The sequence below is a fragment of the Mercenaria mercenaria genome, chromosome 14, assembly GCF_021730395.1.
Source record: "Mercenaria mercenaria strain notata chromosome 14, MADL_Memer_1, whole genome shotgun sequence".
NCBI classification, from domain to species: domain Eukaryota; kingdom Metazoa; phylum Mollusca; class Bivalvia; order Venerida; family Veneridae; genus Mercenaria; species Mercenaria mercenaria.
Window position 1 is genome coordinate 62,298,548 of NC_069374.1, and position 144,179 is coordinate 62,442,726.

Below are 144,179 nucleotides of genomic sequence, written 5' to 3' on the forward strand. Positions count from 1 at the left end.
TCAAGGTCTGCAGAAGCCCTAAAGTTATGTTTGTGACCTTATTATCCCTATATTGTTAGACTAAGCCGACCCAAATAGCCGTGCTGATGTTAACCAGCTTCCAGTTTCAGTAAGGTTGCCATCTTGGATCCATTAAGTGACATATCCAATCTCGAACTCAGGCGTTGGTTCAAGATAGTAGGTATGAATCTAACATCAGCCAGTAAAGACTTCTAAAAGAATAAAACCTTGGGGTATCATTAGCGAAGAAAAAAATGACAGTAAGTATTATCAGTAAAGTTATCTTTTAGTGTCGGACTTCCAAATCGTATCAAGATTATCCATTTTGAAGGTTAAGTGCTGAAGTAAATGCGTGAAGCTATTTAGGTGTCACGTGCTAAAAACGTGTAATGAAATTAAAACACTATTAGCGTTCCAGTCGTATCCCTGAAGAAAGACTTATTTCATCGAAGAATAGTACTGATGATAACTGTAATTATTTTTTTCGAAAATGATCATTTAGAAATAACAGATATAAAGGGTTAGTATAGTCTACTATGAATTAACCTTGAGTGTATCACACATATATAAATGTCAAGTTATATAAATATTTTTAAGTAGTTAAAACTGGTTTTGAAATGGCTAAATTTCAGGCTATTAACGAAGTCTGTTATGTGATTTCTACGAATAGAAATCAATTTTGTAATTAATTTTGTACTTTTAAAATCATTTCTTTCTTTGATAAACCACCTGTTATTATACAATTACTTAATGATTTCTATATTGTTTTTCATTTTAATGATGTGTAACATTTGCAATTTCACATAGAAGTGAAATGATGTGCGCAACACTTGATGATTGTTTTCCACGTAATCAAGCCACTGGTTAGTCACTTGAATATTTTGTGTAGAATGAAAGAGTTATAGTCATGGTTGCTGTCTTTTCTAATCAGAGCGTTAAACTTTGTTTTGGTCGAATTTTTGAACACTTGATTAGATTATAGGTGGAATGCAGTATTTGAACAATCGTTGTTAAATGTTTATCAAAACCGATCGGATTAAAAATAAAATTTTCTTCTTTTAAGTCATATTGAAAGTATCTAGTTATTAGTCACATTCATCGAACAATTACAGTCACACTGTGCTTAATTTGTGAAATGTTTTAATGATGTTTGGGATGTATTAATCTGTAGAACTAAGTTAAGATTTTTGTTTCAATCATGTTACAAGATTCAAAATACGTAACTATTACTTTTTGCACTGAATATTGCAAATCTGCCCTTTGTTGAGCCACTTCTGATTTTATGTAATAAATAAATAGCGTGTCAGATCATGTTTGTAATTAATTGCAACTGTCTACATTGTTTTAGCAGTTTACATAATTTTAAAGTTACGTAAGTACAAGAAAACAAATTGCTTCAGCTTTCTGTATCAATCATTGTCGATAAATATTTCAAGTAGATAGAGGGGTTATTTTTATACATAATAAATGTGTTACCACTTCTGCCAGGTTTTCGTGTTGTCAAGATTTTGATCTAATTGCAGCATAATCATGATAAAATATACAATATCACGATGTGTTTTTGTTGATAACTGGATACTGATAAATATAGGTAAGATGATTCTTTAACACGTGGACAAATCCTTCATTCTTCAATATGAAAAATGCGTAAAAGTAGGAGAATCTTTTCCGTAGTTTTATAAACATGCCATCAATACCAGACCTCGCAAACAAATCGCATCATAGTTTCAAATGAAGTAAAATGATAGGTTCAGTACTTTCATGTATAACCGAAGAAATCCATACACTGATAACAGCGGAACAAACATATTAAACTTCAAACAAAAATCATTGTCTTTTTCAATTTCTTGAAACATTTCATGTCGTTGACGTCAACAATAAAAATAATTACAAAGAAAACAAAACGTAGTCTTTTTCACTTGATTAATCAAGTTCTAATAGTCTCAAGGCAGATATTACAGTGTGAAATTTCGATAAGGGGTACAAATTACCTTTTTCTTAATTAAATAAAATTAATCAAATTGAAATAAGTTCGTAGCGCTTTTCCCCTATTCAGTATCAGCAAAATATTAATAACATTAAACAATTTAACATCATTCAGGCGGTGTTAAAGGTTTATTCAATTTTATATGTGTACGTCCATGTTTGCATTGCTGTAAATTACAGCCCGGTGCAGGATGCGTTCCTAGAATATGACTCGTTTCCTTTTGGATATCTAGCTTTATTATGCTCCCCAAAGGGCGAGCATATAATTATTTGCCGCTTTGTCCGTTTCATAATAAAACTGAAATCTAATAAACTATTTTCTTTTTTGGGATAACTAAGATAGAAAGTAAGAGTCGATCTAATATCCATAGAAAACAATAGAGTGTTAAGGTTTGTTTATTTAATTAATATGACATTTATATGTTGTTTTTTAACTATTTCAATAACATTTCATTATGTCAGGTTAGGATAATTTAAAGGCACTGACCTCAAGATTTGGCTAAAAAATAATCTTTCTTTCAAATTGAAGTTTGGTTATATTATGAACATTAGAATATGAGTTTTTATTTCTAAATTATTTTGAAAATTCTAAATCGAGAAAAAAGAGGATGACCGCGTCGGGAATCGAACCCCGGACCACCGTCGTCGTAAACAAAAGCGCTATAGCGGAATTAGTGAATTGTAACATTTATAATCGAGACAGTTTACCTGGAGTAAAGCGTTACAAAGGCTTTTCGATTTTCATCGTAAAAAGTAGTAAAAACAGCAAATTCTCGTGTGTTTCGTAACATATAGTTTGTCTGACTCAGTAATTAAGTTTTAAAGCCTTCTTAAGAACTATAGCATTTATCTCCAGATATATAAAAAAAGAGATGATTTTTGTTTTTGTTGTCGAACGATCTGTAGGCCAGTCCCTTTAACCAGTGTTATGAATATAAATGTAATCGTACATACGCGAAACATCCTCCAAAGTAAAGACGCAAGTGAGATTTAGCATACATTTTATATAATAATAATATACACACACACACACACAAACAAATAGGGATTCCAAGACACATCCTAAACAACTAAACCAACCAAGCATTACCGTACCTTTAGAACGAATTAACCCTTATCCTGCTGACGGCAAGTGATTCTGCCTTTGCGAGCAGTGAGGACCAAGATCAGCACGTTAAACATTGTGCGCAGATGCCCAATCTTGCATATCCGCCATAGGTCAAAGATGCATTGTAATTAAAAGGATGTGCCCAATAGATAAATCCCCTATACACGTTATGGCAACAAAGACACAATATATAAAACAAAAATAAAATACTCGTGTAAAATTGATATAACAGTACCCTTCTTACAAGAGGAGACAGAAAAAAGTGACGAAGATGCGGGATTTAAAACTATGTGTTTGAATGACTGAGATATAAATAATACATATCATATCAAATGTATTCATTTATTGATAATTGTTCGATATATATTTTTTGTATATAATCGACATATTCTAAAACAGTTCGTTTCTTCCATTCTGAACTTTATTTACAAGAATAATTTTAGAAAGTAATGCATTATTTTCCTAGGAAAAGTAAAGTTCATTACCCTATTCTTCATAATTTTAGTGTGTTGCTCTTCTAGTTGTATTTAGTTTTAATGATACAGTTATATTATTTCCGTCCAAATTATCATTAACATTTTAATAATACCAGATCCCACAATACATGTTTATTACAATACATAATCTGCTTATTTTCATAAAGAAATATATATATATGATAAAATAAGATATATTTAATAGTTTTTATTTCTCTCTATCCCTTTAGAAACTATTGTGTTTTAAATAACTGAGTAATACTTAAGAATTATTTACAGTTGATATATTTAAACATTTGTTTTTGCAAATTCTGCTTTGCTAAATCGTTCATTAATTCGTTCGGTCAGCATTAAGGAAATAACTAAACTTAGCTTCTTGAAATTTTCTTGATAATTACACAAATTAAAATAAATATGTTATCAAATTTCATTTTATCTTTAGCACTGGTTTGACGGTTTTTGGTATATATCAGTGGTAGTGATATTTGGAGCTACACTTATGCCACCTCAGTTTCTATTTGTGGATGGCCTACATTTCGAGATGTGGTGTGTATGTAGTGGTAGCATTAGATATATCTTCGAAGTTTTTTGTTAAATAAAGAATGGTGAGGATATTGCGTAAGAAAGATGTAGTGTTATTATAAACGATATAAAGTATGGAATAAATGAAAGTGTATTATCATTTTTGTATGAAATATGAACAATTAAATGTAAAATTCATAACATTTTCATTGCTCTCGTAAATCTTATTATTACATTCACGTGGTGGGAGTGAAATGGACACTTTTTTCAGTTGTATAAACTTTTGACGTTGGTATTGTTTTAAATATATGTCTGTAATAGACTATAGTAGTCAAGGAAAGAAGACATTTAGATTTTTCAGCTGAAAATGTTAACATGTGTTAAAGGATAATTGCATTTTTCTTTCACATTAATTTGGTGTTACCAAACTCGTTGAAAAAAAGTGATCAATACTCGACAGAGTCTCGTACTTTGTTACATTTTTCAACATCAGGAATAAAACATTAATTAAAAATGAATGCTCGCTATATATTTGTTAGGATTCCTACACATTTTTAAAGCAGAAAATTATGTAGACGACATTTTCTGATATTTTTTTCTTTGAAAAAATAGATAACGGGCTGAAAATGTCACTGACCATATTATGATCAACTGTTTTTCTCCGCGAGTTATTATTATAGAATTTAGCCCGAACATCCGAGAATATATTCACATAAATTTTGTGTTAGTAACCTTACATACGCGAAAGAATATTTGGTTAATGTATCAAGTTTCATCATATTTCAAGCGGAAATAAAAAATATTCTCACGACTAAACGGACATGTCTCAATATCTGCTACATTTCAAAATAGAAGTATTGTTAAAGTGTTTGTTTTTCCACATCTGTTTGTGAGTTGTATTTGCCTAAACAATTATTTAGTGACAGAAAACAAACGCTTAAGCATATTAAATGTCAAAACATCCCGTGTAATACCCTGAAAGAAACCTACTCAAGAAAGGCAATAACAGGAAAAGGGAATTAATATAAAGCTCATCGGACAGCCAATGTCATGACGATGATCAATTTTGTATTTTTGGCCGCTGTTCTTCAGAGGATTCGCATAAAACATGATAAAGCACGGGAGCGGAAATATCTCATTACATTTTTCTCGTTCTATTCCTATGTCAAACATTTTACTTATCACACAAGACATTAATGTAACATCAACTATCGCGCGATAAAATCTCATCCTCAAAAATAAAGTGGGGAATTATCTACTGGTAGGTTAATATGTATTTCTATAGGAGAAGATATCTGAAAACTTTGAAATACAAATAGTTTTACGTCAATTGGTAGAGATGTTTTGGAAACTTACCATTAAGAACCGTAATCAAAGGAGGCTGATTTCTAATTTACGCCACCAAAATGCGGGCTTACAAATTAAAATAACAAAAAATTCTCATCGAAACTATAGCAAAACAGTTGATAGTGAGTTTGATGAAACCATATACATTGCGAGGATGTTTCGTGAATGATTGGGGAATTGAACGCATTTCTTTTTCATCACAAATCACAAATGTAGATATCAAAACCGTTGATTTCTTTTACAACAAGACCATAGAAACGTTTCTGAAACTGTGTTGTTGAGTCATTTTTCCTCAAGGAAGACTTTGCTGAATTAATTGTATAATTAATATTATACATGCGTCAATGAATTATTCCATGAACATCTCATATTCAATGATAGTCCGATATTTGTTCCGAACATTTAAGGTGTTTCTAAAGTAAACATCTATATCGCAGGTGAAATTCAAATTACGTCAGATACTTCGTTATGAAGAGTCAGTCATTCTTTAATTTATCGCTAGATTTACGTGTTGAAACCCTACACGACATTATAAATCCGTCGACAGTCAGCTTAAAAGTCTAATAATACAAGATAATGTATAGAGGATATTTGTTTGTTTTGAGTGAATATGGAATATATCTCACTGAGAAGTGAGAAAATTTGAAAATGTGAAATTTTTCTCACTTCGAGGTGAGATATATTCCATATTCACTCAAAACAAACAAATTTTCTTTTTATTTTATGCTCAATTACGTTGAGATGTGCATTTTGCAATTATTTTTAATCTCAGCGCGGGAAACAGACGCGCGTAAACAGACATGACGTCAGACGTACTGTGGCGTTATAAAGACGCATACAACATAAAATTCCATATTATTTTATTTTTTGCTTCATAACGTTATGAAATTCTCTTTAAATTAAATAATTTGAATCGAGAAATATACTATAAGGAACAAAATGCGACTACAATTTTCATCCTGTTTTAAGCAAATAATTTAAAATTCATACACAATGTAATGAGGGGACGGAGCTATATCTCTCACAGTGTGAAAATATAGATTTCATATTTTCACAGTGTGAGTGATGAGATATGATAGAATACAGTATTTAATAAGTTAAATTTATAAAATAAATAAGTACAAATATCATATGTATGTAGCGGTAGCATTAGATATATCTTCGAAAATCATTTAAAAAAGAATGAGGAGGACATTGCGTAACAGAGATGAAGCGTTATCATAAACGATACAAATTATGGAATGACTACAGAAAAACAAACGCACATAATATATTGTTCATTTGGAATGGGACTGCAATATTATTTTTAAATAAAAAATGAACAAATGGATGTAAACATTTTCATTGCTCTCGTAAAACTTATTATCTCATTTTTACGTCGTAGGAGTGAAAGGAAAACATTTTTCATTTGTAAAATAAACCTTTGACGTTGGTATCGTTTTTAGTATTTTAGTATAGGTCTATAATAGTCAACGAAAGAAGACATTTTGAGCCTCGTAATTTATAACATTTTTCGACTTACAGAAGACATTTTGAGCCTCGTAATTTATAACGTTTTTCGACTTGAGCGATAAAATAATTAAAATCGAATACCCTCTATATAATGTTAGATTTCCTGCATTTTTAAAGCAGAAAATTATGTAGACGGCATTTTCTGATGATTTTGTTTCGAGAAATTAGAAAACAAGCTGAAAATGTCTATGACCATATTGCTATAAACTGTTTTTTCGACGTGAATTATCTTTTCTGATTAGATATTAAGCCCTAACATCTGAGAATATACTGACATAAATTTCGTGTTTGTAACCTTGTATCCTCAAAAGGATATAGGGGTAATATATCAAGTTTCATATTTCGAACGGCAATAAAATTATGCTCACGATCACAAGGACGTCTGTCAATGACAGTATTAAACTGTAAAACAATATTTGCTACTTTTCAAAATAGAAGAATTGTTCAAGTGTTTGTTGTTCCACATCTGTTTGTGAGTTGTATTTGCTTAAACAATTATTTAGTGACAGAAAACAAACACTTAAGCAAATTAATTGCCACAACATCCCGTGCAATACCCCGAAAGAAGCCTCTCAAGCAAAAAAAAAAAGAAAAAACAATAACAGGAAAAGGAAATTCGAATGACCAATGTCTTGTCATGACAATGATCAATTTTGTACTATTGGTCACTGCTCTTTAGAGGAGTCGCATGAAATATGATAAAACACGAGAGGGGAAATATCTCATGACATTTTTCTCGTTCTTGATCTATGTCTAACATTATAACTTATTACTTCAAATCATTTGTCCCTCGCCGATGTGGGTTCGAGCCTCACTCGTGGCGTTGAAGTCTTCATGTGAGGACGCCATTCAGCTGGCTGACGGAAGGTCGGTGGTTCTACCCAGATGCCCGCTCGTGATGAAATAATGCACGGAGGGGCACCAAGGGTCTTCCTCCAACATCAAAGATGGAAAGTCGTCCTATGACTATAATTGTGTCGGCGTTATACCCAACAAAAGCAAAACAAACTTTTATGTAACATCAAATACCACGCGAAAAAGAATCATCCTCAACAAAAATGTGGGGAATTATCTACTGAAAGGTCAAAACGTATATATAATAGATATCTGAAAACTTTGAAATACAGTTTTTACGCCAATTACTGGAGATGTTTTGGATACTTACCATTAAGAACCGTAATCGAAGTAGGCTTATTTCTAATTTACGCCGGCAAAATGCGGGTTTAAAGATTAAAATAACAAAGTTTCTCTTCAAAACTATAGCAACACAATTATTTGATAGTGAGTTTGATGAAACCATATACGTTGCCAGTTGCATGTTTTGTGAAGGATTGAGGAATTGAATGACTTTCGGTAGTTTTAATTTAAATTACATAAATATCAAAACCGTTGTTTTCTTTTACAAAACGACCGTTTATGAAAACGTTTATGAAACTCGGTTGTTCAGTCATATTTTATTAAGGAAGACTTTGCTTAATAATTTGTACATACTTGCGTCTATGAATTATTCCATGTACATCACATCTTCAATGATAGTTCGCTATTTTTTCCGGACATTTAAAGTGTTTCTAAAGTAAACATCTAAATCGCAGAGGAAATTCAAATTCCGTTAAATATTTTGCTATGTAGAATCTTTCTTAATATTTTGACAGGTTAAGGTGTTGGACACCTAATATATTTATTAGACAACATTATAATTTCCGTCGACGGTCGGCAAAAAGGTCTGATTATACAAGATAATATATAAATATAAATATCATACTTTTGTTTTCGCAGGATATATAGAAAGAGATGGATCGCACTTCATTGTGATAGCCAAAGAGCTATAAAATAAATAGATTGGCAACTTGAAAGGCATATAGAGCAAATCTCGCCAACCTCCCGTGACAAAAAAACGAGATCTCGTTACCAGAAGTGGCGCTTTCTCCACGCGCCATTTTGTATGCGAAAGCAGTTATTCATCGGTAAAATAATTATCACCGTATGACCACGCTTCTTTCGATGGCAAAAAAACCCCTGTACTTCGTGTCTTAAGACCATTTCTCATTAAACTAATTTTGTTTTAGAAGCTAACATGTATTTTAAATGTAGTTTTAAAGGTACAAATTGTAACTGCATGCTCGCCGATGTTTGTTTTTAGTAAGATAACGCCGAATCACGCTCTGACACGAGCTCACGCGAGATTACAGCCAGTTGCCATTCTGTGTATTTTATACTTCATTGTGATAGCCTATGAAATATAACCTCACTCTTGAAGGTGTGCGCCGTGATTTACGTCTTTCCATGTTTGTCTAGGCAACCCTAATTCAGTTCCCGCTTTCATAACTTTCCCTTGGTGATATATTAATTTCTGTTTTCGACATATCCTAATTGATTTTAGAAACGTAATCTGATTTCGTAGACTGACATAAGACATCTTGTGATTATGAATTTAAATTGTAACTTGCACCCGCACTCTTTATTACCTTCATCATTACTCGAAACTGTTAATAAGTACAGTAGTCTTGTCTGGCATAGCTTTAATGAAATTTTGAAAGACAATCAGCTTGGCTTAATGAGTCTTTATACCACATGGCTATCAAATTAACTTGCAGCATACAGGTGCGAAGCATGCGAAATATCAGACAATGAAATGTCCTTGGAAGTCATTTAATCTGACCGCAATTGCGACAGAATCATAACCTAAGTGTATATGCATCACATCTAATACTGCGAAAACATATTATAGTTGATTTTTGATATCTATCTGGTATTTGTGGAACAATTATAAATAGTACCTTTCACATCATGCTGTGTAGGTAGAGAAAACCTGTGTCGTTGTACCAAGATAAGTTAGTAGCGTAATATATGATTTTTACACTGGATTTTGTGGGGGTTTTTTTTGTTAGTATTTATTACTTAAGTTATATGTTTAGCGACTCCCAAATGATAATAGGTAAGGGTAAATTTATCGGAAGCATAGAGCACCACAAACAAAGCCTCAAGTTCAGGTAAATGCATTACATATTGACTGTACCTTTCATCATAACGTCAGTTTATAGAACATTCATCATTTTTCGTTCTTGTTTTTTTTTTGTTTTTTTTTTTTGCTACTCAGTCAGATCAGTTATTTGATACAGTGAAAGTGTGTTTATTTGAACATTAATCGCTTCAGCACAAGTTCACAGAGATGGCAAATATACAGGAATAATGATTCTGTAACATTACAAATATACATCTAACGAAAAGTAAATTATTTGGAACTTCAACGGAAGGATGTATGAAGCATAGCGAGTAAGTGTTGAAAAGGCTTACGATGTAGTCACACTACACGAACAGCTAGTCGATAGTAATCGGCATCCGTATTATGCAATATAAACTAAACAAATGAGAATTTATTGACTTTAATTCAGCTTTCAAATAAAATCGACGCTACAAAAAACATCAAGCTAGTATTTTAATTCATTTTAATGAGACTAGTTGATCCAATCTAGACTATGTGATAAATAGAATCAGTTTGTCAGAACATTAAGCCAGTCAGAAATAGAATTCCAGAACTGTCACTAATTTTCTGCCTTTTCCGGACACTTATCAAAGAATATAAGTATTTCATAGTTGTCCATTTTTGCGTAGCTATCTGCCTTTGGCAGAGGTTCTAAAATCGGTAACGTTACCTGGACATGGTTTGAAATTTCCCGGTCTGATGTTTTACTCCAGTTACATCCATTTCCTGAAAAATGAACGGTTCAAAGCGGTAATCGAATTTCCAAGCAAGTACTGACTGGACTTATTTGTGTTGTATGTCTGGTCCTTACAACAATTCTTATTTATATTGTATATTTGTTTTATATTTGTACTTTACCGGTGTACTTTTTTAACTTATAATTTTTTATTTAATATCAAAAAAGAAAGCAGACAAACATAGAGAATTTGTTCAGTGTTGTTATATTTTCTGGTCTTTTGGAATCATGGAGTCCATTCAATAAATGTGTAATGAAGTTCTGCTTAAGCCGGTGATAGAGGCCATGACAGTGGTTGCACATTTCATTACCTCTGTGAACAGACTTAATCAAACAGAGTCTATTATTCTGCTTGGTTGCATTCTATGCTTCCAAAGGATCTTTTTACAATTTTATTTACAGTCTTATGTTTTGATCAATGTATAAATGTATTCACTGTCCCAGGTGTTAATATTTAAGACAATAAATCGCGACCTTTTCAGAAGTCATTACACAGTTTCCTGTCAATTTAAAGACAAAGGAAATAAAAGTATTCCATAAATCAAATAAGGAGTAACAGGAATCGAAAAAAAATCTTGTCAATGGGTAGATTTAAGCCGAATATATTTTATTTAAAGTAGTACTGCATATTGGATCAAAAGACTTCTACTATATACAACTTGATGAAACACGTTATAATATACTCAAGACGGTAAATAAAATATACTATGTCGTCTATTTGACCTTTTCTTAGACTGATTAGAAAACATGTGGACATAACACTAATTTTCATAATGGCAGTCTATGGGAAAGTCATAGTTTTGATGACATTTTTGTAAACAGATAATATTTTACTACAATGAGGGTTTTAATGAAAACTCTCTCAGTCATAAATAAATATATATTTTCTATTACACAATATTTATTATTACTATAAAAGTTACATGGGAATTCAGCCTGTAATATCTTTAAGGAGGTAGGTTACCTTTATATTTGTATGTGCGCATGTCCAACCGGAAGCTAACGTGACGATTTACGACGACGTTTACGACAAACTAAATGTGTTTGTATATTCATTCTTCTGAAAACAAATCATAGACCTGTCTTCGATCTGACGCTTTATGGTTTAATGATGCAGAAATAATGAATAAATTGCCGCAGAAACGCTTCAAAACAATGTTGCCTTAAAATGACGTCATTGACGTCATGACATTACGTGTCAGTTACCGCGCAAAATTAATAGCTTTTATCTTGAAAGTACGTAATTCTGTGCATTTTCTTTATTCAAACTATTTTCAGATAACCATTATTTGCTGAAATATTTTTTATGAGTCTTTTGCTCTGAATAATAATCAATATTTTGCTTCTTTTATGTAGTTATATTGAAATGTTATGCGGAATGTAAGAAAATGGATGATGGTAACCAGTGTTATTTGGAATATAGTTTGGTGAGAACCTACTTGTTACGGCCATTTTCAAATAAAAAATCTAGCAGTTTGATTTGTAATACCTATTTTACAGGTTCCGTTGATAATTTGTTACTTATATACTAAAACTAAGATCTAAAATTGTTCAAATTTCAGTAGAAAATTGTGGTTTCTTGAATTGAATTGATGTTACCATGGAAACGAAGCCCGTGACCTATGTATCTAAATGTAAAATTCAAAAGCGTTGACACTAGTCTATTTAAGAAACACAGCTTCGGCTTTTTATTTTCATTTCAACAATATCCATGAGAATAATAGTAGCATGCTGAACGATTTTTCCATGAAAAATGCCAGACGAGGGGTACTGCTGTAAGTATTCTAAGCTTAGAAATTTGTTTGAATAAATGCAGATAACACGAAAATATAACTTACGTTAGAAATAATATGTTTTAAAGCTACATCAACTAGAAAGATAATCTTATTCAATATTATTTTATAAGAAATTACGACAAAAAGCAAGATATAAGCCATTTTAAACATCCCTGTTGCCATGGTTACTTTAAACTTTAAGAAAAATAGGGTACCATGTATAGTGCTTGGTATTTTGCTAATAATATTCACCCAAATATTCCATGTTCGTCATTAACAGAATAGTACTGAAGCCGTCGAAAACCCCAATTTTTATACATAGTTGTTTAAAAATGAGAGAAAATGCGTTACCATGGAAACACGAGCCCCGCGACATATACATTTTAAGATTATATTAGAAAGCTAACGTTCATACTAGTAAAATTATAGATTATGCTGACTTCTACAGATATCAATGAAACTAAAATACACTGAAGTGTTAAATATCCGCATTTTCCTTCTTCTTTCAATATGAAATACCTTTGGAGGGTCATGTTCTTCAAACCTGTATACAAATTGAACTTGAAGGGACAGAGACAAACGAAACTGAGATTTTAGCAGTTAAAACTTCATATTACACGAAATACAAAAAGATGCTGCGGTTCAACTAATTTGAATTTACCCTTGTAACAAGGTAACCTACCTCCTTAATGTCATATTTTTTTACTTGATAAGGTAAAAACGTTGGCATTTTACAAATTTACACACAGGTTTCCATATTCATAAAACGACTTTCCATATGCCGAGTGAAGGTTTCATTTTTTCCTTCTTTACGTCAATACTTCCCGCTGATCAAACGTGCAGAGCTATTATAATGCTGAAATGTATTTCGTTTTTGAGAAGAAAATCAAAGATGTGATAAAAAGAGCAACGATGACATCAGTTTATAATTGTACAATCAGATAATGGGACAGCAGCGCATCCAGTGATTGACTCGAATAACGACAGACTTGCGTGGCAATGTTCATTAATGTTAACAAAAATTTCATGTTTTGCCTTCTCGTGTTTTGAATTTGTCTTGTGAACTATTGAACTCTACGAAGAGACATGCATTTACTTGCAGTTTTACCTAGTAACAGGGAAACACTTGTTTAGTGGTCACACGTTCAACCCGGAGAACATGGATTTCAGTCCCGCTGACCATGACTTCACATGTAACATCAGAACTGGCTTTTTTTTCAGAAAACATACTCGATTCGGTTGTAGAAAAACTTACTGCGTTCATCACAATCACTTACATATTTGATAAAAATATCAGTTATGAAACTAGCTTTATTAACATAAGAATATCTGTCAACACGAGCTTCCGTTTAATTTTAAATTACCCCAATTTATGTCATACTGCTATAATACATATCTTTAGACAATTTCATGCACGAGCTGGCACCTGGATAGTACCATCGACCTTCTACAATGTTCTCTTACAAAACATGTCTTTAAACGAAATTAAAGATGTTATGACGTGTATACATTTCCAATTAAAAAACTGTTTTTATTTTCTTAACATCAATGTAAAAGATTATTATAACTAATCAACATTCATAAAGCGTATTACGCCTCTGCAATATTCTCTGCGTTCATACGTGAAAAATGTGCTAGACAAGCAAATAATTAAGTTTCAATTAATATCTGATATAGTAAAATCATATGTACATAAACTTTAATTTTGTCTAGTAAATACTGAACTATAACTCCAATTGAAACATGCTTCATGTATGATATTACGAGAAATAAGTAATTTACCTGCAACATTAACTTGCCTTTCAATATGATATAGCAGAATATTACCCTGCAATAAGTGCATGTTTTCGTGAATGATGTTAGTTACCATGTATGACTGGCCGTATTGTGTTGAGGGAAACATAGTAGAACAGGAAGAACATGTCTGAAAGAACATGATATTCTCTTTGTTTGAATATTGTATTTGCTAACGGAATTTTAAAAGTTTAAGAAAGCAAACATTTATCTGTACAAAACTGTACTTTAATTTAAACTCTATGCATGCTGTTGACCATCTCCTCGCGTATCCTTTCTAACGTAAAACTGTCATTTGTCAATGTGTGCTCGTTTGTATTGACAGTACACTGAAAAAGACGTTACTTTACTATACCTTCTGTAGCAAGCATGGAGCATCAAATGATTGTTTGTTTGTTTGGGGTTTATCGCCGTTTTCTTCAACAGTATTTCAGTCATGTAACGGCGGGCAGTTAACCTAACCAGTGTTCCTGGATTCTGTACCAGTACAAACCTGTTCTCCGCAAGTAACTGTCAAATTCCCCACGTGAATCAGAGGTGGGGGATTAATGATTTCAGACACAATGTCGTTTATCAAATAGTCACGGAGATGCTGAGTCATGCGATTCCAGACAAGTATTTTGGTACTTCTTTATCTTCTTTCTTTAATTCAACCCCATTGTGAAAACAGAAAAGAATGTTTTATCCTCATAAATCCAAAAACCTCTTGCTTGTAGTTTGCAAGAGCAGAATAAAAAAAGCCATAAATAATTCAAAAAATCTCCTGAAGCGGTAACACAAAACATGAAGTTTAGCCAATTTTAAGCAAAAAAAAAAGCTATTTTTAAGTGGAAATCGTTACCAACGCATTTTTTCTCCAAAATGACTAATTATATTCTGGAAGAGACTTTAATGAGATAGTAATATGGGATATATTAAATGGAACCTTTGATAATCAAACTTTGAACCATAAAAGATGAGAAAACAAGTAATATATACAAGGTAAAACAATTACCTTGAACCGAAGGTTGTAGAAATATCTAACAATGATAATTTGCATGAACATTTACTGGATTGTTAGTATAAGCAATTGTATTGTTTCATAGTCATTTTAATGCCCAATAATTATATTTTAAAAAATCTAATATCAAAACATATTCAGTATGTAATTACTGAAACTTTTACAACTTCTTTGGCATCTTACAATATTTAATACAATTTTAATGTTCTTATCGGGCAGTGGAAGAACTCTTACAACACGTTTAATACATATTGCACTACGATAAGAGATGTTATTATTGTTACTCGCAGGTATAAATTCACATTTTTGTTTGTAAATAAAAATATATTATGTTTCCTCAAGCTCAACCACTTGCTAGGTTGATGGTACTTGAAATCCCCAAGGTTTTTTGAAGTAATGAGCGATATTTGAGGACATCCTGCGGTGACATGTCTTTAATGGCAATAAAATCTATAATAGCCTTCGGCGGCACAGAACGCAACCAACAAAAAATAACAGATTTGGTCTGACATTGGTCAGGTAATGACATGTTTAATCGGAATTCTGTTATAATAAAATTGAATGTACTCCATGATCTCAAAGGATCTGAAATATAAACACGCTGAGTTCAAGAAGGGACAGAGAGATTGCAGCCGTCTGGCGGCACTGACAGACTGATGTAATGATATTTAACAAGATTAGAAGAATAGAACACAACCTATCACATTACAGCAGATTCGATTATGTTTTACTTGCGCCTGAAATGTCGGAAATTCAAGTGCTGCATTTTTATAGTAATAACACTAGGTCAAATATTTTACATTTATTCCACATGAACATTTGATTAGAATGACATTTTTGCAATGTGATGTTGCAAGTGCGGAGACAAAATATCGGAGACGAGAATGAATTGGATACATGTGAGTCTATTTATAAGTGATCAATTAAAATATATCACTAAAATCAGAACAATGTTTCAGCAACAGTTTTAACACTTTGTTACGCGACCTAAATATAATCACATTTCTGCAGATGCATAGTTGCAAGTGTAAGAAATTTCTCATTCGTTCTTTTGCAATAAAATGAATGTCGCCAAGTCATTTAGTTTTTACTACTAAAATCATTTTAAGACATCACACACTGTTTCTGTATTCACGTTTCATTTCAGGTTACTTGAATGAAAGAATGAAGTATAGTATTTCATGTTGAACGCTGTCTGGAAGAGGTGAATTAACCCAAATATGATATCAACGGACAGACGTACATGTACAATAAATAGGCCTGATGACAAAAGTATAAACACGCATTTTTATAAATCCACGGTGGTTAGGCTGTACTGAATGTAGTTTTATTCAAAGACGTTGTCAGTTGTGTCCTCTCCAGGTCTTTAAATGATGTCCTTTTATTAAAATACATTTGTAAAAATTTTGTTCTGAACTGTGTGCTCATAATACAATATAATACAAAATTTATGGAATTATTTACAAGCGCAATGATATCCATAAGGTCTCCCAGAGGCAAATAAACCTCGTGAAAGAAGTCAGGCACAGTCGCACTGAGGACAATAAGCAGTCCTTGTGGAAATTCTGTAAACAGAAACAATATAATCACAACCAGAAGCATTCGTGTAGTTTTCGCCTGCCTATTTTCTCGCCGAAAATTGGTCGACGTCGCAGATAATCTCCGCCTACGTTTTCTTCCCTTTACATTCATACTTATCAATAAGCTTCCACTAAATATTGTCATTAGAATACATGGAATGAGTTTTGCCACCACTGCATATGTAATAACGTTAGCTAACACAATAGGCTTCGTTTCATTTGTAGCCAGCTTAAGGTCCTTTATCATATATATTGTACTATTATCGGGTAATACAATTTTATCGAGCTCATTAGTCAAGTAATTTGGAATGAGTATAAGCGTTGATGCGACGTAAACTAATGCTATGACTTTCTGAATAGTTTTGTAAAGTCTTCGTTTCGCAACAGTTCCTTTGGTCGTTGATCGAATCTGCACAAATCGGAATACTGCCAGAGAAACTCCAAGCCATATTGATATTGTATGTGTTGTTGCGGCAAAATTAATCAAAAATAAAAAGTACACAGCCCAGGGGTATGAATATTTTTCTGGGGACATGTCGTGTGGTGGGAAGGCACAGTAGAAGTGTATCACAAACGGAACGTATGGTATCATGGTCAGTATATCTGAAACAGCAAGCCAAGAAAGAAGCGCGTTCGTTGGGTTCCGCATATCTTTTCTCGCCAAAACTGTAATATTTATAATGTTAGTTGTGATCCCAAATATGCAAACTATAAGACTCGTATAGCCGTGTATGGATGTGAACCAACCACCAATTTGCATTAGAGGTGTCATTTCGGATTCTTCGGGTGGCGTGTCGGTTTGGTTGACCTCCATTCCTATCTCGGAATCAAACATTTGTACTAGGTAGAAGGTATCCAAAAAGCATCACTCACACTGAAAATATAAAAAGGGACATATTTTTGTATTATAAACGATGACAAAAAGAGAATAAATGCATTTTTCTCACACTTACTTTTAACAACGACTTCCTAAATATATCAAGTATATACACATCAGATAAAACATAAACAGTTCAGTAAATCTATGGGTAGTCTAGCTGATAAGATAACAAGCGCCCAATCAATATGGTACTGTTGAAAACACTGAGGTTCTTTACAGTCTAATTGAGTAAATCGTGAACTTTATAACCAGTCTGAATCAGTTTCATTCAGACAACACTTATGATATTTTAGAATATATTTTATCTGTATGAATATCCAACCCGTGGTGATTTGTTAAAGCAACAATAAGACAGACATTGTTTAACCACATCATTAATAATCAATTAATATTTATCAGAAAACAGAATTCATTATTAATCAATCGGCGCGTTTTTGTCAGATGACTTTAATCAAAGTTTTATCTATTAAAATAAAGAAATAGGCTGTAATCATGACTAATTTGTGATTATGGTAGTACCATTGCAAGTATATATTCATAAATTTAGTACATCATTGACACTTGTATTGTTTAATTACCAAGGCATGCTTATTTCACACCTTTTCATGGTAAGAGATGCCGGTAAGGTTAAACTATGTCTTTCAGAGTAATTGTTTTGTTTATGCATATGATACAAATGTTAAGCTTATGCAATCATTTGAACTCCCTAATGTTCATGGCCATTTAAACAAACGAAGTAATATTAGGCTGTAGTACTGGTGCTAGTCCTTATATTGCATAGCAGAAACATTACCTCTTAATGAATATGTTAGTAACATTTACGGATGTCTCTGTGAATCCTACTTTATAATGTAGCAATTACTACAGCTGTAACGGATTTCTTTTTTATATCAAAGATGATGCAACCTCATCAGGGAATGCAAACATGCCAAAGCAGTCGCAGGTCAACTTCAAATTTAATAATAAATCATATTACAATATTCATTGCGCTATTGAAATATGATTAAAGATTTCATAGACCTATGTACAACATGTCATTTATAAAACAAGTTATCACTAATCATGATTACGTTCATTGAAAATACTCATAACGAATTACAAACAAACTGTGCAGTAATCAAGACGTTATTAATTACCGTATTCATAATATTCTATTCAATTAAATTTTCAATTAATTGACACAATGTAAGATCGAGGCGCAAAACAGCTTCCCGAAAGTTCGATTATCATTTGCCTAGATTTATTTAACAGGATAGAATATAAAATAAAATAGAAACGGTACTCTATTAAGCACTTTTGTCTATCAAAAACAACCTATTGAGTTGACGCATTCGTTTACAAAAAATGTTAGAGTAAAGCCTACGAGAGTCACAACAATCCGCATTGTAAGACAAACTCTACAACATCGCTGAAAACGCATAAAAACTATTGTTAGGTATGAAAACATAATAAAACATACTTGCTCGAAAACTTCCTCACATATAATGAAATATCTGACGAAAAACGTCATATGTCATATATTCTTCATGAAGATATAAAACAGCCAAAGTCAAAGAGTGACTTGCATAATTGCGTTCGTTGCTGACATTATTTGGCTTCTAAGTTTACAAATCATGAACTGTGGATGACCGATGCTCGTTGTAAATTGTTTGCAAGTTCTGGAATAAAAGTTAATTTGATGTTTGCAAGCGGCTTTGTTTTGTAAGATAAACTCTTATTCAGTTAGATGTAGTATAATCAAAACGTTAACTTTATGTTCTACATACAAACCTAATTTGTTAAAAGCTTAAATACATAAAAGATGGAATATAATGTTTCAGATGGACGAAATATTTTAAATTACTAAAGTGGGTTTAAATTGATCTAATCTAATGCTGATAACTACGTCTAGCAAATAATTTCTAGAACTGCACAAACAAGTAGTTAATTTTGTACTGTTAATATACATGAGATTTTTTTTGTTTTCTGAGTTTTATGCGTAAAAGTACTTAATGATTCATTTGCACGTAAACGGAACTTTGGAGCGTGATGGTAGAAGCGCACAAAAAAACGGTTTAAACTCCACAGTGATGTTTTTGAACCTGTCAAGACCTAAGCGGATCCCCACTATTCCCTTTATTTGTTTCGTCCTTCCCTTTATTTGTTTCGTCTTCTTTGTATATATGTTTTTGACTATGTATACGAACTTTTGTGGATATCTTAATAATAAAAAGCATCAAAAACTACGCTGCAATAAATTGCTGGTCTATAAAGTTCTGGTCCTGCATCTGGATATTCATCATTGATTTTATCACCGTTAATACTGTGGTCTGGATAAGAAAATGTGTGTTCACATGAATCTCTTTTTATGACCAGTTCAGTTATAACAATTACTCGTAACTATTTGTTAGTAGCCTCATCCGTAAAATTTATCGCAATATATATTCTGATCAAAAAATCTCTTTCGATTAATAAAATTTCTTATACAAAAATCGAATTATTCAGTTATAAATTACATACTTAAAACGTAAATCCGACGAACCAACTTAAATGTTTTCAAAACAAATACAGACTGACTTGTATAACATTATCCTCAGAATCTAGTTAGTTTCCTAATATGAGCCGTTCCATGAGAAAACCAACATAGTGGCTTTGCGACCAGCATGGATCCAGACCAGCCTGCGCATCCGCGCAGTCTGGTCAGGATCCATGCTGTTCGCTAACAGTTTCTCCAATTCCAATAGGCTTTAAAAGCGAACAGCATGGAGCCTGACCAGACTGCGCGAATGCGCAGGCTGGTCTGGATCCATGCTGGCCGCACACCCACTATGTTGGTTTTCTCATGGCACGGCTCAATTATTCATTTTCAAATCAAGTAATTTCTTAATGTAATCAAATCTTCCTTTCAGTACTGCTGTTAGAATTTCTCGTACGGAACTAACTGATGTTATATGTAAACAAATAGATTGTCTGTTGTTTATTCATGAATAATGTGCAACTGTCTAGATGATACAACCGTTTTCGCGGCTAAAATAATAGTTATGTTACGTGTATGAAAACAAAATAATATTATGTTTATAGTATAATTGTTTTGGCTGATTCATCAAGCATATTTCAAAGTATATTTCGAGAAGGCACGCTATTTTATACATAACAGAAATACGTAATCCTTTTTTTTGCCAAGTTTTTTGCGTTGTCAAGATTTTGGTATAATTCCAGCTTTATCGTGATGAGATATATATTATTAAATAAGTGTTTATAAAAGTGCTTCCGTTTCAGTTTTGAATGTTCAACAAAATTTGTTAGAGAAAGCTGTGCTGTCTTACTGGTAAAAAGCTTAACCGAAGGCCTATGACAAAAGATAAGACACAAGGATTTTAACCCAGTCGGACCAAGTTCAAAGCATTGCTAACATTATTGATTTGTTGTTGTTTTTATTGCAAGTTAAGAAAGTCAGTAAAATGTTATCTTTATCTTTTATCAAAGTTATGTATACATCACATTAATTTTAACATGTCTGGTCATTTTAACAAATTTTATCACAGTTTAGATATGGAAAGAACAGGTAAAAGGCGTTTTTGGATAACTGGCCTGGCGAAAAGTGACAATTCGCGTAAAAACTGTGGAATATTAGACAGCGTAAGATTTTGTATAACAGTTAAAACGACACAGACGCTGCTTTTTCTCTTGATCAGGAGTTCAACTGGATACAATTCTATTCATGGACTTTCCAAAGTATTCAATCTTCTAGGAAACTGATATTACGTTTGTATTACAAGTATCTATAACTACGTGAGATGATTTTAATGTCATTTTTTTCGGAATCAAAGAAATATAGTTATACAAAATAAACGAGAACGAAATCGGTTCGTTGTGATGTTTTCCCTTCCTTTACATCAATCAAGACTGATTGTTTTAGTGCTGGTATATAGACTTAAGAGTTTTTATACTACTAGCATAAGACGTTGTAGTCTTTGTATCGGGCTTGTAGTCTTTGAAGTGATGGCAGACAGACTTGATAGTGCTGGCTTGTAAACTTAGTATGGTACTAGCATGCAGAATTGTACACCTTAATTTATGATTCTGGCTTATAGACTTTGTAGACTCAGGCTTTATTGTGCCGACATACAAACGTTGTGGACTTAAAGGTAACTGGCATGTATACACATTTGCAGTCATAGGCACTATGATCGGCATTATGACCAGTTTAGATAGATGTTATATTCCATGAATTTGCAAGCAAACTGATTCAACAAAGACGACCGCAAGTCGTAGTTCCGAGATGTCTGTAAAATAATGTTACCGTAACTTGTGTGTTTCGGCTTACGATGTGTTAATTACTGTCAACATAATCGTTAATCCTTTCCATTATCTATGTTTGGATGTATAAATGATAAACATTAGCATAAAAATGTAAAGACAATGTAGAACACAATGACAATAAAAACGTATTAAGAAACACAAAGAGACACCGACCTCGAACGGTTAGGGTTACAGGCAAAAACGTGTTCTTAATCCTAAGCATGTTTTAAAGATACAAGAAATAAAAATGCAGTGTATATTAAAGTTACCCCAGTCGGCTTAATCTGGCAAACAAAAGGCGGAGAGGTATATGATACAAAGAATATACGTGTAAAATGTAAGGTTTATAAATCTAAAGAACCGTACGGCCAGTAGATGTTTCTAAATATATAAAATGTTTTCCGTCTTGTACACAAGATACATAAATATAAATAAAACTGAATCATTTAAATATGTTGCATTTAATTGTTCGTCTTTTTGACAAACACAGTTGACAAAGCTCGTTATATTTACGTTACGTAAATTATACACTGTATTTACAAGAATAGCCTCGGAAATACTGTAGTAACCTACTATAATAAAATTGATTACCTCATTCATCAAAACGTAAGAAAACTGTTCTGCTAAACGGTATTCCATCTTTTTAAATATATAAAACTATCCAAATTTTGTTAACAATAACTCGTCACATAACAGTACATGTTTTTACAATAACACAATCTGTGGTTTTCAGAATGAAACGTTGACCATTACACGTGTTAGTTAACCCCATTCTTTTGATATATCCGCTTATTAACGACCGCTTGAATATGTATTTTAAAAATAGAAAGACGTATCATCTCATACCATAATCCGCTGTTATATTGAATTGTGGATAATTCACAAACGATTAAAGAGGCTTAAAATTTAAACTAAGCACTACAGATAATGTTTTACCGCATCTGTAATATATGATACTATATGTGTATTTTCACATGAAGGTAAAAACCTAAAATACCAAGAAAATGCATTTATTAAATGGAATTTAAAGCCAACTTTAGACATTTCTTCAACCCCTGGCATTGAAAGTATATGGAAGCAAGACATTCATTTTCCAATTAAATTTACTAGATTTCAAAGGATTAATATTTAATTTAGTTTGATTGTATACTTGAAGCCCTCCCGAAAATGACAGTCGCTGCTTAGTTTTTATAATAAAAGTTTAATGCCTGATAGTTATGGTTGCCGTGTTTATAAACCTTTTTTTTTGCAACATCTGTTCGACCATAACCCTATTGTGTTATTTAACAATTTTAATGACATTCCGAAATTGAACCATTCGTTCAGTATTACAATGACAACTGTCTTAAGCTGTCAATAAAAACATGAAAATTACGATACTAACAGTAATGTTGTAGTCAGTACTGGCCACAATATCCCATAAATATATATGTAACAAGCTAAAATTGTTTCCAAATCAAGTATACACCGATTTAACCTTTACCCTGCTAAATTTCTAAAATGAACTGGTCCATCATTCAATTTTGGCAATACCATTTATTATTCAAAGGGGTGTTCACTGAAAATTTACTGACTGAATAGCGAGCAGTGTAGACCATGATTAGCCTGCACGGATGTGCAGGCTAATCTTGGTCTGCACTGGTCGCAAAGGCAGAATAACTCGCCGCCAGCAGGCTAAAGGTTAACAGGTAAATATCACTAAAATTCCAGTGAATGTTAAACAAAGACATCGCCAATACGATCTTTGGGGAAACCACAGATTGTATTAATCGAAGAATTGTAAGAAATAGTCACCTCTTGATGAACCGTCACAAGGATAACATGAATGGAATTCAATTTATAAACACTACGGAACAGAAAGTACATGTATTTCAAGTCATAAAAATATATTCACACCGTAAACAACAAAACAGTCTATAAATGAGTACTGATGAACCACTGAAAAACAACTAATATTTTGCCAACTGTTATTTTGCATTTTTATAGGCAATAATTGACATCTCACCCCGCCTATGAAAGGTCTGAAAACAATAAATTCAGTCAAATGCATTTCTTTGATAGAAGACAATCATTTGAGCGTATTTATCGTTACAACTCCCCCTGTTATACATTGAAAGAAACCCACTCAAAGAAAAACAATAACCGAAATAAACCGTGCTAAGTGGAAGATCAATGCCTTGTAATGACAGTGATCAATCAGTACTATCTGCCTCCTTCTCCGGGGAATTCGTATGAAATATGATCACGAAAAACCAGAGAGAAAATGTCTCGTAACATTTGTCTCGCTGTAGACCTGTGTCGAACATTATTACTTATTACCAAAGCCATTAATGTAACATCAACTACCACGCGGTAAAGTCTCATCCTGTACAATAAAGTGGGAGATTAGGTACGTGGATATGTTTTATAAGAGTTGGGAATAGACATAAAATGAGATATCTGAAAATGATGAAGCATAGCTTCACGGATGGAGAAAATGCGTTAACATTGTCTACATGTTTTAAAACCATTGGGAATATTTAAAATAGAAGCTAATTTCTATATTTTTCTAGCGAAAGAGCGTTCAAATGTGAATTCATCTTAAAGTAATCTAGTAAAAAAAGCTTCGTTTTGTTTATCTGTAGCTGAACTAAAGCACTGATACGGATAAAAATGCAAGAAATGTCAATGCTGCAAAAGTGCTTTGGATTTGTTACGTAATGTGGAATTAAATGCACTTTAATATATTTATACATGATTATCATTGTTACCCACCACCAGCATAAGCATTGCCAGCAGCGCCATTGCATATAAATATAAACAATAACTGGTATAAATATTAATATATAAAAAAAGATAGAGATGCTCAAGAGGAAAACCGTTCGTTTAATTATTGTCATCGTTTATTTCTCTCAGAAAGGAATCTTTAATTTATGCATGTGCCATACTATAAACGAAATAAAAAATAATATATGTGTTTCTATAGCAAATGAAATGCAAATCATGCCAGAAATATTGTTCTGTAAAATAATTTAGCAACTACTAACATGGATATTAAACGCGGCAAAATGTCTAACTTATATAGACAATATTATGCTTTTGCATCATTCCGTTAATTGGTCTGATAATAATATGAATAGTTGAAGTTTTGCATTTTGCAGAGATTCCCCTTGCTATTAATTATGAGACACTGACAAAAGCTTATGTTAGAGATATAAGGTCATAATTTACGTATTCCCGAATGTATCTAGAGCAAAGAATTTTTCACAGTTGAGGATTTCGTTTTGGTATAACTGATAAATACCAAGTTGCTTAACCCCCACGATTTTTCCCATTAGTTTATAGAAAGAGCTATATTAAACTAAACGCAGACCTTTGAAAACGATCCCTTTTCAAAACTTCCGTTTTAAACTTGTACGAAAATGTCTTATCACCGTCAGCGGTTGTTCCTGTCGTAGATATAATGTTTGTTTATTTGTTGGGGATTTTTTATTACATAAAGCATGTAAATACAATGCCTAGCGTAAGTACAAACATAATATTGAGCACAATAAATTCAATACATGTTTTTATGACCCAATAAATTATATTTCAAGGCATTACTTTGTGTTGAATATAGACCAGTTGTATAGTTAAAACTATGGACCGGCGATTGATATGCATATTCGTGTAATGATAGAAACTGTGTAAAATTATGAACAGTCCGTTCAATATTTCTTTGTATAGCTAGCGAACAGAAATGTCAGCTAACTAAGAGCATCCCGATTAAAGTCTGAAACGTAAGACTTTGAAATTTCAAGGCTATTTTTGCCGTATACGAGCATGTGCAAATATTATACGGATTTTACCTAGGACGAAAATGGCATGTCCTACAAAAAAATGGCTGTGCAAAGTTTCAACAGTATTGATGCATAACAAGGAGTTACCGCAACTTGAGTTTTTAAAGTTTAAAATACGGGCCCAGCATAATACGTGTATACACTTTTACAGACTTTGAAATATTGAATTGACGTGACATATGTTTATAAAGGCTTAAGTAAGATGTAAACTTACATTTTACTGTTAACTGATAGCTGACTAGAGTTTTATTTTGAACCATCGCCAAGCCTGTCTAAGATAATTTTAAAATCGATTTAATTAAGTTGCAACCATATCCAGATCAATAGTTCTTTTCTGATCATTGATGTCCATATAAACGTTTATGAATGCAACCTCAAATTAAAAGAAAGTAACGGAAAATAATGAGCAGTAATACAGCACAATTTCCAGTTCCTCACATGGTTGCTATGGTGACATACAAATTCGTTTATGATATTACACAGAAAAAAAAATTATTATCAGTTACACCATATCTTATATCTTTCTTTTTCACGAGCAATTGAAACTATAGATTCTTTATCTTTATGCTCATTTATCTGACTAAAGTGACAAGATTTTATAAAAATACGTAAAGGTTATTGACGAAGGGGCCCAACGTTTCTCATCATGTTTTAAGGTGTATTAATTTTGTGCTCTTTCAAAAATGACTAATTTAATATTCTGGACGATTTGCAGAAAACAACCTTTATCCGCCTTCTCATCGTGGAAATACATAAATGACGTCATAAATAACATCTGCGATAATTTACGTTCTCTGCGAAATTCCAAATTATCTTCTTTCATATAAATTACCAGGAAACATCTGATTCAGCTATTTTCTAAGATTTTTTTTTTACATTTTATGTATCATCGTTGAAACTTATTACGTTAATTGTGGTTGATGATTTATTGAATTAAACATGACTGCATTCTTCTTTTTCTTCTAGCGGTACCACGGGTGGTAAACGCGCAATCCAATTCCCACTGGGAATACGCTAAAAATGGGTTGCGCGAATTCTGGTGCTGGTGTTGCGCATCAATATATACAAAATCGAGGTAGGTGGGATTTTGTTTTTTTAAATAACGACATATTTACGAACGTTTTCGAAAAAAGCAAAATGCTACAAAAATGAATAAAGATCATATGTGTGAAATAACAACTTCATAATTTAAGAATCAGCTCTGTTATCACGAACACTCTGCTGACTCGAACTGTCAAAAAAGCATAAAATCATGAAAAATGCCAATTTTCTAACTCTTGTGCCTTCTTTATGGAATTGTGACGCTTCTAATGATCAAACACGTGTAAAACAGTCATGAATATTACATACACTTGAATGAAATGTCGCTTTTGGTGGAAAGAATGGCAAAAAAATAATCGGGAATGGGGTTGCGCCCCGGGAATGGAGTTGCGCGTATACATTATATACATTATGATGTATACGAGCAACTCCGTTCCCGTAAGCAGGATTTGAAGCAAACAATTTTGATATTCGTTACTTTATAACAGTTGCGTTATCATAAGACGCATCAAATGTCCTCAGATTAGGCATATGAGGTCAGAAACGTCCATTTTTGTTGATTTCATGCTTTTTTCACGCTTCTTGTCGCATGAGTTTTTGTGAAAATAGAGCCGAATCACAACTTGCAAACTGGATATTTTACACATATGATGTATTATCATATTTGTGTCGAATCACGGGTGGTAAACGCGCAATCTAATTCCCACTGGGAATACGCTAAAAATGGGTTGCGAGACTTCCGGTGCTGGTGTTGCGCATCAATATATACAAAATCGAGGTAGGTGGGTTTTTGTTTTTGTAAATAATGACACATTTACGAGTGCTTTCGAAAAAAAGCAAAATGCTATTCGACACAAGAATGAATAAAGATCATATGTGTGAAATACCAATTTATTAATTTAAGAATCAGCTCTGTTATCACGAAAACTCTGCTGGCTCGGGCTGTCAAAAGAGCATGGAATCATGAAAAATGTAAACTTTCTAGCTCTTGTGCCTTCTTTCTGGAAATGTAACGCTTCTAATGATCAAACACGTGTAAAACAGTCATGAATATTACATACTCTTGAATGAAATGTTGCTTTTGGTGGAAAGATTGGCAAAAAATAATCGGCAATGGGGTTGCGCCCCGGGAATGGAGTTGTGCGTATACATTATATATATCATGATGTATACGAGCAACTCCATTCCCGGTGCGCAACCCCATTCCCGATGATTTTTTTGTCAATTATGTCCCCGTAAGGAGGATTTGAAGCAAACAATTTTGATATTCGTTACTTTATAACAGTCGAGTTATCATAAAAAGCATCAGATGTCCTCAGATTAGGCATATGATGTCAGAAACTTCCATTTTTGTTGATTTCATGCTTTTTTCACGCTTCGTGTCGTCTGAGTTTTTGTGATAATGGAGCCGAATCATAAATTAAAAACCAGATATTTTACACATATGATGAATTACCATATTTGTGTCGAATAGCAATTTTTCTTTTTCGAGAAAATTTATTCTTGTCTCATACTAAGCAAAATCATAACTTCACATACCTCAATTTCGTCTTTATTTACGCGCAACACCAGCACCGGACGTTGCGCAACCCATTTTAAGCGTATTCCCGGCAGGAATTGGATTGCGCGTATACCACCCGTGCGAATAGCATTTCGTTTTTTTCGAGAAAATTCATTCTTGTCTCATAGTAAGCAAAATCATAACTTCATATACCTCAATTTCGTCTTTTTTTTACGCGCAACACCAGCACCGGACGTTACGCAACCCATTTTAAGCGTATTCCCAGCGGGAATTGGACTGCGCGTTTACCACCCGTGGGTACGTTCTGTCAAAAGGACTTTGAAACATTAAAACAAAACAACGATTAGATAAATATAAAAACAAAACTTTAACCATTTAGATTACAAACTATTCGGAAATATTAACTTTCGAAAAACCCTGTCTCAAATGGTACAAAACCAACAACAGGTGTTAACATACGCTTAAATGTTTTATTTTGATTTTTATTCATATTGACATAGCTATAGGTCAAATGGCGACGTGGGAACCAAGATTCCCCTACGGCCCTTATTCCGGCACGGGTGGACATCTGAACCCAGAATCACCATCCTTACGTAAGCAAGCTAGACGGCTTACTCGAAGCACAATGCAACCGTCATGGAATATAATATTCTCTAGATTTTGATTATAATTGAGATAACTTGAATAAATCTGCTGTTATTTATTTGTTTTTTTTTTTTTTTTTATATGGCGAACGTTCAAGCTTTTGACGGGAGCACTTAGAAACACCGACCTTCCGTGAGTAAGAGGGACGGCTTCCACACATAAAGAATTCAACGCCAGGGAAATTTATGATTATTTCGATAATAAGAAGTCCCGCAGCTAATTATAATTATGTATCTGCTGTAATTAATTATCAAGCATCAAGTAAAAAAAAATAACGCCGATACTCCCTAAACTAGGTTTATATAGATATAGACATATGTTTTTTTTTTTTGTCTTTCGTCAACATAACAGAAAGCAAATGTCAGCGATATTTTCATTGTCAACGGACATTCTTTATCATACCATTGTTACAAGTCATTTGTTTGTAAAAAAAAAAAAGACAAACATAATTAAAGTACTAACGTTCAATTAGATAAATACAGTTGTACTTACTCGACATATATTATGTGTTGGTATAAGTTCATTTGTACTTGTAATTAAAATTATTCCAAGTATGTTTATCTTATCCCGTTATACCTAATAAAGTATACTAATTTATATTGATACTAACACTCGTTTACACTGAATGAGTAAATTTATTGCTAAATGTTTTTTTTTTTAAATATAACACATATTATCATTCGGCCCCTTTTATCATTTCCCCTTTGAAAAGCCTGCAAATTAATTAAACGCTTACTAATAAATATTTAAAATATTCCTCTATGTTCAGTTGGTCACTAGAACAGCACTACACGCTATGAATAACTAAATGCATTCCTAGTTAAATTATCCCTATAACAGACTATTGGATCATCGGCTTTCTGTGTTTATACTCCCCAGTGCGCACAATTGATGATATAGGAGAGGCTGTACTCCCGTGCGATATCAGCACCAACAGTCTCTACTTCCATTACATTACAAAAATACATTTTAAGGCCCGTGTGCCATAAAATAAAATTAATTCCAAATTAGATTGTATTGCAGGTGTAAGCTTTATGTCTTTTTGCTGATTACTTTTTAATGTAATCATTTATACACAATGTAATGAATCCAGCGTATTGATCATCTTTCGAGTAATAAACTATTTTTAAACAATTTTTTCTTGGATTTTTTTTTCGTGTTGTATTTGCCAATATCATACATCTGAGAAACATAATTTCAATATTTTGCTACATATACATTACACTATGATTAAAATGCGAATATTAACGTTGATATATTTTTCAGACATAACTGTTACATAGGGATAAAAAAAATCGTTTTAAAAAGTATAGAAAAACACAGATCATAATCTAGATAGAAGAATTTAGAACAATGCAGACATACGAGTTATCCTGCAACAAAACTGCAAATAATAGTTAAACAAATAAACCAGAATGTGAAAAAATGCAAAAAGCAAATAGAATCTATCAGACGCCTATAGAAATTAATTGAGCCGTGCCATGAGAAAATCAACATAGTGGGTTTGCGACCAGCACGGATCTAGACCAGCCTGCGCATCCGCGCAGTCTGGTCAGGATCCATGCTATTCGCTAACAGTTTCTCCAATTCCAACAGGCTTTAAAAGCGAACAGCATGGAGCCTGACCAGACTGCGCGGATGCGCAGGCTGGTCTGGATCCATGCTGGTCGCAAACCCACTATGTTGGTTTTCTCATGGCACGGCTCAATTGAGGACGATCTTGAACATAATCAGCGTTACAGGAAGGTAAACAAAATGTCTCTGACAAGCTATATGTCAATTATTAATGCATTATATAAACTGTTCTCGGTCCTACATTTATTTCTCAATTGTTAAGGCGTGAGAGATGACTGGGGTGAATGAAAGTTGTTGACATATTTAGATCAATGAACGTTAATTTGAGTATAAATAAATATTATCATGTCGATTTCAATGTTTCGGACCGAAAAGTTTGTTTTTCTGTGTCATGTTACATGGATGACGCCGGAAAATGTTTAAATGTCATCTTACTTTTCACAGTTATTGATTCCAATGATTAATTTTATTACAAATTTAGACCCGAGATATTTAAATATAATGTTTGCTTATCTGTCACAGAGAGTGGTATTTTCCGCAGGACATCAGAGATAAAACTAATTCATAGTTCAATTCAGTAATGAGACCTGACATCTGCATGATATGGATATTTAAATCTCTTAATATTGACACAATTATATTTTGTTACAAAATTCTGCAAGATAGGCATACGTCTAACACAATAATTGGAACATTAAATCATTATTTAGATGCAATTAATACCAATTACTTAATGTTGACACAATTACATTTTGTTACAACGTTCTTCAAGATAGGCATACGTCTAACACAATAACTAGACTTTTGAATCTGTATTTAGATGCAATTAATATCAATTACTTAATATTGACACAATTACATTTTGTTACAACGTTCTGCAAGATAGGCATACGTCTAACACAATAATTGGAACTTTAGATGCAATTAATACAAATTACTTAATATTGACACAATATATTGGCATCATTTATTGACAAGTTTCTTTGATAAGGGTATTTCTCATCAACAATAAATCAACACCTACACTGGAAGATTCTCTATCGGTAATGCATGAAAGGGTGGCAAGTCTTACAGAGTTTTCACTTACGAATGATACTAACAGACAGTGAATGATGAGGCAATAAATGCCATGGCAAAGCGTTTTAAATATACCTTAGATACTCGTTGACGTAGTAAGCTTTGAATAAACAGACGCTTTAAACAAAACAAGAGATCTATTAATCAATCCAAATGCTTTCGAAGTCAAACAAATGTAATGCGGAAGAAATTATACTTAACAGCGGAAATCTGCTTGTTCTTACTGATTTATGTTCATTTCTTGAAACGTCCCATTCGGTTCAAATATTCTTCTCAACTGAACATATTTTCAGCGCATATTTCTTAATGTTTTGATATGATTCAACCCCTAGGGTCACTAATAAACCGAAACGACGAAATAGTTTTCCGATAGTTTTACAATATTTATAACGGCCAATAAAATGAAATAAAAATTGTTAAGAATATCCTTACTGTGAAAAAATTAAAATTCTCTGAATTTCGTGACATATTCCAATGAAAACTCGAGTAATGATGAAAGACGTCCGCTAATTCTTTTCAAAACAATTTCTTATTGTTGCTGGCCTACTTTGCGAAGCTATGTACTCCGGCTGTACTTTGGGTGCTCTTTACTTCCGGGAAATCTACCCTAACCGATCACGTTTTAGTATCTACCACGAAAAGCCGCAGTAAATTTATATAGCCATTAAACTATTTGGAATAAGCTATAAATGCCGTTTTAAAAAGCATGATACAAATAATCATTGCATCAAAGTACAAACATACATCTTTCACCACAAAAAAAACAAACAAACAACAAATAAATGTTTATGGCACATGATGATATATACAGTGGCAAAGACGAAAAATTTAAAAGACTCAACCAGAATGAAATATATGAAACTATTCATGTGTAATGTGAAAATAATGACACTGCCGATTTTCAAAGTAAACGGAGGTATCTGTATACACTCAGACATCTACGCAAGTTCCTTTACAAAATTGTTCTGCTCGCGAAACAGATTCAGACAATACATATCAATTCTACATGCATTCCTTTCAAGTGCATTTAAGCTGACTGATACGATCTGTTCAGTCTGAAATGTTTATTTGTATTGTTTCAGGAATGAATAGTAATCAGTCAAACAATAACCGCTTTAAGCATACATTACTTTTGCGATTTGTCAATGTACAAGAAATCAATTTGTTAAAATAGAATAATTCTGATGTCTAAATTGGTCTAGACATCATTAGTTTACAATTCATTCGCTTGTTACAACAGAAATCCATACGATGTGATATCAGTACTCGTATAACTATCTAATTAAACGTACTCGGTATCAAGTTGGTTCAATACATGGAATACATGATTATTATAAATATGTTACATAAGCCATACAAGCTAAATACTGGTACTGATTTCCACAGGGACCAATTCCACCACCGGTGGTAATTTACAAGTTGTCAATGTTAATCTTTTTTTTTTTTGCGAGTATAAAAAAATAATGCATTTTTATGTCATCAGCCTATAGATTGACGCTACACTGAAATTATGAACATTTTTATTTATTCCACGGTAAAAACCGTAAATGTACAAAAGGATGATAAAATTGTATATGAGCTAAAATTTGTAACAATTAACATACTGTAACACCGCTCAATATTAGATTGCTTGCTTATCATTTACTTATTGTTTTTGAACAATTAAAATATTTGCAACATAAACATTTTTCATTCAATTATATGCATAAACATCTATTATGTATTTTTGATGTTTTTCTACTTGTTTGCTAGTTCGGTTTGGCATCTCTTCTTATAAACTCTTATCCCCTCCCTCCCCATCCCATTCTAAGTAGTTTGTCCAAAACATATTCCACTTGTATTTTTATTTCAGTGAAAATACTAGCACTTAAAAAGTGATGTATCAATAATTTATTTTCAATAATGTGTTTAATTAATAATGATATGCAAATGTCAATTGAAACGTAAATGTGCAGGTTCTTGGTTCAAGTACCAGTGATAGCGGAGTTTGATCGCGATCTCCACAATGCGAGAACTGGTTACTTGATTAAAAAAAATAATAGAGCTATACTGATTTTTTGTCTACAGTTGCTTACGGGAAGTCTGACACTTAAGTATACAAGCACTTTTTCTATCCAACCATTGACGAAGTATAATTTGAAAAATATAACTGGAATTTGTTCAAGGATTAATACGAATAAAGAATAAATATCATTCCCGAGAAATCAAGTATCACGAAGCACAAATGTGCTTATTTGGAACTGTAGTCTCAAGAAGTAAAACAATTTTCACGGTTTCAAAAAGACAAAGGTGATGTTATTGATATATATATATATATATCTAATTAATCACATAAGTATTCGAAATATTATGTAAATTGTTTTGAAAAAAAACTAAGGGTTTACAATAGCATTTGTTTTTGTTATTTTTTCAAAATACAAAGGCACTTTTATAAATGTTTGGATTGCTAACATTTGTGATTATCTAATACAAGTGAAAAATGCATTCATATTGATATACCGGCTATTTTTTGGTATCTCTAGTAGTTATCATTCGTTACAAAAATTTATAGCAGATGTCAGTGTCTTGAAGTTCAGAATTCTTTTGCTATCATAACATTTATGTTTAGCAAAGAAGAAAATAATTAAATAAGAAAGTATGTGATATTTTGTTTAGAATAAACTTATGATATTTACACTTCGTACGAACGCAGCGTTATTATTTACTTATATAAAAGTATATTGTCTGTAGAGAACAGTACTTCAAATGTACGTAAACCAACTGACATTTTTATGTATGTACTGCTTAAAGGATATTTCAAGATGCTCTATAAATACTTTGTAACTGTTTTACAAACTTATACTTACGCTACGTGCGCAAACATACTTTTTGGCATTTTATTGCAATATTAAATGTTATCATTCAACATATTTCCTTCACAATGCAAATATATGTCTGAATAAATTAAATTAATTGATTAAACGCTTACGTGTATATAGTTTAATATCTCCTTCGCTAGAACATAATTATCTGCAATAACAACCAACAACACCATGTATCACATATATCCTATCATAGCAGCACAGAGTCTAATACTGGAATACTATCTATCGACTTTCGCAGTTATAGGCGCGCTTATTTTCCACTGTATGCAGAGTTGGTATTATAGGAAAAGTTGCCACACTCCTCGCATGGCATTACTTAAAGTCTTCATTCTTCCATTACAATATTGTATACGCACATTTAAGAATTTGCGAAAATCAGAAAATATGATAATTTCCCCTTAAAAGTGATAATATATTGGTAGCCACAATACATGTTAATAGGAATTATACACGTGTATGTGATTATATGCACCTTAAAGTAGATTAAGAAGTAAATATGTAACTTTTATCAAACTATTCTCCCTAAATTTAGTCCGGTTTGGAATGCATTTACTATATATAGACATATCCATGAAACCGGCTATAATAATCAGTTTTTTTTCCTGAATATAATAAACTAATTGTTATTAATTCTGGTGTATGCCGACTATTTATTGTATGCTTTTCATTGTAATACAGGAGTATATCAGCGAAATAGCTTTATATTTTCACTGTTTCGCAGAACATAACTTGAATAAGAATGAATATAAATTATTAACAGATCGGAAATTCGTTTGAGAATATACTTTAAAAAAGATATAAAATTAATATAACTCAATTTTTCAACATAGATATCCTGGCGTCATACAATGCACGTGACATTACGAGGGTCAAACAGGTATATTTTGGATTAAACAATTTAGAATAACAAATCATTCAAGAACATCAGTCGTGAAAACATTGCACACAGTGTTCTCTCGGTGAATTGCCTTATTATTATTATTATTATTATACCAGATTAATATAGCGCCCTTTTCATGATCAATTTCACGTTCAAAGGCGCTTTACATAGTTAAATGCAGCCAAACAGGGTGCATAATTCATCCTCTACTAATACAGACATAGAGCGATCCGACCAGAGGGACAGAGTGAGACAAAGCGCCCACAACAGAGAGATCAGAAATCAGATACAGGTTTGTCCGGCTAACTTAGCCTAGCTCGTTGCGAATAGACAGCCTGGTTCTTTAACGTGCCCAGTGTATAGCACTGATACACGCAAGGATTGCCTGAGTTCCTGACCAGTACACATCTAGTTGGGTGGGAAACACTGAAAAGCGTTTCTGAAAATTCCCGAGTAGCTGCCGGGGATCGAATCCCCGACCTCAGGATTGGAAGGCCAGTGTGCAAACCACTGAGCTATCCCTTCTGGAAATACGAAAAATATATTGAAGTGCAAAATTGAGACTCAAGTCCAATTTCTCCGATGATAAAAACAGGAGGTTTTCAAATGCACTACCAACAAAAAATAAAGAAGTAAAGAAACGGTACATTATAATAGGCAAATTAATATATTGAGACATAATTTTGAAGACAGAAATAAATTGTTCCTTCGTAGCAGAATAGGTAATATAATACATTTGTTCTGTAAAATAAAATCGTAAAGACAATATATATTCCCTAGCGTTTATGTATAGCACGAATGTTGATGTGGTAATTGTTAATTATTCATTGTGATGAAAATAAAATACAGTTTCTTTCTCGTAAATAAGTTTGATATACCGTGAAAACAATTTAGTTCCGTGTTTTGGGGCGAAGCGTCTATTAACCTTTAGCCTGCTGGCGGCAATTGATTCTGCCTTTGCGACCAGTGCAAACCAAGATCAGCCTGCACATAATGGTCTGCACTGTTCGCTATTCAGTCAGTAAATTTTCAGAGAACGCCCCTTTGAATAATAAATGGTGTTGCCCAAATTGAATGATTGTCCAGCCAATTTTAGAAATTTAGCAGGCTAGGTTTTAATTTCAAGGATGGACGAACCACAAAATCCACGTAGTTAACAATTCACAGAGTACAACCAAAACGTTGCTTTGTATCTTTTAACGAGTTTCTCACCAGGCAGCATGCACTGTCGACCTAAGGAATAATCTGAACGACTAGCCACTAAGCAAATGCAGCCATTAAAATGATTAAAGCAAGATATTTCGAATTATTCAGCTTCAATTTGTACTGTATGACAGTCATATTAAAACACGTTGCTTCATATTCTTATCTCTACAAAAACAAAAGTAACTTATTTTCTTTGACGTATTCTTACGTTGATGCTGTCGTAAACAAAAACATTATTGAAATTGTTGCTTCACTTACGTCTAAATTGTTTCAACACCCAGTCTGATAGCAATCAAATGTAGCTGTTCAAAACGTGGTTGAAATTCATTTCAGCGCAACAGTCCTCGACCATCAAAAAACGAAAAAATAAAATGGCCACCAAAATAAAGTGGTGTGCCGTGCTACACAGTCAATTTACAATAACTACCAAGCAGTTCCACTTTCCATTATTGCTTTCAAACAATATATCTCATGCCTTCGATCGCAGACTAGGATTATTCCTAATCATGCACAAACACCTGTTTGAAATATGTTATCTGCAGTACCTGTGCAAATATAATATCAAGATAAAAACATCATTAATTCGGCGATAAGTCTGCTGTCAATGTTAACATTATTTTATGGTTTACCTAACAAGAACTACGTGCTTATATTTTCCAATGTTTTCGTTCGCATATTGGATTTGTTAAACTTCTATAGTTACCCTTATCATGTTAAGTGAATTATCATATTATTGTAACACGATGTGTTTATAATATTAAAAGACGTAAATAAAGTTCCATTAAATTAGAAAGATAACACGCACTATCTTGTATGTGCTTTATAGAACAATAAGGCCAAAAACAACGTAATTGTATTTCAGAAGTGATATGTCATAAGTCACAACAGAAAATAATATTCTTGGGCACATTTAATGTATTTTTCACTAACAGAAAATATCTCACATTTCTACATGAATGCTGAGAATTTATTAAAAATAATTTCACAATCAAGATTTCATTTTCTGTCCCGTATGTCAATGATTGTGCCATCATGGTGAAGTGTTACACTTAGTCTGCTGTTACCAAGAGCTGTCGCAGGCAGCAACTTTCGACTATTCAAAAGCATGTTCAAAAATTAAAACTTACATGTAAAAAAGTTAAAAAGAGGCAACAAATTTGAGCCGTACATATTTCCCCTCTTATCATGCTTAATCAGATAGCTGGTAACACATAAATACTGCATTGCGAAAAAAGCAAAACATAGTTATTGGACGTGTGCATTGCATGCCATATTACCACATGGAACAGACGTGTGAACTTTTAATTCATTAAAGCGTGTGAAGTTACAGTCTTGTAAGTGGTTACTGAGTTACCAGCATACGTACAAAGCTTAAACAAATCTGGACATAGACATCTGCGCGGACACAAACGCTGACGAATGGGTGAGTACTTTAAATAATCAAGCTAAAATGATACATTAAAAATCATCGAATCATCGACTTTATTTCCGTTTGAGAACTGTCGCCATAATAATCTTGCATGCATACATTGTGTAGCGACAAGTGCAAGTTTTTACCATGTAAATGAAAACAAAATGTACAACAGGTTAGATTTGCAATGAAAGTATATTATTAAAGCTTCGAGTGTCTACAAGGCTATTTTAAATGACAATGAAAATTGGTACATGTAGTTTCTCAAGAGAAGGTATTTATAAGTCTTAATTTCTTAAGGCTGACAAAATCTGAATTTCGTGTCTTATCATAACATTTTACACTACATACAGGGTGGTCCATAATATATAACATAAATAACTTTAATAACATTGTCAGTTTTAGCGATAGGGAAATAGTTGAGCACTTGTTAGAAAGCTAATTGGCCCAAGTTTTGTATTAGACAGGTAGAATGATTGCATGCGACGTCAACGTGACGTCAATGACTTCACTGATGGCGTCATGTGTTTTTGGTGTTTCCAAGATGGCGGAAAATGCAGAAATTGTGAAAATGTATTATAAATTAGGTAAAATATCTCAGAAACTTGTTGTACGCAAATTGATAAACTGTACACAGAAGCTTCTACTCCATCTGCACAGCAAATTAGAATATTAGTCTCAAAATTTGATGCTGAAGGAACTGTTAGTGACCGAGACCGAGTGGTTAAGGTCGCTGACTTCAAATCACTTGTCCCTCATCGATGTGGGTTCGAACCTCACTCGTGGCGTTGAATTCTTCATGTGTGGAAGCCATCCAGCTGGCTTACGGAAGGTCGGTGGTTCTACCCAGGTGCCCGCTCGTGATGAAATAATTCACGGACGGGCACCTGGGTTCTTCCTCCACCATCAAAGCTGGAAAGTAGCCATATGATCTATGATTGTGTCGGTGCTACGTTAAATAAAAAAAAAAGAGAAATAAATAAACAGCTGTTAGTAAATTAGTTTGTTCATCAATTTAGAATTTAGTTCAAATCATTTTCAGGTTTGGAAAGCTTTTGGTAAGAAAAATCCATGAAGTCAATTATAGAAATTAATAAAGTGTGTACCAGTTAAATCATGTGTGATAAACAGTATGTGTTCCAAAACTGAGCTTTATTGCCCCACGTTAATTTCAAATGTATTGATATTTTAAAAATGGGAACAATAAATTAAAATCTCTCCTGAAATTTCATATGCAGTAAAATACTTCATATTAAACAGAATACGGAAACAAATCAATTTAAATGTGTATACCTCTAAAGCGCCAGGCATTCATGAGTTTCATGTTCCCAGAAAATACCAGAAAAAAAGAATAATCTGAGAAATTCAATAAAAATGTTTCAATGAAAATAAATTTATTGCTAGTATTCATTATGTCAGTACTTTTTATATATTGGTATAATAATGGAAGTTACAGATCCTAAAATAAACCCTTTGGTTTCCCTCTCCTCTACAGAAAATGAAATTTCTATTGCTGTCTTATTTGTAGTTAAATCTAGAAAGAAACTGAAACAAAATGTGACAATATCAGAATTGATCTTGTGTTCAGAATACTGCCACAACAAACATAAAAATTGATATTTTAGTCTACATTTAACACGCAAAGTTAGAGTCAAATGTATACACCTTTTTTGGGGGGTTTATTTTTATTTTTATTTTTTTTTGCAATGAGGACATCAATATCAAAGAAAGAAAAGAGAAGAAGTTAAACTAGAGCGAAATAACAGAATTATTATCGAAAATGTTAATATAAGATATATACGTTCATTTATAATTGACAGCTAGAAGTTATATTGATAGTTTTGTACCATATTTTATACAAAAAAAAATGTACAAATTCAGACGCATTAAATAAAGCAACAATTCTATAAACAGTGAATATGTGCTGATTTATATTCTTTTGGGTCTGCATGACAACATGCACTGTCGGACGACGACTAGCTCTGTAGTTATTATATCATCTGGCTCTTTAGAACATCAAGTCTCAGAAATGTATCAGTATAAGGAGCTCCGCTTAAGCCGCCTGAACATGTCATTACATTTCATATTAAATAGACCCGATCAAAGTGTCTAACAGTACGATTTTGTTTGGTTGTGTTGAATGCTTCCAAACATTGTTTGTATAGTTTGTTTTACTCTATATCTGAAATAATAGATGCTTATAACACGCTAGTAATTAGGATTAACAAAACATTTGGAATGTAAATCTTCATTTATTTGGTTCATTTGGGTATGAATAATTCATAAGCAATTTATTAACATCAACACTTAAATACCCTGGATAGAAAACGCATGTAGGAGTGTCATACCCGGTCGTGTTTTCTCTCATGAAAGACGTAAATTTAAATAATTAATCATTTGAGGGATGAGGTGATAAATTTCAAGGTGAATAGCTTTAAAGATACCTTAGATAGTAGTTAATGCTCTCGGTATTAAACGTACATAAGGTTTATATATAGGCAGAAACAATATTAATCAATCAAGCCAAGTTTGAAGTAAAACAATCAGCTGTAAAATATCTTGTTAACTGATTACATTTTAAGCGCACATTCCTTATGCTAAGAAGTTTCATTACTACTACACTCTTCATTACTACTACACTCTTCCAGCTGCTGGTATTAAACCAAACACATCTGTAAGCGTAAAGATGTCATCTCTGTCCACCTACAATTAATTAAAATACAAAAAGATAAAATCGCGTTGTGTTTTTTTTTTTGTGTTTGTTTGGTAAAACTTTTACAAATGTATTAGAAGCCTATCTAGTCCTAAGTTTGTAGTTTCTTATGTTTCGGTTTTCCTAGAATTAAGTTATTGTAATTTGTTCTATTTTTCAATATGATATATCGTAAACGTTCACCAAACACAAATGTTTCAAATGATCAGTTTCAAGACCGTCTCAATCTGTTAGAAAGTAATTAGCTAATGAAACGAAACTAAACCGCAGATCTTAATGTAAATGTAAATTTGAAAATAATTTAAACCAAGATCTAATCTTTCTGCAACAATAAAAATGAATGATTTCAGCCTCTGTCTACAGTTTAAGTCAACAATATACCTTTTGAATACGTGATTATATTCTCAATGAAAAGTATGTTCTAAAATATTCATTTAAAAAGACTTTAGTATCTTACAATGATTTCCAAGAAAACGTAAGCATGTATTTCATGCAGTCATGAAATTACAGGAAGTAATTTTTCTAAATCATCAAAATTTAATCAGAAAATTATTGGGTAAAGCATTCAATGTTGCTCGTAAATGTTGATGGCACAGGTAAAACAAACGACATATTATAAATATTCATAACTGCTTTGTTTACAAATTTTACCAAGCAGACAACTAATAAACGTTCCCTAACAGGTAGAACATATCATAAAACTTAAACGAACATTGTGTTCACTGCAATTCATTGTTGTTAGAAAAACCTTGCATTTTACCTATTCACTAATTCAATGTTTATGTAGACAATGAGACAATATCAACAGATTGTTCAATCTTGTTTATGACGGACGATCAATTTCATCAACTTAGCGTTGTTGCATTGTCTCCAGATAGTTTGTCTTCAATTGCATACATTCATTGCAGATGTATTTAAGCTGATTGATAGGACCAGTTTATAATAAAATGTCTGTTGTCTAGGATATAGAATAAATAGTAACTTGTCAAACAACAATTGGTTTAGCATTCCAGTTCGTTCTTAGCAAAATAATCATTTTACAAGAACTATTTAAATGTCACCGCATGCCTATTTGTTTCAATTTGTGTACTTGCAATATATCAATTCTTAAAATGTATAATACAAACTAATACGTACGCGAGTCTAAATGTTTTTACAAAAAAATGCCGAATGGTAATGGTAGATTTTCCGGAAGCACAGAGCACCCCAAACACAGCCATAGAGCCACAAATTTGAAAGGCGTATTCAATATATTAATTCACATTCCTAGTCTACAAGGCTTATTTAGACGTTGCTATACGAGAACATGTTTTCCTTGATCAGTTCTCACTGAATATACGCAATGCAAACCTGATCATGCGACTATTATATTTGAGTTCAATAAACTCTGGGTATTCAATACCACGGGCACACGTTTAAAGGCAATCTGTATCATAGATGATTTTCAGTCAATTCTGGTGGCGTTGCGAGTAGACAAAAATGTTACTTTAGACCTTAACCCACAATCACGAATGGTACTAGTTTAATTTAATAATGGTATGAAGCAATATAGTCATATCAGTTCACACTTTTAAAACTATCACAACCAAACTTTTATCTTTATTGAAGTTAAAAAAACATGTCTGTAAGTTTGCAAAGTAGAAAAATGCGAGGATAAATATCCAACAGGGAAAGCCACATTCCGCAGCCTCCTTAAATACCAACTCAGCACGCGAACGCACACACGAGCAACACACTCACACAAAATTAACACTAGGATAAAACGAACAAATAAAGGAAAACAGTGTGGAACCGCCAGCAAAAGCCCCACTTGGGAGCTTAAACCGGTATATGGTGCCCATAACCTCACTCTTTCCTAAACATACACAATGGCAACAGAAGGCATATTATGTAAAACACAAAAATGCTCTTGTAAAAATTTTAACTATGGTACTAACCAATAAGTCCTGTTACATCAGTTTTTGTACAGTGCATATAAGAAATGTTTGCTCATAATACAGCTTTGGTGCCAAACCTTAGTAAAATAAACTATTTAAAATTTACTGTTGTAGCTAGTGCGTGTTTAATGCCAGCGTATAAATATAATAGCATTCCGAGCGTATATCAAGCATTGTCGTTCCTAAACTAAAACTTACTGTTCCCGTAATTGTCAATAAAAATCTAATAATACCCGTAAATCATAAAGATTTGTGACATTCAGCTTTCCTCCAATTATTTGACAAAACCGTATTAATGAATACAGTATCTCGAGAGTGGAAGGCATATCAGGTAGGTATTAATTCATTACATCGTAATCGCTATCCAGCAACTTTACTCCAAATTTCTTTGAAACTGGAAAACCTAATGTGCATGTCGCAATACCTAAACAATCACAATACTTCTTTCTATTCGGGAGCGTATGTGCTTAATTAAAAAAGACTTATAAACAATAAATCTCTTATCGGTAAATATTTTTACAATCAGCCATAAACTTTATTAGTATAAATACGCATTTAAGTGCTTATTATGATGTTGTTTTTCTACTTGTTCGCTACTTGCACCTGTTCTTCCTTTTAAGAAACTCAAGAAGTGTTTTCCCAATAACTAGTCTGAAAATACGTCATATTTTGTATGATATAGTTCCATATAATCAAAACTCATTCGCTCTAACAGTGATATTTCAACGAGTTGTTATGTTATTTTACTTGCATTATGGATAAGAACAGAATCTAACCACGATCAGATAAGCGTACGTAATGATAGCTGTAATAGATAATTTATCTAGCACCACATACGGTCTAAATATTAAGCATAAAAAGCATAAAAAACAGTTAGTATGCCAACCCTAGGATAATTATGATATCCCGAATAGTAAGAGCCTGATATGGCACTTCAAACTATGCGTTGATTTTAATAATCTGCTCTAAAACAATTCTCTTAATTTTAGTTCGTATGCAGTACTTTTAGACATGGTTTTGTTTGGTTTATCGTCACACCGACACAGTTTCAAAACGTATCTGTCATATGATGACTATCTTAGCTTTTGAGGGCAGAGGAAGACTTCAAATCCTCTTTCTGGCGTAATTTAAGACACAAGAGGGCACCTTAGTAGAACCATGAATCTTCCTTAAGCCCCAGCCTCCCATGAAATATTTCAATATCCTTAGCGGGGATTCGAACACACCGCTGAGGGGCAAGTGATCGTAATCAGTGAATTTAACCACTTGACCACGGTAGCCCTGAAGAAGCATTAACTAAATAAGTATATCTAACTGGGATTCGTCAGTTATGCGGAATGCCTGCCACCATACAAAACATGCATGAGGATGAAATGCAAAGAGAATGGAAGATTTGATCTGCAAAGAGTAATACACTCCCTATTCTGGAAGAAATCATTTCCGATCATCTCGTCTTATTCTTATTTTCAGAACTAAAGAAAATACTTTCTTCCTGGTATTAACAGCAAAAATCAGGAAGACACTTTTAACGAAGGGAACGCGAAATAGAAAGCAGCAGATTAGCGCAACAAATATGCTGCATGTGCATGTGATATTATTATACTGTGTTAGAAATAAAATCACAGTGGAAATAAAAAGTGTGCGTTCTTATGTCAATGTGTTCTTTAAATTAAAAGAAAGACGCTTTGTTACAGGGTTTAAGAATATCCTTGTGTTATTACCATCAGGTGCATCTGAATTTTAGAGAGAATGTTACAGACAAAATAACAACAATTCAACTGCTTTAAAATGATTGATTACTAATGAACTTTGTCTATGACGTCAAACATTACCTTCGGTATCATTAATCTTCCGCTGTATTTCGTTATATTGAACAGAAGCAAAGTTAAACAGACAAAGCCACATTTGAAGATTTCAGCCGCCATTAAATTAAACATAATTTGTAGTCTTGTACAGCATGTCTTGTAAACTGGGTTAAACACTTTTTTTTTAGTTTTTTAGTTCCAACATAATTTAGGAATTTGAAATATCAGAATGTATACATTTTCTGTAAATATCATGTGCTTTTTAAAACAATTGTCGTAATCTATTGGAAGCATTTTTTTTAGGAAAATAAACACATTTGAAAAAAAAAAGAAACTGAAAATCATATTAAAGGTAGGTTACAAACATTTAAATAATTCAGCACATATCCACATACAAGGTGTATTAAAAGGCAACTTAACGGCAATATAACTCCAACGAATAACCAATATGTCTACTAAAAACGAAGGCATCATTTTGTATAAATGTTTATATTCTACATAGTCGACAGTATCTTGTACCAATAAATTATGTTCATCTACATTTAGATTTCTATGCCTGATACTATGAGGTATCTGCCGTCTTTATCTTTTCGTTACAAAAATAACTAGCAGATGTCAGCGACCCATCGCTTTCAAGCTCAGGATTTCATATCTTATGATAACATTTATTTTTGCGAAGCGGGATTTGGCATAAGAATAAATAAAATATCACATTTGATTTAGAATAACCTTACATTACATACGTAAATAAATTATTGATTTCTTCGTTATACACTTGCAATCCTCCCACACATTTTTCATTCATAACGTGTGCTAATAATTATTTTTTAATATATATTAGTTACAATTTTACGTGTAGATCTAAAACAGTCGCATCCACTAGGATAATCTTAGTTAAGTGTTACGAATAACTCATATCAGAGTTACACCGGTGCTTGAAGTTGCAAATGGTCTATTTAAAGGTCGATTCTGTGAGAAGAAAGTGACGCGTATCTTCCTTTGTAAGCTATATGCACTTTTTTACCGACGGTATGTTTACAGTTCTGTTGCAGGTTGGGCAAGATTTACTGAATGATTATGTATTTCGGACTTTTGGCCATTTATCTGTGTCTTAAATTTTACTATGTAAATACCACTACAATTCATGGGCTTATTTCAAAGTTACTGATATATATAGAATTGGGGAACCACATATCTCTTTTATTTTATTATCTGAATAATTTAATGAAGAATGATTACGACTAATTGGTGCATTTAGGGGAGTTATGCACGTTTGAATCCATTAAAGTCGAAAGTAAAATTAATGTAGGCAAGAATAATAAAATAACAGTAAATCATAATCTTTTCGTCATTTTCTGAATAAAAATGTACTTTGCACGAGCTTTTACAAGTTATTCAATCATTCAAAATATTTTATGAATTCGAACGCTTAAATATCAAACAACAACTTTATCAATTAGATAGGAAATTATATTTTAGCTTTTCACCTGACATGTACTGTGTCGATCTAACGAGTTAACTGAGCCGCCTTTTCGATTATTGTAACACTTGTGTTTAATCATAAAACGCTTGTAAATGTATCATTATAATAGAAAAGACTGTCCCAATTTTGATTCAAAATTTCTCTCTGATCCCTTACGAAATTATCTGTCCATGTCTAGATCCCCACTACTTGTATGCAATACCTTTCGCACGTATACCATAATAATGGTATTTTAACTCGTCGCATTAGCCTCACTAAAATTGCTCCTCTGCAATAACAAAGCAAGTCCGAGACATCTATTTGTTTCGTTCAAATAATACAACTTTATCTGAATTATAGAAAAACGCTTATCTAAAGTGAATTATCGTGTTTTTGCATTATGGTGTGTTCGTAATATTCGAGGACGTTAAAATTAGGTAGACAAATAGTGGCATCAATCTCCTCCCTGTTTACGATATATGTTTTACATGGTTAATGTGCAAATTTGATCATTTATCAGAAGTTCAAAGTCATATTAGTTTGTCGCTGTACAACCTACAAGCATTGAAAACATTTTAAACATTTTAACAGGCAGAGGAAACAGACTTTTTCAGATCAAGGCTGTCACTGTAATTATAACAATATTATTCTGATCGCATTGAGTCGTCTCATATGTTTGCATTTCTGTCTCATATTTCATGGGTGGCGCCAGGAAATGACGACTTTGCACGCTTTTGTTTACAAACATTGATTTAAATAATCTGTATTTCAGATCGAGCGTTTTACGTGAGAATTTTTCTGTTATATTATGAATCAAAACCTCTTGATTATGTGAAGTAATATTCAAATTACAATGAACAGCAAAAGTGCAACAGCATAGAATCTCAAACTAAATTATTACAGTATCTTCTAAACTTACATTATTTAATCAAGCTTTTCAGAATGCTTACAATTCGCACTTAACGTTCAACAAGTTAGTTCTGGAAGGCAATATATATGTTTATCTCCGTGTTGTTATATTTTTGTTGTTCAGTGGGATTATGGCGTCCATTCAATGTAACTTTGTATAACAGTATTCCACTCAAGTCTGTACTAGAGGGCACTAAGGATGTTTGTACACTTACTTATCTCTCATTAACAAAATCAGGCAGATCCATTCTGCTACTTATTAGCTTGCTTGTCGTTGCTTAAAACGATCTTCTTATGTGATTTAACTGGAAGCCAAAGAAAGGCTAGATATGCAAGCAGTATATATTCCGAAGACACACATAACAATTATATTCTTCATTGAATAATTTCTGCCGGATTTATATACTTTAACTGGAATTAATCAAAAGCTATATTCTAAGATCCTGTATCAAGAATATGTGTAGGAGTATCAAGTGTATACCATTTTCTCTTATGAAAGTTATAAATCCACAACCAACAATAAACCACTTTGAATGATGAGTTAATATATTCAATGATGGAAACCTTAGAATACCTTTGATACTTGTTAATGCAGACAGTCGACTTAAAACGTTTACACATGACAACAAACAGCATTAATCATTCCAGAAAATTTTGTAGTACTGTAACAACAATGCGCTTCCGATGAAAAATGATTTAAGGTGCATCTGAAAAGCTAGTTTCATAGACATATTGTTAAATGTTGAGATAATTTGAAATTTTTTGTTCAAATTAATAGTGTGTTGTAAATAGGTATTTGATACAGTCATTACACAGTGAGAAATGAATATGTATGTATTAATTTCAAACAAACGTCTATATTTAGCGTTTCAGAAATGAATTACGTACAACAATCAAACCCTAACAGGGTCCTTAGTTTATCAGAAAAGACAAGTCAAATTATTCATAAGGAAGACAACTAGAAACGTTTAAGAAGACGAAAATAGCATAATTCAAATCAGTTTCTGGTAATCCATTTTTATTATTTACAGAAGGAAACTAGCATATATACATATCAACTAGTAGTATTTCAGCAGTTTCACAACGTTACAATTACAGTGTTTTATATTGTTTGTGACTGCCGAGCTATTCCCTTTAACTTGGAATACTTCTCGCCAAATAGATTCTAACGTGCAGTCTAGACATAGAGCTACGTTTGCATGCATTCGTTGCAATTGCACTAAAGCTGATTGATCGGGGCATTTTCGTAATCTGTCTGTAGTCAGTTCCAGAAATAACAAGTGATTTGTCAAACAACGATTAACTTAAGTATTTATTTTCATTCCAATTCGTCATATGACAAGAACGTCAATTTTAGAATGGAATAATTATGACGTTATCTTATTTTTTCAGACAATTTTATATTTTTCATTTTTATACTTGAATTGTAGTTTATACATTCGTAGCCGTTTACTTAACTTGAGCGACAATTTTGATATAGTGTTCTCTTTATCTACTAATGCGAATATTCCCTGAAAAACAGCCATGCAAAAGTTTACAAGTCTTTCACGCAAGCGATATACATAATATCTGTGCTTTTCATTAGATAAGAACGAGTACAAATACTGCTTTCAATGAACTTCATTATTAATTGATAGTGTTCGTGGTGCGAGCATGGCCGCAGTACCACATACAATGACACAGAAGTAACACAGATGTGTTTGTAGTATTGCGCGTGAATGTATTATCTCTTTCATGTCCAAGTGTTAACTATGTAGCATTGCTTTCGATTATTCCTAACCAAAGACTAGATTGAAAATGACAATTGACGGTGAAAACATTTGATTTTTCATAACAAAGACTATATTTAAAACTGCCAAAAAAGCGTCAAAGAAAACGCGTCGACAACTATTATCATTTTAGCTTTCGTGTTTATTTGAGGCTACTGGAACTGATATTATTGTTAAAAATAAAAAATAACGAAATAGTTGGGAAAAGGACACCATTTTCATATATCGGATGTAATAATTTTATAAACGATTAAGTTTTGACAGATAAGTATTTTGGGGGCAAAAACGCATCATACACCAACTGATAAATACACAGGTTATCGTCTCTTTTACTCTATCTATGCATTATGGATCGTAAGAATACATAAAATGTAGGAAGTGATAAATATAATATAAATGCGCAACAATTTTGAAATATGTTGATTGTTATTATTGTCCATGTCTTACGTAAAATAGATTTAACGTACCAACGTTATCGAATAAACTTCATGTCATAATGATTCCCATTAACTGTTTACCTTTTGACATTGCTGCTTCATAATTAGTTTTCAGTCATGAAATATTCCATGTAGGTATGGAGCTGTATGTAAAAAGTTTTAAAAATTACCTTAACCAGAAAATGTATATCTTACTTAGAACAATTGACACACATATCCATCGTTTCTTCTGCATTTACCGTCTGGTTATCAACAGGTCTGCTGAACTGAATTTTACAACTAACACATGATTTTGCTTTTCAGTTCTTTTTACTTTAAAAAGTGTTCGTCTTAAGTTTACGCCTAATATAGCACAACTACACATGTCATATAAAACACGTCAATCGCTTGCATATAACAAACTTCGAAACTCTGTGCGTCAAATCACTGCTAAACCATTACATCATATTCATGTCGTTTAAATACGAAGATTCTATCGAGCATTTGTCATGTAACTCAAATCACTGCTAAGCCATTAATTCTGTTCATGTATTCTATGTATGAATACAAGGGATCGTGCACACATTTAACATCGGACTTATGTCAGTCAAATTGCTAATAAATAAATAAATTATCTTCTTCATGTCAAAAAGATGCAACGAATTTATTATACAAAATGTAATATCTAACTGTCTTCGAATGACTCAAATCACTGTTCAATTAGTAATTAAAATACAACAGTTCGAGTACACACATTTAACTTTGAACATTATAAAATCACTGCTAAAATCTTATCATACTGTATATTTTTGAAACAATATATTGTGAAGCAATATCTCTGTATGAAATCTGAAGGGTGCACTGAGTAACATTTTATGTCAAATGATAAAAGACAACAAACAAAGAGATCTATTCTGGCATCTAGATGTCACCTAGACCAGTTAACGAATGAAAAAAATCAGAATGACATGAACTCTTTCATTATTCTTATATGTTCCCTGTGTCTTGTTTTCTTAGTGTATGGTAATGTACATATCACATTAACTCGCGGCTGACAGTAGATGATAAGAGCCCAAACAATTCTAAGTCAACTAAAGTCACAGGCAATTTTAATCTAATTAAAACGAAACAGCAGCTGAATATCCATTTTCACTAAGTGAATAATGTGTTGTTGAATTTCAAATGAATAATGTGTTGTTGAATTTCAAATGAATAATGTATTGTGACTTTTAAATGAATAATGTATTGTTAACAATTTAAATGAATTATTCTGCAGAAAATAAATTAGATGTGGCAAGAACAAATGCTATTAACTAGCATTTAATGCAGAATTTATACGATATTTCAATATTAGTCCATCTGAAATATTGTCTTCAACGTATGGCAATAAATTCAAGATCTAAAGTGAATAATTACTTTATTGGATTAGAAAAAACGTTAATTGTTAACCCAATTAAACTAAAATGTAAATGTTTTATGCGCTGCCTTGAATATAACAGAACATGAAGTCTGGTGTTATCAATTTCCCAAAATTTGTAGTTGCAAGAACAGATCCATGTAAGACTATTTTCTAAACAAAAGTCTCATTGGTGGTTAAGGTCTTGTTTGGTCATTTCTATTGTAAGTATGATTTTTGTTGCACCTGTAGCTAACAGGAAGGTGTTAATTTGTTACTCGCAGGGTAGAAGTTGTTCCTCTAGTTTCAAAGTAACTAGAGAAAGGTAACAAACTTGTTTCAAAACGGGTTAAACGTCATGGGCCGTTGAAGAGTCTGGATGGTAACGTGGCCCATTAAAACATAAAGAATTATAACAAATGTTAAAGAAAGTTCTTCGGGAGCCTACATTTTCATTTTACATGGATACTAAACTTTAGTTAATGATTGAACTACCCTCGGCTGTAGGTTAGAAAATCAGCATATATCCTGGTTGTGAGAATGGTCTTCAGTTGATACAATTTTGTACGCTAAAATCAGGCATCTAAGCTTTTGGAAAGATTTCTTCCCGTATTCCCTTTCAAAAAATCTAAGTAAAGAATGAAAACAAAAATGTTGGCCTACAGAGATGATAAAGCAAAAGCAATGAAAATTCACTATCAACCCTGCTCAGGCGTTGAAAAGAATGAATTCGCCGTTGATTCATTTACACATTTAATGATAGCAAAAGGAATGGTATTATGAACACATAACAAAAAACTTGTGCAAATAAAAGGGAGCCGATGTTGAATATAACCACCGACGTTCGTTGTGTTAAGCATATCAAAACATTTAAATTATTCAGTGTTTGTTGCAAATATTTCAGCGTATTTTTCCATATTATATAAAAAAGGAAAAACAGAAAAACAGCAACTTCGTTTTTTAGGTGTCAGTTTACATAAAGTAATGACATGACTTATTTGCATTAATTAATAATAATCAATACACATGTAAACTTGACTATTAATAACATTTTACATCAATTGCGCACTTGGGGACAGCTGCAAATGAGTATATATACATTTAATTTACACAAGTTACAACATTACGTTACAACAACGTCGAGAACACTTATTATAAGTAATGTGAACATTCAAGAGGACACACATGACATTTCAATTACGTAGTAATCTAGAATGTGTAAAGGTATCTAGCAATTTTTTAGTATGAAACAATTGACCTTTGTTTCTCGATTTTCTGATTATTAATGATATTATGTGTACGTTCTTTATTGTTACTTACAGCAATTATAAATAAGATGTTCTTTTCGTATCATTTGATTTATTTCGGAGCAGCAAATCGTGGAACAAAAATGTTAGCAAAGGAATATTAAAAGTAAGTTTAAAACTTACGAGGTAAACTTCGTTTATTTTTCATTAAATGCAACAAGTTCAAAGTACTAACAATTCGTTCCGTCACCGGATATTCGTATATTTAAACCCGTCTGACCTGTCTATGAGTTTATCTTGTTATGACGCCACTCATTCGGATTTTTGCATTGGACAAGACGTTTTTCTTGCATCGTCCAAAAGTCAACGCAACGTTTTATCATTAATCACGCGACTATGCATAGGCAACTGCAGTACTATGAATATAGCTTTAATAAATAATTAGATGTACGGTGGTAAGATGAATTCAATATCAACTGTTTGATCTACCTACAGGAGTTTTCTTTTATTTAGTTGTGGATTTAATTCGCAAGCTTCATATATAAACTATAAACTAGATTCTATACATAATTTCATCCTTCCATAAACATTTAACAAGCTTGGTTGAAATAATGATCAGAAATTTCAAACTAATACAATTTGCAATTTCCATGAAATTGAATACCATGCGTTTCTGTAGTTATCGCAGTTTTCAAAAGTAAAAACATTTTTGCTATGTTAAGGTAGGGATTATATTGTTAAAATGACACTTTAGCAGAGAATTTGACAGTATTTATAAATATGTAATATTATGTATCAAGATGTTAGTGATAAATCTTATATATACACATACAGTGTGAGTTTGGGTATTTTTAAGGAGATTCAAACGGTAATACAATTTCACAGTAGTAAGAAACGTCAGGCGTCTTTACAATATGTAAAATTATAGTAATAGCAGTCACAACCAGAGCAACGCATCATACGTCAGCCAACTATGATTAGAAACTCTAGTAAAAAGACACAGTAGAACAGTTTCTTGAAATATCTAGAAACAAGAACATTTTAATCATAAATGGCGATGATTAAAAGGGAAGAGAGGAGGAAAATGGGGGCATAAAAAACGTGGTTTGTGTGTGGGGATGGGGAGAAGAAAAGAAGACACATCACCAAAATACAATATATGATATGAAACGAGCAAATACAAGTTAAAGATAGGGAGCGTATCATCTTAGAACGGTCAGTAACCTATATTAATGAAACAAGGGATATAAACTCGTTTCAATAATGTAACTTAAAACTTAACTTATTTTAACTAATTGAAAGACAATGTAAATGAAATTATTCCCTGTGGAAATCAGAGTACCAAGAGGTAGAACAATTTAGGGCATGACCAGAAGTCTCTAAATTTCATCATACAGTTCACTTAATTTTCAGCACGTTTATGTTTACATAAATGTTTACCAACGTGTATTGTAAATGTTCCTTAAACCTCATGATATATGATGTATATATGATTTAGCTGAACAACCCTTATATTTTACAGAATACATATCTTTCTTTAAAAAAGTGGCTAGCAGATGGCAGTAACGTTATCTTTCATACCGTCGAGTTCATACTTTCCAAATCGTAACACATATTTTGCACACTGCAAAATATGATGAAACTGACAATGTCATATTTGTTTGTTTGTTTGTGTTGGGTTTAACGCCGTTTTTCAACAGTATTTCAGTCATGTAACGGCGGGCAGTTAACCTAACCAGTGTTCCTGGATTCTGTACCAGTACGAGCTTGTTCTCCGCAAGTAACTGCCAACTTGCCCACATGAATCAGAGGTGGAGGACGAATGATTTCAGATACAATGTCTTTTATCAAATCGTCACAGAGAACATACGCCCAGGCCGGGGATCGAACTCTCGACCCCGCGATCCGTAGACCAACGTTCTACCTACTGAGTTAAACGGGCGGCCCTTTGTCAATGACAAGGTTGTAACGGGCGGCCTTTTGTCAATGACAAGGTTGTAACGTAATGAACATGAAGCACTTTCAAATTAAGTAATACGTATTTTTCACGTTATAAAGAAATACAAAATAAATTTTTAAATAAGTAGAAATTACTTGTTAATAATCATATTATCAAAGCATTGTTCATAACACTTATTGCAAACATGTTTAGAGCTTTTACTGTAAATAAATTAAGTTACCCTTTTACAAACTACTGCTTACACTACTTGTGCAAACTATATTTGTAGCATCTCGTTTTATTACATATGTATATGTTTCCTTTTCACACATTACCTGAGCATTTCAGTAAATAAATCAGTACAATACTCACGGAAAGTATTTAATTTATTCTAAATATCCACTACGATAGTTTAATCTTACTACATCTCCTATCAAAGCCACGCACACTAAGTTCAATATCGCATCGCCGACTCTCTGAATTGCTCGGGACGCTCAATTTCTACTGCCGGCAGAATCGTTATTATAGGTAAATTTGCTACATTCTCCTGACAAAGCATTACGTAAGGTGTCATCTCAAAGCTGTCATTTTAGTACGAATTAAGAGCTGAACACATACACGTGTCATAAGTGTGAAGTTATTATATCTTACTTATATTATATATATATGAGCCGTGCCATGAGAAAACCAACATAGTGGGTTTGCGACCAGCATGGATCCAGACCAGCCTGCGCATCCGCGCAGTCTGGTCAGGCTCCATGCTGTTCGCTTTTAAAGCCTATTGGAATTGGAGAAACTATTAGCGAACAGCATGGATCCTGACCAGACTGCGCGGATGCGCAGGCTGGTCTGGATCCATGCTGGTCGCATACCCACTATGTTGGTTTTCTCATGGCACGGCTCATATATATATTTCTTCATAACATTTATGAAGGCGATACATATGTAACGCAGTGAGTTACACTGCACACACACACAATACATGAATGAAACAAAAATATTCAAATTTATTTTGATCGTTTATTTAATTGATTCTCAGTTAATTCTTGCATGGTTGGAAAAGATTCAGACAAATCCATGAGCGATTTATAAAAATAGATTTTGTGTTGTTTTTTTTTACGTTTAATCAGTATTAACAATTGTCATTGCGTTTTAGCTTTATAATAATTATACCTGAAACATGTCTGCTTTTAAGGTTTTGCCATTCAACGGAGCTGTTGCAGCTAGTTTTAAATTCAATCTTGTTTAAGAAAATTACAAATTTACTTGACATGAAAAAGATATATCAAAGAAATTGAATTCATGATAGCTCAAGGACACAAAATGTAGGATAATGAATATATAAAAAAATGATAACTAAATCCAATTTCCACGTTGTCAATGGAAATAAACTGATTTGAAGATAATCTAATGGCATTACTCTCTGAGAATACTGATCGATTCATTATGAGACATACATATAGTCTGTCTCTCTGGCAGTGACGCTGGTGAATAGTATTAAATATATTATAAAAGTTTGTTTAAGTTTTCCCAGCTCTGCTTAAATCTGTAATATATACTTATTGTCTTGTTATGAGAAGCTCAAAGAAAAACAATTATGTAAAAACGAATTCTGTCAAACTCAAGAGGATACATTAGATTTGAATTCAAGTAAATACTTCCAAAAGTAAATGTGAGGCAAAGAATAAATTTTTTCTGTCAGGTAACATTTCTTATTTTATTTGGCATGTTTGTTGTTTTAATTACTACGAATTTTTTATAACTTATTTGATAAATGTAAAATGTAATGAGTCCAGATGCTTTAAATATTAAAGTTTTCTATCATTTACAAATATGATGAAAATCATAATTTAGGTGTATCCGTTAACGAGATCTTTTGTCACCTTTTTAAAGCAATTTGATCTACAGAACAAGGAATCAAATCATTACACTACTATAAGAACGAAAACCTTGCCATTACACAATAATTGGCAAACAGTTTCTTTTTATTTTGTCTCAAACAGTGTATGCCGGATTATTTTAATAAATCATCTAGTTATATCAAAGTTCTTACGGTAAGCATACATTAAATCCGTGGTTCATGTTGCAGTTATCATTCATATTAATAGATAACAAATTCGTAGAAGATTAGAAGACGGAAAGAGCACCCGAATAACACACTCTGGCACTCATATGCAACAGTTAGAACAATACTGGAAATTTACCAAATTAACAACGTTGTACAAGAATTTCTAAAGAATATATTCAGCGAAAGTAATAGTGCTAATCTTGTATATCTGATCCATATCGGCCATTTTCGTGAACATAGATGTAATTTTTCCGGATAATCGTGTTGTGTCATATTTGTTTTTATGTATAACTCCACCATGACATTGGACTTTGATAAACATTGAATATGAGATTAAGTTTTGAAGGTAACTGCGAAAATATCTTCTTTTGCTGTACCTTTGTCCTCATGTTTCTGCACTTGTCATATAAACGTTCAATTCAAAACTTTTAATAGCAAAGCAAGCATTCGCATGACTTTGTGGACTTTGTGGTGAACTTTGAATATTTGTTGATGAGTTGGCTATATTTGGAAACTGCGTACCTCTATTATTGCGGCAAACAAATAATACCCCTGCCTTGAAAATGTTGTGTGTTATGAAATTTCCAGATCAAGATAAAATTATACTATTATCGTTATGATTACATTGATTCGGATCTTTGGCTTGCTTTTCTGTCTCTTATTTCATAGATGGTGCCAGAAACAAATAAAATGTCTTTAACAAATGCTAATTTAAATCAGATTATCAACTTCATACCCATTGTAGAGATAAATACAGCTTGTTTATTATGCATAGAGGCTATTGATCATGAAACGTCCTGAAATCTGTGGTTATATTACAAGTTCTTGATACAGTTTAGACTCTATTTATTTATTTATTTATTTGGGTTTTACGGCGCACCAACACAGTATAGGTTATATGGCGCCAAACAGGACTACAAAAGTTTAGACTCTAAATCTCAATAATTATAACTGTTGGATTTAAAAGCAAACTATATTTATTTTTATTCCTCATTCATCATAAAAACACAGTCTGAGTATTCCCTTCAGACCTTGAGATGCAAGTAATATCTTGACAAATATGATTTTTTCTTTGATATAGTTACTTTTGTATATGTTTTATCAGGAAAATATCAACACCTACTCTTAAAGATCATATGTTTGGAATACATATAAAATATCAACAAAGGCCAAAAACATACACAAAAGCCACGTGCCAAGCACTGAGTCCCGTCACATCAGTTCCTAAAACAAGATATGCTCCTCTGGGTGGGTAGAATGCACCTTAGCGGTCCCCGGAAGTTAACAATGCGCAAGCGCAGCAAGTTGGAGGATAGAGACAAAGCGAGGGTGTGGGGATCCTGAGATGTCGGCCAATCAGAACGAAACACTTTAGTAATGCCAGTGGGTTTTAAGAATACCTATCATAGTGTCCATAACCGGTTTCGTTGGGAAAGCAATCAAAGAGGAACAAACTCTTAAGAAGCGTTTTCTCGTATGGCCTGTATCCATGTATCACTGACTGTATCCATGTAGCACTGGCTGTATCCATGTATCACTGGCTGTATCCATGTATCATTGGCTGTATCCATGTAGCACTGACTGTATCCATGTAGCACTGACTGTATCCATGTAGCACTGACAGTATCCATGTAGCACTGACTGTATCCATGTAGCACTGGCTGTATCCATGTAGCACTGACTGTATCCATGTAGCACTGATAGTATCCATGTAGCACTGACTGTATCATTGTAGCACTGGCTGTATCCATGTAGCACTGACTGTATCCATGTAGCACTGACTGTATCCATGCAGAACTGACTGTATCCATGCAGCACTGGCTGTATCCATATAGCACTGACTGTATCCATGTAGCACTGACTGTATCCGTGTAGTACTGGCTGTATCCATGCAGCACTGGCTGTATCCATGTAGCACTGACTGTATCCATGTAGCACTGACGGTATCCGTGTATCACAGGCTGTATCCATGTATCACTGGCTGTATCCATGTATCACTGGCTGTATCCATGTAGCACTGACTGTATCCATGTAGCACTGACTGTATCCATGTAGCATTGTATCTATGTAGCACTGACTGTATCCATGTATCACGTATCCATGTATCACTGGCTGTATCCATGTAGCACTGACTGTATCCATGTAGCACTGACTGTATCCATGTAGCATTGTATCCATGTAGCACTGACTGTATCCATGTATCACTGACTGAAGCCGGTGTCTGAATTAGATTATCTCTAGTATTTTGCTCATAGTAAAACAATGTCTTGCAATATTTTTTTTTACATGAAAAGTATAAAAACGAATCCAGAATGAATGGGAATTCCTTACTTGAGCCGTGCCATGAGAAAACCAACTCAGTGGGTTTGCGACCAACATGGATCCAGACCAGCCTGCGCATCCGCGCAGTCTGGTCAGGATCCATGCTGTTCGCTAATGGTTTCTCTAATTGCAGTAGGCTTTAAAAACGACAGCATGGATCCTGACCAGACTGCGCGGATGCGCAGGCTGATCTGGATCCATGCTGGTCGCACACCCACTATGTTGGTTTTCTCATGGCGCGGCTCACTTAATCATCTCCCGTTTAAAATTTTGCAACATTAGCCATCAAGCATTTATTTAGAAAAGATAGGCACCGAAACATAAATATCTGGCATTGTTGCTTGCTCACTTTGATTAAAAAGGAGACATTCCTACAGAAGAAAATTTGAACTGATCAATACGACGTTAAATTGGTATCTGCAATTCACTCAATCTTGTTTTTTTGCGCTGCCGATTATAGTATTCACAAATTAAAATTTACCAACGAGTTGATGTTTATCCATAGCGATATACATCCCATGGAACACGGATGTTCCGAGAGACAAGAAGTTTGTTCAATTAAGTACTAAAAATATCCTTTTAATTTCTTGATTTTCTACAATCTTACCATGATCTGACTTTACATAAAATATCTCATGTGTTGAAGAGATTAAACAAGCTTATGGCTTTAAAACTAGAGGAATAACATGTAAATAGATATTTGAGCCGTACCATGAGAAAACCAACATAGTGGGTGTGCGACCAGCATGGATCCAGACCAGCCTGCGCATCCGCGCAGTCTGGTCAGGATCCATGCTGTTCGCTTTTAAAGCCTACTGCAATTAGAGAAACCATTAGCGAACAGCATGGATCCTGACCAGACTGCGCGGATGCGCAGGCTGGTCTGGATCCATGCTGGTCGCAAACCCACTATGTTGATTTTCTCATGGCACGGCTCATTTCAGTGTATCCTTATCACAATGTAAAAGTGTAGGGTGTATATCTTACAACTTCGGTACATATTTTACCTGAATCAAATTAGGACTAAAATGTATTTTCCACCAACAGCCTTTTTTGTTGAAACAAAATATTGAAATATTTAACTAACAATTGTTTAATGCAGTTTAACTTCACTATTCATTGTAGGTGCGTTGAAGCTGACTCATAAATAAAAGCAATTTCTTCTTTTAAAAACTTCTGTTGTACTGTTTAATGACTTACTAATAATTTATCAGGTTCAGTCTTTAGTTTAATCTATACCTCCATCAGCAATCTATGTAGTAAAAGGAAATAATTATGTTTGTACTGTAGCCTCGTGTTTTTGTTAAAGAAAATACTCGTGAAGTTTAATACAATCTGTAATTGATATATAATGGCCGTCAATTTATTTTTGTCACACCAATAAATGGCAAAAACAGAAAGTACTTCTGTACACTAAAACAAAGACTTTTATACGTGAAAATAAAGAGTTTCGTTACCTGATTTATTTCATACTTTTAATTTTTATTTCATTGCATTATTACAGCAGTTGCAGGTAAAGAAAAAATTACTTTCCAACACGGGAAAGGTCGGGAATGCAAATGTTTTCCATGGGAAAATTGCTTGAGAAATGAAAACTAAAAGGAATAGCGTGTTAAATGTTAAAACGTTTACAATAACTCTGACCGTTTTATTAGGACTTTTATTCAAACTATTAATGTGCAACATTTTCAAGACAGAAATGCTGGGATTTGTACTAAAATCGCTATCAAAAGCTAGTGATTGATGTTTGCAACTATCAATTTCCGCTATTCCAATAACTTTAATTATTTACATTTATAGACGTTTACATAACCGGATATTATTATGTTATTTGCTAGCGGCAAGTCCAATATGGTTTTCTCAGCTGGTTACTCGTCCAAATACATCCCCGTATTGTACAATACAATGTTAAATAACCTTTTTATTCTATATCTATTTTATTTTGGTTTAGACAGCATTGCCATGACTTGCACTTTCGTTTTTGTGTTTACAAACAAACGACAAATAATTCTGATTAAAGACGCATAATCAAACCCTGTACATAGAGCGCCTTCTTCATCCAACTTACATTCGGAACATTTTCACGCGTTTCGGGCATGATCGTATGATTAACGTGAGAGTGTTGAACCGTCCAAATACGGTAAAAATACAGTTTTTTTTGTATGCACATGCGTCAGATACGGTAATATATTGTACGGTCACGTGTTGTAAATAAACGTTCACGATTGGATAAATGAAATACATACAGAATAAAAATTTCCTATTGGACGCTTTTTGATTTATTATTCAATATATATATTTAAACAAACATACCAAATCTGAAATTATCAAAAGTTCATTTAATACATATGGAAGACCTGGAGGGACATTTGACTTCCGTACTTCCGTACTTTTAATTTCTGACATTTGTACTTCTCACTTGCAAGTTTCCGACTTCTTACTTCCAACTTCTAACGTTCACATTGACTTCTGACTTCCGACTTCCACCTTTCCAACTTCTTACTTCCAACTTCCTCACTTATAACTACCTCGCGTCCGACTACAGACTGCCAATTTCTTCACGCCTAACTTATAACTTGAGACCTTCTCATTTCTTACTTACACTTTCCACACTTCTTACTTCTAACTTATTGTCTTTTGACTTCTGATTTCCAACTTCTTACTTCCAACTTCCCCACTTCTGACGTCTAACTTCCGCTCTTTTTACTTCAAACGTCTAAGTTCGAACTTCCTGATTTCTAACTTCTAACTTTCAAACTTCTTATTTCTGACTTTCGACTTCAGCACTTCTGACTTCTACACTTCTGACTTCTAACTTCCTGACTTCCGTCTTCCAACGTCAAAACGTCTGACTTCCAATTTTCCCTCTTTGGAAGTCGAAAGTAAGAAATTGGAAATCAGAAGTCAAAATTCAGGAAGTTGAAGTCAGAAGTGCGGAAGTTTGAGGAAGAAAATAAGAAGTGTGGAAGTTGGAAATCAGAAGTCGAATGTCGTGACAAGGAAGATGGAAGTCAGAAGTGGCGGAAGTTGGAAGTAGCAAGTACCAAGTCGGAAGTGAGAAGTAAAAATTAGAAGTCAAAAGTGGGGAGTACGGAAGTCAAGTGGCCCTTCGGGTCTTCCATAAATACACGAACTGACTACTAACTGATACTATTCGGTTCCATAAACCATAAATGTAACATATTTCTTTAGGGACAAGTTCATCGGCCGGTTTCAATAAACAGAAGAATTAATTAATCTTATTTGTATTTGCGAAATGCGGACACGTATTAATTGTATTCCATCCTTGTCTACTGTCATGGTATGTTCTAGCAAGTACAAACAATATGATACAACCCAAAGTGGTATATCACATTTATGTAACACTGTATTACAGTTTTTGAATATTATTTAATAAATTTGTCTTACAATTATGTACTAACATACCTTTAAAAAGCTTACAGTATACTGATTAGTACGCAACCTTCCCTTTAATTGAAACTTATTACAGTTTTTGAATTTATATTATTACAGTCACTTTAACAAGACTTATTTAATTAGAGAGTAATTGGACACTCGGCGGTATGATATTCCCTTTAAGTTTTCTATTTTCTTAAACGTGTCTGGCAAGACAAAATAATATTACACTAATGAAAAATCTTCACAATTGTAATATAAGAATATGATTTATGTAAGTATCCATAGTGATTCTAAAAATGAGACAAATAAAATATTTTTAATCAGCAATTAGGAAACGGGAGACAGCAATGACTGGGTAACGTTATTTTCCTGTCTTAATGAGAACATTCAATCAAATAAACAATGCATTTAAAGCTACTCGCCCTAGATTTAGGTGATTTTTTTCAACATGTTAATTTCCACCAAGTTTGACATAGAATTTACATTTGTATATATAAAACTTAAAATTGATAATGTGGGTGAAAATAAAAAGTAGATATTGGTGAAAAATGCAAGAAGAACGTAAATTTTCTACATCATTTTAAAAACGTTGCACCTGTTCTCTACCTCCTGCACTATAATTGCTAGTTATTCATAAGAATATCTTGCAAAAGTTTGTACCACTAGTCACTTTCAGGGTACTCATATTTTATGGATTTTTCAGAGAAATTATTTTACGCCTAGAATGTGTGGGTTAGTCCCTTTGAATATATATTTTCAATGCAATTATTCTGCAATTTTTAACATTTTCATACCATATGATAACAATAATGCCAAAAATAGCTATAATAGCTTACGTGTACTGCAAATTTTCCAAATATCAACAATTGAATAAAACCGCTAGCTATAATTATAACAATGTAATAACAACACTTTCTTAGCAAATGTAAACACTTATCTTAAGTTGTGCTATTAAATAGCGTTCTGAAGCTTCGGTCTATATTTAGAAACAACCACACACAGATTTTCATATTGGATAATGAATCATAACATGATGAAGAAGCAATATGATGCCCAGCAGTAAACAATTCTTCTATATATGGAAATATTTACCTAAATATAGATTTTCCACTTGTAAACAATGATAAGCTAATTTAAAAATAGAAATTCGTAATACGGTTAATTAATCACATTTTGATTCAACAAAGAATAATCATCATGATCATATAAAAATGAATGATTGGAAGTATCAAAGAGGACTTACTGTCAAATCGGCATTACCTATCTAGCATTCTGTTGGCACAAAAACTGGTATAACTGACATAGGCAGCAATGTACATTGCTGTGATTACCAATGTGCGGGTGTATTTTATGCATAAACAGACACGATCGAATGAAATAATGTAAGTCATAAAATTTTCAGATATTTCCTTTTGATTGTTATGTACATCAACACTGTCGATGCAGCAAGTCATATATGATCCAATAATTATGTTTGTGCGTGTATTTGTTTGGGTTTAACGTCACACAAACGACGTTTTAGCTTTTAGCGGTATAGGAAGTTCCCAGGTGCCCCCGGAGCTTTATCTCATCAAAGGCGGGTACTTAGTAGAACCACTGACATTCCACACAGCCACGTACCCCACACACCCTACCCCACCCCTATAATAACTATATAAGTATAACCGTAAAAATGAAATCCCGTCAAACACGACACAGATGATTAGCAAGATTATCAGTATGAATTTCGTAATGAAACAATCATGTATACGTTATGCTATAAACGTGATGCACATGGGGATAATTAAAATAGATTACATACGTATTATTAATTCAATAAACGCTTGATTTCACGTAATACATGCCAATCTAAACATTTTTCATAACTTATAGATATGCGTAACAAATGTACATATACAATGTTCTAAAAAAGTTGCGGCAAGTATTAAAAACTGAAACGGATTGTACTGAAAGTTATTCCAACATTAGAGGGTTGATCTTTCCTTGTTATAGAACACTTGTTACCCTAATGTTTCTCTTAGTCATGTTCCTGTTATAAAGATAATGATACTGTATGAAACACCACGAAGTATTTATTTTAAAACAGGTTTGCTAATTTTACAAGTCACGTAGCTAAGGTACGTTGTATTTATGACATAACTTTGCGTAAAAAATGATTTATATTTAGAAAGCAGTAATTATAATGTAACTGGTTAAATAACAGATTCATTTATCTAATATAGTGCATGAATTTAAAATTACAATTTGTCTATTTCATTCAGATTGAATTAGGTTAGTTATAGCAGCCAGGTTATTGTGTCTTAGGCACATGTAGTAAAAAGGCAGACATAAACGTATTGCCCAGCCTGATTTCAGAACTCATTTATACGAAAGGTGTTCATCTTATATCTGAGCACAATACAAACATAAATATAATGTATTTAGATAATGACAACATAACGTTATTTCCATCTATTTCAGAACTATTTACGACAGTTTTTCTATACTGAAAATTACACTACAATTTAGGAGCTTTACTGTCAGAAAATGAATGGCCGACAGACTGATTAAACATCTTTTCCTCAATGAACTATTGGATTTTACATGAATTGCATATTTGTCTTATGATTCAGCAAAGCAATTAATCGTACATGTGTAATTTTACGACATCCGTTTGGGGAATCATTGGCAATCCCTTGAACCAAGCTATTGTACAGTAACGCGGATTTGCGTATTTACAATACTATGACTGAATAGAACAGTACTGCCAAAGCGTTTGTTAGAAAGTTTATATAGCAATCATGTACTGATAGTAACCACTTATTGCTGCAATGTCATTCTTTAAAGAAATCACAGTAAACGACTATATGTCAAAAACATCAATTATAGATGTTTCTGTTGAAATATTTCCAGTCAAATGTTTTCAGCTGATGGTGCCCCAGTGTGTAGATTTTTCATGCTTGTCCATACGCGCGCGCGAATGTGTGTGTATGTCCGTCTTTGCGCTGCTGTGGTTTGCTGTGTAGAGAGACTGCATTTTTTTCGAGCGAGACTTTCCCTTTCCAGTATTCAGCCTTGCTTTTTCTACTTCTTCCAACACCCGCATCCTTATATCTACCCGTTACATTTTTTTTTTGTATTTTGCATATAAATAAAATGTACTTGTTGTTGGAGTTTTTAAGCAACCCTTCTGGTTTTTCTTTCCACTACAGATTCCTACTGTTGCTGACCTACTTGACTCTTTGACTGTGTTTGTAGTGTTCTGTGCTTGAAGGAAATATACCCTTACCTTTTATTTTTCATATATCTTAATTCATAGTTGCGACTTCTTACACACTTTAGAAAACTCCCTCTTCACATTCAGTTAAAGGATTGATACACATCTATTTAATCATTCCACTGGCTAGTGCAGTTTAAGCCGTAATAACTTAAGGTGGCATTATCAAGTTGTTAGTTATGTAAAAGATACAAACATATTAAGTTTTAATCAAAGAAACTATGCAGTTACATCACAGAAATATCCGGTCAATGTTTCTTGATGAATCATATTTAGTATTTCATTAAAACACTACATGCAATAAGTAACTGATTGCACGTTCAGCAAAATGGTGTAATCGCAGCTATAGCACATATTTATATCACAATGGTTTCTATGTTAAAGTTCTTAAACATCAGTTCATTTTCTTCTGTAAGCAGAGTGAATATATAATAGGAAACTATCTGAATTTACGAGTTTGCAATAATACAAAATAACATATGTTACAATTCGAAATACCTTAAAAAATACAAGCCCTAAAACTTTTAAGCGAATCAATATTGAAAGCGTCAGCTTTCGCTGTGGCAGTTACTTTATATTTGACAAGAACATTTGAATTCCACTCAAGTTACAAAGAATATGCAATTAATAGTTTAGAAAATCGATTTTTACCTACGCCTTAACCCTTAGCCTGCTGGCGGCAAGTGATTCTGCCTTTGCGACCAGTGCAGACCAAGATCAGCCTGCACATCCGTGCAGTCTGATCATGGTCTGCACTGTTCGCTATTCAGTCAGTAAATTTTCAGTGAACACCCCTTCAAATGATAAATGGTAATGCCCAAATTGAATGAAAGACCAGTCCATTTTAGAAATTTAGCAGGCTAAGGGTTAAAGTTCTGTTTTGCCAACTAACTAAGCAGCTTATGCTTCAAAACATCGAAAGTCGATTTTTTCACTCATTCATTATAATTCTATTTTCACCAACTTCAAATACTATTACACTAATTACACTAATGATCGATAATTACACAGTGACTGCAAAAATATCCAAATATACCAACAAAAATATATTTTTCAACTTAGGGTAGCACTCATTATTTTAATGTCTTTTAGTCATTGTAATGATTAGGTAAGACTATGTTTGAGGTATATAATTATGTAGGTGATAAGTTTCTATTCTTAACAATTTAGTACGTTTAAGTTATCAGCACTAATTTCTACACATTTTAACAATATTTTAATAAATATCTAAATAATCTTTTGCAGATTTTACTTTGTTTTGGACTAATCAGTTCGAAATAAATATCTATGTTATGATAGAGACTGACTGTCCATTTTTTTTTATTTTTCATTTTTTAAATTGATATCATATCCATTGTATTTCTCATATGTATGAAATTATTTTATCACATGTGTGACGTCGCGGAAGTAAAATAAATCCATTACATATTTTTTGTATTATGTAATAAAACATTAAAGTTGACATCGTTTAAGTAAAGAAAACGTTAGTCGAATTGACATGGTCTATAATAGATAAAGATAGAAGGAATTTTGGATGTTTCAGCAGGACAAGCTTTCATAAGATGAATAGAATATCTTATTTTTTGTCGTTCCACATCGAATTTATTAAACTAGTTGAATAAAATTGATAAAATGCTCGGCAAAGACTCGCATTTTATCAACTTCTTAATTCAATATTAACAATGACCTTTCATGTGAATTAACTGATTGTTTTTCTAATTATATTTCAATATGTTAGCAAGTATGAATATAAAGCCCTCTGTTTCGGCTTCCAGAGAAACAATTGCAATAAATTCAAAATAACAGAAGTTTTTAACTAGTGAGTAGGTTATAGGAAAAAGATGTTTCCTTTTGTGAAGAAAGCACCAAACTTTGTATGTAACTATTTTGAGGTTTGCTAAATCCAGAAAAAGGAGGAGACACGCTGTTCGCTAACCTCAATTAGCTTAAAATGAGGCCCCAAAAGGGACCTATATCTATTTATTTTAATCATATATTTCTGTACCCAATGTCCAAAAGGTTAATTTATAACTTAGATAAGTAACTAATATTGACATAATATTTATTTATTTACATTTTATACATGTTTAATATATAGGACACTGACAAATGACATAGATGAGGCCCTAAACGGGGGAAAATTGTTTAAAAAATTCATTTACAGGATGACTTTATTTTTAAGTGTGAATATTATATCACTCAGGTAAACAAAACTATTTTTAGTATTTAATTATATCAAAATATTATTTAAACATTCTTTACATTTTGAGGTTCATTAAGGGTATTTTATAATACAAGTTCACATATAGGTACATACTGTAATTCATATGATCAACTTTACAGTACTTACACTTTACATGGAGTACCGATAGTTCGATTTCCCTATAAACGTTATTATTAAGCATTCAAATGAGTAGCTAAAGAAGGGGTTATTTTGTGTTTTTCTTGTAAATTCAATACTAATGTAAACTCATGTAAAACGTATCATACAAAACATAATTTCTATGTTTTTCAAGACAATTAATGACTTCAAGCTAAAGCATACGATCATCCTAATGCTTTTTTACAACAAAAGAAAATGGAGTGTGAGCTAAATGTTTTGTTGTATCTATTATTGCTAATTCATACCATATTCAGTGATACTAATTTATTTATATTTGATTAAGATTTCAAGTTTTAGAATCAGTTTAAATTCCGCTTTCTTAAAAATAGCACTGGTATTGTATGATATATAAAATTTTGTACGGTTTGAACAAACGTCTTTCCTATTGATCTGACAACACCTTTACCACTAGACGGTCTCTCTCACTGAACCACTCCACAGAGCAGTGATTTCCTGTAGACACCCCAAGAACGCAAATAGTTACATATAACAATATGTTTAAGATGAAAATATGATACAGAAATTAAGAAAGTCATACCAAATAAAGCTAGATGCAAAAGTTTTAAGATAAAGATTAATCGATTAGTTTATTAACAATGTCTCCTAAAAATATACTGAGCTAGAGTTATCTTGCATATTAAGCCTTTTGATAATTAACGAAATAGTGTAATTTCTGTCTAAGGTTCCAAAGCGGCCCATATAATAATATCATGTACTGATAAACTTACAAAAGTTGAAAGAAAAGTTACGATCAGGTTACCCTAAACAAACAACTTTTAATTTTATGCGTAACTACCCTTTCAATATTTAGCTAAAACTGTAACTTGCCAGTATTTCACTCTCTAGCACACATGTCTTCAAAATGTCTAAGTACACAGGATTGGCTTGATGCATTTATATCTGACTTTGTATGTGTTTTTATAGTTACATTGATGAGTTTTCTCCATATTGTATAATTAAAGCCAAGTACCAGTTCTCTTCACCATTTCCAGTTGACAGGATTAGCAATGTCATTGTATGCTATAAGTGCCTGTCTACAGCCTGCCTGATAAAATGTTAGCTGCTACATACCTGAACATCTCTCAGGCGGTTGCTTTCATTACGTCTAATTGCTTAAGGAAATATATTTGATATTTTTTTGCATGATAGAACAACCTAGCTTTCCAGTTGTAATGTGCGCTTCTTGAATCTTTTAAAACGACATAACCATAAGTAAAGATATCCGATGCCTTGCAAACGTATTGAGACAGTATCACAATAGATAATGCATTATAAAGAATGTTAGCTTTAAGTCTACGTTCTTGGTCTTTTCCTGTTGGATTTTTGCCCTTGTTTTTATGCCAAAAAGACGGCTTGCAACGGAATCAGTCAGCATGTACTATGTTTGGAACAGCCAAATGAAGCTACAGCCTACAACTAGCAAACTGTTTTACTATAGAAAATACCAGTGTGTATCAGGTTTGGTTGCTCGTAAGATTATCGCCTTGTGGTTTTGTTTTTATGCATCTGCGGCAAACGAATGTGTACCATGTCACACGTATACCAGACTTTTGGAACAATACATGGTCATGTTTTAACAAAGGTATCAAGCTGTAAGTCAGTAAATGGTGCCAGATACCATTCTTGTTCCAAAGAGAAATAGACAGCATGAAAACACCTAAATAACCTGATGTTCACATTTCAAATATTTACATACGAAGCCATGTTGGTGGAGAGACATTAAGGTATGAACATACTAAATAGCTGGCCTTCTTTATTCTAGATAAAATTGACAAATTTCAAATGGGTACAGCACAGAGCAAGACCCGTTATAAATTTCTGTAGCTTACATTTTTACATTTTCTTAAAGAATATTGTCAGTGTTGAAAAAAACATCAAAAGAAAATTGGGGCTCATGTACTTCAGTCAAACAAACCAACTGTAATGTCAACTAAATTAAAAAATGATACCCCAAATTGTATGACCTACATTTCCATAATAAATCTGTCATGCTATCATATCATTGCGAAAATGCTTCCAATACGTCAAGAATAGATCTATTTCAGCAATAAACTGTAAATAGGAAGGAAAAAAGCTCTATGTAGGAGGACTTTTTGAATGCGCCATTTTGCGACTGCCATGATTTTTTTCCGCGCCAGTTTTCTATCTAGTTTCTGTATACCTTAATTGTGACCCTTGCATTACTTAATTCTGTTGAATCTGGATTGACCAGTAATGACACATGACTTTCATTACTATGTACACTTCATAGAGCCAGTCAAATGCCAGTGCAATAACACATTCATGTAAATATAAATTTGTCAAACAAATGTATTAGAGAAGTACAGGAAAAGCTATTACAATTCTTAGATATCTGTTGAATGGGTGTAAATATTACTTTCTTTTATTTTATGGGTTTTTGGATGAGTCATTTGATTTGAAAACATGATTATTTCATATACTGTTATGTAAAATAAAAAAAATTATCCATTGAAAGAGCTCTCTTTTTTATATAAATATATTGTCCTAATAAATCCAGATATATAGGTTACCTCATAGACCTAAACATGTATATATGTTTGATATTTTATATATAAGATCCATGAATTCTGTTTTTTCTACTTATGTTAAGTTCAGTAATATGATATTATAACGAATGAAATAATAATTTGCCCTTAAAATGTGAGCTTTAACAATTTTCCCTTGAAGGACCTCGTATCATTTTTCCTGAGTCATGTATATTGAATGCGTATAAAATTTAATTGAATAAGTTCTGTTTCAAGGGTTATAATTGGTTAAGGTAATGAAATAACATTTTTGAAATTGTTCTAGATATATTAAATTGAAATAAATAAAAGGTAGTTCCCCTTTGGGGCCTCATGTTTTGGTCTATTCAAGCCAACAAATCGTATATGTAGTCCATTTCTGATCCAGTATACTTTATAATATTTAAATACAAACTTTCGTGCTTTCTTCGTAAGAAACATCTTTTCACACGCAGTTTTGAAATTAAACATACAGTAAAATCTGATTACCTCCCTTTTTAGTATGTATCTTGAAAAATAAGAGTATTTTGTAGTACACTTTGTATATTTGTCAATTTCAAATGGTTGTTTGTCTATGCTAGTGCTATGTTTAGATCATATGAAACTTTACTTTATAGATAAATTTCAATTTAAAGGAAAAAAATATTTTTTCAAGACATTTTTACCTCCCTTTTTTAAACTGATTTAAAAGGTGGTTCCAGGGCAGATATAGCGTGTCTCCTCCTCTTGTAGGATTCGGGATACCTTAAAGTAATTCCATGCAAAATTTGGTGCTTTCTTCACAAACGGGAACATCTTTGCCATTTTCTGTTCCATATCTTACTCGCTAAACGTGTCCCGGTTTTTAATATGTTTCTTAAATTCAGTTTAAGATGTCAAGTCTCAAGTTATTATGAAATGATGAAAATGCCAAATTTAACTGAGCTGTAGATAATATAAATAATAAAATCTTTATAGAGATCATGTTGAAGCACATTACGTAACCATGCAATATAAAAGCAGAACATTTTGACTGTGTCTGTTTGTGAGAGGTAGGTGTGAAATGCGCAACCTATACCCCCTATTATTATATCCAAAAGGACCAGTAAATATGACACTGAGTCTAAGTACGTGGTGATATTTTACAGCCGCCACATGGTACCTTTTTGCTGAAGTGATCGTTAAAAAAGTCTATGAAAATCAGACTCAACGACGTACAATAAAGTAGACTCGGTTTGATTATGTTCATGCTGTACGTATCGTTTTCTACTTCCTTTAGTCTGAAAATGTGATAAGACTTCTTTCATCTATTCAAGAATGTCGTTATATATTTCAGTAGAATAATGTCTTTAAATTATGTATCACATTATATGACATATTCGTTGGCATGGTAAGCAATTTTTGATGTTAGGCGCTCTCACCATGACATTGTAGGTTAAATTCTTTGTTCCGCTTTCACATGTATACCAAGTGTTGTGTTCAATAGCTCGCACATGTATGATTTGAAAACCGTGATTGGGCATCCTGTTTTGTGGTTTTGGACGTAATGCTATCGGTACAATGGTCGGTTTGCTGTTAGTTAAGCTTCCGCTGTTTCGATGTAGGCTCGATTTTAGATTCCTGCTTATATAGGATTTTAACTACCCTTTTCAATTGTGCTGAGAGTCACAAGCATTGATTAGCTTAAAGCAATAACAGCGATAAAAACATAGTATTCAAATTGTTCTAAATTGCAAAAGCTAATATTAGCATAGCTCAATCTTTTGAATGGGCTAAGTCTGAATAAACTCAATTTATATATATTTTTATTTCAGTCTCTTTCTTAATCAGAATTGACGTTACAATTATAGTTTAACACTTTGGTCTAGTAGTTTTATTTTTGAATACCGTCTTTCGTTCAATATCTGTTCAATGCGATACGGCACACTCCATTGTATCGTGGAACATTGGGTAAAAAGTGACATGCGTGGTAAAGTTCTTGATGATAACCATGAAAAATGGCTTCCGGTTATAAAATGGTACCACAAACGCTCCATTTAAGATTCACTGTTTTTTAGCAAATGAGAATAATTGGATTTCGCAGTTGAATCACGATCCAGGCGGAAATCATATAAGCGGCCTTGAATTACCACAGCTGTCATTATAAATACATGATGAATCAGGAAATAGGTTCGTTTGAACTGATTCTGATGTACAATGTAACATTATTCAGTATAAGAACGAAGCATAGTTTATGAGCAACTTGTGAAATGTCAATTTAATGTATAATCATTATTATTACCAAACAGTAATTCGATGTTTTGTAATTGAAGTAGAAAATATTTTCAAATTATTTACATCCTGGAAATTCCCGAAGATACCTATTTCCGTCAAGAAGAATTATGATTACAGAACTAAAGTAGTGTTATTTTATGATTCTTATAAACTATCCTATTGGAATATTATCCGCTTTATTTTACAATAAATAGTGTAGTGTTATGTTATGACTCAAAGTCTAATAAATCATCCTGTTTGAATATCTTGCGCTGTACTTATATCTCGCGCTATACTTTACAATAAATCATCCTGTTTGAACATCTCGCGCTAAACTTTACAAAAAAAAAATCATTCTGTTTGAATATCTCGCGCTATACTTTACAATAAATCTTCCTGGTCATTAAATTGAAATCAATTGTAGACATGAAAAAAAAATCTCAAGAGTTGAATATCGATGTCAATGTTTCTCCAAAAATAACAGTACAAGTACAACGTATAATGTTACAGAAAGTTAAAAAAGTAAGATAATACGCTAAATGTCTAAAACAAATCCTGTTAAGCAGATATCTGCCTTATCTTCTTATGTTATTTTTTCTTTCTCGTAGCAATTCGTTTTACTTTCATTATACAGATATAACTAAAGTCGCAGCAAATTCAGATACCCCCATACTATTCACCCACCCACCATCCCATAAAATGTAAGAAATTAGTGGAGATATACAAGTCTTCTTCAAAGTTGGAGCACTGTATAGAAAATAGGAAATTGAGTGCTGAAAATTGTTTACTGTTGCAATCAAAACTGTTCACACTAAGTCATATAATTACTTGCAGCTATCTGGCAACAGTCATATAGTTCATTAACCCTTATCGTGCTGGACACGATTGATTCTGCCTTTGCGACCAGTGCAGATCATAAACAGCCGCAGTCTGGTCATGACCTGTACTGTTCGGCATTCAGTCAGTATCTTTTTTTGGTATGTACCTCTTTCAGCAGTTAATGTTACTGTCCAAATTGAAAGTTGGAAAATTCATTATAGAAATTTAGCAGGATAAGGGTTAAAAACTGAATACTAGGCTCATAAATTGTTCTGACCAATCAAGTTACTTATACGAAATGAGGTTGAGATTATACAGATGAACATAATGTACATACAGTATCTAAGTCACGAAATTGTAAAGTATGAAACAACTACAAATATCATCGAAGTATCAGAAATTAGTGAAAATAACTGCAAAAACTAGTCTTGCTAGTCAGGTACGAAAACAACATGTCTGAAGTGTCCAAATGAAAATATTGCACAGGTATAGTTAGAATTTCGTTTACAGGTAAATGCAATTGTCATGTTTTATTGTTGTGGGGACAACGCCAGTATTCGTGTTTTAACATCTACAGACTCTCGAGAGATACTGTAACACGAAGCAAAGATGAATTAACGCTACGTGTAAAAAGCTAAAATGAATATGTCTTTAGTCAACATCATTAAATTCATGAAAATGGAATGTCAGCGTTATTTCTGATAACGTTGACGTCTTTTCCTTTCGAATATCCGTTTTAGTGTCGTGTTACTTCAACGCTTGTCGTTGAATGAGCGTAATAATTTATTTATGCAAGAAGGTGTGTTAAAAGCGCTTTGGAGAATCGCACTGTAAACAAACATTTACTCTCCTGTTAAAACAACTTTACAGCAGTTAGGTGATCAATTATTTTATATATGATTGTTAACTGTAGTATATGTTCACACAAAAAGAAAGAAACTTCGTAAAATCAGTCTTACAAATGTGTCTAGTACATCATCGCCTGCGTCACCTGCCATGTCTAATTATTTGCAATTTGAAAATATACTCAACTTGCAAATCTAATTGTTAGATATATATCGTGTTATTTTTATCAAAATTTAATACCAATAAGACATTAACGCAATGTGTCGATAACAGCATTTTTGACGCGTCACGTTGCGTGTACATAAGTTCCCTCTATATCGTTACAGCCAGCTGCCTGACAATGAATATCTGATGGGTCGTTGAAACTGTTTGCTTTGGTATTATTCCCTTTCCACTCAAAGCTGTTTACTAGAATAATTAATTTAGTTAATAATATATGACCCTCGACGAATTGATATTCTACATGTAAGTTATCTGTAATCAATAATACGACGAGTTTAATATCAAATACTAGTACATGCAGTCTTCTTTCGGCAAATAAAAGAAACGTTCAGAAATATTTACCAAGAAAGATTCATCTGCACTATCCTAGTCTGCTTTACGACCATTTGCTCTGTAACTAACTCACTGACAGTCGGAATGCTCTTTTACTAGTCAAAAATATTAACCCTTTGATTATAAGTAAGCAGTTGTTTACATGGTAGTTAACGATTCATAAAGCGTTCTTATGAAATATACATATATTTGCAAAGATACCGTAAATATTTCGACCGGAAGCACAGATTGCAACCAAGCAATACAAATGCAGACGGGGTTGATTGCATCGTTTTGTGTCAGCAAAATGAAACTTGCAACTTTCATCGAGACGCTTGCACCGGCTTAAATAGACACACTTGATGGATAAAGGACATACATAAAATGATACCAACACTTTGTCAAGATGTTATCAGAGACTCAACTTTTTTGTAGTTATCAATATATATTACTTGTATGAATGTCTGAATTATAGAAGTATAAACAACTGATATCATATAAACAATTCTTCCCTGAGCTTGTAGTAGTGAATATCATCCTTGCTATCAAATATGAGTGAAAAATGATAAAAGCCATTATACAATGTAATACAACAGAGAAACATAATATTCACGATTGATTGAGATATTTCAAAAGAAGTAGTCTGAAAGCATTAATATTGTGTGAAATAATATACTTCAAAAATTAATACTCTTTATATATAATATTGTTTATTTAGATTGATAGCCGTTTCTATAACTAACTGCTACACGACAGATAGCGATATATAACGACTTTACATATTGAAATAAACCTAATTTATAAATACAATGTATTTTCACAGGGACATGTTCATTGTCATTTGCAGTAAACAATATTAGTCAACAGACGTATTTATTTTGCATATTGTACGAACGTATTGAAGGTATTCTGTCTGTATCTGCGGTCACATAATATTATACTAGAAAGGTCATATGACATATGGTCATTAACAAAAAGTGGTGCATAAATGTTTATATCAATACTCAACATTTGACCAAAAGGCAACGTTAAAAACTAGTTGTAGCTTAAGAATTCTATCAACCAAGATATACAGAAGCAATAAAATAACAATTTCAAGAACTGAAATCCTATTACTAACTAGGCGACACTGGGAGGAGCGGTTGTCTAGATGTTAAGGCGTCGGCGGCTTGTTGGTTCAAGCCCCTATGCGGTCATGACCACGCCTTCGTATATAAAACTGGTACTGTTATTTTACAAGAAGCCGACTCGGTAGTGGTTCTGATACGATAAAGCTTTAATTAAGCTAAAAGGAATTAGCATAATCTAAAAACACAAAAGTTCGTCCTCAGCTAAATACTGAAAACAAAAATCGACCAAGTACAGCTATTTGTTTGCGAAATATCAATAAAACAGCATTATTCCCTGTTTTGATTAGAAAATGTTAAACTGATTGTAATAGTGGTTATACTGCAAATAATCTTACACAGACGACAGAGCGATTTTTGTAGAACGTTATGCATACAATTTTTCGTTGTTTTCAGTTTTTATCATCTGTTACCTGAATATGTTGTAGATATCAGTGTAATGATCTGTTTGAGCATTCTGCTGAAGTGCATCTATTGATTTCCAGTACCATACTTTCATATTAAAAACAAAGTCTTTATTACGAAGTAGGTAATAGCAATGTTTAGTATAAATGTATGTATACATAAAAGCTTTATGTAAGAATAAGGAAATAACTGTTATACATATCGTTGTTAACCCACAACTGTTGAGGTATCGATCAGCATTTTTAGGTGTTGAAACCGCGAAAGGGGTTGAAACCTATTATAAACGTATTCCGGATACTGCAAGAATTTTCACTGAAGCAGATTAATCCGCCGTTCTATTTCCGCACTACTTTTATTGATTATTTACGAGTATACCGACCGCTTATCTCTCTACATAATTTCTATGTAAATGTTCCTGGTCATTTCAATGCACATGATAAAAGAAAATATACAAAATTATGCATCGTTAAAAAGCTCAGATCGCAAGCTTTCTAACTGTGTTTAACTTGAAAACATCGAAAGAGAAACTATGACAAACTGGCAGTTTAAAAACATTTTCATATTCTATTTCTTTAGCGTAACGTTTATATCTTTCAAACTGTTAACAACTAAATGTTAATTTGAATCAAAGGCCTGAAGGGCCCGAGAGTCGGCTAATGATTGATGTACTGGTAGTATAGTCTACCGGTTTCAGTTTGGTTTTAGTTTTTTTACTCAACAGAACAGAGATTTTGTTACAATAGATGAAATGGACATTCAATCGATGCCTAGTAAAACTTTGATTGACATTATACAAGTATTTAAACCCAATATATTTCTCTAAAATTGAAGAGTGGTTCGCAAAAATAAAAATGTTGAAAGTACAAACTACAATTTGACAGGTGACACTAAGATACTGCCCATGACTATAAATATTTTTCCAGTAAACATTTGCCTCCGGCATTACCAAAACAGGCAATTATCGGCTGGTATATATTCGCACATGATAAAATTTGAATATGAAAATTTATAATTGAAATTTTATAGCGCGGATTGCCACATACAATATGTAACGGATGGACGAAAGAACTGTTCAGATATTTTACAGATAAGGGGCCTGGCAATAACCGTGTCACACGCTAGGTATTGTTCAATCATATTATAAGGGATGTGAATTTAAAGTATACTTACTTTTGCGTTTAAAGATATGCAAATGTTGCTGAGTGTCAATATATAGTGTCATGAATGTTTACACTGACAGGAAAATTGCGCATTCGAAACTAAGAGAAGTTATTCGGACTAGCTACCGATTTCGGAAAAGATAACCAATATTAATAAATGCAGTTCTTTTTTAGTTAAAACCATCATTTATTTTATTTCAGACCTGTTAACCCCTTCAAAACCATGTCAGTAGTCCCCAAGTCTATGTACTTTCAATTATCCGTTTTGATTCATGTAGACAGACAGGCCCAGACTGGGCTGAAAAAATGTTTGAGCCATTTTTACGTGGTCGGTAGCAGGGTGGGTTTGGGGAGGGGTGTTCCTTCCCGCTTTGAACTGCAGTCAGATTTTGAAATGGGCATTGTGGCAGGTGGTAAAAGCGCAAACGTATCAAACTGTAAAGTGGCAATATGGGGGGAGGGTGTGGGAGGATACCCCCTGCTGCAATTAGGGTTTGGGGTATCACCACAAGGAAATTTTGAAAATGTAGACCCTTGATAGCCTTTGGTGCTATTTCTAACTGAAAATTTTATGTTTCAATTTCTAAATATTACCACTAGATTCTTTTTAGTATTACAATATTCAAAGTATAAATGACTGTCACTTCATATTTTTACTTTCAGGTCATGCCTCAGCACTAGAATATAAGTCTGATATTGATTCTATGTATGTATTATAAAGATAAATTCTAGAATCATTTCTGTTACAATAATATCTATCATGTCTGTTACTTTAATGTTTAAATTTCATAACACAGCTCGATATTTACCCAAAATATTATATCCGGATATGATTACACTTTCTTTTATACCGCCAAAATCTCCAGTTTCAACAATATGTTTTACAAATTGTGATGAAATGAAGACAGTTTAGCAGCAATCGGCAGTATCTGACATTGAAGTTTACGGTGAAATTATTTAAATCATTTCATAAAAAAAAAATTGTTTCGTTTCGTCAAAGCACTCTAACATAGACGATCTACTTTCGATTTCAAAAACTACAAGAAAATACAATTTAATGTTTCGCCCATTTGTTTATTTCTCGAAAAATAAGAAATAAAATAATTTTTAAAATCAGTAGTAATTAAACAAATCAGTAAGAGCTCTTTCTCGGGATAATTTATCCGCTTACTGACTGCAAAAATCAAGCCATGTGTCATCATGAAAAGCAGAATGGGTGACGGTTTCATTTTTTTGCGAACCTGAATCGTAAGCAAATTATCCAAACCAGTCAAAATTCCAGAAAGGTTACGATCTAGATTCTTTCTAGTATTATAATATCCAAAGTATGACTGTCACTTCATCTTTTTACTTCCAGATCATGCCTCAGGACTAGAATACCAGTCTGACATAGATTATATGTAGGTTTCATAAAAATAAATTCTAGAATCTTTTCTGTTACAATAATATCTATCATGTATGTTACATGAATGTTAAAATTTCATAACACAGCTCGATATTTACCCAAAATATTATATCCGGATACGATTACACTTTTATTCCATTTTCAACAATATATTTTACAAATTGTGATGATACGAAGACATTAAGCAGCAATTGGCAGTATCTGACTTTGAAGTTTACGGTTAAATTACCTCTTATTTAAATCTTTTCATAAAAAAATTGTTTCGTTTCGTGAAAGCAGCCAAACATAGACGATCTACTTTCGATTTCAAAAACTACAAGAAAATACAATTTAATGTTTCGCCGATTTGTTTATTTCTCGAAAAATAAGAATTAAAATCATTTTTAATACCTGTAGTAACTAAACAAACCAGTAAGAGCTTCTTCTTCCGATAATTTATCCGTTTACTGACTGCAAAATTCATGTGTGTGTGTAGTAATCCACGCAAAGTTTATAGAAATCATACGATGCGTGTATACGTTCAATGTGGGAGAATTAAGGCTGATCGGGATCGGCTATGTTACCTTACGCACCCAGACGATTCAGATTTTGTTTTTAAAAAAGCATTGTGTGCATTTCTGTAATTTTATATACGTTTTTATACGCTTAGAAATTATTAGACATGCGTATTTGCATTATTTCTATACGTAATTTACGCTAAAACGCATCTTATCTGGAGCCCTGTGGAACTATTTTTTGTCTTTCGCTGGATGTTACGCAAGCTTTGTAAGCCTGCGCAATTCATAAAATGCACATTTATGCTTAATGAGTTACATTCGAGTATTGCACAATTACAAGTCATAAATATGACAGATTACATCGTATATTGGTCATAGCAAAGGGAATTCACACAACTTAACTTCATTAATGCAGTGAACTGTTTGAAGTTTGAGAAATCTAATGGAACTACATCCCTTCACTGTGTTATTTGGTCCATTTAGACTTAGAGAATCGCTGGATAGCAAGGACTCGTCAAAACGATTTCATCGTTTAGCCGACTCAATAAAAAAAGACATGGATCTAATATTTCTATTATCTATATTCTCTTTGTGAATATTAGTGTTTTTAATGAAACAGGTCTATTGGTATCATTATAGTAAATTTTAATTAAGCCGATATAGGGTTGCCTTACCCAGCTCGTCAGTGTGTTTCAAGACACTTGATGGTTTTAGTCAGAGCAGAACTTCTAGTATATAATGTAACATGGATGCAAATGGTTTAAATGTTATCCTGTTTCATGGAAGTGACTTGAACTGTTACAGCGGAGTGGTTTATTGCACATCAAATGTGGGTTTCAACCCCTCTGTGCTGTCAGCGCTTTGATTACCACTGTGGCTTGAGCAACCTGTCTCACGGGTAAATGTAAGTCGGCAAGATATCAAGATAATTCAAAGCCAATGTTTAAAGTTCAATTACATGCAATATGCTACTACAGCACGGCTCGCGTTTTATAACAATTATCGCTCTCCGGAAAAAAGGCATTATAACAGTTATATTTCAGATTTATATCACATTACGTTTCTTTCTAAAGTACTTCAACATGTGTTCACTTTCTTTTGATTATAGGAAAACTTCTATATCTATGTCTTTGGGGTACTATCACAATTCAGACACAATAAGAAATCTGTTACAAAGCACAATTTCGTAAACAATACAAGCGATAACATGTTTAAGTTAATCAATATTGAAGGTGTCAGCTTTCTTTTGATTCCTATTTTTTTATTTCTATCATTGTACTTGCAATTTTATGATGCTTCTGATCTATGGTGATATTGTATTTTTTGAGAAGTATTTAGTTGACACGAATTCCACTTACTTATGCTAGCATATGTATCCAACGAAGTTATAACAAAATCCGTTACTGCCTCGGTGGCCTACTGGTAGAGCGCCCGCTTCGAGTGCGGGAGGTCGTGGGTTCGATCCCTGGCCGCGTCATACCAAAGACGTAAAAATAGTACTGGTAGCCTACTCGCTCGGCGCTCAGCATTAAGAGGATAATGCTAGTACTGGTCAGCCTGGTGTCAGTATATGTCTGAGTGGGATATTATGTCAGGTATGTATGGCGTGATATTCCAGTGAGGCAGCACTATAAAGCTTGGGCATTGTGCTCACTGCTACATGTAGATACCGTCGTTTATATGACTGAAAAATTGTTGAAAAAGACGTTAAACCCAAACATTCACAAATAGAAAATCTGTCTTTTAATCATTACTTTTTTTTTTGGATACATTTTATCCATCTACAGTACTCTTTACGTTTTTGACAATTTCCGTGTAATTTCGTATTCTCGCCTGTCATTTTGGAAGTCTCAATTAAAATTACTCATACGATAAATGGTTTCCTTAACGAAGTACAGAGAAACGTTATTGAGCGGAAATTAGCGACTTTGAAAGACGTTTTGTGCTCTTTACACTTTCATTACAAGAAATCAGAAGTCGTTTTTTAAATGATCAGTTTAAAATCATAACTTTTTTTTTTAACTTAGACTAGCACTCCTATGTAAAGACATACATTACGTCATAAAAATTCATCCCTACCAGATCGTTTTAAATTATGTATGCACTCGAGTCCAATTTAAGCAATATAATATCTTTATCATAACAACGTGTAACTGATTATTTTGTTTTCATTTTTTCCCAAAATTACCGAAAAAAGTAAGCATTTATTTTTGGGGGAAAACCGACAATTCTTATCAATTCTTTTTTTTTTCAATTGATATCTCATCAACTGCATTTTTTCAAAGGCACAGAGCTATTTATATTTTGAGAAAAAATGTACGTCGTATTAAATAAATCAGCAAGATGTAGTTATTTTGTTGTTGTTTCTTTTTTTCAATTTAAAACCACAAACAAAATGTATTGCAAAATCAACAGTTTCCATGATCACTTTATACTTTTATTTTTTCACTGTCATAAAATGAATCTGTTGTCTCTGGAAACAAATAAAAAAGACATTGAAAACAAATCTCCCAGTTTAACTGTTTATTAATAATCAACAATTTCACTAGTCTTGAAATCCCCGAAAGATACTTAATTTACAACGAATACATCAGTTATTTTGAAAACCACTAAAATATTGATTCAGATTAAATGGACAAAAAATAACAAATGTTTTGGCGCTTCTGTGGAGATTCCATGGAGGCACGCGCTGTCTACAATGACAAAATACTTCCTACTTAATTCTTCATACTAGCAAAACAACATAGAGAGGCAATTACACAGTCATGATTCATTCCAAACTCGTTCTCAGCTCAGTTTCATTTTTAAGCTTTTTTACACCATACAGTTTATTTTCATCATATTTTAACAACGAATAAACAAGGGTCTCAGAAAAAAGAACAGGTGTACAGAAACTATTTACATAAACAGTATTAGATGTTCCCTGATTATTCTCCGTTTCAATATAAAACAATTAAGTGTAACAAATACATTCTTTGATAAAGTTAAGCATTACCATTTTACATACTTGCCACATGTCTCTGGCATTCTATGGTAATGGTACTTGAAGTTAGCGTTTTGCCATTTTGCAGATACTTTTAGTATGATACTTCTATTTGCAGATCCATCATTTTTGGTCCAAATGAACTGCAGCAATAGCTGTACTGAAATCTACTTTTTGTTTTTCAATTGCTTCTAGTTTTCCCTACTCACATGTGTTACCAAGCATGAATATTTACTTTAGTTTCTTCAAATGTCATTACACGTCATTTTCAATTTATACATATGTCTGTCTGCAGATTAGCTTTCAGTTAAATTTGTTGAGTCTTATAGGATAAGGAATGTTTCAAAACGTGCGTTTGGAATATGTTGGTCCTAAGATGTTGTAAAAATACAAGTTGCAAAGCAGTAATAATGCATTTGGTAAAAGTTTGATTCTTTGTTGCCCGTAGTTGTCAGTATATTGTTGAAGGTAAGTTTTTGTCACCCCTGCGTAAAATAAACAAACAAATACTATTCGTTGTCAGTACCTGACGCAAAATGAAAGTACAAGGAAATTAATTTGTTCACCCTCGAGTCATTGCTTTGATAATAACCATTTCCAAATCTACATATATATCCACCAGGAATAACAGAAAATTTGAAATACTAAATAAAAAGAACATTGTCACTTGCGGTTACAGCATCATGCATCTTAAAATATGCAGTTGAAGACTATAATCATTAATTTTATAATTCAAATAGTCAAATATTGAATAATATAATTATTTTAACGCCCATGATATTATACTTGATCAGCATCGCTTTTATTTTTAAAGTCCAAAACGGTCGATCCATTATTGTATCAGAACATTGCAATATTGCGAACCCCTTTTCGTATGATGCAATATAGGTGGCTCCGTGAAAAAAATGTAAAAAGAGTATCAACCCATCATCATGTTATGGCTTTGAACACAAATCCTAAATTGAAGCTACACTGGTTAAATCAACAATTGATACAAATTAGAATAATTGGACGGGGCACTCAAATCACGATTCTGACAGAATTTATGAGTGGCCACAGGAGCACTACTACCACCAAATTATCCCGCCTGCCAGTATAGATAACGAAGAATGTTGATTGTAATATGAAATGAAACAGTTTTATGAACTGAACATTTTCATCATATCAATCATACAATATACCATTTACTTTAATAGTATAATTTAAGATTACCATTACAAAAAAAAGGATGTCGGCCTTATTTTATGAAAAAAGAAAACATTTGTAAAGTAGTTTTTTCCTTTAGCAGGGTACACTTAGATTCGAAAATTTTGGGCACGGACAGTCTTACATGTCGCGAGTCGCATTATAAAACTTCCCTTAAAAGCTGAATCAGGGTGGCCATTTTATAAATTGCGTGCATGGTTTGTGCTTTTAATTAATGACAAGATCAGGATTCTCATACAAGAATAAGGAAAGTTATCAAAACGAAAGTGTTACACCATCCATGAAAAATAGCATGCCAAAATCATCAATTTTGCAATTTTTGAACAGCCTGCAATGATCCCGCTGCAGGAACAATGCCCAATTTTATTGCATTTCTCAATTTAATAGTCCTTACTGAACTTCGGGATATAAACGGAATGGGGGCCCTCCAGCTAGTTTTTTCACAAAATAGCGAAAATGTTCCTGAGTATCAATCAACAAGCACAGAACCCTTCCGTGATTTGAATTTTCCGCGAAAAGGTGCCTCATTGATTCATACAAAGCTACCAGCAGTTAGTTTTACCACTGACATCAGAATTTTATATGTGTCGGCTGTATAAATTTTCTATAGAATTAACAATCATTATCTCTCACCTTAATTTACAGACATCCAAAATCACGAAGTTCTAATTATAACAAATATTGACGGGGGCCAGAATTCGAAGTGTACCCTGCTACCTAAAAACAAAATGGTTAGTTTGGAGTAGTTTACATCAGCTAAGACGTTTTATGATTACAGGTTAGATATAGAGCAAATAATTTATGTCTCTAGTACATATCCTGCAGGAATATCTTACACTAGACTATGCAATAAATCATTTTCGCTCATTAAAATGTCATCCGTTTCAGACAATAACACCGACTTTAGAGTTCTGTGTTATTTTAATTTTGCAAGAAGGGATAGGTAAAATCAGACAGCGACAACATAACACGCTATAACAAACCCCCTTTCTTAATATGTATTCTTAGTACATTGTATATGTTATTTGCTATTCTATTTGTCGTGGTATTGTAAAGCATCTTTGTTCTTTTTTACAAATAGGTTTGTCGCGAAATAAAAAAAAAGTATTGGTCTTTTGTTTACAGTATGTAAGCAAATAAGAGAATAATATATATAATATATAAATCTTTGATGTGCATGTTATTATCACATTGTCTTATACTCCCCAAATTAAATACCGTACATTGTATCTATAATGCTATATGAAATGTGTACTTTTGTTTATAGTGCTAAGCTATAAAAGTGATGATTAAATCGACTAATTAAATGTGTAATAAAAACAAAAGTACTGGTATGTTACGAAATTATGTAAAATCGAAAATGAAGACAATTGTTTGCAGCTTATTTTAGCTCCGGTCTACACATGTGCTTATATCAACAAATGTAGAATATATCTGCGCATGTTCTGATGTTCACATCTTACCGTTCAATTTATTTCTGCCGAAAGTTTGTTACTTCCTTTATAGAATGAATCATTTTTGAACTCGTTTTCATCTAATGGAATGAGTCATCTTACTGAATGAGAATGATATTTTTCATGTTATTAGATGAATATAAAAGTGAAATACTCACGATGAAAACTTTAATACCCCCATCATATTGTAACTCACATACGAACGGCATTGCTTAGATTTAAAACTAGCGGCAACATCACCATATTTCCGGAATATTAAGTTCAAGGTGGATCCATAATGACACTTGGCAGTTACAGTGTGATAACGTGTTCTTTTTGGGGAATTCGGTTTTCATTTGACGTAATTATAGCTAAACGAACGAAAAAGATCGAAATCGACGGCGGAGAATACGCTACTTGCCAATTGTCATTACAAGCCCACTACCTTTCATAGCCCTGTAAAAATAAAATTGTAACACAGCCCACAAAATCATTTACTAAATCATATAGTCGCACACGTTGTGTTCATGCCAAAGTTCTTGATACTAGTACTTTCAATATAATTATTCTTTTGTTATAAATATTTATGTCCAGGCGTTTATTTAGTTGGAAGAAGCAGTTAGTTTGGTGTCATGAACTTTTCGGTTCCTAAAATACAGTATGCTCATACACAAACCTGATAATATTTAATACCAGCGGCTAGCGGTCCCGGTAATTATCAGAAATTGTTTTACTTATTATTTTCTTTTCGTATTGTACCGTCATCACTGTCAAGGAGTACGGCAATTGTTTCTGGAAGCACTTAAGAAAATACAGAACATGCATTCGAATACAATTATTGCAGTGAAAATAGCTAAAACGAAATTATTGTTTGATGATAAACACAAATTCAACAAAAAACTTACATGTACACTTCTGAACTATTCCATCATGACAGGATTTGTTGACAAGACTATCCGTTTCTAATAACTATTCTCCGTGTTAAACCGCTCCTATCACAGCTGTAATACAGTTATTAAACACTACAGCCGCTTAAATCGAATCATCGGCTCTCACTGATTGTCTATGCTCAGTTTTTCTTTATACGTAGACTAAATATTATAGGAAAAACTGCTACAATTCCTAACTTGTCGATACAAAAGATTCCCGCATGTTCATATCATACCATTGGAATATTTCAAAATATCAAATGACAAACATATTGACCGTCTATCAATCTAAAATAATTTCAAGTATTCAAAACTTGGACAAATTTTATAATACGAGTTAGATTCGGAAAAAGATCAAGTTACGGTGCATAATTCTGGATGCTTTTGATCTGTTCCAGGCGTCCAATGACTCGACATAAAATTGTCTGCTTTTATTCTATTGTTGGTTTTCACAGTCAATTTTATAATTGTATGACGGTGAGACACTTTACGACCGTGACACGGCTTTATAAGACAATTGTTGTAATAATTTATAACATTTATAAAAAGTATCATTCAGAAGCACAGAATTCTACAAAACAAAATGAAAGCAAACTCTGTTTGTCTCAGTCTGTTTATGAGAGAGAATGATAAAGTTAAGAACAAATCATTATGGAAATTTAACTTATCATTATCATTGATCTATCAAATGAGCATAGCACATCATTCTACTCCATCTGTTATGTTTTATCAATTCCAAAGACACTCAAAAACTTGCAAAACTAAATGTGTCAATTTGATTGTCAGCCTGGTATGATATTGTTATAATCAAACTTTGGGAACAAATGGAAAATAGATTTGCCGGTAAAAGATATAATTGCTTTCCCGGTGATTGGCAGCATACTAATTTTGAAAAGCGTGTATCATTGGAAATGGTCTATACTTACATTCAGATGCAAAACAACAAATATCTGACTGGTCGTTAGATTTGTTTGCTTTAGTATTATTCCCTTACCAATCAAAGCAGTTTATTAGATAAATTGATATAATAAATAAAATAACACTTTATGAATTGAGGTTTCTACATGTGTGTTTTCTATAATTTATAATATGACATGTTTAGTAGAACTTGGATGGAGTCTGATTCCGGGGATGAAAAGAAAAAATATTACACGATTAACGCAATTCACGTCACCAGAATATTAAATTACATATTAAAAAATTGTAAAGGCTATTGTCATTTGCAGTATCTTAATTTGTTTTCCCCGTACATGGATTCAGTGTTGTTGTACCATCTGTGTCTTTGGGATCGTGGAGTCCATATAAAATTTATGTAACAGAACGCCGCTTAAGGCTGTTGTGTATGGGACATGAGAGGTGTTGTACCTTTTATTTCCTCTCATGAACAGAGTTTGACATTCTTTTGCTTGGTTGCATTCAGTGCCCTCCAGGGATCTTCTTCTAGAACTTTACATTTCGTGTTTGATAGTTTCACCTGGCAGGGCTGCCTTTTAAATCATTGTTGATATAATAGCAAATGGAAGAACAACTTCAAACTGTTATTAAATTTATTCATTGCCTAATTTTGGAACACAATAAGAGAGTTTGCACGCTAGGAACCAGTTTAGCTCCTAGTTGGCTAGGTGGTGCTATTGTCAGAGACGATTCCAAGGTGGTGCCCATCTTTGTTCCTGATATCTGCCACATACGACATTTTAAGATTGCATATTACTTGCATGCGGATACCACAATTATATAGTAAATAGGTCCTACCTTTCACTATTTACGATTGTAAAAAGGCATATATACAATTTCTTAAATACCCCCGATAAATATATGACATTATTTAAAATCGTTCGCTATGATGTTGCAACAGAAATACATTTTTTGGGGTGACAAATCTGTGAAACAATATTTTCATTTTTTTTTTCAGTTTTCACAAAAATACTGTTTTTCACATACGACCTTCTATTTCTGGGGCTGCGCTATGTTTTTATTTGTTTCGTTCCTATTGTCTAATTGTGTGGTTTCACTTTAACACTATAACGCACATATCCATACATACGCAGCCACAAGGTAGATTTGAACGCGTTCTTGAACGCGGCTAACCTTGTTGGATATGTATGATGGGCGAAAAGATACATGCAAATTAAAAAAAAATAACACCTTTGTTTATTTCAAAGCGTTTTAATATGATAGTTACTGACAAACATTTCATATGCAAATAAAAAACAAAACGTAATGGTAGATTCCCGGAAACACAGAGCACGCTAAACATAGCCATAGAGCCATGCATCGCACAATAGGCACGCAGCAAAAAAGAACTGTAACGGAAAAATATAGCAGACGGGTTGCTACAAAAATCCAACAACAATTACATTTTGATAATATGTAAAACACACTTAGTCTTATGAGTTAGGGGTAGATAAAAGCGTGGAGGTTTTCAGAAACGTAGCTCTATATGCAAACTTGATTTATATATTAGTAAAATTAAATGCTTCACATGAGTAATTTATACACTTGAAATAAATATCTAAATTATGATAAAATATTTTAGTGAAATATGGCCATTGGACTTCTTTAATACTTCTCTTTGTAGGAAAACAAAATTGCATAGGCGACCAATTGCTTGAAACGTTAAGGCAACTTTATATCTTCTGTCGAACATCAGTTATGTGGTCCCGGATTATATAATATATTTACATTTTGATGAGGGGCGGCAGTCTCTCTGTAGTCAGCACTAATTCATTGTAATAACCAAATCTCATGCGTTCCTGAGCGTCATCGCGCAGCAGAATGTTTGCTAGATTAAAGTCTCCATACAGTCTCTACAGACCAACATACTAAGACTTATTCTTATCGTGTTTGACAATAAAATTGTTTACCCGCCGACATTTAACCTACGTGAATGAGCTCATTTTCTGTTACATTGATGTATAGGACGATTTAGGTTAAATTAACTGCCGTACGTACAAGACGCGACATTGCTTCTAAATAGCCTTTACTAATTTTGACGACGATTAAGGACGTTTTATTGGTAAGCAAGAAAATAGTTTCTGATAATTCATACTATGTGTTAATTTTCCATATCTAATATGAAAACAATCAGCTTGGTACGGACACACGTAATATAAAATAATTATTTATAACCCACAGTGATTATGATTACCCATGATTTAATAGAAAAATAATTTGTTGGTATCATAACATACCATTTTAATTCGTAAATAGGCCATTTAACATCGGGAAACATAACTTTCAAGCATTCCGCTTGCGTTTCCTAACCATTCAAGGTAGTTGTTCACCAAGTCAGCAGACAATATAAAAACGTTGTGTACCGCCATAGGGCACAAACACCTTTGACGTCAGAAGTGAGCTTTTACTTTTTCAAATCCCAAATGCATGGCCATAATGTGTCGTTAATTGAACGTTTGCCATTACTATAAAAGACGAAAAAAAATGTAGATAGGTCAGCTTGAATCTTTAACTGATTTTATATAAGACGTGTTCAGAAATATTTCCCAAAAAAGTTTCATTTGCACTACCTTAGTCATTTGCTATATAATTAACTCACTGAATGTCTGAATGCACTTTTACTAGTCAAAATTATTAACTCTTTGATTATTAGCAAGCAGCTGTTTACATGGTAGTTAACGATTCAAAACGAGTTCTTACGAAACATACATACATTTGCACAGATACCGATTGGAAGCACAAATTTCAACCAAGCAATTTAAAAACCGACGAGGTTGACTGCATCTTTTCGCGACAGCAAAATTAAACTTGCAACTAGCCTCGAAACGCTTGTATGGCTTAAATAAACACAATGGATGGATAAAGGACATAAAATGATATCAACCCTTTGTTAGTATGTTTACACAGGTTCAATTCATTTGTATAGTAGTCGCAACTTGACCGCGATGGTTGACCTTGGGCTGATTATTCATATCGATGATTTCATTACAGAAATCAAGGGTGCTTAGGTTAGCCGTGTATATTTATATGGAATTAGTTTGTATACAGCGCAGTATCAAAGTATATATACTTACATTTGAGTTAAAATCTCCCAATACACTAATTTATATTTACACAAATTCATATTTCCTTTTTCTCGTGCAGCTCGTGTTTTACGTACACTCCTTTTCAATAATAGGTTGTGCCTCATTATATATTATAATGCAAAGGTCAACCATCGGGGTCAAGTTGCGTCCACTATAGCTTTATCGTACATTTTTAAATAATGTAAGACTTTTATGAAAAAGAATCATTAAAATAATCAGTATATTTTACTTGTGTGAATGTCTGAATTATAACGAAATACGTTTACTTAAAATGTAATAAACAACTGCTATCACAAATATAATTCTTACTGAGCTTGTAGTACAGAATAAGATCTAAAAGTATACAATGTAATACAATGACATAAATAAATGACAATAAAATGAAAACATAATATTCATTGATTAAGGTATTTCAAAGCATTAATATTGAGCGAAATAATATATTTCAAATGCCCTTTATATATAATATTGTTTATTTATATTTCTAAAATGATATTGTTTATTTATTTTTCTATAACTAACAGATTAGCGACATATTGTGATATATTATTAAAATAAACCTTATCCGAAATTATCAAAAGTTAACTTCATTAAACAATTGACAATTAATATTCAGTAACATATAACCATAAATGCAATGTATTTTCACTGGGTCAAGTTCACTGTCTGTTACAATAAACAGAAATATTTATCAAACTTACCTGTTCTGCATATAGTACGAATTGGCCTTTATCTGCGGTCATTTAATTATACATAAAAACAAAATTTGGTGCATAAATATTTATATTAATACTCAAGTGTTGTTAATACTCAAGAGTTGTTTACTAAAAGAGAATTCGATCCCTCAACTGCAACGTTTAAAACTAGTACTAGCTTAAGAATTCTGTTAACCGGGAATACAAAAGTTATAAAATGATAAGTTTAAGGACTGAAATCCTGCATAACTAGTCAACACTCCGGGGAGCCAGATGTTAAAGTGTCGGCTGCTCAAAGTAAGGGTCGTTGGTTCGAGACCCTATTGGCTTTTCAACAAAGCAGGCTCGAGAGGGTTCGGATAAGATAAAGATATCAAGCTAAAAGTATCATAAACGAAAAAACACAAAAGTTCGTCTACTGTAACAGCAAAATACTGAAAACTATGTCGACCCAGTACACCTATTTGTTTTGCGAAATATCGATAAAACTGCAGTTTTTCCTGTTTTGTTTTGAAAATGTTAAGCTGGACGTAATGGTGCTAGTGTAGTGGTTATACTTCAAAAATCTTAATTATTGAATCTTATTCAGGCGACAGAACGCTGTAGAACGATGTTTATAATATTTTGCGTTGTTTTCAGTCTTTTCATCTGTTACCTAAATCTGTTGTAGATATCAATGCAATGATCTCTTTATGCATTAAGCTAAAGTACATCAATTGATTAAAGCTGGTTATACCACCTAAGAGAAACGTAATAGCATACTTTCATCTTAGAAACAAAGCCTTCATTACGAATTAAGTGGTAGTAACACATAATAAATATATTAATATATAAAATGCCCAGTGTAAATGTTTGTATACATAAACAACTTTTGTTTAAGCATCGATCAGCATTTTACCACTGTTGCTAAACAACTTGTCGCACAGGTAAAATGTAAGTTGGGAAGATATTAAGATAATTCAAGCGCAGTTACATTCAATGTGTTACAAGAACACTTTCCGCGTTTTATAACAATTTTCGCTCCAGGAAAAAAAAACGTTATTATAACAGTTATATTTCAGATTTATATCAAATACGTTTCTATCTAAAGCGCTTTAACACATGTTCACTTTCTTCCGTAGCCATAGTTGATATCATAAGAAAACAATGTTTTTTTGTGATATTTTCTCCATTCAGACACAATAAGAAATCTGTTACAAAGCACAATTATCTAAACAATGCAAGCGATAAAAGTTCTGCTTTGAAGTTAATCAATGTTGGAGATGTCAGCTTTCTTTTAATTCCTATCATTGCATTGTACTTGCCTTTTTATTATATATTAAACTTCTGATTCATGGTGCTATCTTTTTTTCTTGTGATGTATTTAGTTGACAACTAAGTACGAATTACAGCATATTTATCTAATGAAGTTATAAGAAAATCTGTCCTTTATTCATTAATTTTTGTACATATATTTTATCCATCTACAGCACTTTTACATTAATAGGGTAATTTTCGTGTAATTTCGTATTTCGGAATTTTTCATAAACGTTGTTAATACGATTAATGGTTTCGTATTCCCATCTGTTATTTCGGAATTCTTCATTTACGCTGCTCATACGATTAATGGTTTCGTATTCAATCTGTTATTTCGGAAGTCCTAATTTACGTTGCTCGTACAATTAATGCTTTCGTATTCCCATCTGATATTTCGGAATTCTTAACTTAACGTTGCTCGTACAATTAACATGATTAATGGTTTCGTATTCCCGTCTGATATTTCGGAATTCTTAATTTACATTGCTCGTATGATTAATGGTTTTGTATTCCCATCTGTTATTTCGGAATTCTTAATTTACGTTGCTCTTACGATTAATGGTTTCGTATTCCCATCTGATATTTCGGAATTTTTCATTTACGTGCTCATACGATTGATGGTTTCGTATTCCCATCTCTTATTTTTGAATTCTTAATTTACGTTGCTCGTACGATTAATGGTTTCGTATTCCCATCTGATATTTCGGAATTTTTCATTTACGTGCTCATACGATTAATGGTTTCGTATTCCCATCTGTTATTTCGAAATGCTTAATTTACGCTGCTCATACGATTAATGGTTTCGTATTCCCATCTGATATTTCGGAATTCTTAATTTACGTTGCTCATACGATTAATGGTTTCGTATTCCCATCTGTTATTTCGGAATTCTTCATTTACGTTGCTCGTACGATTAATGGTTTCGTATTCCCATCTGTTATTTCGAAATTCTTCATTTACGTTGATCATACGATAAATGGTTTCGTATTCCCACCTGTTATTTCGGAATTATTCATTTACGTTCGTTGCTCTTAAGATTAATGGTTTCCCTGACAACTGGGAAATGTCAAAATTTATTTCGGAGAAAACGTTATGAAACTGAAATTTCCAGCTGTTATTGCGGGTCGGCTACACTTATGAAGCACTAGAAGATGTTTTGTGCTTTGAACACTAAGTAAACATTTCCATTACCAGATACCTGTATCTAAAGGTCGTCTTAAATTATCAGTTTTAAATCGTATCATTTCTTTAATTAGACTAGCATTCCTATGTAAAGACATAACAATTTACCCCTACCAGGTCGTTTTAAATTATGTACGCACTGAAGTCCAAGTTAAGCAATATAATATCTTTATTATAACAACATGTAATTGATTATTTTATTTTCATTTCATTTTTTGTTTGTTTTAAAAAAATACCGAAAAACGTAAGCATGTATTTTGGGGGAAACCGACAATTCTTATCAATACTTCTTTCTTTCAGTTGATATCACATCAATTGTATTTTTCAAAGGCACAGAGCTATTTATATTTTGATCAAAAAATATACATATTAAATAAATCAGCAAGATTTAGTTGCTTCGGTATTTTTGTCAATTTTAAAATGCAAACAAAATATATTGCAAACTTACCAGTTTCCAAGATTGAATCAACCGGATCTAACCAACACTTTGTACTTTTATTTTAACACTGTCATAAAAATATCTGCTCTCTGTGGGAACAAATAAAAAAGACATTAAACACAAATCTCCCAGTTTAACTGTTTATTAATAATTAACAATTTCACTAGTCTTGAAATCCACGTAAGATATTCAACACTTAATTAACAATAAATACATCAGTTATTTTGAAAACCACTAAAATATTAATTCAGAATAAATGGATAAAAAGTCCTGTTAACATGCTTTGGCGCTTCTGTGGAGATTCCATAGAGACACGCGTCTGTCTACAATCACTCCAATTTCGTACTCAATTCTTCATACTAGCAAAACAATTTAGAGAGGCAATTACATAGTAATGATTTATTCCAAACTCGTTGTCAATTCAATTTCGTTTTTAAGCCGGTGTCCAAATGACGTTTTACGCAAAATAGTTTACTGTCATTATATTTTAACAACGAATAAGAGGGGTTTCTAGAAAGGAACGGATGTACATAAACTACATAAACTGCATTTTATGTTCTCTGAATAATCTCCAAATCAAAGTAAAGCAATTAAGGGTGACAAATACAATCTTTGATAAAGTTAAGCATTTCCATTTAACATACTTAACACATGTCATTCTACGATAATGGTACTTAAAGTTAGCGTTTCGACATTTTGCAGATACTGATATATGTCTGATACTTCGATTTGCAGAACCATCACTTTTGGTCTAAATGAACTACAGCAATAGTTTTATTGAATTCAAATTCTTCTAATTAATATTTTTCTAGTTTTCGTAATCCAAATGTGTTACCAAGCATGAGCATTTGTTACTCATTCTAAGTGATGCATATGTTCATCTGTCACAGATTAGCTTTCAAGTAAAGATGTTGAGTGTTAAAGGACAAGAAATGTTGCACAAGTGCGTTTGAAAAACGTTGACTTAGGACTGTTAAAAAGGTAGGCTGTAGGACTGTGTAAGACCAGAATAAAAGCAAAATTTGCCAGTTGGTATAAAAGGTAAATTTCGTTGTTGCCCTTAGTTGTCACTATATTTTGAAAGTAAGCGCTTTCTTCATCCCTGCGCTAAAAAAAACTAACATATGGGGTTCGTTGTCATACCTCTGTAAGTACCTGATGCAGAGTAAGATTACAGGCCAATTCATTTGTTCCATCAGGAACAATTCAAACAGTCAAATACTGTAACGTCCTTAATAATATATCTTAACAGCCTAGCTTTCTATGTTTGAAAACCATTATTGAATCAGTACACTGCAATATGGCGAACTACTTTTATGTAGCATTCCATGCATTGTAAAAATCGTGTTAAAGTGTATCAATCTATCTTCAGGTTATGGAATTAATGGAAGCTTCACTTCTTAAGTCAACGACTGATACAAAATACAATAATTGGACCGCTAGTAAAGTCATGATTCTGGCGGAATTAACGAGTGGCCACCGGAGGACTACTACCAGCAGATTATCTCGCCTGCCAGTATAGATAACGAAGAATGTTGATTGTAATGTGAAATGACACAGTTTAATGATCCAGTCTACTAGACCCGAACATTTTAATCACAGCGGAAATGTCCATGCAATATAACATTTACTTATCATTATATAATTACACAATGTTTATTGGCGTTGTCTTAAGAAAATTGAAAACATTTGTATAGTATTCACTTCCATAGAACTCAATGCAAAATGGTTAGTTTGAAGTAGTTTACATCAGCTAAGTCGAATTATGATAAAGGATGAAATATAGATCAAATTTATTTCTCTAATAAAGTATCCTCCAAGATAATATATCTCTAGAATTTAACCTAAATCATTTTAGTTTATTTAAATATCACCATAACTGTTCTGTATTATTTTAATTTTGCAAGAAAGGACAGGTATAAACAGACAGCAACAACATGACGTGCTATAAAATAACATTTACCTAGTATGCTTGCGTAGTGTATATATGATATTAACTATTCCATATGTCGTTGTATTCGTAAAGTATCTTTGCTCTCTTTGCAAATAAGATATAAGTAAGTTTTCCGTTAATACAGATAAAACTTTGTCTTTTTTTCCAAAATGTAAGAAATAAAGATAACATTTTTGATAAACCGCTTTCATTTGCATGTTATTATAACCTATCAACCTATCTTGTATTTATAAAGTAGCTTCAATATATATCTTAATGAATTGTGCAAAGCTATAAAACTGATGATAAAAGCAATAAATACAAAACATATTTCGAAATTACATAAAATATTGAAAATAATTGCTTCTTTGCATTATCAGTTAGCTTAATTTTGCAGCGGTCAGCACATAAGACCTACAAATGTAGGCTATATCAGCGCATTATGATTGTACTGATTTTCATCTCTTATCGATCAATTTATTTCTGCCGAAAGATTTTTATTTCCTTAAAAGCACAGTTATTCGGAAGGAATAAGTTCTGTTTCCATCGAATGGAATGGAAAATTAATTTTCTTATGTAATTATACGGATATGAAGGGGGTAAATCATCATGATGAAAACTTTAATATCCTATTATATTGTACCTCTCATGCTATCGGCATTGCTTAGATTTAAAACCAGCGAAAACAACACCATATTTTCCGAATATCAAATTTAAGGTAGTGGATCTGTAATGACACTCGGCAGTTACCGTGTATATACGTGTTCTCTGTAGGGAATTTGGTATTAATTTAACGTAATTATAGCTCAACGCACACAAGTCTTTTGAAAAATCGAAATCGACGATGGAGAATTACGTTACTTGCCAGTTGTCATTAATATGTGGTCCAATACCTTAAAGTAACGAAAAAACCAAACTTTAAAGCTCTGTAAAAATCAATACCGTTACTACCTTCACATTTCTTTACCAAAGGTATAGCTAGTCGCACAAGTTGTGTCCATGCTAAAGTTCCCGATACATGTACTTTCAATATAGTTATTTTTTGTTCTATTTATATCCAGGCGTTCATTTCGCTGGATTAAGTCGGATTGGTGCCATGTACTTTTCACTTCCTTAAATACAAAATACTCGTGCACAAACAAGATACAATTTGATATAAACGGCTATCGGTCCCGGTTATTGTCAGAGATGGTCTTATTTATTACGTTTTCATTTTGTACCGCCATTACTGTCAATGGGTACGGTAACTGTTCCGAAAAGTTCTGGTCTTAGAAAATATTTAGACTGCAATCGAATACACTTGTTGCAGTGAAAATAGTTAAAATGAAAATATTCTTTGATGATAAACATAAATACAACAAAAACTTACATGTATTCCGTCATGACATCACTAATAGTACATTTTGTTTTTCTTGTTGACAGGACTATCCGTTTCTAATAACTATTCTCTGTGTTAAACCACTCCTATCACAGCTGTAATACAGCGATTAAACACTACAGCCGCTTTGATCGAATCATCGGCTCTCGCTGAATATCTATGCTCAGTAGACTAAATAGTATAGGAAAAACTGCTACAATTCCCAACTTGTCGATACAAAAGATCTCCGCATGTTCATATCATACCCTTGCAATATTACAAAGTATCAAATGACAAACATATTGACTGTCCAACAGTCTAATATAATTTCAAGAATTCAAATCTTGGACAAGTTTTATGATACGAGTAAGATTCGGAAAAAGCTATTAGTTATGGTGCATAATTCTGGATGCTTTTGATCTGTTCCAGGCTTCCAGTGACTCGACATAAAATTGTCTGCTTTTATTCAATTGTTGTTTTTAATAATTGTATGACAGGGAGATATTTTACGACCGTGACATGTCTTTAAAAGACAATTGTTGTAATAGTTTATAATATTTATAAAATGGATCATTCAGAATCATAGAATTCAACAAAACAAAATGAAAGCAGACTCTGTTTGTCTCAGTCTGTTCATGAGAGGAAATGATAAGATTGACAAAAATCATTACAGAAATTTATCTTATCATTATCATTGATCTATCAAATGAGCATAGCACATCAGCCTACTCCATCTGTCATGTTTTATAAATGACAAGACATGATAAAGACACTCAGAAACTTGCAAAACTAAATGTGTCAATTTGATTGTCAGCCTGGTATGATATTGTTATAATCGAACTTTGGGAACAAATAGAAATGAGATTGCCGATAAAAGATATAATTGCTTTCCCAGTGATTGGCAGCATGCGAATTTTGGAAAGCGTGTACCTTTGGTTTCGGTCTATATCTACATTCAGCTGCGAAACAACAAATAGCTGATGGGTCGTTAGAACTGTTTGCTTTGGTATTACTCCCTTACAAATCAAAGCAGTTTCTTAGATGAATTGATAAAATAAATGAAATATGAAATGTGTGTTTTCTGTAATTCATTGTACGGCATCTTTAGTAGAACTTACATGAGTAACGGTAGTCATGTCACCAGAATATGAAATTACATATTTAATTTAACAAAATTGTACGTGCTATTGTCATGTGCAGTATCTTAATCTATTGCTCTTGTATATGAATTTAGTGTTGTTGTATTATCTGGGCCTTTTGGATGGTGGAGTCCATTTAATATTTATGTAATAGAATGCCGCATAAGCCGATTATAGGCGACATGAGAGGGGTTGTACCTTCCATTTCCTCTCATGAACAGACTTAATCAAACCGAGTTTGCCATTCATTTGCTTGGCTGCATTCAGTGCTTTCAACATATCTTCTTCTAAGTTTCACCTGGTAGGGCTGACCTTTAAATTATTGTTGAGTAATTTTGGAACACAATAAGTTTACACGCTAGGATCAAGTTTAAATCCTAGGTGGCTAGGTGGTGCTTTTGTCACAGACGATTCCAAAGTGGTGTCCATGCTTGTTCCTGATAACTGCTACATACGACTTTTTAAGAATGCATATTACTTGCATGTGGATACAACAATTATATAGTAAACATGTCCTACCTTCACTATTTACGATTGAAACAAAGTCTTAAATACCCCCGATAAATATATTGCAGTATTTAACAGCGTTCGCTATGATGTTGTAATAAAAATACAAAGGTTTGGTGAGAAATCTGTGAAACAATATTTCCATTTTTTCAGTTTTCAAAAAACTTACGACCGTTATGTCTTTATTTGTTTCGATCCTTTTGTCTAATTGTGTGGTTTGACTTTAAGACTATCACGCGCATATCCATACATACGCAATTGAGAAGACTGCGTTCTTGAATGCGGCTAATCTTGTTGGATATGTATCCTTGTGTTTCATTATTGTACCAAACATACATGCGAATTAAAATACTTTCGTCTATTTCAAAGCATTTAGTATGATAGCTACTGACAAACATTTCACATGCAGATAAAAAGAACAACTATAGGTAATGGTAGATTCCTGGAAGCACAGACCACACCAAACATAGCCATAGAGCCATGCATCGCAAAGTAGGCCTGCAGCAAAAAGAAACTGTAACGGCTTCCAAAATCCACCAAAAGCTACACTTTAATTATATGCAAAATACACCAATGGGTTAGGGATAGATAAAAGCGTGGAGGTGTTGGGAAAGTGGTAAAAAGCAAGGATAGAAAGCCATGCTCCAAAAACGTTTTACGTAAAACGTAAATTTACATGCATCCGTTATAAACCATCTAGCTGATTTAACTTAAATGTAAGTGAGAAAACGTTGATCAAGTCTCAGCAGGTAGTACTTGAACGTTATTGTAAGTACAAAATACATGAAAAATCAGATCCTTTATAATAGATATAATGTCTCCGTGATTGCGAAGCTGGGCACCATCTAAAAGCTGTTTAAAACAAATTTCTATAGATTTTGTTAGAACAGAGACTTGAAGTATATTGATCTGCCAAGTATAATATAAGAAGTGTAATTTCAACGCCTACAAACTGTCACAACTATAATTAAGACTGTTAGTTTTATATTCCCTCCTGCCGCTAGAACAAATTTCCAAGAGCAAATTTTCAAAATGCTTATAACACGACAAATAGATAAGGAAATAAGGAAAATGTCGATTGGTTTGGTGGAAGAGGGAGGAGGAGGTGGGGGGGGGTGGGCTGTGGTTGGGGTGGGAGCTGGGGGGGGGGATATTGACTTCTTCAGTTCCCATGTAAATAGCTTCTCTTAATTTATATTAAGAATAAATGATGAAAAAATTAATACTTATATATACAGCTTGTGCTTTGAACAAACAAGCATATCATGTTCCAATCAATTCCTATGCGGGCCCGTTGTCACTATAATCGTTAACGTAGAAAGGTGTAGGTGGTTGGAGAGACAATTCGTCTTTTCTATACAATGTACAATGTGGGATTGCTGACAATATAAATAGCAGAAGATTATTGAATTAACGGGTAATATGACATATCGTCATATTATAATCCGCTAATAATTTGGTGTGAGGAATACCTTACCTTTCGAATAAAAACTTGACGATTGTTATTCCAGAAATGACTAGTTATGCATGCAATTTCTCTTAAAAATGTTATATTACTGAATCAATTATTTCTTTGCGTTTTAACAAATATTCTCTTACGTTACACCGCTATGTTACTTAGGTTTAACTCTATAGCATACATGTATTTGCGATTTACATATTAAACCTTTCGAAGTTGGGATGACAATTATACTCTCGTGTAATGTAACGGCTGTACCCAACATAATTATTCCGTGTTTGGTTGTCCTTTTTGTCCGTGTGCTCTACTTGTAGTTTGTGTAGAACATCTGTTGATATGTAACGTTTTGTTTTGAGGAGGCATGTGCACCGCCGTATGAATACATCCGCGGATGTCTCTAAATTATATCCTAGTACTTATAACATGTGTAAATGTTGAGTTTTGCTCAACCCGGGACTAGAGGGCGTGGACGCAAGCTAACATCCCCACTAGGTACCGTCCATGAACAGGCTAAATTAAACCGAGCCTGAAACATTTTCGTTTATGTCGTGTTAGACGACCTGTGATTTTCCATTTTTTTATTTTATTTTATGAGCCATACTGTTTTCTTCGGTCTGTCTTCTTTTGTCTTAAAGTTTATTGGCTGTTTGTTTTACTTTGTACATGTGTGTGCGTGCGTGTGTGTGCGCGCGCGCGTGTGTGTACATACTGTTGGGATGCCTCCTGTGCACAGCACAAGACATTAGCCCTGGAAGGCTTCCGAGCCACCTTGTGGTTGCGGTGCTGTCAAGACAGCAAATACTAAATTTATCTCTTTATGTTTTATACAGATTGGTCAAATACATCATTTATCGTACGTAAACAAATTTTGTTCAGAAACATCAGTCAATAAACAATATGTTTTTTCACAAAATATGTGTCACTTCTCAAATTGAATAAAGTTATGTCAATCAATTTACCGGATATTACATCGGGAGGTCTTAACTAACTGTTTGAAGAGCATTTTACATGCACTCCATAGGAAAACAACATGTTTCCTATAATTTCGTGCTTATTAATTATCCTGATCTTTCTTCGTTTAGTCTCGTCTTTCTTTCTCTTGGCAAACTCTAATATTTATTTATTTACTAAAACAAATTAAAAGAGGTTTTTCTACTGAATTAATCGTAATTTATATATTTCTTTACAAAACTTACCTGGTAAGAACTTTCATTTCTACTAAAACTTGCAAGCTATTTTAAAATGAACCGTAAAGTCTGAAAATACAGATATTTACACTCTGCAACACGGTATGAAAAGTGCTCGTTGTTTTTCAGTATTACTTCTAAATGTTCTCATATTTGTTACTGAAATTTGAGACCTTAAGATTAATTAGTACATGATTGTAATACGGACGTTTTCAATATTTGTATAAATGAAAAATAATTTCTTTTCTACAATTGCTCATATAAGTATTTAAAGGATTGAGGACATTGGGAAGATCTTCATATACGGTTGGTTTGCCGTAAGTTAATTCAAAGAAAAAATCATTTAAAGTACATTAATTGCCGCGATGTGTCTAGAGCCTAACCAATTTTTATTGAGAATAATGACAAGATTAAATCTATAATTCAAGAAGAAGTCCTTCGAGACTATTGGGGAATTAGTTATTCTTAGTGCCAAAAAGGTTATTGGCGAACAAATTGCATTTGGAATTTACATATAGATGTGATGTCATCTCTACTAGTCGCGTTCGCTGAACGAAGATGTTACTTAATACATGTAAGTTTCCCATTGAACAAATGGATGTCCTATAAAACAACTGTCGAAATATGGGATAAACATTTTATTTTTGTGATTATATGAAAACTGATTTAAACGAACGAGGAATCTATTTCCTGTTACTAATATGAATACTATCTTAACCATTCTTAAATATATATTATGATACTGCAAGAATTTAAGCACACCAATTATCCTTTTTAGGAAATGCTCATAGCATTAATTAGTATTGCAAAGGTAGTTTTATTAATTCCTATGTTTGTTTTTTCTGATTATCTCCTATGACAATGATTTTTATTTTACACTTCAAAATTTTAAACATCTTTAAGTTTCTAAATTGACAGTTTAGTTCATTCCCAATCTCATAAGCATATTGATATTACACCTTATAATATTGTTGTAATTCTTTTATGCGTTAAAGTATTTGGCTAAACTATGAATAATAATACCAGTCATACGAGAAACATCGCTTATTTTAATAAACATGATTCAGCTATTTACTAATGTGAAGAAACATTCTTCTTTTTGTACTTCAGTTGACTACGACTTATCCACGCTACTGTTGAGTTACGTGAACATTGTTTACAGACTCGTTTGTGTAAATGTTTATCTTTAGAATCTTTATTACTGATTGTCTAGGCATGTGATGTTTTTATCAATCAGTGCGTTTATTTTAGCAAATCAGAGATAGCGCTTTATGAACTGATCATTTACAATGATGTATGAAAACAACTGATGATTAATTGACGATTCTGTCAAACACGTTCATAGGTGATATTTGTTTGTTTCAGCGTAAGACTGACTTATCGCCGGATGAAAACGAGATGTGATATCTTCAGGAAAGGCGCGGCTATGAATGCAAGTTTAAAATCAAGTGTACACAAAAGAATTACAATAATCTGTTCTGAGATGCACACTGCACTTGCAAGGAAACATGAGATTTTATAAATTAGAGAATATTTGGTTATCTTACAGAATCTTCAGCTCTAGTATTTGTTTGTTTGTTTTGCTTTAACGCCGGTTTCAACGGCGGGCAGTTAACCTAACCAGTGTTCCTGGATATTGTGCCAGTACAAACCATTTCTCCGCTTCCCCACATGAATCAGAGGTGGAGGACGAATTATTTCAGACACAATGCCCTTTATCAAATCGTCACGGAGAATATACGACCGGCCCGCGGATCGAACTCGTGACCCAGCGATCCGTAGATCTGCACTTTCCCTATTGAGCTCAGTGGGCGGGTCTGCTTTAGACTCTAGTATAAGTATTATGAAACAGAAACATGTGCTGTGATGTAGGAATTGAACATTTCGAGACAAACATAATACATTGACAGATATATAAAAAAAAAACTTTAGTCCTCTGGTTTATTTACGATTTCTTCAATGAAACATTGAATGGCATTGTATTGTTTTGGTGTTACGCTATATCATTTTGATTTAATATAAAAACTGATCTTTTCTGTGATATTTGTCAAATGCAGTTAAAAACCGAAAAACTTATCAGTTTTTGAGCCACAGGATTAATCTAATTCAATTTTTCATTTGTTATTCTTTTCTAAATATGCATCACCCACTCACAGCTAGTGTATCGACCTTGGCTGACACTGCGATTGACAGGCTGTATTTGCAAAACTGTGTAATTAAAAAGCATGTCATTTTATCTGTTTCCGGTTTAAATTCATTTCCGGTCTGCATTCATAGCCAGTTGCGCGACAACATAAATCTGAATAGTTGAACCGTTTGCTTTGGCATTAATCACTTATCACACAAAGCAGTTGATACAATTAATATAATAAAACGCTCAATGAATAAATATTTGTACATGTATCTGAAATCAATAATACGGTCAGTTTCTTTTATACTACAACGACTGTCTGTTTCCGGTAATAACAACAGAAATGTTACAGCATACCCATATCTCTGAACTGATGGTACACTATTTTTACTACTTATTTGAAATTATATAACCTATTCAATATTTGTTGGGGTTAAATGTATATCTTATTTATAAAAAGTAACAATTTCTAGTACGACAAATATTTTAACCTTATATCACACTCGCATACTGATTTAGAGCAGAAAGCTCCGAAAAAAACAGTCTGAAAGCTCAATTGTGTCGTTATAAGTGTTTCGTTGCCCGATGGTGGTACACAACATTTTGAGTATATGCTGTCTTGGTGAACAATTAATCGATACTTTAAATGGTTAGGAAACGCAAGGTGAATGCTTGCAAATTATGTTTTCCGATGTTAAATGCCCTATTTAGGACTTATTGATATGAATAAATTATTTTGCATTTCTATTAGGTCCTTGGGTAATCATAATCGCTGTGGGTTATAAATATTTATTTTATATAATACTTTTTTCGACCCAAGCTGATTTTTGCATATTAGAGTATGGAAAGTTAACACATAGTATAAATCCGATTAAATCGTCGCAAAATATTTTATCGCAGACCAATAAAACGTTCTAAATCGTCGTCAAAATGAGTAAAGATTATTTAGAAACGATGCTGTGACTTATACGTATGGCAGTTAATTTAGCTTAAATCGCCATGTACATCAATATAACAGTTAATGAGTTCATTCACGTAGGTCAAATGTCGGTGGGTAAACGATTTTATTGTCAATAACGATAAGAATAAATCTTAATTTGTCAATAAGAAAACTGGTCTCTAGAGACTCTGTATGGAGACTTTAATCTAGCAAATATTCTGCTGCGCGATGACGCACAGAAAGGCATGAGATTTTGTTATTACAATGAATTAGTGCTGACTACAGAGAGACTGCCGCCCTTCATCAAAATGTAAATATATTATATAATCCGAGACAACATAACTGATGTTCGACAGAAGATACAAAGTTGCCTAAATCTTCTAAGCATTTGGTCGCCCATACAAGTTTGTTTACTTACAAAGAGAAGTATTAAAGACATCCAATGATCTTCTTTTACTAAAATATTTTGTCATTAGATATTTACTTCAAATGAATAAAAATCTCATGAAATGTATTTAACTTTACTAATATATAAATCAAGTACGTTCCAACAACTAGTTGCAGTGGTAGTACACATCTATACTGTGTTTATCTGCACATGTATACAGTATGTACTTTTTTTAAACCTAATGCACAGTACTGTTAATACACATAAACGTGTTGATTTCATTTGTACATAAACTGTATGAAGTAATTGTTCATGGTTTTAAATATGTCATTTGATCTGATATACCTTTAATGCTCTTCCTAATATTTTTTGTTCATTATGTACATTTTGCTTTTGGAGATTGCCTACTGTAACGATAAATCTGTCATCTATATATTAATACAAATTTCTTACTAAATCAATACTTCAAATAAAATGCAATTAAATGAAAGTTGATTAAACAAATTACAGTTCACATTAACACAGATAAGATTGCTTCAGGCTTTATTTGTTTTAATTTGTAACAAACCAAAAACAACTACAGATATACAATGGAAAAGCGCAGCATGGAACCTACACAGTGCAATTCCATGAAAAGCTGCGTATGGTCCCCAGATAAAATAATGGCCTTGCCCTAAACGAGAAAACAATGGGCAGAACTTAATAAACTGGAACTTAGAGAGGGGATATGTGGTTATGGAGCCTGCATATCACATAACACTTATTTACATTTTAGCAACATTTTGTCCCTTTTGAACTTTTGAAAGTTTTGTTAAAGGTTTGCATGTAAGCAGGTTTCTCTTAAACTATGTTATCTAATGCTTTAAACTGTCCATTATTTTTTTAATTAATCATTAAATAAGAGCCCTGATTGCATCAAACAACAAAATGTACTTTTTACACACTAGTATTATGTAGAAATGTTTCAATTAGTCAAGCACGCTGTCGTAAGACAGCAGTTGTAGTTATACGGACACTCGCGTGTAAAAGGATTTCAAACCCCATTTCAATGACAAATAGACAAATATCCATTACTAAAGGTCTCGTCTGCCCAATCAAATTTTTGCTAAAAATTGAAAAAAAAAGTTCTGAGTATAATATGAATATTATCGGAATCTCTAGATGTAAATGTTTAAGGATCTATACTCACATACGTCGACGAAATGCCTTACTGGTTTAGACAACTTAATGCTTTCTTTCATCGTTTAGTTCCGTTGTCTCAAATTATACAATTAATTTACATTTTGACAAGGTTTTGTGAACTTTCAGATTATGTGTTTATTCTTACGATTTCTTTATGTTCTCACACAGCAAGATGTTTGCAAGATTAACGTCTCCACCTAGTGTCTCTAAAGGCACGCTTTGTTATTACCATATTAAGACCTATTCTTCTCATTATTGACAATAAAATCCTTCAGCCGCCAAAATTTAACCTCATTAACTGTTTTTTTTTTCATGTTAAGATTGATTTATGTTTTATTAACTATTAAACGTATAAAAGATGTCTCCTTGATTTCTAGACAATTCTTCTATAGTATCGAAGGGTGCATTGGTATATGTTTTCGGTTATAAAACAGGTTAAAAAAAACGGTAAGAAGTTTACACGTTTTTTGATTTATACAAGTCAAATACATAACATATCTTTATCTTTTTAATTCATATTTTCCACTAGTTTCATATATGACTATGCATTTCATTCGATTATTCGACCACTTTAAAAATAGTGCATTTATCATTGTATAAAGATTAAGCAGGGACATGAATATAAATGCGGAAATAATACATGGATGTTAATATCAAAACTACTTTAGGGAAGAAATTGGTTAACATTTATACTATAACAAGCATGGCAAGAAAAATATGAATTTCATAGAAATAATCAATTTAAAGCCACATATTGCCTACATTTAGTAGTAGTAGATAACTGGTTTCAATTTAGCTAACACTTCTGCCAAGACAGGATATAAAAACCTCTGCACTTGTTTTATATGTGTTTAATTTAAATTCCACACGTACACGAAACATTACACTTTACTCTACGCAACTAGTGGGACAACTGCATTGTTGAATTTGCCGTGACTCGTTGAACTTACAGCATATTTTATTTGGCTTATGGTAACAGTATACTAGTACTTTATTATATTTTCTGGTCCTTTGGGAGTACGGAATCCATTTAATTGTTATGCATATGTAAATATTAGCAGTATAATTGATGCAAGGGGCTTGTTTCATTATATCTTAAGTAACGTTTCATTCAAACTGAGCCTCCGTTTATATAGCATGGTTGCATATGTTTTCAAAAGGATCGTCTTGTAACTAATAGGTAATTGTCTTTACACAAATTCCGATTTAGATAAAAATAATTATAGATAATAAAGTATTTACACTTTATAACTAACTAGTATCGGTTTTCGACCGAGCATCAGTTTGCACTGTTCCTTACAATATAATTATAGTCCTGGAATGAATAACAACATGTAAAGTAGACATTATAATTCATCAACGCGTTTCGGTAGTTCGTACCTTCATCAGGATAAACAAACATATGTGATGTGTAAAACAGACGTCCCAAACGTTGGCGGAAAAATATGACGTTACATTTGTAAAGTGTACAGAACATGCTTTCGAATATAACAATACAATAATTCCCTATAGTGAATATATAAAAAAGAATAATAGGGAACAACGAAAAAATGATGTTAGTTTAAAATGAAAACAACCTTTTAAGCTGTATTTAAGCCGTATGGATATAGAGTTTTCAACTTGTGGATCCAAAATGTCTCTTTACACAAACGGTTCATATTGTTTTTATCAATATCAATTGGCATAAACGTGAAGTCATTTAAAGAATCGACCATCAATGTTGAAATGTATAGCTACATTGGTTGAAAAATCATAATCAATGAAGTTAGAAATGTCAAATCTAAGACTATTCATACGTTTTGACACAGTATTTTGGCGTAGACTGAAATATCACCTGTTATATGACTTCTAAATGTGTGATATGTGTCATATTTGTTACAAGTCTGAGCTTATCAAATAGCCCTCAATCAATTTGGCAGTTTAAAAATGTGTGTTATTTATCCTGCTCAAGTAATTTTATGCTTTGAAAAATTGTGAGACTAAGAGTTAGGTTAGATGTGCACTACATACCAATTAAATCTACCCGGTGGTGGTAATAACTGACCGTTCAAAGGTTGTGTCCCACTGAGTTCCTGTATCATACTCTTTCAAATTTGAGTGCAGGCAATTAGCATATTACTCTGTGCAGTTATTTTTAGTTGTCTGCACAAAAGCCTATTTCTACTGTTACTGTCGTCTGTGTTCTGACGAACAAAAAGTGATTTATTAAATTGTCTTCGATTTTCAGACCTATTTGTCTTACAGAAAAATCAATTTTGAGGTCGGAAATAATTAATTTCATTTCGTATCATCTAGATGGTCGACTTTCCATAAAACATACTCTCAATCAAATGTGCTTCCACGCTAGATATTTCAATGTAGAAAACAATGTCTATTACAGTCGTCGTGTATAATGTAAATTTTTTCGTTCATATTAGACATTACGACCCGTCGTCTTAAATTTGTCTGGGTTTCACGATTTCAAGAATTTGCTGTATGAGCACACTCACGTAAGCAAAGATTAAGCTATAAGCGTAGATACATTATCAATATCAGTTGGTTTTACGCAAGAAAATAATTTGAATTTTCTGTGGCTGTGTTATAAATGGCATAGAATAAATTAAGAAATATCAATGTGTTATTTTATAATGTTTTTTTTTTTGTGTGTTTAATGTCCAAGTTTTAAATGGACACATATATATATATGTAATTGAAATCTGATAACAAATTTAGTCACTGCATCCAAGTGACCTTTTGATTGTTCCTACTTTTGGCTCAATATATTTCATATGAACTGAAATAGGTTAACAGTCTCTACTTTAAACGACAAAGATTTATGTGGATTGTAGCACGTCATGTGCCTATTATTATATCTGTACTTTATATGTTTCACTGGTTTAACATTTAATTCGATTAGAAATGTCGCTGTTAAAACAGTATTTTATTATTATATAATAATATGAAATAAAGCACTGCCTCAATCAGGAATCGATCCGACTTCAATTCATCCCATAACATTTTAAAAGAACTGTCTAATGACAGCACGGAAGGACACATTTTTTAATTCGATATTAAATATCTCATTCGGTATAGAGGGATCGATCCCGATTTTCGTCGCTACTCGTAGGACCGATTCCATATCAATTTAAAGGTAGATTTTGGAATAAAAACAACACTGCCCATACTGTATTGTATTATAAGTAAATTTCCGCCTCTTGGATAGGCGCCATCCGGAGAGGTATATTTATTTATATGAACTGTGCTCACTAGGTGCTTTTATTTACAAGTGCACACTACGTGTATATATACCATATATCCATATTTGTACTGATGTGCAATACGTTGCGGTTCGGACAAGTTATGTGGACGCTTATTAGGCACAAGGAAAATGCGTATTCTTCCAAAAAATCAGACGCTCTGTGCACGTGCCGGAAGTACATATTTTTTAATTCGATAATATATATCTCATTCGGTATATCGCATGTTTCCGTAGAAGGATCGATCCTCTAATATGAAATAAGACACTGCCTCAATCGGGAATCGATCCGACTTCAACTCGTCCTATAACATTTGAAAAGAACTGTCTAATGACAGCACTGAAGGACATATATTTTTAATTCGACAGTAAATATCTCACATCTCACTCGGTATAACGCATGTTACTGTAGAGGGATAGATTCCGTATCATTTAAAAGGTAGATTTTGGAATAAAAACAACACTGCCCATATTTGTACTGATGTGCAAGACGTTGCTGTTCGGACAAGTTATGTGGACGCTTATTAGGAACAATAAAAAAGCGTATTCTTCCAAAAAATCCGAAGTCAGACGCTCTGTGAACGTGCCGGAAGGACACATTTTTAAATTAGATAGTATATATCTCATTCGGTATATCGCATGTTACCATAGAGGGATCGATCCCGTATTAAGTAGGGGAAACAATATGAATGCGGAATTACTGGTATAAACAAAATATCTAGAAATTTGTATCCACATCATACATGTTACTTGACTTTAAAACTATTTTGCATATAAATTTAAAGTTTAAATCTAACTTTGTGTTTCAAATATGTGTGACAGTTTTAATGCCATTGTCAGTTTACCTTTAAACATGGTTTTAGCACAACAGAAAATTATAATCTATTTAAATTACATAACTGCCACCATTTGAGGCAAATGTACGTGATTAAAAAGTTAGTAGACGTGAAATAATGCGTATTGTCCGATTATGCTTTATGTTAAAAATACAATTGTCACGCGCCTTACAACACATTGATCACTAATGCAAAATGTGAAATAGCTTTTATTTGGAAAATGATTATTTCATTTTGGGACTTTTAGGTCCTTTATCGGGAAGATCTCCTTAATTCTTCTTTACCTTTCATGAACATACTCAGTCAAACCGAATCTGCTATTATTCTTCTTGGTTGGATTCTTTGCTTCCATATGATCTTTTTACAGATTTTAATTTCAAACCATTCGTGTGAATAGCTCCCATTATCATGACAATAAAACATACGAACGCACCGTAACGTAATGACATTAATACATGGCATATGTATTACTTTGTAATCGAATCAAAATAACAACAAGTCAAATGGTTTATCGCGGCCAGAAATTTGTACAAACCGGACAGAAGTTGCGAAATTGTCATTTGTGCAGGAAAGAAGCGTTTACCATGATGTCCAGTACTGGACAGGTATAGTGACCATGCAGGGACACAGCCAATTTTCTCAGAGGGTGGGGTGGGGGCGATTCCCTGCTCCCCCCACCCTGGACATTTTGAAATTTAGCACTTCATTTTTTGCATTCTGGGACAGTTTTATGGACTAACCTGTTAAATTTGGGAAAATGATAAAATCAAGCTTTCTTGAAGGTAAAATTCTTAGTTTCTTTTAGATAAATAATATGAATTATGTCGGGGTCGTATGTAGCAGCAGCCGCATATACTTTACATGCAGTCCTTATGTTGCCTTTTTCGAAAAACAATTTCTTTCCTTCTTGTCTTCTTTCCTTTTTTAAAGATTTTCCAGAGGGGGTCCGGACCCCCGGTACCCCCACTCTGGATCCGCGCATGGTGACATATCATGCTTTCTGTTTATGCAGGTAAACTTGTGTTTGGTTAAATTTCAACAGAGCACAATTGTCTGAACAGTGTACAAACTCATTACTGTTTTTTTCGGGCAAGAGTGGAAAAAAGTGGTAAACAATGAAAGCAGTAACAGTTTTATTAAAAAAAAAAACAATGAGACAAACATTTCCAACATCTTTGGACGGTTCAAAAATCCCATGTTAAACATACGATAAAGCCCGAAACGCGTGAAAATGTTCCGAATGTAAATCGGGTGAAATAGACGCTCGTATAGTTAGATTATGCGTCTAGATTGATTAAACTGGGCGAGTCTACTTACTTATTACTTGAGGATGAAAAAAAACGTGTTTTTTAAACGTTGCTCTTAAGCAAGGGTGGCGGTTGAACTACTAAAAGTACAACAACAGTTAATTCACAACAAATCGTACGGTATGTTTTTATAATCAGTAGAACCTAGTCGTATTTACGCTTATGAGACCTGTTTCACCCATAAGTAAAGAATTGACAGGTCCATCATGAAATATTTTCCCCAGCGTGCAAATACTTGTCCTATTCAATATGATCGCGGCGATCAACAAGAACATTAAATAATTATTTACAACAGATTGATGTTAATTTGGTTTCACTTTGTATAAAGTCACTTTCAATCGAACTGAAATATTTGTAGCTGGTCGTGTTTTGCCTCAGTGTGATGTTACACATCAGGATCATCCAATAGTAACGCAATAACTGTTCATTCCTTAAAATGTATTAATCTAGTAAAGGCACACAATAAGCGTAATACAGTGTTTTTTTGTTACAAACGAGAATTTTGTTTTCATTCTAAATATATAAAAAGAGAAGGCAATGAAACAATTTTACAAAATATGTTGTTTCAATACGAATTCGTTTAAAGTGCATGAGACAAATGTCATAGCAAAACAATGCAGGAAGTGATTTCAACAAAGTTATTTGAAATCTGATAACCTCTTTTACGAAATGTCAATGAATTACGCGTGTAATGCTTACAAAAAACAAACCTTGACGGCATTTATATTAGACTTTGATGTTTACGCTGAATGACATCAACTAAATTACTATTGTTGTCATCTATCATTCAATCTGAGGCTTCCTAATTCATTCCACATCAACTAGAATTTCTAAAACACATTTTTACTGAGGATACAGTGAATGCAATTATTCTATTTGTATTTTAAAAAAAAACTTTGCATTGTAAATAGTCAGTCTTACTTTATCAATTTTGGTTGCTTCGCAATTGTTTTGTTCTCAGAATACATTTCTAAAGGTTTAATGCAACATGTTTGAAAGCTAGGCATGTAACAAATTCCATCCAGACCATGTAGACTCTGTATGTTCTTCAAAAGCGGACGAAGGACGAGCAGTTTAGAAATTTAACATGTTAGCCGGATACCAATTATAACCGAGCTGAATACTCGTTCTGAACAATTCCATTTACCTCTTACATTATACAAAAATTTAGTCATTGTTTTATAGATTTAATTATTAAATAATCTAAAAAGTTTGTATAACAATGAAAATCAAGACTTTTACCATGATGCTTTTTATAGTAGTTGGGCCGGTGGTCTAGTGGTAACACGCTTGACTGTCAAGCCAGAGGTCCGGGGTTCGAATCCCGGTTCAGGCAGTGGAAATTTCTGAGATGCTCTTGAGTGTCTTCCACCTAACTAAGAGGCCTGTACTGGTTCTTCCCATGAATGAAGGCTCCGCGTGTATCGGTGCTATACACCGGGCACGTTAAAGAACTAGACAGTCTATTCGCAAAGAGCTAGGCTAAGTTAGCCGAACAGGCCTGTATCTAAATGTTTTTTCTCCATCTGTTCTGGGGGCTTTATCTCACTTTGTCCCTCTGGTCAGATCGCTCTGTGTCTGTACTAGTAGAGTACCTGTGTGGCTGCGTTTGCTATATGTAAAGCGCCTTTGAACGTGTTTATCATGAAAAGGGCGCTATATAAATCTGGTATAATAATAATAATAATGATATCAAGTCTTACTGTCTTCACTGTATATATATGCACAATATATTATAAACATTGAATATAATTCTATCAATAGAATATTAAGCAATAACGCTTATTTCAGGTTTATTTTGCTTTCTGTATGCACAACATCTGTTTCTTATTTTGCTTTGTCAGCAAACTGGAAGTCGTCCTTGATCTAAAACAAGTAAGACTGAGAACGATTATTTCTTGCAATAATTATTACTATCGATGTCAGGATATTTCACGAATTGATTGATTGTAAAATATTTTTATAAATATATGCAAATGGAGACAGATCGCATGCCTCTCGAAGGAAGTGTGTCGGCGTTTGCTGGCCATTTGATTGATATTTTCTTCTAATTGGTATTCCTAATACGTAAAGTTTCTTTTATAATAACATAACGTATTCTCGAAATTAAAGTGTGATACAGGCATATGCTGTAACTGCCGTCTTTGTCTTGAAGTAAAGTGAATATAATATTTTATGGAAGTATAATTTACACTCAAGTGTTATTTAGATACGATATAACATTGTTATCATAAAACCAAATATGTTTTGTTCTGAAATAATTTTGCAGACCTGTTTTGCTCTTAAAAAGGAAATCTGCAAATGGAGTTCAATATAAAGTTATTTCTGCTCTTGCAAGTTTTAATTTGTCTGCTAAAATCAAGCTTATGTATAAATGCTGTCCCTATAACTATGTATAACAAATAAGAATACTTATGTTCCTTGACTGCTGTTTATATCCAATGTTGTTATATTTTCCGGTCCTTCCGGGATCATGGAGTTCATAGAATTCCGTTTAAGCCAGTGCTTGGGGGCATAGGGGTGTTGCATTATCCATTTACTTCTCATTGACAGACTCAGTCAAACCGACTCTGCTGTTATTTTGCCTGGTTGCATTCTATGCTACTTCCAAGGGATCTGCTTTTAGATTTTATTTTTTTTTAAACGGAATAAATACCCTAGCAAGTTGACATATAATTGTAGTGAATACAGTTATAGTCAAACTTGTTCGAGAAAATATGTATATTGAGAGAGCACTTGCATTAATATTTCGGTCCGTATTTGTGTTAATTAGAACTAATTATATTGTTTTAGCGGAACAATTGTGTCAATAGACCAGTTTTTGTCCATCCCTTTGGTGGTATCTTAATGCAGGTTTTAACATACATGATAAAATTATATGATAGCACTAATTGATTCCTGTCGGATTAACAGAAAAAAAAACGATACCAGGAGTAGAATAGAAATATTGTAAACATATGGAAGCTATTACATTTAATTATATATTGAGAGTTGTTGTTTGTAAAGGTAATTAGTGAATCTAAATATAAAATTATGTGTTTTCCGATTAAAACTGCATGAACTATCTATTTATAAATAAAACAAAAGAACCACAAAAAGATTAAGCAAACACAATTTCAATATATTCAATACATGTTGTTAGAAACTTGTATATGATAAATGTTACCATGTAAACATAGATGTCCTGTCAGGCGTAGTTATTGTGAAAAGGCAATATATTTATGTCAAGTCTGTCGTCTTAAGGTAGTGAAATAGTGTTAAAATGCGATACTTAGATTTTGACATATATGTGAACGTACAAAAATTGTATAAGATTTGTTAAACTATATAAACGATAATCATTTCATGACAGATTATGCTGTTAGACAATGAATTATCAGCCGATGAAATACGTTTTACTTTGTCATTGTTTTTACGTTTACATCTAGTGTCTAAAAAGGATGAGAAACAGATATTTTCCGGAATTAACTGAAATTTTGAATTTTTTAAATAGTCAAGCATTAGTATAGTTGTATATTTAAATCACGCATTTTCTATCACTTACACAAACTGGAAGAAAAACTTACATTTCTGTAATATTCATTTTGAATAAAATTACATTTCTCTGATCTGATGAAAAACAATGCTGGGCAAAAACAAAGAAACATTTCAGTAAGAAACATTACAATATGTGAAGGAACTTGATTGACAATCACAGGGACTATTCGTTTGTTCTTTACACTTGAGTGGAAAGGAGCAATGTCAATGAATGCGAACACATACGTACGAGTCTGAGATGGCAGACTGATGTATGGTCTGGAAGTTTTGTCCAAGACGATGACAGCAGATTGTTATGGAAGTTGCTTGGTAAAATTCACGAGGTTCTTAAGAATAGTGTTTACCTTTCAGTCGGATACTACATCAGAACAAATAGAGTTAGTGGGAATGGAAGATTTATATTGTGCTAAAAACACACGGTCTAGGGGTACTTACAGCAGTACACCTCGTCTGATATTTTTATGGAAAAATCGTTCTGTATGCTGCTATTATCCTATTAGATATTGTTGAAATGCAAGTAAAAAGCCGAACATGTGTTCCTTAAACAGACCAGTGTCAACGCTTTTGAATTTCACATTTATATATATTGAGGTCACGGACTTCGTTTCCATGGTAACATCAATTTAATTGAAGAAACCACAATTTTCTACTGAAATTTGAACAATTTTAGCGCTTAGTTTTAGTATATAGGTAACAAGTTATCAACTGAAACTGGAAAATAGGTATTACAAATCAAACTGACTTTTTGTTTTGAAAATGGCTGACATAAGTGAACTTTCACCGAACTAAATTCCCAGTAACATCAGTTACCACCATCCATTTTCTTACATTCCGCACAACATTTCAATATAACTACATAAAAGAAGCAACACATTGATCATTATTCAGAGCGAAATAATCAAAAAAAGAAAATGCACAGAATTACTTACTTTCAAAATAAAACCTATTAATTTTGCGCGGTAACTAACACGTAACGTCATGACGTCGTTTTAAGGTAACAATGTTTTGAAGCGTTTCTGCGGCAATTTATTTATTATTTCTGCATTACTGAACCATTAAGCATCAGATCGGAGACATGTTCATGATTTCTTTTTCAGAAGAATGGATATACACATTTAGTTTGTCGTAAACGTTGTCGTATATCGTCATGTTAGGTTCCAGTTGGGCATGCGCACATATAAATATCAAGATAACCTACCTCCTTAATCATTACCAATTCGGTATACAGGTGTCTTCGACCATACCAGAATGACTGTACTGATTTGTTTGTTCTTATAAGAAAGTATTGTAAAGGTTTGGCTTGTTCAACGTAATTGATGTCTTGAAATGAAAACAATCAAATTATTCCTCTACAATGTATGTATTAAACAATCTGTAAGACGTTTCTTTTTTGGAAAAGATAACCACTTGTTTTGTCAGACACCACAAGTAGTCTTCCTCCTGTAAATTTTATTAATATTTAATTATCTATCTATTTGTTCTTTTGTTTATGTGTGGCTTTTATTGGGATGTTATTCTGTATTTCTCATTTTCAGTAATTAAGTATCAATTGAAATACAAAGTACTTCCATTAATATCTCAAAAATATTTAAATACCACAATCAATATTAATATGATAATATGTTACAGCATTTTATGTATGTACATGCAATTTTTATCGTAATATTGGATTTTCTAATGGAATACCACGTGCTGGCAGAGATAGAGATATATAGAGATATAGCGGTGTGTGACCTAGGAATTCGAACTTTTGTAAACATATTAGAATTTCAATAATTTAATGTTGCACCAGTCAGAAGCGATTAACAAGTCATCTTACAATGAAAGTGGACACTGTAAGCCTGCTATTGCATATTTTACCTTTTATCGTGCGCTTGTGTACAAACGTTTATCAACATGAAATCAAATGTCAGTATATCCGGACAAGCAAATTTTCGGATAAGTGTCGTCCAACATCCAGATTCATAGTTCCCTGTTTGATAGTATCACATTTGGCGAACATTCTTTCTATGAGCATTATGTTACATCATATCATATACTTGCCAAGAAGTCCAGAAGGCAGTTTACTCATTTTAGATACAATATTTTGGACTGTGTATCCAAGTGGATAGAAGAGGTCTGCATTTCATTCACTTGAATGTTCTCAGTCTTTTGCCAAAAATCGATGAAATTCGCATCAATTGCAAGAAAGCCCAACGCATCCCGCATTTTATAAACTGAAACCTGGCTTGATGAGTCTATTTTTGATTCTGAAGTTAAGATAGACAATTATGTTATTCAACATAACAACCGCAACCGGCATGGCGGAGCTGTTTGTATCTACATACGCAAGGACATCGCTTTCAGCAATAGAGAAGATTTCAATCACCAGGAATTGGAAAGAATATTCATTGATATTCTGCTTTCAAAATTTTTAACCCATTTTATGTGGTGATTTATACAGACCGCTGAAACAAAATATTTTTTATGAAATTGTAGAAGCAATATTTTCAGCCAATCCTTCTTTGAATAACTCTGAAACAGTGGCCTAAGGGGACTTCAACACAGACGTATCTAATTGTAAATGCCCACTAGTTAGAAGTTTAAATTTTATGTGCGATATATTTAGTCTTAAATAAGTGGTAACAGACTTTACTAGACTTACACAGTCAACTTCTACAATAATTGATTTAATACTTGTATCAGACCCAGAAAAAATCGCACAGATAGGTGTAATTGACTGTTGTGTTAGTGACCATATGATGCCATTTTGCACCAGGAAAGTTACCCGTAAATCAATAGGAAAGCACAATACTGTTACAGTACTGTTCGATCTCAAAAACACTATACAAAAGAAAGTTTTCAACAGTCTCTTTTAGGATCAGATTGGACACCAGTTTTGTGTTGTGAAGATGTAAACACTGCTCAGTATAACTTCAAATTAATCTTTGTATCTGCACTTGATGCCATTGCTCCTGTCAAATCAGTGCATATTAAACAAAGAACTGAAGAATGGGTTGACTCTGAAGTTCTACAATATATTAAGGCTAGAGATAAGGATTTTCACAATTTCAGGAGAGAAAAAACTGAGGAATATTTGCATCACTTCAGGGCTATAAGAAATAAAGCTAGCCATGTTATGGACAAATCTTCTGTTGAAAGTAATCAAAATGACTCTAACTCTCTTTGGAAGTGCATTAAAAACCTAGGCTTACCAAATAAACATTCTCAGTGCTCAAGTAACATAGGGTTGAACATTGGCGGTAGCATTTGTTTTGATAAATTGAAAATTGCAGAAAAATGTTATACTTTTTTTTACTTCTGTTGCTGGTAAGCTAGTAAGTAAATTACCAAATATTGATAATAATTTTGGTAGGAATTTTGTTTTCAATTTTTATTCTTCAAAAGGTATTCAGCCAAACAGTTTTTCATTTTCTATAATATCTGAAAGCAAAGTTTTGAAGTATCTAATCAATTTGTGTCCCCACTCTTTTTTTAAAGGACTCGGCCTCAATTATTGCTGATCCTCTCTCATATATTGTTAACCCCCAAGGGTCAATTTTAGGCCCTTTGCTTTTTTGATCTACGTGAATGACATGTTTGCCGCTATAAAACAAACTTTTACTTGATGCGGATGATTCAGCAATCTTTGTCTCGGCCACAAACGATTTTGACTCATGACTTGAATATTTTCAGTCAATGGCATGTTTGTAATAAGCTGTCTTTGCATCTTGGCAAGACAGAATCTATTCTATTTGGGTCCCAAGAAAGGTTAATATCCCAGTCCATTTTTGATATAAGCTGCAATGGTCAAACAATCGAATCCAAAAAATCAGTTAAATATCTTGGTGCCACCCTTGATCAGTGTTTGTCCTTTGATTCTATGGTTAGATCTGTAATCAAGAAATCCATTGCTAGGTTACAATTTTTGTATCGTAAAAGTGGATTTCTCACCCGACACATAAAAAGCATTGAGTATCTTCTCTTATACAGTGCCGTTTTGACTATGCTTCATCTGTTTGGTTCAGCAGTTTAACTCAAGAGTTAAAACACAAGTAACAGGTCACTCAAAATAAGCTCATCAGATTTGTATTAAGTTTACATCCTAGGTCTCATATAGGTAAAGAGCATTTTTCAAATATTATCTGGTTGCAGATAGAGTGAACCAAATTACTATTTGTCATGTTTTCAAAATTAATTCAAACCTTGCTCCCTCATATATGAGTGATAATTTTACACTTGTCAGTGCTGTCCATAATTACTTTACTATGTTCTGGGTAAAGGCTGGTTCCAACTCTGACAGTCCATGTGATATAGTATCAGATAGCAAGAGATATGATATTCCTATTGTCAAAGGCTTTGGCAAAAAGTCTTTTGAATATAGTGGAACAGTTTGCCTCAGGGATTCTAGAACTACCTCTTCTTTTAAATCCAAGGTCATGGAACATTTTTCAAATTCCATTTAACCTTTACAACGTGTTATAAACATTTTTTCAACCGAGCCTGCAACATTTTCGTTTTGTCGTGTTGGGCGACCTATGAAGTTTTCACTTTTCTCTATTTAATTTTCTTCTTGTAAGTTTTTAGCTTGTTCAGACAGATAGTCTAGTCATTTAATTGTTTAATTTTTACATGTGCTTTAAACATATTTAGTAAGTTTTCAATATGTTCAGGACATCTCAAGGACCACAATGGAAATAAGAGTTTACTTTAACTCTTTTTGTGTTATCTGTGACATATAATGTGGATTGACGTCACTGTGGCTATATTAATTCATACATTGTTGATTGTTTGTTGTATGTATTGATGTTATACTTGCCATGTAATTGGACTTTTTATGTTGAAATCTATCTATCTATCTATCTATCTATCTATCTATCCCTATCTTTGCACCATAGTTATTTCTATAGACTGTGGGAATTAAAAGGGTTTTTTTTTCATTAAAGATGTATGACTGATGTTTTCATTTTCAACAATGCAGTAAGAAATTTTAGATCTTATATTAATATAGTCGCCATTTATTTTATGAAGAATTACCTTTATTTGGAATTCAAATATCTATTTGACAAACATATCGATTGAGGTGATGAATCTTAGATAATGTTTATGGAATATATTAAAACAAAGTACAAAGTAAAAATCGATATGTGCAAACGAATTGACACCTGTTGCTTATGACAATTAAACTACAAAACATTTTACCTTTGATACCTATTCAATTATTAATGGATATAGAGAACATCTGCTTCTAGTCGTTGACTGTTATTGATCATAAACTTTGGCTGTAAATTGACAAATATCAACAATGAAATTATAAGCGTGCATCTTTGTGAAATACCTTTGACAGCGCGTTCTGTCTTAATACATCTACATCTATCAATACTAAACGACCATTAGGAAAGGAAGAGACTGAAAGAATATTGCCATTTCGAATGTGCTTCTACTGCCATAAAACGAATAAAGACCTGTTATCTAAAGTTTAGATACAGCCGTATATTCACAAGCGTTCATACAGGTCATATTTCCTCCATAAAATATTCAAATATATAATTAATTTGGCAGCCTGTCACCTGCCATTTAATTACTTCAGGTTGCTTCTCGGGTCGAATTATATTAAAAGAATGAATTATGTAGGACATATATATTGCATTTATACACCTTTACTAAAATAGTATATAACCAATAACTTGTTTTTAAATTAATGTTCCACATGCCAATAATTTATGAGGCAAGCGTATTGACTAGAAAAATATGTCTCAAATTCAAAATATTACATCGATTTTAATGAAAAGACTATGGTTATAATCTGTAAAATGCAAAATACATCATTTCCTCAAACATTTCTTAATTTTTCTTACATGATTACCTTAACCCTAGATTCTAACGTTATTAGCGGTTATATAGGGCTGCTTTCACTTGGTACAATATAGGTATGTTAGGATACATATTGACCAGCGGGCTTTAGTCCAAGTGCAAATACCTAACCAGTTTGTCAATATCGCCTTAAGGATATCAGGCCTGTCCTATGCCATATTGTATATTTCTGGTTCTATTGTCTTATTGTAAAAAGAGTATTATAACAGATGTTGTCTAGCGGTGTGCACCGTTATCCATAAGGTGCGAGAACGACAACGTTGTCTAATGACGTTCCGAAACATAAATGTTATGTATGCTTTCTAGAGACGTAATTCACTTTTGTCTTTGGCTTTGATTAACCATTCTAATAAAATTGCGTTAGTTCACCAGCTTTAGTGTCGAAAAAGAAATATTTGGTTTTTGAAATTTGTTATTGTCGCAATGAAAGTATAACATTTTGATGTTTTGCGCACTAAGTAGGGTGCTAGATTACAACAGAAGTTGCTACATTGTATATATATTATATAAAAATCAAGCCACTGAAACCAATCATACATTTTCTTTCTTAGTTTCTTTGGATTTTATTTTCTAAATTATATTTGTAACGTGAAGATATCAAATATTAAACCAGGATATCAAGTGTTTTCCTACATCAGCTAGTTCATTACAACTGCAATGTGCAGCGGAACACTTTGTAAATTGTTTGTACAGTCAGCAGAAAACCCGTATAAGTACATTGCAATATTTAGATTAACACGACTTGTGCTAATTACTTGATGCGATCATGATTCCAAGGTCTTAATGACGAATAAACAGTAACTCTGCAGAGCAATGACGGTCAATAACTCTATTATATAACTGATCTCATTAATTTCGGTCATAAATTGGCTTTTTCGTCAAAGTAATTATACATGTAACCTTGAGAAAAGGTTAGAAAATTTCAATTTAATTTCTGAAATTAACAAATCCGTATTTTAGATCATTCAATTTAATTAACCGTTTTAATGATCGCATAGGTCTGATCGATTGTTGTTTCTTCAGGTAAATCTCGAAACAAGTAAAAAAAACGCTGAAAAGTCACAATAATGCTTATGATCATACAATGAAACAAACAATAAATTCGGCACAGGGTCTTCTTGAATTTTGAGAGATGTTTTCTAAAACAGAATTAAAGTGTGGTTTTATTTAATCAAAAGTAACGTGATTACGAATACAATACCGTTATTACCAAATTGTTTGAAATGTGAACCGTTGAACATAGCCGACTGTTTAACATCTTCAGCATTTTATCCAGTGCGCCAATTCAGGACTGTTTACAATAAAAATTCTGGCTCTTCTCAAAAGTCCAACATCAACTGCACTAAGCATCGATTTTCAGACCTATTTTTCATCTTGAGAATGGGAATAATTACTTTCGTTTCTTATACCCTTGGAGATCGACTTTCCATAAAAACACTGCAATACGTCACTCACATGTTATTCCAAGCAAGAATAATTGAATTTCTTTGTGTGAAATATAAGTCGTTTCGTTCATATTGCATATTACATCTATAATTTGTTTTTTTTTATATTGTTTATATTGACAAAACGGTGTTATTGATTCGTGATATTAAGTGTGGATGTATGCGTGTTTGTGAGAGTGCGTGCGAGCGTGCGCGTTTGGGCAAGAGAGAGATAGAGAGAGAGAGAGAGAGAGTTGGTGATATAAGCCTCAATTCATTCAAAAAAAGCAACACAATAAAAATGATGATGAAAACAGATATATCAAATGTTTCTTAAACAATAAAGCTGTCAATTTCAATATACAAATTCAAGGCAGTATTCATGTTCCTGTTGTTTACCAATACAAATAGCAATAATTATTCATAGTATTGAATCATAACTGGCAAGTTTAGCAATGACAAATACAAACTTTTTTATGTAAAATTATGAGTTCATTTATTGTTTTACCATGTGGCTGCAGGTTTATAAAAGCCGTATGAATGACTAAGCATATGCTGTATTTTCGCTAACATTTTAATACTTTACAAACATTTGTATATGTTAACTGATCTGTATTCATTGACACAAGTGTTCGATTTTACATCCGTTAAAATAATAAATCATTCTGCCATACCTCGACCACAACGGGAAAATTATATCAATTGTTTATTTGTCAAGTTTCTTGAGTGTCAAGTCATGCTATAGTTTTATAGTGTCTGCAGATGTCCCGTCACAATTCCCCATGTACCAAAGTTTATCAGGGCTACATAGATTAACTTATTGAATCTCAGTTTTGCCGTGAAACGACACTCATGTCCTCGCTATTACTTGTGCTGCAAAAGATCTTTCATTTTCCACAATCAATGTCACCTTTTCTTATATAGCACACTCATCAATGCATATACGTTCTACCTAACATAGCCTAGTCAGTAATAACATAGTTTTGCCATATCAGATTGAACACACTCTTATACAATCTCTAGGAACTTGCCCTTTGTTTGTTAATATGTACTGTGTTGTGAGCTGATGATCCCTTCATATTGACAGGTAGTATCGCCCTTCAGATATCTTCAATAACCGTTTACGTTTCTTAACCTGTTAAAATAGGTACTAAACACTGACACGGAAAATTTGAGGTTGTGTTATACAATATAGCCTGAACAATTCAAAACAACTCGTAGACATGTTGGTACCAAAATGGTTTAAAAGAGCAAGGAAAAATACCTTTCAAAGGCGTTTTATTGAAGATGAATTCAAATATGATCTAGATATTTTAGAAATATAGACATAATTATGTTCCTCCAACCACCCTCTGAGTTCTTCGGACGGATATCTAAAATTAATGTCAATGTCCTATATTTGAAGAGAATACTGCGAAAGCACTGTCAGGGAAGAGGCACATTTGAAATCGTATACACATATTGTTATTCACATATTAAGTTGATTTATTTAGATTGAACGTGGTGCTTATAAGAAACTACTATTTCTATTAGCAAGTACTGTCGAAGTTTCATGACGTTGTATTAGGCTAATGGTATTACAGTGGGCATGAGACAAGGAAACTAATCTCTAGTAAAATGTACAATGTGTCCACATTTATAGTTTAACTTATTATACGTGACAGAAGGTTTATCAATAGCTACGCATCATAGTACAGATAGAACAGTATAACAGGACATTGAGCTGTAAGTAGCAAATTACACATTTAACTGAGGCAAACGTAACTCTAACATTACAACATTTTCAATATATAAATCATACATGCAAATGTGAATGGATATATAGCTTGCGTGGCAACCTTCTGTTACAGTACTTGTCCTATCAAATAGACCCAATTATATTTAAGCATATCATTATACGAATATCCATAAACTATATAAACTTCCAAAGTTTAACACTATGACGTCTATAAAGAATCTACTTAAAATGTAGCCAACCAAACAAAAGCAGATTCGGTTTAACTGTGTCTTACTTAAGTTGTCATGACAAATGAAATATTGGTCTGTCTTAAGTGAAACATGATCGGAAAGGACCAGAAGCAGTAAAATCATTGACAATAATTTTGTTAACTATCCAAAAGATCAAATTGACTCTTTTCAATAGTATTAGCCTTAAGTAACTAAATTATGTAAGAAACGATAATGGCCCGAATGTCAACAGAGCAGAATGTTTGACCTAAATTTTGAAGATATCCTCACAGTATTTGTTTATCATGTTTATAGGCATGTTGATAATGGATGACACAGACATATTTCATAAAAGATCATTACCATAAAAAATAATTGTTACCCTCTGATAATTTATAACAATAATTAGATCGAATCATATCGATGTTCATATGGTCTTCAGTACTTCATGGGTGACATCGTGTACGAAGAATAACTCAAATCAATATTTCATAATCTGACAATATGTAAGACCCTATAATATTTGCAACTGAAATCAATGATATTGTTATTGGACAGACAGACGGACGAAACACGATTACAATACCTTGCTAAATAAACAGGTTGGCCAAACCGGCAAATTAGGTCAAATTGCAATACTGATTTAGTTCAAGAATTAGGTTATAACAAGTGATTGATTCAATTAATGGGTTTAATTAAATTTATTCTATTTATCTTATCAAATGTCAAAATAATGCAAAAACAATAGAGAGAAATAAAGAGAGATACGGAGAGCATGGTCAGACAGGCGACGGAAGGTAAACGCTACATGTGGTGTCTGTAGGGTTGGCAACATGTGACTTTTATTGTGATAATTTCCAGCCATAAACTAAAAGAATACTTCAGTTTAAATTAAAACTATGATGGTAAATGAATTCTTATATCAGCTGTTCGTCCTCTTTAATTTATAATAGTCTTGTGTCGTGGATTTTGATAGTTAAGATATATTTTTGACATGCTTTTAGAACCTGGCACATCCCAGGAAAGGTTGTATCACTATTCTAGTTAAGGAATCAAAGTGTAAAATTAATTGTTTCTCGTTCTAATGGTATCGCTTAAAAGAAATGGCAAGTGTGTGCAAATTATTTTGAAATATTCCGGGGTATATTTATCAGCTCTGACAGTATATCTGCTATATATGTCTAGGGCTTTGTCTGAGATCAAGAAATTGGATTTTAATGTATCAAATTTCCACAGTGTAATCAACTAAATAACCGAGGTGGGCGTTAACCTTTTAAGTCTGAAATTTATAACCTTGCTAAAACATTTATTACTGGGAATAGAACGACCGCAAGTGCTTTATTTGTATTGTAAACCACTTTCTAGTTTTCAACGAACCTTTATATAAGTATTAAAAGTAGTCAAAACTACAAAAACTTTTTAAAACAAGTCACTTTATTTTTAACCAACGTTTCGGCTACATTAGCCTTCTTCATGGTTCAAAACCTTTATGTAATTCTAAGGCAAATCTTTCAAATCTTTCATGCAACAAAGTTCGTCACTTGTGCAAATGTGTTCATTATATTCCCGTAGTTATTAGCATGTGCCTCGTTTACAGGTGTAAGTTATTAAATTTAAATCTGAACACTTTTATAGGAAATTGGTACATTGCTTTATCCCTTCTTTCTTAAAGAAAATCCATTTTATTTTGCTGGTTTTCTATCGTTTTAATACAAACAATTAAAATCACGTAAAAAAATTGCAATCACAAAAAAGATCCCACTAAGTACAATTTTAGAAAATATTTTTATGTCAATTTTTTTCGAGAGTTCAACAACCATTTTTAGCAAACATATTATGTACATTATTCATTATACCTCACTTTAGATCCCATTACCCGAGAAAGAGATATTTTGACTATCAAAAACATTTTCAACATTTTTGACACGTGACCAAGCGAAAGTGACTGTCAGGTCATGTGACCGCGCTGATATTTTAAATGTCATATATGGGCAAATAACTTCAATTTTTTAGCCAAATCAAGAAATAATTGCCTCACTTGTACACATATGTTAGTGACGTCACTATTCAATGTGTACACATGCGATTCAGACGACAGAAACTGTCAGAAAGGAAAACAAAACAATTAAAAACATTTTTTAACATTTTTATACACTTAATATTTGCGTATAATAAAATAAATATCATATGGCAGCGTGTGTGACATTGATGTTGTCAACTCTCGAAACAGAATATCACCACTCAGCGACATTCTGCCCTTGGGTTGACAATATCAATGTCACACACGCTGCCATATAATATTTATATAATGTTCTTCATTAATGTCATTTAAAGCGATAACATCTAAATTAATTCAAAATCAACAGCCATATTGCCAAATACGACGTGTGTTTAATTTGCAGCGCATAAAAAAGAAATATTTTAAAATTCATTAGTGGCAGGAATCATTTGTTGTTATCTTGCATGTTTTATAAAGAGAATATCTCAATAAATGCTGATGCGTAATTAAGATAGAACATGCCATTATAAAGTTGAAAATGTTATCGATGAACGAAATGATGTTGTTCTGCAACTGCAGCAACATTTCTTATCAAAAGCAAATTCACATTTGACACACATCTGAATTTGTTAACCTTATATCAAGCCTAGATGCAAATACCGAAGCGGAGAGAATCATTGCTTTTGTGTTTAGAGGAGGGAAGAAATCTTTTAAATCAATCAATGACTTTAAAATCCCATTCTTTCCGCTATATATTGTGTGTATATCATAAATCTGTAGAATTTTTAAGAATTCTCTTTCCAGATTTATCACGTGTTTTGCACTGCAAATTGCTAAAATGACAACTCACATTACGGCCACAGAAGTCGTGTACTTGTTCAGACCAGATTTATATATAATAAGAAGTACGAGCTGTAGTTGCGAATATATTGGTCATGTTTCGAAATACTTATTGCAGTTTTCATTTGACTCCAATAAATAAGCAAAGTCATGTACGTTCGTACAGAACCAGCCTTTGTCTCACGATTTTGATTTCCTCTTTGGGGTAATCAGAATAAGTGGGTGTTTGTTAGGTGACACATCACCTAAAGCAATATACAACAGATAATTCAGTGCATGCTCAATTATGGCCAATTAGGCTTGCGTTTAATATTTGATTTGCATGTTAGTTATCTTGTACAGCATATACAGATCGGTAAATCATTAGTGACATGGTACACTATTGGTCTACACTGACTACATTTCACTGATATATCAGTTACTTACTTAAACAAGTCTGATGCGTGTAAGAGACAACATCTATCTCTTTCTTTTCAACGTCTGTAAGATTTTTATCAACGGATGTTTCATTAGATTGCAATGTTTATTTGTCACAAAATCTATAATCTATAATTTTAATTTTCGGTGAAATTCAAATTTGGCAAAAAGTCATGTAATCACATACTTGATAAAATTATTTATCAATTAAACATCATTATTTTTGCCTTTCGAGAATTAAGCGCAAGATAATTGTTATATTTGCTACAATTTCATGAAATACATTTACTATTTCAGTGCCAATGTTTCGTTTTATAAACGACCACAACTTTTATAACATAGAGGTGAATGTTTCATTGTTTATATGACTATTGACTTATATACCTTTTTGTCATGTGATTCCTTAATTGAAAATATGGCATAGACATCACTTCTTTAACGTCTTATAGATAACGTCTAGTGCATTTATTTGTTTTGTTACAAGATGCATTTAAATGTAGGATGCAATTTCAAATGACAAATGACAAAGCCACGATGTCACTGACACCTACGTCAGTCACATCAATATATTACTTAGAAACAAGCATAAACCTGTTACCTAAGAAGATTAGATTCTTGTCTGAGTCTAGTCTTGCAATTTCAGATTACCTTGTCTTGTTGTTTACAATGATAAACACTATGTCACATAAAATTGTTGCAGCATCCATATTGTTTTCGAGTTTAATTTTGTTCGCTGAACCGACACAGTTTTATGCCAAATGTTGACTTCAAAGCATTTAGCGGTGGATTACGGCCCATAAGGTAGAGATAGACCCTAACATTTTCAATGATAGTAATACATTAAATAAAATCTAGAAATTGATTTCGAAATCCTTGAAATAACCCAAAATGATTTCACAAATGTGAAGTTTATGATAGTTTTATTAATATCAATAACAGAATTTTTAATTTTTAATTTAAAGTTGTGATCCACAAAAATGACAACTCTTGCCTTGGGCTAGTACTTATAAGCAGAGATATTTATTAGTTTACTTCCCTTGCAATTACACAATTGAATGGAAAATGAAAACTGTTTTAGACACAATATCATACTTTTTTGCACAACAATAACATTAAGGATTTATTTATTTGTGTTTGATTTACCCCTCAACACATGGTTCCTATGATTCTGTCAACTTGCACATGGTAAAAAATTAACTTTTAACAAGCCAATAATAAAATAAACTACCAGTAAGTGCAGATAATACAGTTTTGCTTGTATCAAAATGTCACAATAGAAGCACTTTTGTAATACAGCACACCCGGTAGGATTAGTAAAGATGCAATTATATTGATCTCTATTTCCTGTGCCTACATAAGGCGTTAACCTCCAGAATTTGAAAACAATGCTATGAATGTAATGCTACATGAAAAATCTTGTTGTAATGGCAGTCGCAGTTATTGTGCAGTGTGAAAACACAAGTTTCTAGTATGTTTGTTATAGTTTTGGCGCAATAAAAATATTTTTTATTCCATGAAATAACAAACTGAATGTAAGCTTATGTAGTACATACTAGATTATGACAAAAGTTTGGCATATTTGGACTTAACGTTTTATTTTAGTTTTATACCATGCAATTCATCGGATGTCACATACTGTTATGCAGTGGTTGGCATTGAAACCTTGTGCATTATTAGTAAATTTTGAATATTTAAGTATTTCGTCCAAAAAGAAAAAAAAAATATAATTTTTAATAACACTTTTCAGAAGAAGCCGAATTGATAAACAGTGTTGCTGAAGCGTTCAAGCAAGGCTTTTGGTCCAGTGGAAAATAGGGCTGAAATTTATTATGTCGAATGAATATTTCTACGAGTAAGTTCAAAATGGACATATATCAACTGCAATTTATTGTTCGAATATTCTTGCAAGTGTATTGGAATTACATAATTTCATTACGAAAGGTCAGGAAATTGCAACAAAAATATGCCAGGGTCATGTAAATTACTTATACTTGTCTCAAATTCAAGATACATATCAACTGTCAGTCTTGATAGTTTGAATGAAATGAGAAATGTTTTGAATGAAATGAGAAATGTAGATATTGCTGTGTCAAAAAAAATGACTTCATAAAAGTTCCAGATTTCTACTCTAATAGTTAAGCACTTCAACTGAAGCTACATTAAAAGTTTTGTTTGGACGTATATTTCATTTAAATGAGAATTATGTGAGTGGAAAAATGTTTTGTGCTAAAAACAATAGTTATTGTTCATTGTAAATGTATATCTACGTTATTTTTTTTAATATAATCTTGTCATATTTCGAAGTTAATTGCAAACCACAACCATTTACTTAATGCGATAACATCATTAGAGACACAAGTAAATTTTTAAATGAATTATTTCTCAAAATGTGATACAATACAAACGTGTTTATTATCACTCTGGTCAGAATTATTTGTTCTCGATGGCCTTAAAGAGAATTCCTATAGTTTGTTTCCTTTCATAGAATTTTTTTAAATTCACATATATGATAGGAAAATTTGTGCTGAAAACAATGAACAAATAAAAACAATAGGTCACCAGGCTTTTTTTGTGAAAAATTGTTTTGAACACACCCACTATTGCTGAAACTGCCAGCGATTTTTCAACATTTTCATAATTTTCTGCTTTTTTATAAATACCAATCAAAATATACATCCAGGCAGCACAATACGGATTTTTTTCTTTTTACAGATTTTATTATATACTAATTTGATATCATAATCATATTTGTAATACTCTATTCTTACAATAATGGGTACAAATGGAAAAAAAATATTGTTTCATATTTACTTTTGTGAAATTTTTTCAATGAAAAATACCCATAGTGAAAGATATATTTTTAAATTTTGAAAAAACTCTTTCATAGAATTTTTTCCTTTTTTTCTTGTGTATAGATAATTGTATTGTGAGCATAAAAATGGCTAAAAATGTATGGGTCACCAGGCTAAATTTTATGTTAAGACCGCTAGAATACAACACCTGTTCGGACGGAAATGGTGCGAACCTGGCCAAATTGATTACATGTATGTCTGCTAAAAGTTAAAAAAAAAGTTTTAAAAATTCTTAATTCTTTCTATAATTGAATACTAAATAATCTGAAAGGTGATATTGTCTTATCAGTACTAAGTCAATTATCTTACATTATATGAACAACACTGTCTTTGTACTAAAATGCGATGTGAAAACACAACTATAAAAATAGCAAGATACCTGTCAGGCATGATACTTGTCAATACAACATAAACCGGTATCAACATTTGATTACTGATATAACTTGTCAAAAATGTTATTTCATTCAAGATTCCTCATATTTAAGATTGTCTGTAACATGTTTCAACAAATGTTGACTTCAGTTCAGTTTTCAATAGAAAGTGTCGGCTGCGCAGAAAGATGCGCATAAAAAACTATAGGATTCCCTTTAAATAAAGAAAAAATCTTGGTGGGTTGAACAGTGCTATATATTCAATAATATATGCCTATAATACGAAATATCAGCAATGTTTTATTCTATTTGCATTTTAAAATGATTGAAATGGCACTCCGTGATTCTTACTAATTTTGACCCTGAAAATGGTGTTCAAAATCTGTAATTTCGGTGCATTCTTCATTTGTATACATTGCTTTTATTTGCCTTGTATAGGCTTTATAAATACGTCGCAGTGTCATGAAACGTTCTTTCGTTCATATCAGTCTATTAAGCAGTACGAGTAATTTCAGATTGTCTGAAATTCATATGCAATTTTTTCTTCTATTTCGTATTAAAATTGCTTCATGGAGTTGTTAGGTGGATATCAGATCCCACATATTTTATTCCAATATATGAATGTGTTCAATGAGCTAATGCTTAACAAATAACAATTTATGTATATTCAAACGTATAAAATTTCATATGAACAAAATCTGTGAAAAGATCCTTTTGAAGCATAGAACGCAATCAAACAACATGATAGCAGACTCGGTTTGATTAAGTCTGTTTATGAAAGGTAATAGAATGTGCAACACCTCTGGCGCCTACAAGCACCGGCTTAAGTGGAATTCTATCATTCTAAACATGAATGTACTCTATGATCCTAAAAGACCAGAAACTATAACAACACTGAGTCCAAGTACGGGAAGATTTTTAACAAACAACTTGGTTTTGTCAACAGTGAAGACAATACAAACAAGAGACATTTATATTTTGTCGTTTGTTCACACCTTGTCTTATTCTACCAAGCGCTAAATTGAATATTCGAATATCTTAAACTGACCATAATAACATATTAAAACTCAATATATTACTTCTGTAATTTGCATTTTCTCGTTGTTAAGTTATTGCTGTAAGAAAAAAGCAGTGACGTGCAACCTATTTTGAAATATTGCATGGGTATAGTAATAACTTAGCACAGCTGTACATTATTTATGAGTGAAAAATAAGTTTCTAAGACGAGATGGGTTTTCTTGTTGTATAAAATTATTTTACGTGTTTAACGATATTGAAAGGGTAAACCTGAGTAAAGCACGATATTTACACGTAAGAAATCAAGACATATATTAATTCAAAATGAAACTTGTAAAACCATTAAAATGTATCGAGTTGGCCACTTTACTATTTCCTTACTTTAAAGATAACAAGAAATAAAATCTCACTTATCAGAACTATGATGTGGATAAGATAATGTTTGGTTCATGTACCTAAACATTTTTCCTAAGACAGGTAGTGAGTAATTATTAATCCCTGCGTAAAATAATGTTAAGTCAGCCTGTCGAATTTTGTCTCTTTTCCAACTTTGCCTCGTGTATAACTATACCTGGCATTTTCTTTCTTTTTTGGAGAAGGTTGATAATTATCTTAAAATGATATTCTGACGCTAATGACATAACATCATACACGTGACGTTATGAAAATATTTGACAGGTAAATTGATTTGATAAATGCCTGAAAAATGAGTTTTGAACAGAGAACAGCTATAAACCATCTTGTTTTGATTCGTGACACCTGCTACGTTGCATAAGGCATATGGAGATTGCGCCATGACGAAAACAAAACTAATCAATTGTACTGAAATTTTAAACACTGGCCAAAAGATTATTACTGTAGGCTTACTCATCGGAAGGGAGAAGACTAGAACGTTCAGTCTGGTCTTGAAATCTAAAGATAAATAAGTTAATCAATAGCAAAAAATTATTAGATGGACAGTTTGCATTTGTGGGTGGGTATAAAAATTGCACTTTATTGCGAAAAAGATTTAACTACTGGTAATTTGGACCTGCATTGATCCATTCTTATTGATATGACATATCACATAAAGAAACAAGATCTGATCTTTAAACGGAAACAATCACACTTTAAAAGTATGTGTCATTTCGATGAAACATTAATTCAATTTAGGTTTGAGCTGTGAGGAACAGTAAAACAATCCGGATATGATCCATTGTTATATTTTAATAATCGTCATAAAGCTTGAAAGGGAGACTATTTGTCAGTTGGACAACTGTGATACGTCCTCAATGTTGCTTACTTGTTTTCTTGATTGAAATTTTTAATGGCAGCAAACTGCTGTGTAACTCATGTACGATTTTTGTATTTTCTCTGCAAAAATGTGGCGGAATTCATGCGCAAGAGATTTTGCATTCACCTTAACAAGTACGCCAATATCGGTGCAATGATACATAAAAAGATTGCTTTACTGATTGAATCGAAATAATGATACCGTTAGATGTTTGTGTTTACAGTTTAGTTAACGCTTGATATTTTCAGAAAATGGCAAATCGTAATCTAGATAAGACAAAACACGCCAAACTACGTATAAACAACAGAACTATTACACGGAGCCTTTTAAAATGTGATTAAGCTAATGTAAAAATGAAGATTTTATGTTTCAGGATACGTCTTAAAATTTCAATTTCCTCTAGGGTATAATTAGAAAACGACGATAGTAATTATGCGATGCAAAGCCTTCTGCATTAGAGCGATGAAGAATACTTTATATGTACAAAGTTAACTCTATTAAAGCCAAACTGGAATTTGTGCTGAACTCGAAATCACGTGCAAGAACACTGCCTAAAAGGTGATGTGGATTTGTTTGCAATGATTTCACATTAAGGCTTTACATAAAAAAACAGCGTATATCATAATATGTATAAGACTCTAAACAATATGAGAAATCATTTTATGATGCAGGATATTGATAATTCGAAAGTACCTACCAAAATAATTCTATATGACATGACCCACTTTGCTTTGGACGGAGTAAATAACATTAACTTACTGTTGGATTTGGTCCTGAGAGTAAAGTCAAACACAGTTGTAGTTTAATGAAATCTTCGACTGTCACAGTAGGATCAGCAACGGAGACCAGCTGGCTGTTGGAAACCACATCAGATAACACACACTGTTACAAGTATTAATGTACATGCAACCCTCTGTCTCTCTGTCTTACTTTACTGTCCCCATCATTCACACTGAATTCCGTGGTTCAGTCAGTCCACAAAATATAATCCCAACGGACAAGTAAAATTTCCTTCAAAAGTTGAAATCCACGACTTCGTATCCCCACGAAATTTCCGTTTGACCAAAGCCGCAAAATTTCATGCCCACGAAATGTAATGATTTAACAGTAATACATTTAGTTCTTCGGTTATTTAATGTATAACAACAGCCGTTATTTTGATATTCAATAAGGACATGTTTTCTCAGATGACGAGATATAAACACATTTAATAATTCAGATGTCTTCATATTTTTCTTTATGACCATATGATCGCTTGTCAAATAAAGGTTGTCAGAACAGCGAAAGTTTAACTGACAACATTGGTAAAATTATTGTACCGAATTGATGTACGAGGTCCTACATAACCACTCGTGAGTTGCAACCTTTTACATGTTCCATCATGAATAAGTTTATTGTTAATAGTTTATTATAGGAAAGTTAATCTGTAAATGATTTTGGATGTCAGCAGAAAAGGATGTTACACCTGAACTTAAAATTTCCTGAAAACGTATGTTGAATGCGCGTAATTGTATTGGATAGCACCAAAATATAATTTATATATCTTATGTTCACCGAAAATCATTTATGTTATTCATGTTATGCAAGATGTGTATAACAAGCACATTCAAGGGTATTATAATATACTAAGTCAATCAGGGCGCAAAACTTTCTTCCGCTACCAGTAGACACAAGGCAGTCTGAAAGACAGCTAAACCTCCCGCCACTACTATGGATAGTGAAAGGGTAAACCTTTGATTTAAGTTGTGACCTTGACCTTTAACTGACATGGCTGACTCATAAATTCTGCACAACGTCTTGATGAGGTGATCATTTGACCAAAGTTTCATGAAAATCCTTCAAGGGGTTTAGGAGATACAGAGCTGAAACCTTTGACCTTCAGTTGTGACCTTGACCTTGAGTTGACATGGCTGACTCATGAGTTCTTGATGAGGTGATCATTTGACCCAAGTTTGATGAAAATCCTTCAAGGGGTTAAGGAGATACAGAGTGGACACCAAATGGAAGGCTCAAACCTTCGACCCTTAGTTGTGACCTTGACCTTGAGCTGGCATGGTTGACTCATAATTTCTGCACATTGTTCTGATAAGGTTACCATTTGACCAAATTTTTATAAAATTCCTTCAAGGGGTTTAGGAGATATAGAGGGGACACGAAATGGAAGGCTCAAACCTTTGACCTTCAGTTGTGACCTTGACATTGAGCCGACATGGCTGACTCATAAATTCTTCACATTGCCTTGATGAGGTGATCATTTGACCCAAGTTTGATGAAAATCCTTCAAGGGGTCTAGGAGATATAGAGCGGACACAAAATGGAAGGCTCAAACCTTTGACCCTAAGTTGTGACCTTGACCTTGAGCAGGCATGACTGCATATCGTCTTGATGAGGTGATCATTTGACCCAAGTTTTATAAAATTCCTTCAAGGGGTTTAGGAGATATAGAGCGGACACAAAATGGCAGGCTCAAACATTTGACCTTGAGTTGTGACCTTGACCTTGAACCGACAAGGCTGACTCATGGGTTCTGCACATCGTCTTGATGAGGTGGTCATTTGACCCAAGTTTCATGAAAATCCTTCAAGGGGTTTAGGAGATATGGACCGGACACGATTTTGTTACGGACGGAAGGACGGACGGACGGACGCAGACCATTCCTATAATCCCTCCGCCACGGCGGGGGATTAAAAATGCAATTTGACAAGTGGGTCAGATTGAGAGTAAACTCCCAGAACAATTACCCAATCAAAATAGACAATCGAAATCAATCAAATTCATTAAATAAGAAGTTGTTACTACAGTACTTGTCTGAACTTGATATGGGTTTTACTCCAATACAGTGTATGTATAAAAACTAAACATAGCTTTAAAACTTCAGACACTTTCTAAGACATGGATAGAATCAGAATCAAGCCTATGTAAATGGCAATTACCTGAGGTAATACAACTGAAATTTCATTTGAAAGAAACGGAACTGTATATGCATATTAGGACAGTAAAGCATTTTCATAGTTCAAAATACCAAGAGAGTTTCTTTTCATTCGAAACATATTAAGGAAGACAAATACATGATTTCACAATAGTTCCTGTATCAATATGAATGCATGTAAAAAGTAGTTTGATTTTGTCCCCCTGAAAAGGCGTATATTTATGGTAACATAAAATAACAAAACATTGCAATAATGACACGTAATACATGGCTGGGCAAACTATGGACGTACTTAAAAGGTTACCAGATAATTTCGATAACAAAATACCACTGAGCTGAAACAAAAACGTATGAAACACGTGTAATGCTTATTTCAAACACACCAAGAAGACATACATTATCTGTGCTCGAAGTAGATTTTAATGTATACAAGTTACTAAATAATATGAACTACATTATTAAGATAACTGTTTTCTTTCAATTTAATGCCGCTAAATTAATATATACATATTTCACGATAAAGCAAATGGACATACCCTAGCTGTGCTATAAAACACTCTCAAGTGTTCCACGTGTCTTTGTAGTGGTTAATATTATATTCATATTCTTATACTATTTTCTCTTAGCAAAAATATTGCATGACCATCGTTTCGATTCTGGAATAGCTTAGTACAGCTAAGGGCCTTCATTCTGAAAGTTGAAATCAAGCTATTGCAAGAATATATAATTCTTGGCTATTCAAACAGAAATTTTGTCATGTCGTCAGGCACACACCAAACAACCCTGTTTAAGAAAACTGAAATGTGTGATATAGACATGAAAATTACTAGTGTTTCGGTAATCTATTGGTATGCACTGATTTTACTTTGACGGAATCACATTAATTGCGTAATAAATATGTCTACTGTGTAATCTAGACAAGACTCTAAATTTACTTTGGCCTCTTTCATCTTTACCACAGCTTTTATAAGGACATTCATCGATGAATGTTGTCATCGAAGAATGTTGAATTTGATGCCAATAACTATTTTTCACTATTAGTCAACCAAACAGAATTATATTGCTATTATTCAACTAAACATAATTATATTTGAATTGATAGCGATCGTATTATGATGATGTTTGAAAGCGGCTTTGGGTTCTAGCTATATTAAAACCCTAAACGTTAGTTTGACTGAGGCTGACAAAGATGCCCAACTTGGTATTTGTAAATGAAATTTGCGCTTATTAAGATAATTAGATAAATAATTGTTTAACAGTGTAAATAATTCTGCATATACATGAGATATATTTCAGTGGATTTTGGAAATGTCCGTGAATTCGCAAATGGCCGCATATTCCTCCGTCTGTTTGAAAAATATCTATCGCCTATTTTCTGAGTTATTGAAGTACAGTTTGTTAGAGACCATATTAATTTTATTGAGTGTATTTATTTAACGGTTATCAACTGAAATAGCAAGAAAATCACCCAGTTGAAAATCGGTGAGGGGTAAGTGATTCTAAGTCAGCGACTTGGACCAGTAATATAAAAACACACTATTGGGTATATAGTGCGTATATAAACGAATTATAATATTACATAATATAAATATCAAACATGTTGAACATTTCCTTCCAATAATATATAATTCATGCTATAGAGGATATTTGTTTGTTTGCAGTGTGATATCGAAATATATCTTCACCGATAAGGGAGACAATTGAATACTTTCACGAAGGCGGAGCCTGAGTGAAAATATCAGAATTGTCTCCCTTATCGGTGAAGATATATTTCGATATCACACTGCAAACAAACAAATTTTCTTTTTATTTTATGCTAATTGGTGCAGATCAACGAAGTTTCTGTTTATTACATGCTTACATGTTCATATAAGACCAATACTTCATGATGATTTTAGGATTTGTTTAGGCTACCGTGTTACATGTGATGCATCCGCTAAATTACCATGGACACTCAGGCACATTGATATCGAATATTGGTGATTAGGTCCGTGAAATCAACACGACGCCATTTTGTTTTTGAAAACAAAAGCTGCATTTAAAATATTTTGTTAAAAAAAAAAATGCACAATCCGCGGCCAACAGACAGTAATTACGTATGCATATTTAAAACTTTTCGGTCAATGTCGTCAGTTCGTTAAATAACCGGAAGCTTGCTTTGTTTACAAACGCTGAAGGTCGGATTAAAAAACAACCCGAAAAACGTAAACAACTTGGGAATATCCGAAAGTCCTTGGAAAATCAAGCTGTAGAATTAAATATCATCATGGATTTAATGGAAATATTGGTCTAGGAGCTGTATAGCATAACGAATAGCCTCACAACAGGATGGAAATTGGAACACAACTGGCTGGGTGGGGAAGAATTTCGACGAAAATGCTGGCATATTACGTAAGGTTGAGTTGTTGTCTTGTGATAATAAACTAAGACAACAACCAACTAAATGTGCTGTCGCCAGTAAAATCTACTCTACGATAGTGAGGAACCGATGAAAAGTGGAGGAAAAATGTATCTATCATGGTATATAGCTATGGCAAGGCCAGCAACCAACTTTGAAGGTAACATTTCTAGAGCATTATTATTTCTTTTGCAAATTTCATTATAGCTAGCGTGTCCTATATCGGATTGTCTAGCTGTACATGGCTCCTCTATGGCTTGAATGTTAGGAATATAATAGGATACCAGCAATTATAAAGGCAACAAGGGGAGTTAATTAAAGAATATATTTCAAGGGAGATAATTTTATCTGAAAAAAAGAAGTTCGGCACTGTGAGTGATTTAGAAAAATATCTCACTGATATTTTTCAGTATTTCACCAGTAAGCATAAAATAAATAGTGTTAACAAACGATTTTGATAACATTTTGACCAAACCTTAAATAATTGTTTTGACTAGGACAGTCAGGTCAAAAGTTATTTTTAGCACCTGTCGATTCTTTGTTTAAAACAACTCGTGTCACTTAATGTAAGTACGAACAAGTCAAACCGTTATCTGGACAAGATAAAACACGTCAAGAACTGAATAACAACATTGCTATTAAATTAACCTTTATTGAGATGTGACTGGACTGATTTATTAATTTTTCCTCAGGGGGTATGAGAAGATATCTGCTCTAGTTTTGTGACACAAAAGCTTCAGCATCATTAATGTAATACATACGCCAGTGTTACAGGAATTTGTTTTGAAATCAAATTTGCATGCAACTAAACTGATTGACAACTTACCTTTGAGATGTAAGGCTCTTTGTTTGCATTGACTTCAGAGGATTAATTACAAAAAAATGACAGGATATCATTTGGATCAGACTCTGAAAACTGAGTTCACAATTCCTGGTATAAATGATAGCCTACAGATATTTTCCTTATCTTGAAATTAATCGCTGAAGTCGAATCGACTGGATGTGCTGTACTCCTTCTTGGTTATTCCAATCATCTGTGAAAAGCGTAAGCAGTTTGTCCTAATTTACACGTATCATAACATGTATTCTAATATGACTAACAATGCTTTAATCATCACAGCGTTGTTTTGTTGACGGCACGCCAACGTGGTATTTAGCGCCATGTACGCATCAAGAAATAGCGCTTTCAAATTTCATGAAATATTTTACTTAATAACATGTTTTAAACAAAATGTCACATTGCACAAATGTGTTGATTAATTTACACACATACTGAGTTAGTTATTCGCTTTGCTGAATAATTCGCGATAATTTTCGCCCGAACACAACTCTGCCGCAAGACGTATTACCATTTACGGCCCTGGCGTGTATAAACAAAGACCTACTATTGGCGCCATGCTTGCGCGAAGAAACAGTTCCGTCATATTTGGTATAAATTTTACAATAATGAACGTATTAGAATCGAAATAATTTATAGAAAAACAGTGCTTTATCACTATTTATACACTCGGGCGGTTATACGTCATCCGAAATAATTTCACTCGGGCTACGCTCTCGTGAAATTATTACGCCCGGCGTATAACCGTCCATCGTGTATAAATAGTGATAAAGCACTGTTTTGCTATAAATTATTTCTTAAATACAAATTCTCGGATTATGTAATACTAGTTTGCCCTTAGATTATGTAATACTTACTTGCTCTTGGACTTGGTCTCCTTATTAAAGTTAAGGTAAGATCAATCATGGAGACAAGATGGCGACTGAAAATCAAACATAATTCCTCAGTATTTTGTTTACAAAGTGCAGTCATGTGTTGTTCGATAACAAATCCTTTCCAATAAGAATCGGTATGGTGTTTTTATAAAGAAAACGAAGGAGTGCATTAATGAAATGCATACAAATGTGTATAATATTATAGATATTAGTCATATAATCATAATCGGATTGGCAATATATGAATATTTCATTAAGTATGTTTGCAGAATGTGTCATAATACATCAGGACTAACAATGCTTTTGCTTAAGCGAAACTTTTCTTGAAATAGCTAATGCGTTAGTAACGAATGACCTTCAACAGAAAATATATCTAAATGAATATGTACATTAATGTAAATACAGTTAATACCTGAGCTTCGAAAATATACATTTATACATTGACTTTGGGGTTTCGATAAACAATGTAATAGATTCAAAAACTGTAAACTATTTTGTATAAAACAGGTGTTGAAATATAACTATTATTAACTATGTTTTGATACAATTTTTTTAATAACAGATTTGTTTCCATTTTAAATGATATATTTACCAAACAAAAAGCAAGTCAGACATGTGTACTGTCTTTGTTTAGAAGTCTTATAGCGCGAGGGGTGTTGCAATTTCCGTTACAACTCATGACTCAGTCAAACTGTCTCTGCTATTATTTTGCTTGGTTGCGTTCTATGCTTCCAAAGGATCTTTTTGTATATTAAATTAACTATAACAATAGCAATCTTTAAGGGCCGTGTGTCGTCCGTTAAACATCTTTCCATACTTGTATTTAGTGTTGTTAAACTTTCTCGCTCTTTTCGGCATGGAGGCCATTCAATGTTTATGTAATAGAAATCCGATTACGCCTGTGCTAAAGGGTATGAGGAGTGTTGCACTTTCCGTTACCTCTCGTGGACAGACTCAGTCAGATCATTTTGCTCTGTTGCATTCTATGGTTCCAACGGAATTGCTTATACATTTAACTATTATATACTAGGATTTTTTTTTCATATTGTGGCAATGACCCTGAGTATTTTTCAAGAGACTTCAATGTAAGCTTGATAGCATCGACATTTTAACAATTGTTTAGAGGTTTAGATGATATAAAACTACAATACCGTTAATACGTTTGATTAATCATCCATGTTGAGCTTAAGTTAAATAAAATCTCTCTGACTGCAAACTGATACGTACTCCAAATCAACATGTAAAGTGTCATTTACTTCTTTTCTTTCTGTGTGGTTAAACAAGGTAACAAAGTAAATGATTAATTAACAATAATATTGTTTATATTGTTGGTTTGTTTGAACAACATATTTTTGTAATAGAATTACATGTAGTCATAGTCAAAGAACACAGTCGCCCATACAGCGCTTCATATGGAAGCAAGTGCATGTGTAAATGTAAACATTCGAACAGTGGTTGAAAATGTGTTCATACATAAACGAATGTACGAATGATAAAAAAAAGAAGAAAAAAAACATACGACAAAATGACACAGCCATGTACGTCAGTAAGTATAACAATAGCACGTTCTATCCTATAAGTCCCATGTCTTTTTGTTAGTAAAACTTATTTAAATTCTTACAAAATATCAAAATACTATAGATATTTATTTTTATATCGTACAACTGGCTAAATTTTGCAATCTACTGTTCAGATCGCTTAATCCTATAGATTGATAGGTTGTCTGGTTTGTTTCGTGTCAAAACCGGGCAAAGTTGTTCACGTAATGCTTTTATTAAAAGAGAGCAGACTGTCATTTTAACGACAAATGTTTAATCAGTTTCCTAACGTATTGCTGCGACACGAAAACGCATGCATAACTTGCTGTAATAACGTGTGCAATGAAATATTAATGGCTTCATTGCTTGAAGCAATGTAAAATGTTCTGCGTAGCATAACAAGAAAGGACATTTTTTTCTGATTAGCCCCCAGAGGAAAATGAAACTTTTATTAAACGTTCTCTGAAACATGAATTCTTAACGAAGTAATTTTGCATGTTTTCAATAGACGTAGTTTGTAGAAAGAGATGTGACTTGTCTTGTCTAATCTATGTAACGCTATGAAGTTTATTAAATGGTTTTAGATATTTAAAACGGGTTTCAATCGGTATGGCCATTTCTCTTGTATGCATTTGCAGTTTAAACGGTTGCACCTTATTTCACTCTAAAGTTAATATATCTGTTGCAGACCTTAATCTAATCCTTCAAACTTTGTTAGATACTCTATGCTTTTTAGTTTCATTCATTTTACGTTCCTGAAAGAATAGACGATGATGCGGACCGGAACGTTACTCTATCAGATGTTTACTGTATCGTATTTCCCGAATAAAGGCATATAGACCGTTTCAGGTAGAGATGCCATGGATTACAATGTAAGTGCCTAAATATTTCATAAACTCTGAAGTTCTGGTTATCTTTTATAAACATAAAAACACAAGTAAGAAATGCTATCATATTTGATTACACTAGAAATGTTTCAGACCTAGATGTACAATAATATAACCCTAACTCCTGTGAATGAAAAACTCACAACGTTGCCATTTAGTTGTAGGTCATGTCATTAGTGGTACTTCTGACATTATTAAAGACAAGCGTATTTGCAAACAATTGCTAAAAAGACCTAAATATAGAAGACCTTCAAACATTGATCTTTTTGTTGTCATATTGCGTAAATGCATTGATTATTTTTGTGCTACATGGTGCCGTCGTGAGACAGTTGGAGCCAGACTAATTCCACCTAATCCTATATTTACTTTAAGACACCTTAAAAACAAAGAATTTCTTTCTATAGGCATGTTTCAGTTCTAGAAGTCAAGACAATCAACAATATTATAATCGTTTGACGCCTACACTATATAAATGCTTATTGAAACTAGTACTAAAGACATTGAAAAAATAATACTAAAAACATTGAGTCCTTCTGCTGAACAACACTTGATCACTAACCACATCATTAGAATTTCGAACAGATGTTCAGCAAATTAAAGTATAAGCCATGTATTGGAACCTTAGATTATATAAATAATCATTGAAGCTCGGTTCATCACTTATTCAGGCCCATATACTACATTTTCAAGTCTACAAATATTTCTAAGTTATAAACTTCATTTGTTACTGTTAAAAAGACGAGGTGAAAAGGCATTGCGAAAGAGTATACGGAAGTTCTGGTAAACACTTATTTTGATAGGTTAAAAGGTGTACCGAAATCCTAGATAGGTTTTAAAAGGAATAATTTCATGGTTTGAGTCAGTTTTCAGATAAGTCTTTGGAATTCCAATGGGAACAAAATGTACATCTGTTGTCGCAAATTATTTTTTACAATGTAATGAAATTTATTTTACGTTGAGCCTTTCACTTGATACGCAGACACACATTACTACTGCATTTAACAATACACCACTCTCTTTCAGATACAATTTATCCTCAAAAGTGGGAACGCCGGTAAATAAAACTATCAATGCAGATACCACTGCTTCATTTTTAGACTTTCTCCTTCCTATTATAAAATATATAAAGTAACAAAATTAATGAATTGATGGATGATTTTAAATTTAATGAAATAAATTTCCCCATTTGGATTTAGATATTCCCCAAGCCACATACTGTGAGATATATATTTCTCAACATATTCGGTTTTCAAGAGCGTCTGGCGATGACGAGGATATCAATGAGTTTAATATAAATGACTTGTAATGTCGTAATTCGGATCAAGATTGTATGAACAGTAGTTTATATAAAATCTGTACAAAGATCCTTTTGGAAGCAAGATACGCAACTAAGCGACGTAATAGCAGACTCGGTTTGATTGGGTGTATGCATGGGAGGTAATAAATATGTGCAATATGTGCAATATGTGCAACACCTCTCACGGCCCCTACCAGCCCCTGACACCGGCTGTATGTTGTCTTAGATTCTAAAAGACCGAACAATTAACAACACTGAGTCCAAGTACGTGGAGACTTAACAGCCACAACATGGCACTTTAAGACTACCGTTGTGATAATTGATAAAATCTGTGACAAGATTTTATGGTGAAGTATTGTTAAAGCTATAGAGCGTTATATAAAAAGAACTTTATTGAGACACATCGCATATTCAAGCATTTTACAAGCGAACGCTACACGTTCCTCTTTTATTGTATTTGAGGGGATAGGAATCTATGAAGGTCGTTCTTAAATCCCAACGGGAATGTACCGTTTTGATATCTGTCTCCTTGCCTTTTTCATTGCACCCTTAAGGATATTTCTTTTGATGCTCTTGTCTTACTAAGGCTTATGATGCTAACACGTGTAAGGGAATCACCGGGCAGGGATTATTTTTATTTACACTTGCCTGTGAGTTTGGAACATGGTAGGGGTTTATTGTGAGGTTCCGTGCACCATTAACCGGCTTAAGCCTATTTTGATTATGTTAACCCGACAAAACAAACAAAACACAAGTCCTTTCCTCTAAAACAGATTAAAATAAACGTGTCAATCTATTCTTCCAAAGGATGTCTAATCATTACAATTAAAGTAATTGCGTGTCAGAATATTACACGCATTGTGGTTAATATTAAATATGCGATCACATTATTGTATTATAAAGTTCCATTAGCGGTTTTGGAACGGTATTCTTACATTTTATTAATCGAATTAATCAAACTAAAACTGTTTTCCTACTCCATTGTGGCAATGCTTTCTTATAAATGTTGCACTGTATAATCAGATAAACAATTAACGCATATACTCATGTTTAATATTTAATACAAAAAGAAAACAATTCAAATGCCACATAAATGCCACCGTAGTATTTCACATCATGATTTTACCCAAGAAAACAAAACGTAAAACTATTTAGGTCTTTAATATACCTTACATATCTCATATCTCACAAAACATGGCACGTTTTCCGTGAACACAGTGATCCCGAGAGACTGACAATCTATTTTCATTAGCATGAAAGGTATACAACATTTCTGCAATCAATAATATTATAAATTTCATGATTTGAACCTATCCTCTCAGATACGTAATCGTAAATTTCGTTGAAGTCTACGTACTGCTTCCCCCTCAAATGATACGTCTCTTAGGCAATCTTCCAGATCTCCTTCCGCATTTCATTACTCAGTGGATTCACTCCAAAATAAATCCATATAATTATATAAAATGTAATGATATAAGACAAATGTCATTCTT

The 144,179-nt window shown here is 32.8% G+C and overlaps 1 protein-coding gene across 7 annotated transcripts; it reads right to left on the reverse strand.

Moving 5' to 3' along the window:
- Positions 1 to 16,029: 16,029 nt before the first annotated feature.
- Positions 16,030 to 96,241, reverse strand: LOC123527916 (G-protein coupled receptor dmsr-1-like). 7 transcript variants are annotated; one of them, XM_053523665.1, is made up of 2 exons: positions 96,096 to 96,241; positions 16,030 to 17,693 (listed from the first exon to the last, which is right to left on the reverse strand). In XM_053523665.1, the coding sequence occupies exon 2, from the start codon at positions 17,652 to 17,654 to the stop codon at positions 16,545 to 16,547; it is 1,110 nt and encodes a 369-aa protein (XP_053379640.1). In that variant the 5' UTR covers positions 17,655 to 17,693; positions 96,096 to 96,241; the 3' UTR covers positions 16,030 to 16,544. The 7 variants fall into 7 exon arrangements, with proteins under 7 accessions (XP_053379640.1, XP_053379644.1, XP_053379641.1 ...); XM_053523669.1 differs by lacking the exon at positions 96,096 to 96,241 and adding an exon at positions 85,118 to 85,238; XM_053523666.1 differs by lacking the exon at positions 96,096 to 96,241 and adding an exon at positions 53,985 to 54,096.
- Positions 96,242 to 144,179: the final 47,938 nt, after the last annotated feature.

What these genes read in the sequence shown, in the direction of transcription:
- LOC123527916 (XM_053523665.1), bottom strand. Translation starts at nt 17,654, where the DNA reads ATGTTTGATTCCGAGATAGGAATGGAGGTCAACCAAACCGACACGCCA.